Here is a 143,475-nt window from a genome sequence, read left to right as displayed (position 1 = left end):
AGTCATTAGCAGCTTTCAGCTGAGACGGGGCATAGACTGCCTGGGGAAGGAGTGAACACCTGGCTGATTACCCCTTCTCTACTGGGAGAAGCTCCAATACTTTGTCCACCTGATGCGAAGAGCCGACTCATTGGAAAAGACCCTGATTCTGGGAAAGATTGAAAGCAGGAGGAGAAGGGGACAACAGAGGATGAGAAGGTTGGGTGGCATCACTGACTCAGTGGATATGAGTTTGAGCAAGCTCCGGGAGATGGTGAAGGACAGGGAAGCCTGGTGTGTTGCAGTCCATGGGGTCGCAAAGAGTTGGACCTGACTGAACAACTGAACAATAGCAACTGTTGGGAGAATTTTAGTCCATGTCATTCTGGCTAGCAGAATCCTTTTAGCTCTCTTAGGTGTTGAGCATTGGAGGATGAGTCTACAAAGCATTATAAATTAAAAGAAATAAAACAGTAAGCCTCAGAAAAGTCATTAGAAGAGATTATAACCAAAATTTTGAAGATCCAAACCATTTCCTTTCCCCAGTTTCCAAGTGTGGAAGAGGATCACTTAAAGCTTCAATCTGTTTGTGTTTAGTTAGGCCCAGAAACTCAGTGTTTTATATTTTAGGGTCCATTGAGTCCTTCATCTCAGTTATAGATTTAATCTGTTCCTTCATTCTTCTGTTAATATCATTTGGTGATGAGGGTGGTTTCCTTGTCCCTTGAAACACAGAGTGGCCCCTAATTTAGTTAATAAGTCCCTTTCATTGAGGAACTAGGACAATCAGTCACAAAGAGAGAGCAATGTAGAAACAACTAGCTGTGATGTTGCGGAAAAGGGGTCTCAGGAAAGTGTGCCCTATCTCTTTCTTGACACTCCCATTACTTGCAATTGTTAAAGTTTTCTTAACAACTTTATTAAGTATAAATATTCTTTAAATATTTCTTACAGTTGTTAACCAATCCTCTGGGTTAAAACCAATAAGTTTGCACCAGTGTATATGAGAAATTCTATCAATTTGCTCGCCATTTCAATGACGACCCGAGGCTTGGCCTTCCTTATATAGAGGCCATTTCTACACAAGGCCACTTCTGGCCTTGGGCCCTGTCAGTCTCCTGATTGTGAAACCGTCAATGGCTAAGGGGTCCCCACCGCTCACTGGCATCTGGGGCATTCCCTCTGCCAATGGCTTGGCTGTTTGCAAAGGACACATCAGTCAGTCTTTCCTCCAGTGTCCCTTCTGTCCACACAGGGCACACTGATTCTGTCTGGGTACCCATGAGCCTTGTGGTCCCCCATGGCCAGATTAGCCCAGAAAGCCTGGGTTCGCCTTTGGTGGTCTCTGAGTGGACGGAGTCATTGCGGTCATTTGAGCCTTTTGTTTGCCTCTCTGAGTGCATTCAGCCTTTTTGGCCATGCCCTTATTATTGAAAATCAAATAAGCAAATTGGAACAAATCGCTCACTGGGGTCTGAGGACCAGCAGTTGTTTTTTGAATTTTGTGCCTGATGTCTGGGGCAGACTGGGCTCTGAAATGTATAACCAAAAGGGCTTGTCCCACGGGGGAGAAGGGATCCACATTCGTTTACTTTTTAAAAACTTCTGTTAATCTCCTTTGGAAAACTACAGGATTTTCATCTTGCCCCTCTTGGACTTCTTTTATTTTTTCCATAATTAACAGGCTCTATTGTGAGCTTTTCTACACCCTCTATTCATCAATCATATGGTCCCATCTACCTCTATCAATAACATTTATCTGGAGATTCCACTGTGGATGTGTGTCAGGAACAGTGTCACTCCCCACCTGGTGCCCCGTATGGTCTTCTTGGGCTGGGCTGCCATTTGGTCTGCACGGGCTCTGGCTGTAACAGCCTCGACTGCAGACTTGGCTTCTGCCTGTGAGACAGCTTTGTTGGGGCAGCCATTTCCAAGGATATAGTAGCTTTCACTGGGGTAAGAGTGATCCAAGAGTTTTCTTCCCGTGTCAAAACCTTCCATGTAATTAAGATTTGTACTTACAACTTTAGATGTTATCCCTTCTAAAGCAGTCTCCCAACCAGGTGTTAAAGTCCAAGAAACTGCCACAAAGGAGTCCCCAGCACTGTTGACAGTGAGCAAGGGCTGGTCTGGCTGCAAGTTGGAAGTGATCAGCATTTTTAAGGGTTGGAGTAAGGGAAAGACTGACATCAAGGCTCAGGACATCCTTTGTTGGGCACTTTTAGCAATTAGTGGAAAAGTACCTTAAGTCTTGGAAGTCCATTCCCTTCAGTTTTTTGGGGCATAGTGTACTTAAGAATACCGATAATAGGTCATTTATCTAGGTGGGACACAGTCCTTCAAATGATTTTTTAAACATATATCCCCTCATTGTAGATTATAAGCATTTGGTCTTTATCCAAAGAGAGATTACAGTGATCAGCTTCAGAAACAAGCTTATAATATCTTCTTAATAACTCAATTAAGTTTTACTATAATATAACAAAAAATAGCCATTTTGAAAAGTGTTTTAAACAGTAAATATGGACCTCAAGTAACAAAATGAAAATTTCATATTTATTAAAATAATTTTCTCACTGAATTACCCTCACTTTTCCAAAATATAGCCAAATTAAGTTTGATTTGTTTGCCAAATAAGTCTGGTTAATTGATCACATAGGCTTGTATATTTTGTCCAATAAAGAAGATGCCTTGGTCACTAGAAACTGTAAAAGTCTACTCCAAATGAAAAACACATTTTTAACCATTCTTTTTTGTCTGAGAGCATTAGTTTTATAGTCAAGAAAGCTTTAATGCAGTAAATAAAAAAAATGGGATTTATCGGGGAGCCAGAAAGAGCCAAGCGGCTGTCTTGGACTTCCCTGACTGTTTAATTTACAGATTAATTTTTTTAATTTAGGACTGAAACCATAAAACCCAGATTAGGACTTGAACCCAGGGTCTTTTAATTGAGACTGCACACCTGGGTTCAGGACTTGATGAAGTTCAGGTTTTTGATGTCTCATCACAGAAAAAAATCAGCAAGAAACCAAGTGAGGGGTATTTGTTTAGAGAGAAACACATTTCATAGTCAGAGCTGTGGGCCATCTCGAAAGGCAAGAGGCCTTGTGAGAAACACATAGTCTTTTGAGTTTTAATCAGGGATAGAAGAAAAGTCTCAGAATTAAGCTGTTTTCTTGTCAAATAAACTGAGAAGAGAGAATGAATTGTTCTAGTGAATGCAGTAAAAATCTTCTGGAGTTAAAAAGGAAAGAAACAGAACAGAAGCAGATGTAGAGCATAGAAGGAAAACCTCAGAGTGAAAGAGTGTGGATTATGAAATCCTGTAACATTCTACAGCAGCTTGTTTTATCCCTGGCTTGCTGTTGGATGCACACAGCAAAGCCTTTCTATAACCTTTTTACGTTTCTCTGCAGCCAGGACTTGAACCTGGCCAAAGTCACCAGACAGTGAAATTCTTCCTTTTCCTATACCATTTCGCTTGTCTGCTGCACCAGCAATAAGATCCCTTCCCCATCTCCATGCATGTGCATGCTCACTTGCTTCCATCCTGTCCAACTCTTTCTGACCCCATGGACTATAGCCTGCCAGGCTCCTCTGTCCATGGGATTCTCCAGGTAAGAATACTGGAGTGGGTTGCCATACCCTCCTCCAGGAGATCTTCCTGACCCAGGGATGGAACCTGTGTCTCCTGCATCTCCTACATTGCAGGCGAATTCTTTACTGCTGAGCCACCAGGGAAATCCCCCTCATCTCCATACCAGCTTTCTATAGCAACCCATGCCAATTGTCAACGTTCTTCCAATTCCCTGTCTTTAAGCACTCATATCTTTGTTCCCTTGGCCTGTCCTAGGCACCCCATCAGAGCTCCAAGGCATTCAGTGTTGATCAGCTTGACTGAAACGGGCTGTCATTGGTGGAGCCTCCTCCCTGAACTCCTGGCCCACGGCATCCCACAGCCCTGCTAGGACCCGTCCCCAGACATTCTTATCTTACCACTGTCTTGCCGCAGTCGCCAGCTAAAACCGATTGGTGTCATTTCAGGGGGGCTCCAAAGAGCTCTGGTATCAGTCTTTTATGTCTCAGCATGGAGAAGAATTCAGCAAAAGCAACGTGGTAGATAAGAAGTGATTTATTAGAATAGGACACTTGTGAGGTTTACAAGTGGGTGAGTGAGAAATGCTACGCCCCAAGAACTTACTGGGCTACAGTTTTATAATCAAAGGAGAAGTGGGGAGGGAGAGAAGACCTTCTTTGCCTTTCTTGAGTAGACGTCATGTTTCCATCTTCAGCTCCTCCTCCAGGATAAGCAGGGGAGTTATCTTGTTCCTGCATGGTCAAGCTGGGTTCACAATTTACTGTTTTTCATGTGTTCAGAGAGCATGTCCTAGGAATCACTAATTTACTGAGCCCACTGGACAGGATGTGGGTCTCATGCCACGTTGTTTTATTGTTTGGGGGCATGTCTCGTGCTTCCGTGGCATGGTTTTGTTGTTAAGCAGGCCTGCTTAATTTTGTGGTTAAACAAATCTGCTTTCTCGAGTAATCATTAACTTCACAGGGTCTCCCATATTTTTCTACTTACAGTCCCCTAGTGCAATTAACTATTAATCACCAACTCTGTCTCTTCATTCTGTCCCTGTCACAATCAGTTGAAGGGCTGAGCAGAACAAAAGGGATGATCCTCCCGTAAGTTTGAGGCATCTCCCCCTGCCTGACAGCCTTGAGCTGGGACAGTGGTCTTTTCCTCTCTTTGGACTCAAACTAAAACATCAGTTCTTCCTGGGCCTTGAACCTGCTGGCCTTCAGATTGGACCTCACACCCATCAGCTCTCCTGGGTCCAACTGGCTGACTGCAGATCTTGGGACTTGTCAACCTCCATAATTGCATGAGCCAGTTCCATATGATTAATATTCTCCTATACACACATCCTCAGAGAAGGCAATGGCACCCCACTCCAGTACTCTTGCCTGGAAAATCCCATGGACGGAAGAGCCTGGAAGGCTGCAGTCCATGGGGTCGCTGAGGGTCGAACACGACTGAGCGACTTCACTTTCACTTTTCGCTTGCATGCATTGGAGAAGGAAATGGCAACCCACTCCAGTGTTCTTGCCTGGAGAATCCCAGGGATTCGGGAGCCTGGTGGGCTTCCATCTATGGGGTCGCACAGAGTCGGACACGACTGAAGCGACTTAGCAGCAGCAGCAGCATACACACATCCTGCTGGTGCTGTTTCTCTGAGAACCCTGACGAACACACTTATATTACCTGATAGGCAGCGTGTGGCAATGGAAATGCCCTGGGGCATTTTCGGTTGTCAGAATGACCTGGGAGATGAGTCACTACTAACAGAGGGCCGATGCTCAATGCCATCTAACAACGTGCTCACTTCACCCCAAATGCCAACAGTACTGCTTTAAGAAGGAGCCATGGTGGATCCATGCCCGCCAACCTCTCCAAGCTCGTCAGCTCCGCCAAAGCCACACTGGCCTCTTTTCTGCTTCTCAAACTGGGCCAGCTTGCTGCTGTCCAGGAATTTTGCCCTGGCTACCTCCTGTGCCTGGAGCCACCTCCCCCACCCCACCCAACTCCACCCCACCCCCAGATGGTTGCCTGGCTCTTCTTTCTTGTCCTTCATGTATCACCACCAGATCCCACGTGGTCCTTCTGTCACCAAAAAAAGTATGGTATGGCTGCTCACTGATCAAAACCCAATAAACAGGCCAGGTTGGTGGAGAGGAAAGTTTGCTTTATTTCAGATGCCAGCAACTGGGAGAGGAGGGTCAGACATCTGTCCAAAGGCTGACTGCCCCCACTCCCCGCCCACTGGCAACCAGTAGGGCAAGAGCTTTTATAGACAGAAGTGAGGGGGCTACATGCAGAAAAACAGCACAGTCAGCTGACAGTCATCTGGTCAGACTGGTGGTATGACCAGAGTCATCTTGGTCGTTTTAGGTACAGTTAAGCTTCAGTTCCAGGGTCAGTTTGTTTCCATTTCTTTGAGAACAATTTTCAGAATTGTGGCAGCTTATGTCATGGATAGAGTCTGGTCATCATGTAGTTAAATTCTTCCACCTAGTGTTTCAGTATCTATAAGACAGCTCACAGGACATGGCTCAGAATATGATCTATAGTCCTTGAGAATGAGCAGTAGGTCCTTGACTATGTTTAATGGCCACATTATTATTATTTGGTCTCTTCTGACTACTTTCCTTTGTTTTTATATGTTCTCATTTCCCTTATTAAACTTATTCTTTGACTAAAGGCGAAGGGCAGGTAGAGGACATGGGGAAAGGGCCATAGGGTCTTACTCTATTTCTCCTCCACCTGGATGTGCTCCAGTTCTCTGTTCTACTCACCAGAGCCCTTGGAAATCATCGTGTCCATCACATCATGCTTCACCGCTGTCCACCCACTTGTGTGGGGGCAGGATTGTCATGTCAGTCTCCCCCATATTCCCAGAACACAGTGGGAGCTCAGTAAGTACTGATTAGACCTAGACTAGGAATTTATAATGAGCCAGACTCTGTGCTTGGCATGTACAATTCAAAGTAGAATAAGGCCTCCCACCCATGGGGGAAGGGAGGGACAGGCTCTGGCTCTCGTTCAGCAAAAGAAATCATGCCCTGGGGGTTCTGGGTGAAGGCCCAGCACCCACATGTTCACTAGGTGTTCACATAGCCAGGTTTTGGCCTCAGCCCACAGGAGTGCTGGCACCCCTTCACCTCCAAGCTGCTTGACTGCAGACCCCCCTCGATCTCCTTCTGCCCCCAGAGCCCTCCAGACCCAAGCTGCCTCCAGATGTCAGACCTCACCTGCCCCAGGCCCCCCTCACCTCCCCAGTCTAATGCTGCCCTCTAGGGCCAGTTGTGGGCACAGTGTGGGCTGCACTTTACCCAGCCCTGTACTGTCTAGACCTGGTTTCCCTTAGTCCTCCTCCAGTTCAGGTTTCCAGGACCCCAGCCTACCTTCTGCACAAACCCACTCAGGTCAGACCAGCAGACTACCCACCCAGGACCGGGTGCCAACTGGCCTTTGACCTGGTCCTCACTGGACCCCTGCACATCAGGATGGCTGAGTCCCAGGGGCACATTGGCAAACCTCTAACCTGACAGATGGCACGTCTAGAAGCCTAGTTCTAGGCTGCGTGTGGACAGATAGATGGCAAAGCAGGACAGATGTAACAATCTTCTGTGCAGACTGCGGCCGACTCCACAGCCAGACACCCACAGATGGGGCTCCAGGTATTGGTTACCTGACTGTAGTCCAACGCAGTCTCCAGAAGTTTTTTGTTAAAAATGTACAGGTTATTGTTGTTCAGTCGCTCAGTCGTGTCTGACTCTGGAAACCATGGACTGCAGCACCCCAGGCTTCCCTGTCCTTCACCGTCTCCCAGAGTTTGCTCAAACTCATGTCGATTGATGATGATGCCATCCAGCCATCTCATCCTCTGTCGTCCCCTTCTCCTCCCGCCGTCAATCTTTCCCAGCATTAGGGTCTTTTCCAATGAGTCGGCTCTTCGCAACAGGTGGCCAAAGTACTGGAGCTTCAGTTTCAGCATCAGTCTTTCCAATGAATATTCAGGGTTGATATCCTTTAGGATTGACTGGTTTGATCTCCTTGCAGTCCAAGGGATTCTAGCACCACAGTTCTTCTCCTTTATGGTCCAACTCTCACATCCTTAACAAGACTACTGGAAAAACCATAGCTTTGATTATACAGATGTTATTATTAATATGAAAACCTAAAGGCATGGAACAGCAGTATTACCCAGCTCTCATTGTATCATAAGAACAGATCAAACACTAGCCGGGAGCAAGAATAGGGTGCCAGAAAAGAAGGAGGTGCTAAAAAAAAAAAAAAAAGAAGGAGGTGCTGAGACAAAGGCTTTTGTTTCCAAATTTCGCCTCGGGTCACCCCTTGGAGAGGTTCTCCTGAGAAGGGAGCACTCCAGGCAGGAGGGGGTCGCCAGGTGTCACTGCCTGTCACAGTCTGCTCTCCAGTAGCAGCAGCAGTGGGAACAATTACCTGTTTCCTTTCGATTGGTTGATTCATGGTTGAAATTATTCAAAGGGAACTCTGGAAATGTTAAGTGGAGAAAAGCAAGAGCGAAATCAGAAAACCAGCCACTGCTCCCTCCCAGGGCATCTTTTGCTACAGCTGGCTATGGCCTTGCTTAGGGAGAGAACTGCCAAGTATCCTCAGGATTTGAGATTTCTGTTCATTAAAAATAATAGCAGAGGACTTCCTTGGGGGTCCAGTGGTTAAGACTTTGCCTTCCAATGCAGAATCGCAAGCTAAGGTTTCACATGCCTCACAGCCAAAAAAAACCAAAATATGAAACAGAAGCAATATTGTAACAAATTCAATAAAGACTTTAAAAATGGTCCACATCAAAAAAAAAAATCTTAAAAAAATAATATCACATCTATAAATGCCCCATTTTCCTTCAACTGAGTTTTATTATCTTCTGATAAAGCTCACACAACAGCAATGCACTCTAATAAATAATATAATTTGCAATATAGACTGTAGTCTAACTTTCAAATATTGCATGTTTTCATTTGATTTATAAATTTTTATCGGGGATATTTGACATATTTTTTGATACCACCTGGCAGTGGGGAATACGGTCCTCACCTGGGCCTCCGATCTTTACTTTTGCCGAGTCCTGCTGAGTGGCCCCCGGGCACCTGGTCAGGCAAGGCTGCTCTCTGCCGCCCAGCTGCCACCCCCAGGCCTGCTCTTCACCCCCAAGCTGAGAGACAGGTGGGCAGGGCTGTGTCTGTCTGTGTCTTGGGCTCAAGGAAGGAACTTTCAGGGCAGAACTAGTCTGTCTAGAAACTGAACTGGGGTAAGGAATTCAGAGGTGGGTAAGAAACCAGAGGCCTGAGCCATTTTATTAATGAAAAATCACCCACTTGTTTACAGAGCTGGGCCCAGCCCCTTAAAGTCTCCCCCTGGGAACTGCAGGTACCTACTTCCTGGCTGTACCTGAGAAGGTGGTGGCATTCTGCTGACAGATCTGGCAGAAACAGGTTGCATTTAGACGCAGCAGCAAGGCAGTCGCCTCCTCTCTGGGTATGTGTCCAGGGGTTCCCTTCTGCCCCCTCCCCAAGGGAGCTGAGCACCAGGACGAGGGCTCAACGGCTTCGGTCAGAACCTTGGGTCTAAGGATCTAAGATGTTTTCTACTTTTACAGCCCATTTATGTCTTTCTAACTGCTGTAGTCCTTACCCTCATTTCATTTTTTTTTTTCAGAAGGGATTTATTTATTTTTCCAGCTTTACTGAGATGTGACTGACTTTAAAGGTTGTGTAAGTCAACTCATCATGTAGTACACTTTGACAACATTACCCCTTGACCCCACTCAGCCACCTGAGCTCCGGGTCCCTCCTGAGCTGCACCAGGTCCAGCCTGTCTGTCTGTTCCTCCTATCATTGAACAAGGCCGGCCAGGCTCCAGAGTGGCCCAGGCAGGCAAGGAGAAAGTGACAGCCACGTCCTGATGGGCAAAGCCACAGGCACCAGTGACCTGAGATGCGGCCCAGATGTCCCCGTCCCCAGGGGCTCCACTTTATCCCTCCCAGCCAAGCCTGAAACCAGAGGAAATACCTTTCAGGACAGACTGTACCTGCAGAGCTGTCAGCAAGAACGCTGCAGGTCTCCAAATGCCCTGTTCGTACACACAGATACTAAAATATAACAGAGGTGTCAGCTTGTTTAAAGCTTCATCTTCTGTAGTTTTCTCAAGTTAAAGGAGCTTTCAGCCACGTCACATCCTCTGGTGATTGCCTGCAAAGGAGGGGTGTAAAACACACACGCACACACAGACATACACACCAGCGTTGAGGATGGTGGGGTCCGGTGCTTCCCACAGTTCTGCTAAGTCTCCAGCTCTGATGGAGGGACAGATGTTGGAGGGGCTAATGCACTGACCCAGGCTTGCCCCCACCCCCAGTCAATTCCCATGTCCTTCTTTGAATCAGAATAGTTCTTATTCCAAACAGGAAATACAAGTCTTTAGGGCAAATGGGAAGTCAGATCAGCAGAACTCAAGCCACACCCCCAGCATTGTCTTCAGAGCCAGGCCATCAGATTCACGTTCCCCCTCTGACCTGCTGGGTGGCCTGGGCACTCAGCTACTCTGTGCCTCAGGTGTCCTCACTGTGAGATGGGAGTCCTCCACATGTCCACAAGAGGAGCGGGACGATGCAGCCTCACAGAAGGGCACCAGAAGCAGCCCTGAATCTTGGCCCTTATGACCACTCTGGGCACAGCCCACCAACGAGGCACTCATGGGAACTTGACTGTGTCCCTTTGTTAAATGCTTTTTAAAAAGCCTTGGAACACACGGTTTCAAGCCCTATTATCCAAATGAGGGAATAGCAACTTCCAGAGGTTGTGGGGAGACTAGGGTTGCATACACTGTGAGACAGCCAAAGATGGAGTTTGCTTTCAAAAATACAAACCCTGCTTGAAGCTTCTATGGATTCTCTCACCCTGAGATTGAGTCCTGAAGCCATGTGAAGCTGACGAGGCCCCGCTCCAAGCTCGTTCACACCTATCCATGCCACCCTCCTGTCACTCTGCCACACACCTACTGGCACCTCCTCAGGGCCACCTCCCACACCAATGGGCAACTGTGAGAATGAGGAAGAGGTGTCCGCCCTGGGTGGTGCTCGCCATGCGGGCCCTCAGCCTGGAGAACAGCCTGGATTTGGCTGCCTTGCACCACCTCACTAACCTCCACAACCACAGAAAGTGGCCCCCAAGCTCAAGGATTCCTCACAGATGTTCCTGACCCCTAGGGCTTATAAGTCATGATTTATGTTTTTACATGTTTATATGTTGCTATTTGTCATCGGCCTCTAGATTCAATGAGAACGGGAACTGTACTTGACTTATGCCCCTGGCACATACTAGATACTAAATACATATGAATTACATGAACAACTGAATGAGTGAATGCTTAGATGAACTAGGCCACCTATTAGATTCTGAGATTATCTACCATCAGGATATAAGACTCTGATGAGAGACAGAACAGAGGTCCAGCCCATCTGGACCTTCTCATGGTACTCCCTAATATAAGCTGAATTTCTAGAACAGCTCTACTTCCGCAGGATCATTTCCCCAGTGACGACCACAGTCACTGCCACAGTAGGTGCTGAATACATTTTCATTAAATAAACAAATGTTTCTAGTAAGTGTGGTTTCGAAGCAGTCACATTTCTGTGTTTAAGCCAGAGTCCTATTTCCTTGATCAAATGTTGAGGGGAAAAACATATATTCTGGAAATTATCAGGAAGATCTCTAGAAAATTCACGGTCTGAGCATCAAACATCAGGATATTATACAGGCAAATGTTGCTGTCATGGTCTTTTTACAAATAACAGTAATACAATGAGCACAGTAAGTACAATCTCCAACCCAGTCATCTCCACCATTTCCCGTTATATGTCCTTGGAAAAGTATCTTCACTGAGCCTCAACTTTCTCACCTGTAGATTGGAAACAAGGATTTCCTGGGCTTTCCAGGTGACTCGGTGGTAAAGAATCCACCTGCCAACGCTAGAGATGTAGGTTCAGTCCCTGGGTCGGAAAGATTTCCTGGAGAAGGAAATGGCTATCCACTCCAGTATTCTTACCTGGGAAATCCATGGACAAAGGAGCCTGGCTACAGTCCATAGGGTCACAAAGAGTCAGATGTGACTTAACAACTAAACAACAACAAAAAGGATGGCTACCACCTAGAGGCACTGTGAGCATGATACCAGGTTTCACTTGGCACATGTAAGAAATTATTATTTTAATTACTTAAACAGAGGCATCGTTTCAAAAGGAAGCTGTTTAAAGCTCTGAGAAAGTACTGTACAAAAGTTTTCCCGACATCATTCTATATGTCGACTAAAAATACCGTCACACCCAGAAAGCAGAGTTATTTTATTTGGTGGGAATGTTTAGGATGCTGAGCCTGAGAGATGGCATCTCAATAGCTCTGAGAAAACTGCTCCTAAGAGTCAGGAGAGGGAGTCAGGCTGTCAGTCGCTCATATCTGACTCTTTGTGACCCCATGGACTGCAGCACCCCAGGCTTCCCTGTCCACCACCAACTCCTGGAGCTTGCTCAAACTCAAGTCTGTCAAGTTGGTGATGCCATCTAACCATCTCATCCTCTGTCGTCCCCTTCCTCTCCTGTCTTCAACCTTTCCCAGCATCAAGGTCTTTCCAATGAGTCAGCTCTTTGCATGAGGTGGCCAAAGTATTGGAGTTTCAGCTTCAACATCAGTCCTTCCAATGAACACCCAGGACTGATCTCCTTTAAGATGGACTGGTTTGATCTCCTTGCAGTCCAAGGGACTCTCAAGAGTCTTCTCCAACACCACTGTTCAAAAGCATCAATTCTTCCACACTCAGCTTTCTTTATAGTACAACTCTTACATCCATACATGACTACTGGAAAAACCATAGCTTTGACTAGACGGACCTTTGTTGGCAAAGTAATGTCTCTGCTTTCTAGTATGCTGTCTAGGTTTGTCATAGCTTTTCTTTCAAGGAGCAAGAATCTTTTAATTTCATGACTGCAGTCACCATCTGCAGTGATTTTGGAGTCCTCAAAAATAAAGTCTCTCACTGCTTCCATTGTTTCCCCGTCTATTTGCCATGAAGTGATGGGACCAGATGCCATGATCTTAGTTTTTTGAATGTTGAGTTGTAAGGCAACTTCTTCACTCTCCTCTTTCACTTTCAAGAGGCTCTTTAGTTTTTCTTCGCTTTCTGCCGTAAGGGTGGTGTCATTGGCATATCTGAGGTTATTGATATTTCTCCTGGTAATCTTGCTTTCAGCTTGTGCTTCTTCCAGCCCAGCATTTCACATGATGTACTCTGCATAGAAGCTAAATAAGCAGGATGACAATATACATCATTGAAGTACTCCTTTGCCAATTTGGAACCAGTTTGTTCTTTCTTGTCCGGTTCTAATTGCTGCTTCTTGATCTGCATACAGATGTCTCAGGAGACAGGAAAGATGGTCTGGTATTCCTATCTCTTGAAAAGTTTTCTACAGTTTATCGTGATCCACACAGTCAAAAGCTTTGGCGTAGTCAATGAAGCAGAGTAGATGTTTTTCTGGTATTGTCTTGCTTTTTCGATGATCCAACGAATGTTGGCAATTTGATCTCTGGTTCCTTTGCCTTTTCTAAATCCAGTTTGAACATTTGCAAGTTCTCATTTTATGTACTGTTGAAGCCTGACTTGGAGAATTTTGACCATTACTTTGCTAGCATGTGAGATGAGTGCAATTGTGTGGTAGTTCGAGCATTCTTTGGCATTCCCTTTCTTTGGGATTGGAATGAAAACTGACCTTCTCCAGTCCTGTGGCCACTGCTAACTTTTCCAAATTTGCTGGCATATTGAGTGCAGCACTTTAGCAGCAGCATCTTTTAGGATTTGAGATAGCTCAACTGGAATTCCATCACCTCCACTAGCTTTGTTCTTAGCGATGTTTCCTAAGGCCTACTTGACTGTGCATTCCAGGATGTCTGGCTTTAGGTAAGTGATCACACTATCATGATTATCTGGGTAATGAACATCTTTTTTTTATAGTTCTTCTGTGTGTTCTTGCCACCTCTTCTTAATATCTTCTGCTTCTGTTAGGTCCATACCATTTTTGTCCTTTATTGTGCCCATCTTTGCACGAAATGTTCCCTTGGTATCTCTAATTTTCTTGAAGAGATCTTTAGTCTTTCCCATTCCTCTACTTCTTTGCATTGATCATTGAGGAAGGCTTTCTTATCGCTCCTTGCTATTCTTTGGAACTCTGCATTCAAATGGGTATATCTTTTCTTTTCTCCTTTGCCTTTAGCTTCTCTTCTTTTCACAGCTATTTGTAAGGCCTCCTCAGAAAACCATTTGGCCTTTTTGCATCTCTTTTTCTTGGGGATGGTCTTGATCACTGCCTCTTGTACAATGTCATGAACCTCCACGAATAGTTCTTCAGGTGGTCTATCAGATCTAATCCCTTGAATCTATTTGTCACTTCCACTGTATAGTCATAAGGGATTTGATTTAGGTCATATCTGAATGGCCTAGTGGTTTTCCATACTTTCTTCAATTTAAGTCTGAATTTTGAAATAAGGAGTTCATGATTTTGCAATAGAAGCCACAGTCAGCTCTTGGTCTTGTTTTTGCTGACTTTATAGAGCTTCTCCCTCTTTGGCCGCAAAGAATATAATCAATCTGATTTTGGTATTGATCATCTGGTGATGTCCATGTTTAGAGTCTTCTCTTGTGTTGTTGGAAGAGGGTGTTTGCTATGACCCTTGGAAAAACTCTGTTATTCTTTGCCCTGCTTCATTTTGTACTCCAAGGCCAAACTTGCCTGTTACTCCAGGTACCTCTTGACTCCCTACTTTTGCATTCTAGTCCCCTATGATGGTGTTAGTGTTTTTTTGTGTGTGTTAGTTCTAGAAGGTCTTGTAGGTCTTCATAGAACCATTCAACTTCAGCTTCTTCAGCATTAGTGGTTGGGGCATAGACTTCGATTACCATGATATTGAATGGTTGCATATAACCAGGCTATATACAAGTTTGCAACAAAGGGGGCAGGAAGTTTGAACATCAGATATTATTGTTAAGTAATAAAGAAAGCCAGATATCAAGCTAAGGAATTCAGCATTCTTCTATATATGGGAAGATGCAACCCTCTGTGCTCACTGAATTCATTCTTTTCATGTGTACCTCAGCTGTGCTGTGCTTAGTCACTCAGTCGTGTCCGACTCTTTGCAACCCCATGGACAGTAGCTCTGTCTCCTCTCCCCACCAGTCTCCTCTGTCCTTGGGATTCTCCAGCAAGAATACTGGAATGGGTTGCCATGCCCTCCTGCAAGGGACCTTCCCAACCTAGGGATTGAACCCAGGTCTCCTGGATTGCAGGTGGATTCTTTACCATTTGAGTCACCAGGGAACCCCAAGAATACTATCTGGGGCCAAATCCTGTTTCTTAATTGTTTACATCTTTAATTCCTTGTTCACCACAAGGAGTAGAAGGTGTGGCAGATGGCTGCTTCTTGCATTACCCCCTAACCACAGCTCCTTAACAATCACTGTGTGTAGGGGAGGGGTAGCGGGAGGGAGGGCAGGTGGCATCTGCTGGATCACAGGCTTTGGGTTACCTTTTGGGAATCCTCATTCACATTTGGAGGCCTAAATCACTGATAGCTGTGATATTTCTTGCCCAAGGATATGGCAGGAAATATTGCATGTGTATACAGAAAAAAGTCAGGAAACTCCTTGAAAGGTGCTGTCCTATTGAGAGTATTCCCTCCTAATGCCACTTCTCCAGCATCACCAATCCAGTTTGAGATGGACTCTGATTGAAATTCCCCCCCAAAAATCTTGGCAACAAGAATGTATATTGCAAAACAAAATGTGTTGCTCTTAAAGTGATTTTGGAGCTTCCATAATTAGTCTAGCAAGTTCCAAAGATACATTCTGTAGCCGTCATTCAGTATTTGTTTCCTCTGGTAATCTGCCTTTCTTTTAAAATGAATAAATAAATAAAAATAAGCTGGGGAAACCTCTGTTCTGAAGCTGCCTGGACTAGCAGGGCCCCAGTCCCGATGGGCTCCATTTCAGAGGGACCCCCTTCCCACTTGGATCCCACCCTCCATCTTCCTGGCAGGCTGCTCTTGGGTCATTTCTCAGTTCTGGTGGCTGCTGAAACAAGACAGATGCTGCTGTACAAAATAACTCAAGAACATACCAGGGCCTGTTGCTTCCAGCACTTGGAGAATTTGACATTCAAATATGCAAATATTTTATGCCACAGAGAGAAAAAAAGGAGAGAGAAGGAGCTGGAAAGTCACATTTGAAATGAAACACACATTTGAAATATAAGCAAACTGGAATTTACACTCTGGACTGTAATTAAACTGGTGTTATTATCAGAGAAGACCTCAGAATTGGCTGTGATCCTCCTGAGCATCTCCTAGGCCTGCAAAGCTACCTGGCTGATCCTCAGCCCCTCCAGGAACAGCGGGGTGGCCCTCATGGAGCCAGGTGCACCTTCTTCTCACCAGTACGCAGGGCAGCTGGGAAATGAAAATGCTGTCTTCCTCCATTATCAATAGTCTGATATTTTGGCTTATTTTTAAAAGTAGGAGGTCTTCAGGATGTGGATTAAAACTCTGTCACTCTTCCGAGTCCTCATGAACCCTGAGTAGTCATCCAGGAGCTGTGGGGGACAAACACAGCAGATCTTATCCTCCAATGGTGATGTGAAAAGAAAAACACACCGGAAGTCCAAAACCAATCTGGTCACACTGTCAAAGGCTGAGCTATTCTATCAGTCTCAAGACCTCTTAGTGTCCACTTCTTCAAGTGTGTTGCTGCTGCTGCTGCTGCTAAGTCGATTCAGTCGTGTCCGACTCTGTGCAACCCCATAGACGGCAGCCCACCAGGCTCCCCGGTCCCTGGGATTCTCCAGGCAAGAACACTGGAGTGGGTTGCCATTTCCTTCTCCAATGCAGGAAAGTGAAAAGTGAAAGTGAAGTCGCTCAGTCGTGTCCGACTCTTTGCGACTCCATGGACTGTAGCCGGCCAGGCTCCTCCATCCATGGGATTTTCCAGGCAAGAGTACTGGAGTGGCGTGCCATTGTGTTAGAGGAGCTCTTCTAGAAATTCTGAAGTCACTTCCCAATCTTGGATTCTGTGAATGATAGTAGTGGGAATGTAACCAAGCAGGACCCCATGGGGCTTCCTGGGACAGACCCCTCCCCCCTCATTTCCTCTCTGACATACTCAGATAACAGTGTCTGCTGCACTTTTCCTGAGCTGTTTTTCAGATGCTAAAACCACCACCAAATGGAAGAAATGAACTTCTTAACAACCAAGAGTTCATAGTCCCCAGGCCTCCCAGAGCTTGAGGATTGATAATGTTAACACCTGTGACTCTGCCCTATAACCTCAAAAACCTCATCATAGTGAAGTGAAAATCACTCAATCATATCCAACTCTGGAATTCTCCAGCCCAGAATACTGGAGTGGATCACCTTTTCCCTTCTCCAAGGGATCTTCCCAACCTGGCATCAAACCCAGGTCTCCCGCAGTGCAGGCGGATTCTTTACCAGCTGAGCCACCAAGGAAGCCCAAGAATACTGGAGTAGGTAGGTAGCCTATCACTTCTCCAGCAGATCTTCCCGACCCAGGAATCGAACTGGCTCTCTTGCATTGCTGCTGCTGCTAAGTCACTTCAGTCATGTACGACTCTGTGCGACCCCATGGACGGCAGCCCACCAGGCTCCCCCGTCCCTGGGATTCTCCAGGCAAGAACACTGAAATGGATTGCCATTTCCTTCTCTAATGCATGAAAGTGAAAAGTGAAAGTGAAGTCGTTCAGTCCTGTCCGACTCTTAGCGACCCCATGGACTGCAGCATACCAGGCTCCTCCATCCATGGGATTTTCCAGGCACAAGTACTGGAGTGGGGTGCCATTGCTTTCTCCGCTCTTGCATTGCAGGTGGATTCTTTACCAACTGAGCTATGAGGGAAGCCCTAACCTCGCCATAAGCCAGTTAGAACTGTGCATAGCTGATACAACCCTGTACCACCCCTCCCTCTCCTGGCTTTAAAAAAACCACTTTGCTGTCCACCTTCCAGGAGTTCGAGGGTCGTGGGTCCTTTAACAGCCTTTCTGGTCTCTGCTGCTGACGGTGCACATCCCTGGGACCTGTTGGACACAGGATTTGTGTTTGTTAACAGGAGGCCTGGAAGCAGGCAACACTGCTCTCAGTGATGGTCTTGCGTGTCTTTGTTTTGTGAGCCTGGCACACTGCTTAAGAGAATGGACCCCGTTCTCATCTCCCTCAGCCGTACCCGACTCTTCACAACACCATGGACGGTAACCAGCCAGGGTCCTCTGTTCACAGGATTCTCCAGGCAAGAATACTAGGGTGGGTTGCCATTCCCTTCTCCAGGGGATCTTCCCAACCTAGGGACTCAACCCCAGTCTCTAGCATTGCAGGAAGATTCTTTACCATCTGAGCCACCAAGGAAGCCTGTAAACGGGGATGATAACAGCTTGCCTCTCACAAGGTCGCCATCAAGTTTAAATGCAGCTATATAAGCAGCACACTTGCCATGGAGTAAATTCTGGTTTTAAGACAAGCTGGGACCTGGGCCGTTTGTGAAGTGTTTGCACCTGGACAAACTTCTTCCCAAGCAACAGATACAAAAAAACTATAAGGGACTAAAAATAACTGCATACACAGTCGGGGCAAATTCTCAACAAGATACAGAGAGCCAAAACCCAGCTGCCTCTTCTGAGGTGCCAGGGGCGAAACCAGGGTTCTGTGCCTGATCCCTGCACACGGTACTAACAAGGGGGCAGGCAGACCACCTAATCCTCATGCCAGCATAACCCCTGGAACAATCCTGAACTCCACCCTAATTAAGGGAGCAGCTCACCACCTCAAGGAACAGCAAGGACACCTGTTACTTGTTTTCTCTCTGCTGCAGCAGAGGCCCCTGCTTTATTAAACCTTCCCTGAATTCAGTCCTCTGCCTTCTGATCAATTCCTATTGATTAAAGAGTCCAAGGACCCTGCTTGGTAGCAGTCTTATTTCTTCTTTCTAAGATGGTCTTGTCCTTTCTCATGGGAGGCGAGGAAATCAACTACTGAGAGGAGTGAGAGTTTGCAGCTGGGGACCTGCAACATAGGTCCTGGGGTTTCAAGAAAAGGCCTTGAGAAGGTCCGTCCTGGAGTGTCTGGATTACTCCTTGATAAGGTCAGTCCAGGGGAGCTTGGAAAAAGGTTCGGTGAGGTCATTCACAAGTTTTCTGGGAAAAGACTTTATGAGATCAGTCCTCAGGTGTCTGTAATAAGGCTTGATGAGGTCATTCCTGGGTGTCTGGAAAAAGGCTTGATGAGGTCACTACTGGGGTGTTAGGAAATGGCTTGATGAGGTCAGTCCTTGTGTCTGAAACACAGATTGTTGAGGTCATTCCTGTAGCATCTGGAGACTTGATGAAGTCAGTCCTGAGGTGTCTGGAGAAGGCTTGATGAGGTCAATCCTGGGGTGTCTTTTCACACTTAAGGAGGAAAGTCTTGGGTTGTATGGAACACCCATTGAGGAGGTTAGTCCTGGGGTGTCTAGAGAAAGGTTTGATGAGGTCTATCATGGGGTGTCTGGAAAAAGGCATGATGAGGTCAATACTGGGGTGTCTGAAACACCTCTTGAAGAGGCTGTTTCCTGGTGTATCTGGAAAAAGGTATGAGGTAATTACTGGATGTCAGGAAATGGTTTGATGAGGTCAGTCCTTGTGTCTGAAACACAAATTGATGAGGTCAGTCCTGGGGTGTCTGGAGGAAGGGTTGATGGGATCAGTCCTGGAGTGTTTGGAACATGTTCCAGAGACTGAAACAATAAGCATATATAGTTCCACACAGTTTGTGGAACCCAGGAGGAAGCAGACAGTGGCTCTGCTGGAAGGCCCCTGCTCAGGGTATCTCATGAGGCTGCAGGCAGGTGTCAGCCCGGGCGGTGTCACGGCAGGCTTGACTGGGGCTAGAGGACCCACCTCCAAGTGGCTCAGTCACCCTGGCAAAGTTCCCCAGGTTTCTGGATGGAGCTTGTCCCGGGGAGACCTCCGCCTGGGGTTGCTCCACATCCTCCTGGTGTGGCAGCTGGCTCCAAGCACAAGCCTCGGTTCCTCTGCAGTTTCCAAGTGGGCACCCAGGGGTTGGCAGGAACGACAGTGACAAAGCTCGCCTCCCAAGGTGAGGATAAGCTGCCCAGCAGTGCATCACTCTCTGTCCAGCCACCACAGAGATCAGCCGTGAGCCTGGGCCCCCAGCTCTGCAGGGCAGTGAATCTCAGCCCAGAGATCTCGGTTCTGACTGACCCCCTTTACCCTGAAACTGTAAATGTTAGTCATTCAGTCGTGTCCAACTCTTCACCGCCCCATTCCTGGACTGTAGCACACCAGGGCCCTCTGTCCATGGAATTCTCCAGGCAGCAATACTGGACCGTGTTGCCATGCCCTCCTCCAGGGGCTCTTCCCAACCCGGGGATCGACCTGGGGTCTCCTGCATTGCAGGCAGATTCTTTACTGTCTGAGTCACCAGCGCTTTACCCTGGTGAGTAATGAAGTCAGGGCCCATGTGCTCAGATGCTTTGTCCCTCGAGGGAGAACCAGGGGCACGGAAGGCTAACTGTGAGGAGGAAGGGCAGCTGGGACCATGGGGTGATGCCATTTGACAGGACAAGGCTGCAGAGACCTCTGACTTTGCACCCCCTTGCGTGAGCATCTTCCCTGGCTCCGATGTCCTTGAGGGCCCAAGGAAGACAAGGTAGGTGTCGGGATCCCCGCCAGGATACGGCAAATCTGGCCAGGATCACATTATGCAAACAGGGGACCTGCCAGAGGAAGAGTGGAGATGAAGATAAAACAGTTTCCCTGAGCCCTTGGCTCAGCACAAGGACAGCTCACAGACCTGTGTTAGTTGCCCGGAGAAGCCCCCCAGCCTCCCCCCACCGTCACTGTAGACTCCTTGGGAGGGGCTTAGCCACTGAGTCCTCCCCTCTCTAGTAACACCCTGCAGCAGAGCCCCAAGCGCACACCTGTTTTCTCGCCGAGGCTGCCATGGCTGGGCTCGTGTGCGGGGACTTTACAGGGCTCTGTTATCAATCCGACTACTGTTCAAGGTGCTCTGGTACTAATAGAAATTTCCCAAAGAGCAACACTTCAGGGAGGATGCTTGGTGGGAGCTGACCACAACCTTCCTCACCTGCTCACTGCCTCCCTCTGTGCCGAGGAGCCCACAGGAGATCTTGGGGATCTTGGCTCCAGGAAAAGCAGAGCTGCTTCAGTGCCCGGGATTCCAGCCCCTAAGGAACTTACTATTTCTCCATCCACAAAACTTGAAGCCCTTCAGAGTTTCTAGGCAAAGCAAAATCTACCTATCTCCAAGGTAAACTCAAGTATCCACTTGTAAGGCCATGCGTCCAGTGTGGCTGGGGTATTTCCACACAGCACTCACAAGGAAAGTTAAACAAATGGGTCAAGGCTGGACAAGTGAAAACAAGTATTTTACATTTTTGAAAACCTATTGAAAGTTCATCAATAGCACTCACGCTCTCTTGAGTCACCTCATGACCTCTTGCTCCATCCATCTCACAAATGACAGACAAGTCAGCGGCAAGATGCTAGAGCCAGAAGGGGTGCATGGCTCTGCACCTCTGTCCTCTAAAAGGAATAGTCTTCAAACATAATTTAGGATATGAGGGAGAAAGCATTTCCCTCTGGAACAGCCAGGGACAGAGTAACCAAATTATATCAGAGTGCAAACATGCTTACCTTGATCTGTGCAAGATATAAATGCTAATGCCTCCTGTTACTTTTTTAAAGTTTGTTCTTTGAGTCCTGTGGATGGTTGCCCATAGCAGGACATCTATCTTTAGACTACTGATTCCTCAAAGACAAGGCTTTGTCTCTAATAACAATTGTCATTTTAAAATATGGGGAGCAAGACTGCCCCTTACTCATCTGTCCTCCCCCTCCACCCCTCACTCCTCAAGTTAAGAGCACCTTGAGCGGGGGCCTATGACATTTGGCCATAGCTCCAGCAAAAAGGTTGAGGGAAGTGGGTCCTGCTGCCCAGAGACCATGAAACTGCTGATGGAGCCCCTAGCGGTGGTGGGGGGAGGGGAGGCCGCTGCGCGGATGGTAAAATGTTCCAAATAATCAGGAACAGACTGTTCGTAGAAGCAGACTAGAGAAAATATTCATCAGGGACACATGATTAAGTGTTAGAAGAAGTAGATCCTGAAACTGGGATGCAGAGAGCCAGAAGCCACAAAAGCCAAGTTACACTTGTCACCAAGGGCGACAACAGGTTTCAGAGTTCATGTCCTCAAGGAGTGGCGTTTTCTCCACTTTCAGTTCTAGGCACATGGTGGGTGCTCGTGAGACATGTGCATGACAACTACCTGATTCCACAATAAAAGGGTCTAAAGCCAGAAGCATTTGTCCCTTCACTCTCCATCAGGCTGAGTCCCAGGGCGGTCCCCTCAACGAGAGCCTGAGGTGTGCATGGCAGGCTGGCCCCTACTTGAGTCTCACACCTTCCAGGGGAGTCATGCCCAGCTCTGTGTTTCTCCTTGATTGCGCTGCTCTGTGGTATTTTTAGCTTGGCATCTTAGCAGTTTCTCAGATGCTGTTCAAGATGCTCATGGCTACATCTTGAGAACTACATGGTACAAAACTGGGGAGAGCTCTCCCGAGACCCACCCACAGCATCTTTATTCCATAGCTCCACCTATGAGGGTCTCTGTGGGCTTTTTTGTTTTTTGTTTTGCTGCAGAGGGTTGTGGCACACAGGATTTTTAGTTGCAGCATGTGGGCTCTTAGTTGTAACATGTGGGATCTAGTTCCCTGACCAGGGATTGAGCCTGGGTCCCCTGCACTGGGAGCAAGGAGTGTTAACAACTGGACCATCAGGAAGTCCCAGTGGTCTTATGCTAGTTTTCCTCTTTGACAAGCTTGGGTGCCAGAAGCCCAGGCTGGATCTAGCCTATAAATCAACCTGAACTTTGGCAGGAAATAAAAGAGAAAGCTTTTAAAGATATTACCTTTCTGTCATTAGGCAGAGTCAGTTCTCCAAGGGACTAACGAACGACCTTCATTTGACTTTAGGTGGTTAAGCAGCTAGATGGCTTATGAGCAAGGAAGCTCTCTTGTGTTAACCTCAACAAGAGGCCGCAGCAAGGCCCCTGGGAGGGCAGATCTGTCTATTTGACACCCATGGAAAAATACATAACGGGCTTCCCTGGTGGTCCAGTGGTTAAGAATCTGCCTGCCAATGCAGGGGGCACGTGTTCAATCCCTAGTCTGGGAAGATTCTACATGCCGGGGCTACTAAGCCCATGTGCCACAACTACTGAAGCCTGCATACCCTAGAGAAAGTGCCCCGCGACAAGATAAGCCTTCACGATGAGAAGTCCGTGTGCCGCAAGAGAGTAGACCCCGCTCACCATAACTAGAGAAAGCCTGCGAGCAGCAATGAAGACCCAGTGCAGCCAAAAAGAATTTTTTAGTATCCTTCACTTTTTTTTTTGATATATAAGGGAGGGATCCCTTTTCTATTTACTGAAAAGTTTAGGAAATATAGCAGCAAACAAATGAAAGTGAGATGGAAAGTCTTTACTGATATTAGGATGGCATGTCCTGCCTTAGAGATTTAGAGGTGTCTGGATCATCTTCTGTACGAGCTTAAAAACACTTTCTCGTATAAGAAGTTTAGGAAGAGGAGAGGTGGCTTTAAAGCCATTACACCTAAAGGTAAGGGCAGGTGAACTACAGGTGAATTGGGGTAGGGGGAAGAAATTGAGGAAGCCCTATGTCACCTCTGGATTTCAGATTCTTCTCCTTTCAGACTCCTCCTAAAGAAGGAGTCAAGGTAAAAATCATTTAGACCTCTTCTGCCTCTATTAGGATGTCTAAAGGTCTGTAAAAATCAAAGCTATGGATTTTCTAGTAGTCATGTACAGATAGATGTGAGAGTTGGACCATAAAGAAGGCTGAGCGCCGAAGACTTGAAGCTTTCAAACTATGGTGCTGGAAAAGACTCCTGAGAGTCCCTTGGACTGCAAGGAGATCCAGTCAGTCAACCCTCAAGAAAATCAATCCTGAATATTCATTGGAAGGACTGATTCTGAAGTGGAAGCTCCGATACTTTGGTCACCTGATGCGAAGAGCCGACTCATTGGAAAAGACCCTGATGCTGGGAAGGAACGAAGGCGAGAGGAGAAGGGGACGACAGAGGATGAGATGGTTGGATGGCATCATCCACTCAATGGACATGAGTTTGAGCAAACTCCTAGAGATGGTAAAGGACAGGAAAGCCCGGCATGCTGCAGTCCACGGGGCATGGTCATGACCACGTTCCTCTCCTGGTGGAAGGAGACATGGCATCATGTGGGGTGCGGGGGACTTGGTGTGACCCTCCCCCTCCAGAATCTGGATGACCTGCTGCTCTTGTTGTTAGAAAGTCTACACATTCTTCTTTGCTCATTTGAACTTGGCAAGGCCGTCTTGTCCCCCGTTGCCTCAGCCTCCTGATGCATAGCTGAGTTCACAGAACCATCCAGAAGCCACTGCCTCGGCCCACACACCAAGAAGAGTCACGACATGGTAGAAAGAAAATGAGCCTGGGGTCAATGTTCCAACTCAATTGTGTCACTGCCGACTGGCCCTGGGCAAGGAACAAAAAGAGCCAAGTGATAACAGATGTCAGCCTTCCAGCCATACACACCTTTTGGAGGATTTTTTTTTTTTTCCAATGAGTTGGTTTAATTTCAGGTGGTACAGAAATCAGAATAGAACATAGACTTAAGAATACACTTTGGCAGGATTCTGGACTGGGTTTATATGGATCTCATAGCTAAGGTAGAAACGGCTGAGAAGAAATGAAGACAAATGAGCCAGTGTATGATTTTTGTTTTGTTTTTTTACAAAAGTTTATTCTTAAATGTACAATAAGTTCCAAGACAAGACTTCATCTTAGCTAGAGGATGCAAAGGCTGTTATGGCAGGGAATGCCGGTGTTTGCAGAGGAATGGAACTAAGGATCATCACTGTCTTAGGTCCACGGAACAGCTTATTTTTTTGCCAGATTTCTTAATTCCACCTGTGGCCAGGGGGCCTTTCCCCTGGCCTTCACTTTTAGCTCCTCAAGTTTCTTCAGCTCCTCCTTCTGTTTCTGCTTGAATGCCTTATCTCCCTCATCCATCTCCTTGTCTTGCTTCTTGGGCTGCTTCAGGGGCTTCTTCTTGCCACCTTCACAGCCTGGCACCTGCTTCCTCTTCCCCCGGTGATATTTTTATATACAATTTATATTATTTATTTATTTTTGGCTGGACTGGATCTTCGTTGCTGCATGGGCTCTTCTCTAGTGCAGCCTTCTCTCTAGTTATGTTTTGGTGGCTTCTCTTGTCGTGGAGCACAGGCTGTAGGCACACAGTCTTCAGTAGCCACTGCATGTGGGCTTCGGTATTCACAGCACACGATCTTAGCCGCCCAGGGCATGTGGGATATTCCCAGAACCAGGGACCGAAATTGTGTCCCCTGCATTGCAACATGGATTCTTAACCACTGGACCACCAAGGAAGCCCTCCTGGAAGATTTTATTGAGAGATACTATAACTTATGCTGTGTATGTAGGTCTATGAGGAAATTGGCCTAGGATGCTAAGACTCCTATGTTCTGACAGTTCAAAATTCCAATTCTTTAATAAACTCATGAACTCTGAAACTGGGGTTATAATCGTCTGCAATAAGAAAATCAGTTAATTACTGAAAACTTACTATGTATCACTTTGCTCTTTCCCTTGAAAGACTTGAAATACAGACGGGCTGTGTTTCATAAAATCACTAAAATATACATCCACATATGCCAAGTGACAAATGACGGCACCGTGCAGGCAGAACATCTCCTGGGTCCTGAGGAGGGAGCGATTACCCAGCATGCCTCGGTGACACGTCTGCCCAGCCCAGCCCCCACACGACCTTCACCAGTTTCCATCTCAGCCAGGAGAAGCCAAGCACAATGGATTATTGGGAGGGTGTTTTAAACTCCAGGGTTTTTGTCTCAAGGACACAGCAGGTGGTCCCAGATCCTGCCTTCTGTGACAGCATCTCTCCTGCCAGCCCCACAGTACTGGAGCGGTGCTAATGGGGATGCCCACAATGGCCCCTGGAGAAGGAGCACAACCCAGAGCTGTGTCCATCCTCCTGGGATGGGGAGCACCAGCCACCAGGGGAGAGAGCACCCGGCTGGAACTCAAGTCTTTGCTTGTCCCCAGGTTCCTAAAAGGGAAACTGTCTTCTCAGAATTTTCCTCCATGTTTCAGAGGTGAGGAACCCACAGCTCCAAGAATGACATTCACCCAGGTTTCAAATGCATTAGAGCAGCACCGGGCAGGCAGCACCGCTGGTCGGAGCCATTAACGTCTAGTGTCCGGGAGGACATAGCAGGGACATAGCCCCCCTGCCCAGCCCTGCCATCACCCCCACCCACCCCAAGAATGAGCTTGAATCAAGCACAGCAGACACAGTAGGCTGGGGAGGCGGCTCACAGGGCGGGGGGGAACCTCTCCCTAGGGAGCCAGTTGCTCAGTTTATGTTTTTGGAATAAATCACTGGTGTAATAATAGAAGTGAAGGCACTGGAGTGGAACATCGTGACAGAAAAGCTCCCACTAGCATGTCCATCAGATGTAAGTTTCTTGCCCCAACATCCTCCTGCCCACAGGAGGAGGGGGCCTGCCTGACCAAAAAGGTGAGCCCCCTACTTCCCCTGCAGCCCTATTGCTCCATCCTCACCTGCCTTCCTGGGAGGAGGTCTTAGTGTCGGTGAACCTTATTTGCTCTGTCTGGGGTTTCTAGAGTGGTCTAGGGGGAGAAGGCAGCTCTGGGGCTGGAAAGGACTTGAGAGACCATCTTATCCAGTCCTCTCGTGTTCCATGAGGTGTAGGTCAGTGACTTGCCCTGGCCCACACCTGTGTCTGACTTTCTTGCCAGGGGAGCCCTTCCCACCATGATAGCCTGCTCCGGGTGAGGAGTGGAGAGATTTCCAGTGGATCCAGCAGCTGGACACCTGCCTGGTATATGTCCCGTTTGCGTTTTCCCTTCCTGAACGCCCTTCCCCTGGTTGACCCCCCAGGCATCCTCCAGGGATCCAGCCAAGCCCCACCCTCTCTGGGCACCTCCTGCTTCCCAGGTTGATGTAACCATCCATCTGTTTTGTTTTGAAACTCCTTTGGCCTGGGCCTGTCATGGCCAAACATGGGTCACATCGTGCTGCCGCGAAGCCACCGATTGACTAGGCAGCTTCCTCACTCACCTGACCACTGCTTGGGGCAGAGATCCCGTCACATGTGATGTGCACTCCGCCATCCAGCACGTGGCAAGTGTGCAAGAGATGATGTCGAGTGTGTGTGGCCGTGTGTGCAGTGGCACTCACATCACCAGCAGGAGCCTGGTCTGCAGATCTGGGTGCTCCTCCCCAGGCAGGAACAGCTGTTCACAGAGCAGCACATGGAGAGAAGTAGGAGGAGGGAGTACACAGGGTCAGCTGCAGGAGTGGTGACAACCACGAATCCCAGTGTCACTAGGAAAGCCATGAGCCCCCTGGAAGCAGGAGACATTCAGGAGACAGGGGAGGCGTGGAGGCCACAGCAGACACTGCAGGACTCCACTCAGAGCTTTGATTCCCACAGGGTCTGGAGGTTTATCCAGGCATAACACCTCTAAAAGGTCATTCCTCCCAAGTGTGCCCCCAGGATGCATGTAACCCCTGGTGCAAGGCAGGGACATCTGGAAGGGGTCGAGGTTACACAGGGGTGCCCCTCTGCTCCCAGAGCTGTGCCACCCGTCATCACCTGAGCCACTGCTGGATGGGATAGGCTCCACAGCTGCAGGAAGGCTCGGGTGTCCAATGACCTGAGCGTAGTCTTGCTCTCCCATCAATGAGCACAAGCTCTCGGTAAACAAACCGTTTCATCTCACGAGGCATCAGCTCCCTCGTCTGGACTCCCAAGTGTGTAATCTGAGTCTACCTGCCCCTCCAGCTTCCCACCAAGCATCATCCTGGGCTCCAATCCAGCCCTGCCACCTGCCTCCCGCCCTTCCCCCGGGGTGGGGGAAACTAACATTGCATCTTAAATGCCTTGTGGTCACAGACTCAGCAAAGGTCTGCTTGTGGCCAAGATTCAAAGGAGAATCAAGACCCACTATGGAAAGTAGAGACTGGACAGGGAGATCCTTCAGCAAGCAGGACGTGTCGGGGTGATGGCCTGGGACTGGCAGTGGGGGTGCAGAGACACGCCAGCCCTGCTTCCTGCCCCTTCCTCTGCCCCTATGGGGGAGGGGCCAGGCATAGTGATGACCCCCTTATTCGGACTCTCCCCTTCTCCTTGGTGAGGTGGCAGAAGCAGCTGGTTGACCCCTCATCTCAGAAACCACCTTCCCCCAGAAAAGCCCACCTCAGGTCTGTAAGCCCCCTCCCTTTTCACTCTGTTCTTCCTGTGTTAACAGCTCAATCTATATGCTGATGGCTGTGGTCTGTGCTTTCAATGGCAAGAGGCTGCAGCCCATGCATGGCAAGTGAGGAGGGAAGTTCCTAGGAGAGTTGTCTGTGTGGCTGGTGGAGGCCAGGCATGTATAAGAAGCGGGCTTTGGGAGCAGAAAAGGACGCTTCATGGGTTGTCAGGCCCCTCCCACCAGTGGGTGCAGGAACCAACCAAGATCTTGGTTACCTGGCTCCCAATTTGATGGTTAAGTGACCCTGACTGTGGAGCTCTTGTGGCTGTGGGAACATTCTGGATGCATCTGTGGCTAGAATTCAGACAAGCCCAAAGCCCATTCCTGCCAAGGAGAAAATGGCTTTGACTCTTCCCAAGGTCATAATAAACCCCAGGAAACAGCAGGAAAGCTATGTGTGAGCAGCTCACACCGGCTGAACAGGCGGCTCTTGGCAGAGCCCAGAACGGTCAGGTGGTGGGAGTGGTACCAGGCAGGAGGGAGCCCGTGGACAGCAGGATGGAGGGTGTGTCTCCAGGTGAGCCCCAGCCGAGACCTGGCCCCTTGGGTGCATGTTGTCAGCTGCCAGGCTCACAGGGGCTCTGGGCACGGGTGCCCTGCACAGCTGGAATCACCCTGCGGGCTCTGGGCAATGCATCCTGGAGGTCAAACAAGTGACCTCCCTGACTTGCTTGTTTGCACCTCATGTCAGCCATCCTGTCTTTGCAAGCTGGCTGCTCTTGCTGGTCAAAGATTCTTCCTTCTCCTTTGGGATAAAGAAAAATTGAAAGAGAATTAGACTCACTCTCAAGGCACATGTTTGGTGTTACCCAGCCCGACATGGGGCATTTGACGAACCCTCCAAGGTTTAGGGTCTTGATTATTCTATATTCAGCCCTTCCAAAAGCTTAGTTTTCTGACTTTTTGTCTTTGAGACTCTGAACCCAAAACACAAGGAGCACCATCTCAGTCTCCTTGGACACCCACCAACCAGATCCGCGCACCTTTAGCACCTTCCCAGAGGGGGTCGCCAACAATAAAGCAGCGTCTTTCAATAAATGTTTATTGTATTTGAGGGTAATTTGCATCACTGAATTACCCATCTTACTGTTCTGTTGTGACCACAGCGTGTGATATAAATCAGGATGTCTTACTTCTCTTCGGAATAGGAGAGAGAAACTGAAGAGAAGTTACTTCTTCTTCATTTAGGGCTGCACCGGTGCTGCCCTGCCCTCTCCCCTCCCAGTCTGGTACCCAGGAATTCTAGTCTCTTCCTATGGATGAGAAAATAGACCTGGGGTTGCCGTGGAGTTGGAGGGAGTGGTCACTGCCCAGAGCTAGTGAGTCCAGACTGGGCTCACATCCCAGGCCCTTAACTAGCCAGCCGGCAGCCTCTCTCAAACACACCCCACTCAGAGCTAGGGGGCACATGGCTGCTTCGCCTGTCCAGGCCCCCAGCTGTGTCCACCCTGGGCTCTGTCCCTAGTTCTCAGAAAAGACTCCAACCTCCTCACATTGGAAAATTAAAGGAAAAAAAAAGTCTGATTCAGTCTCAGAAGCTCGTCAGCTTAAGAAGCGCTGCTTTTTAAAGTGCCTCTGAATCACTCACCTTTTCAACCAGCCTCCCCGCTCCAGCCTGCGAGTGAGCGGGCAGGTGAGGCGAGAACAGAGCAGCAGCCTCATCCCTGAGTCAGCGATGACTCCCCGGCTTTCTCCTCCACAGCTTAATCACCTCCTGACTGGGTGTGAGGCACTCCCAGCATCACCTCCTTTGTCTGACCCTCGCCTCCCTGCCATCCGGCCACCAATTTGTCCGCGATGATGGAGCGTGCTGTACTTGCCAGCACCCCCAAAAGGAAGCCCGGCAGACAAGTGACTCAGGAATCGGGACCCACCCTCCTCCCCCTCACCATCTGCTCTCGGCGCTGCGCCTCTGGGGCAAGATGAGGGGCCGAGAGATTGCTCCCACAGAAGCCTGCAGATGACGGAGCCCCCCACTCCCACTTGCGGATCGGATGGTACCTTGTGTTTCTGCACAGCAGTGACGAACACAGCGTCCCTGTCATCCTCTGCTAGGATGCCAACAGCCCACGTGGCCTGGGGGTGTTCCAAGCCTCTCACCTCCCTCTCAGGCCCCTCATGAACACCTGCCCGCCCCCCACATGCCAGTGAAGTGTGGGGCATCTGGTCTTTTCTGCTCCCTCTGTGGAACCTTCAAAATCCCTCACCTAGACTGTTGAACCAGGCACCTGGTAGCCAGAGACACTGTGCCATCTGCCCGCCCAAGGGTACCAACCAGGATACCCAGGGGTACCTGACCTGCGGGCATGGGCAATTCTCTGTAGCAGAGGTCAGTCTACAGGGATGTCCCGAGGTCACTTCCTTTGATCTGCATGTAGCCAACAGTGGCGATTGCACAGTGTCCCCCGAGAAAATATGGTGCCCTGTGACTCCTGCTCCTCGGGGACAGGGAAACCCACTGCATCGACTTGGCAGATGGCTCACTTTATCTGTTGTTTCAAAGTTCTCATCTCTAAATGGCAGTGGTGAGTGAACATCCCCGCTGGTCAGTGTGCAGGTTGCTGGGACACTGTAGAGGGTGTGTAGGACACGGGACTCAGGGGCTGGGCACAGGAAACACAGATGGTTTGCACGGCTGACTTCGGGGCAGAGCTGCAAGCCGGGGCAGATGAGAAGGATGGACCATCTAAGGTGGTCAGGAGGGAGACGCCAGCCCCGGTTCCCAAAGGACCCCAGGGGGCACCCCTGAGGGGTCCCTGAGTAGTACGCCTCCTGCCTCCACCTTTCCCCTGTGCTTATCTCTGAAGCCTGGGGATCAACCAGTCCCTGAGATGATTCTGACTCTGAAAGCAGAAGTGTCCATGACTGTGGCTCTTACTCACTGGGGATCTTGGTCTTCTTTGAGAGTTGGATAAAAACTCTAAACTCTTTCTCCAGAAAAACCCACATACACCAAGATACACAAACACATCCTTAGGAGTCTATAGTCAGGAAGGAGCCACTGAGGCAAAGTGGCCCAGGTTTTCCCTTCCTACCTCATAAGTACCTCAACTCTGCCAGGCACATACTCCCCGCCTCCTCCTAGAACATCCCTGGACACTGCCCCCTCCCCCACTCCAGCTGCCAGTGCAGAAGCTGCAGCCGTGGTTGCGATGGCAATGGTGACAGCAGTTGCTAAGGAGCCAGGAGGCCGGGTGGGGGTAGGCGAGTGGGCAGCAGCCCAGCAGGGCAGCCCCCCGTGCAGGTCTTAGCGCCTCGGGCCCTGGAAATGGTGTTCCCAGCTGGCTGCCATGGCAACAGCAGGCTTGGGAAACTATTCATCAGGGTCTGGACAGATTTCTCCAGCTCCCCTTGCTCTTTCTCCTCCCTAAGTGGCTAAATGAGGTGTGGACGGATCCGCCGGGAGTGGACCAGGGCACTGAGGGTCTAGGGCTAGTCACACGTCCCTCACGGCAGGCTCCTCAGGAGGCTGAGTGGCCAGAGATGGGCCTGAGCCAGCTCCCAAGTGGAGGCCCAAACCCAGAACCATTCCTCTTCCTGGGGCCCTGGCCCCTCCTGCTGGGGAACGTTGGCTCCTGGCTCAAGGAGTTGTCCTGGGAGGGAGACCTACCTGCTGATCCCAGGTGAGCCAGGGTCAGATGGGATGGGTCACTTCCAGCAGGGCTATTCTGAAGATGTGGGGACCATGGAGGGTCAGGCTGATGGGAGGGGTCAAAGATCAGGACTTGATGGCACTGGATCGGATTCAAGTGAAGCAAAGAAGCAGAAGAGGTTCAGGACAGAACAGAAAGGAGCAGAACAGTGCAGTGTCAGGACCACCGGTCACTGGTCTGAAGCACCGTCAAGTCACCTCCACTGGGTGGTGGTTAAATGGTGTGCCTCTCTCAAGCTGTTCTTCCGGGCAGCCTTCCGAATGAACTGGCATCCTCCTTTTCACACAAGGGAGCAGACCTTAGAGAGGTCAAACCCGTTGTCATGCAGCTGGAAAGGAATACAGCTGAGATTTGAACTGGCGTCTGTCTGCCTGCAAGTGCATCTCTTACTGATGTGCCTGCAGAGTGGCAGAGGATCCGAGGGCTCTCCAGACAAGGACAAGCCCCTCCTAGCCGGCTCTGGGGTTCAGAGCCCACGTGGCCAAAGTCCCCCCTCACTGTGCATTGATGATGTATGGCTTTAGACCAGCAGTTCCATCTCTCTTGAATTCTGGGATCTACTACGCTGATCGCTTTGTATCTATGTCTAAAGACAGGCATCCGAGAACCTTTGTCCAGGGCTCTGGAGCCTGGTGGTGCCTGGCAGTAACTCTGGGAAGCTCCATAGGAAGAAGACCCTGGTCTGGGATCAGTGGACCCTCCGCTGCCAGGACAGCCTGAGCGTCTAGAGTTGCCTTCTCTGCTTTCAGAACCTTGGAGCACCAAGCGAAGTGGTGGGGCCGGCTGGGTTTGTGGGAGGAAGGGAGTGAGCCATGAGAAGCGCCTGCTACATTCAGATTCTAGCACACGTACTAGAGTCTTGTAGTTGTTGGTGGTATGATTAAGTCTTTACTGGGGACCAGATAGGGCAGGCAGGAACCACACAGGGAAGCATGGCCCCCACACTAGCCAAGTCAGGTCTTCAGGGCAGAGCTCTCTGGGACGGGGGTCTGGTGGACTCCTCAGGGCAGAAGCAACCACGGAAAGGAAGGACGGTCTGGTTGAGCTTTAGTGCAGGAGGAAGAACATGGGGGTGGGGGAGGAAATTTGTTGAAGAAAAACGGGAGCTGAAGCTTTAAAGGAAGGATGGGAAGGGAGTTGGGAGGGAGACAAGGGGGCTGTGAAGGCATCTAGAGTGGCCAGAAGGAGAAAGGAAAGGACAGGTGGTTCTGGGGGCAGGGAGGTCCGGCTGCTCTTGAGGGCACCGGCTCCTCACTCCATCTGGTTAGAAGGTCCCACCTATTGCCCCACAGGGCAGTCTCCAGAAACAGAGGCCCTGGGCAGAAGCGACTGGGCTTCAGGGGCAGAGATCCTCAGGCCCTCAACATGGGAAAGGCAGTCTTCCAGGTTTGGGATTCATCCAGGCACTTGGGCTCAAACATGGCGGTGCCCATCAAGGATGTCATAATCCAGGGAGTCCAGCTAGGTGAGCTTGGCCCCTGCAAGCCAAGGCCTCTTCCCCAGAAAGTCTGAGAAGAACCTCACCTTCTCAGGGATCTCCTTCGAGTAACCGGGCTCCAGTTGCTCAAAGTCGGATCTGTAGCAGATCCTGACGGCGGCGTACATACAGACGTCCATAACCTGGTTCTCCAACACATGCCCAGTACCTTCTCCCCCTCTGTCTCCCCTCATGTCCCTGCGAAGGATGGCATTGCTCTGGCCAAGCTTGTGAACCCATCGATTAAGTACAGTGGATTGGGGAAGTCGAGACCCAGCGTGGACTTTGGGCTCAGCCGCTGGCTTCTGTCACTGTGGGAGAACCTGCATCCTTTCCTCGTTTTCCTCTTGGTCTGAGTGTGTGAACTCCAGGAGCAGGTGGATGGCGGGAGCCAGCCCGCAGGCACCCCAGGAACCCAGGACCACGGCCATCGTGCTGGCTTCTGTGCTAGGAGCTGGGCTGGAGCTTCATTGTTGAATCTTCACTCTAAGTCTTTAAGGTCAGCAGGGTCGCCTATACCGTGGAGTGACGCTCAGAGCTCATGCTGCTGCTGCTGCTAAGTCGCTTCAGTCGTGTCCAACTCTGTGCGACCTCATAGACGGCAGCCAACCGGCTCCGCCATCCCTGGGATTCTCAAGGCAAGAACACTGGAGTAGGTTTCCATTTCCTTCTCCAATGCGTGAAAGTGAAGTCACTCAGTCATGTCTGACTCTTCGCAACCCCATGGACTGCAGCCTACCAGGCTCCTCCGTCCATGGGATTTTCCAGGCAAGAGTACTGGAGTGGGGTGCCATTGCCTTCTCTGCTCAGAACTCAAGGAGGTTGGCAATTTGACGCAGAGCAGCAGGTCTTCAGCCCAGATTCACTGGCTCCAAGTCTGTCGGTTTCTGACCTCCCACAGGCACTGGCTGTTCCTCCGGCCTGTGGATGCCAGGGAACCCTAATTGAGCCTCTTGGCTGGGGGCCCGCATGCCTCCTTCCTCCTCAGGCCCCTCCACCACACAGCAGACGGGCATCCTGCATCCTCCAGCTGCTTTCCTTTCTCTTCCTGTTCTTCTTATCCTCCGGCTCCATCCAGGCAGACCAGGAGTCACAGCCAACCAGCAGAAGCCAGAGCGAGGCTCGTTGGCTCTGTCCCCTCCTCTGACCCCATCAGGCGGGCAGCCTGGGGTCCTTACCAGGCCTGAGCACAAAGGAGAGTCATCAGGGAAGCCTGGGGACAGGGTGACCCAAAGCTGCAGCCCGTGCCTCCCCAAATTTCCCCCATTTTTCTGCCTCCTGGGGAAGCCGTCATGTCTGCAGGCCGTGCCAGGCTCATGGGGTGCCCTCAGTTTTCCCTCTCTCTGTGATAGACACCCTCCAAATGACAGAAGCAGACCAAGCTCAGCCGTCTCTGGCGCCATGACTCCTTTTGGAATCATTTCTTAGGGGGCAGTTTGCAGTCCTGGGAAGCTCAAGATTGGGGGTCAGAAGACCTCTGTGCTCTGCCCACTTCTGCCACCAACAGGCTGGGTGATCTTGAGCGTCTGGGCCTCGGCTTCCCCTCCTGTAGCCACTGGACCATCTGGCCCTTCCTAACCTTCTGCACTGTCCTGTGAGCTCTGCAGCTTCTCCACACGTCCCAACCTGGCAATACCTCCACCTCCAGCAGCCAGGGGCCTCTGTCCTACCCAGACCTGCCAACATACAGAACATGCGAGACAGTCATTTTGTTGGTGCTGTGGTTTCTTTCGAGGGGAAGTCGAATTTAAACCATGCCTCAATCAGCACAAAAGCGGGGAGCTGGGCCCTTCCACACAATGGGTTATAAAAACAGCTTGACTCTCCCGCCTTTATTTCCCTCTCATTGTTCCTGCTCTTTCCCAATCACCCCATCAAGTGTGTGTATGAGTGCTCAGTCACTTCAATCATGTCTGACTCTTTGTGACCCTATGAACTGTAGCCCACTGGGCTCCTCTGTCCATGGGATTCTCCAGGCAAGAGTACTGGAGTGGGTTGCCGTGCCCTCCTCCTAGGGGATCTTCCCAACCCAGGGATCAAACCCATATCTCCTGCGTTGCAGGCAGATTCTTTACCGCTGAACTACCAGGGAAGACCACCCAGTCAAGTAACCCCTGCTAAGTGGATGTGTCTGCAAGGCTCGGTGAAGCCATAGAACCCAAGACAACGTGCTGTCCTGAGGACTTGTGGTTCCACATGAACATGGCACAGAACTCGGAAGGACCAAGGGTTTCTCGGTGCCTCTGCTGCGTCCCTTACCCACGTTAATTTTATAGCCAGATCATGTTTTCCATACCTGCCTGCTGTCTCATCAAGGCAGGAAATCAGGCTGCTCTCCTGCCGGGGCCTCACCTCCGAACTTGAGTGGGTTGACCTAGTTCCCACATCTCTGGCACCAAGGGCAAAGGGTTTGAAGACTGTGACATGCTGGTCATGCCTGTCCAGGCAGACAACAGGATGCAGATGGAGGTGGTGGAGGCAGTGAGGTTGCCAGCCTCTCCCAAGGCCCCGGGGCATCTGTGGGGCTTCTCTGAGACCTCTCTGAGGCCGGGGGCTGCCTGCTGCCGGTCTCCCCGGCAAACCTGATGCCTCGATGCTCCATTCCCGCTTCTCTAGAAACTCCGTACACGTACCTAGCGCTTGCACTCCTGCTTCTGCATTTAATCTTCTCAACAAAGCCATAGGGCAGGATTTTACTGCTCCTTCCTCACAGACAAGGACCTGAGCTCAGAGGGGCGTATGAGTGCCCCAGACCACTCAACTGGACTCAGCTCTCACAGCACCAGCTGCTGCCTCAGAAACCGCCCTGGGGAGTTGGAGGGGCCCCAGCTCATGGTTCTCCTAAAACTGACATCACCTTTAGCCCCAGGACAGGCGGCCTGGAGCTCACGAGCCTCAGCTCTGACTCTACCTCCCAAAGCAGCTGGGGGGTCAGCATGGAAGGGGTGCTGATGAAGGGAGCCAGGGGCACGGGTGACCCCCCCTACCTGATGGAATCTCTTTGGTGGCATACAGTGTGGGTTTTGAAGGGTTTGTTAGATTTGTTCTTCTTTTCAGGACAGAAGTGAAAGAAACTATAAGGGAAGTTAGGACACTAGCCTAGCAGTCACTCTGAAAACTGAAGAATCACATGCTTGTGGAGGAAAAGTTAGAGGTAGGCTTCTGGGGTGTAACCACCATCTTTGGCTAATTGAGACTGGGGGAGGATCTGGAGGGGGCAGGTTTCGGGAGTCGTCCCCAGAGAAGAGCAGTTATGTCTGCCCAAGGCCCCACCACGGGCCTCGAGGTGAGTCCGCGTGACTGGGTGCATGTCATGTGGGGGTTGAGTGGACAGCCCCCAGGGGTTCAAAAACGAAGGGTACACGGGGTTCAGCCTGGGAGTTCCGACCGGAGTCAGGAACTCTAGGGAAGGGATGTGATATACCAGCCCCTGGGCTGTCCAGCCACTTTGAGGCTACACTGATGACACTGTTGCTGAGAGACAGATGCTGGGGAGCTGATGTGGAGGCAGTCAGGGGGCAAAGAGAGGTGAGGAATAGGGAAGATGGAAGAGAAAGGGAGCAGAGGATAGTGGCAGACCCCAAGGATGCAGGGAAAGATGGGCAGGGGCAGAAGAATCAAGCAGAAAAGGAGTCACAAGGCCAGATGATAAAAAAAAAAAGGCAGAGAAAGGAGCCGGGAACAACGGGGCTGGGGAACCACGAACCCGTTCCCACCTCCTGTGCAGTGGCCTGGCTGGGTCTGCCTCCCCCTCCTCCTCCTGCTCAGCCTCCCACCCTCCCCAGGAGGGTGGGGCGTGGCTCAGTGTCACACCCCCTCCTCCCTTAACCACCACTCCCCCACGTCTGTCTGGATCTTTCTGTTCACCTGCCACGGTCAAGGGCTGGAACCTGAGCCCATCTGATGCCAGCTGTTTGTCCAGCACTGCTGGTGCCAGAAACTTCCTTCGTTTCTGAACCTCCTACAGGAGTTGGAAGGGGATAACAGGGCAAGTGTGAACGGGCTGTAAATCACAAAGGTTCAGACGCTCGGAGTATACATTTCCAGGACTAAAATCTTCAAATCCCTCCAGGGCAGGGGGGCTGCCCCCGAGGCACAGGACTGTGTGTCTCTGGACGTCATTGTCCTTCTGGTCCCAGGTCGGAAGAGGAGGCACTGAGGGAGTAAGTGCGTCTGTGTGGAAAAGCATACGGCTTCACCAACACTGGCCAGGTGGCTGATCCCGGCCCATGTCCAGAGATAGGGACGCAGATTCACAGGGTGAGAAGCTTTATTCTTTATTCCTGAAGTGGATCTAAGCTTCTAGCACTGAGAATGATCCAGGTGGATTTTCAAGGAGCTGCTGAATATGTATGAGAGAGAGAATCTGAACACGAGAAACAGCAGAGGCGCAAGAGGAAGCTGGATGGATGAAGGCCGAGGGGAGGAAGGCCTGGGACCGCGGCACGGACGGACCTGGCCGGACAGAGATGGGAAGCGAGGCAGGAGAAAGGAGGCTCAGGAGGAAGGAAGAAGATTAGAGGCCAAGGGAGCGGGCCAGGAGCCGGCGGAGCGGGCAGATGGAGCGGCACGCGGCGAGGCCTGGCCGCCAAGCCCTGCGGCTTCCGAGGGAAGCAGTCGCTTCCAGGGAGCATGTGGAAGATCCTTGTTGACTCGGGCCCAGCGCGGCCTCCACCAGCAGGAGCAGCCCCAGTCCCCGCCCTGATCTTCCTTTCCGTCCTCCTCCAGGCTCCACCAGCCCCTCATGTGTGAGTCCCGGGGAAGCGGGAAGCCACTGCATCTTACCCGGGAGATGCTGTGTGTGCTGGGGTGTGGAAGCAGGTGGGAGGTTGGGGGAGGGAGCAGTGATTGGGCCATTGGCTAGAGTGGGACGGATCTGGTGGTTGAGGGGAGGCCAGAGTGGGACGGATCTAGTGGTTGAGGGGAGGCCAACCCTAACCCACCCGCCTCGTGCCCACTGGAAGCATCCTGCAGCTTCTCCCTGGCCTCTTGCCCAGACCACCAGATTGCCACAGTCCCCCTCCGCAGGGAGAAGCAGGGTGCACTCCAGGTTCTTGGTCAGAAGAATCCTGGGGCCTCCCTGACCTCATTCTCTCTACTGCTACTCACAGGTCACTCTCATACAGCTGCTGCAGGCAGAGGGCAGTGTCTCCATGGCCCTACCCCAACAAAGCCCCCTGATGGGAAGGAAGCTCAGAAGGACCCAGTGAAGCAGGACTCCCCCCAGCCCCAGACCCTGCCCCACCAAGTCCCAGGCCCCTCACATGCTACCCTCTATCACCTATTTCAACCTCCCTCCCCAAGGGCGGCCAGAACACTGCAGGGACTCCGACGCAGCTCACTGCCCCTAGATCCAAGGTCAAGGGCTCCGGTGGTGGCCCAGACTGGATGAGAGCCAGGCCCCAGGAGGGAAGTGGTGGAGGAGGACTGCGGGGCAGGAATGCAGTGTCGCATGGAGGCGCCCGCGAGAAAGACAGGTACCAGGGAGCCAGATGGGCCAGGCGGGAACAGAAGTTAAGTGGGAAGAGACGGATAAACAGCAGACACGCAGCAGCCAGCCAAGCATATGCTCCACAAACAGGCACCACCAGCACCCAGTTGGTGGGGGGGGAGGGGGCGGAGAGAGTGGCATGGACCTGCGGCAAGGGGATGGTAGGTTTGCTGCGGCTGACTGCTGCCCGGCTCGAACCAGGGGTTGACTCCCCCTCAGAACTATGGAGCAGCCCGTGCGGGCCAGGTCAGGGAGGAGCGCCTGACCACCTGCCCCAGGCATGGTCTCTGGTGGAAGACCCGAGCCCCAGACTTGGACATCTGAAAAATAAGTTGCCAGCTCTAGGACCCCCAAAGCAGAAATCCCAGGGCCGAAGGGGGATTCAGATGAGTAGCGGAGAAGCAGGCCCGGCCACCCCAGGAAGTCCTGGAGCCCTGTGGAGCCAGCTTCCACAAGCCCAGCCCATCCAGGTCAGAGCCCTCAGTCTGGTGATGTCATCCCTTTGAGCCCTGGGAAGGGAGGGGCGGAGCCAGGCTGGAGCTCCGCAACTTGACAGGCTCCACCCCCAGACCAGCTCAGCTTTGGGCCCTGTCTGCCCAGCTCCAGCCAGGCCTCCAGGCCAGCCTCCCTGCAGAAAAAGGCAGGCAGGAGGGTCCCACTCACCCACCCCAGCAGAAGGCTTACCTGCGGCCCTTGTCCATTACATCTGCATCCACCTAGGAGAGCCTGTTTCCTGGCACCACAGCTTCAGCCTGCCTCTCCCCACAGCAAGTCCAGAAATGTTCGTCTGCTCTGCAAAGTACCAGGTGTCCCAGTGGAATTTCTTCTCTAAATAGTGCTGCGGGAGGCCAACAGCAAGCCAGGCACTACCCTGGGATTGCAGTGCCGAGCTAAAGGAATAAAGACTCTGAGCTGAATCTGGGACTGTTCTGAGCCCTAGGGCCAGACAGCACCCCCACAGGGTGGCCCCGTCGCTGCTCACGTGCTCCTGGGGACAAAAACCTGCTCAAGGCCAGTTGCTGGCCTTCTGTCAAAGCTGACATCAGCCCCAGCACCCTGCCCACCTCTTCTCACTACCCCTGGCTGTACCAGCCACCATGGCTCAGGGCCCCGAGGCAGGCTGGGCAGAATCTGGCCTTCCCACACCAGGCTCAGAGGTCGAGGTGCTGTTGGGGGCTGCCTCGGGGCCACGGAGCTGGAGTGGCACAGAGGCAATAGCAGCCCAGCCCAGTGGGCAGGACTCCTCACGCCACAGCGCCTCTTGTTCTGGACTCAGCTGCTTGGCATGGCCCCAGGACCCAGGGGCTGAAAGGAGCTCTCCCAGGCACAAGCCCTCAGTAGCCTCGGAGCCAGGACCACAGCAACCCACGTGCCAGGACAGATGCTGGGCTCCATGCCAGGCCCTCCTGGCCCTTCTAAGCCCTTGGCTCCATAGCCAGGACCTGTCTGTGGCAGACAAGAGTGAAGACGAGAGTGAAATCAGCAGGAAGGAAGGATGACTAGAAATGAAATTTCTGCTTTGTTCACTGAGCGCTGGACCAGGGGCCCTGGACCAGGGGCCCTGGGCAAGACCGGCTCTGGGACCCACTCACGTTGGGAAAATGCTTGGCCGGATCTCGGAATGGACTTCATTTGTGGGACCACCCATGGGTCACGCGTGTCACACTTGCCAGGCTGCTTCCTCGCATATCAGGTTTGGTTCCCGTAACATTGCCATGCAACATTTATCTCATTGCCATGAGATAAAGCAATGTTTTAATCCACTTTATGGATGAGGAAAGTGAGACTGGATTTAAGAGTCTGTTTATTGATGGCCTCACAAGGCACATGAGGTTGCCCAGAGATAAATGAGGAATGGAACTTATTATGAGTGGGCTGAGCAGAGAGCCCAGGCTCCCAGCCTCCTTCCCCGTATTCACTGCTTCCCGTCCTCAGCTCCACAGGAAGATGCTAGGGAAGACCTGTGACCCAGGGATGCTGCTTGAGGAAAGAGGGGGCAGTATTGGGTGGATTGTTACCCTACCCGGGGCCTGGGATAGAGGGCACTGGGGGCAGGGATGGTGTGAGCACACATGTCATGGCATGTTTTCAAGGTGAGCTGGGAAGGGTGAGCATGAGAGCTGGAGGTCACTGTGCAGCGTGCACCTCATCCTCTACCTGCGGCAAACTCGAGTCTGGAAGATGCATGTCACAAGGAGGGAGGGACTTCTCCCTGCGTGATGTGAACAGGGCCAGTATTTGGTGAGAAGGAAGTTGTGCAGATGGTTCACGTAAGTGTCCTCTATTAACGCCTATGCATTGGTGTGCACACATGTACCTGTGTGTGAGTGCCGGGGAGCAAGTGTGTAAAGGAATGTAGCTCACCTGAGCCAAGGCACTTCCTGGCGCTGCCACTAAGATGCTGAGTCAGGCACCTCTGTTCTCGGATCCCAGGGACCTCAGGGGGTCTTCCTCCCAGCATGAAAAGATGAAAAGGTGAGTGAATCTGAGCTCTGAGCAGCACCCCCACTCATCCCCCACCTCTGCAGAAGACCTGAGCAGAGGACCTCAGGTTGGTCAGAGCTGATGACATTTAAATTCCAGCCAGGAGTGCTGAGGAGGCCAGGGAAGAGGAAGGAAAAGGTGGCGTGGATTCGGAAGGAGGGACTGGAGTTTGCAGATCTTGTCACTCAGCACCTGGATCCCCTGAGCTCCACTGGGCCAGGAATTCAAAGGTCAGGGTGGTGCCAGGACCTGCCCGTGCCTGGGGCAGCCCAGAGCTGCACCCCCTCAGGGCCTTGGAGCACTTGGACTGCCCTGCCCTCCTGACTTCCCCAGCAGGTGCCCCAGGCTGAAGGCTAGAACCTCCTCCCCGCAGGGCGCTGGCTGCCCAGGAGGCTGCCCCATTACCACGGAGAAGACCACTCCCCCTCCATCAGTTGGGGATGCATGGATCAGCCCCAGGGAACTGTCAGAACAGGTGGCCTCAGCCTCAGGCCCAGAGCAGAGGGGACTGGTGATAAATCCTAATACCAGCAGCAGGGCAGGGGCAGAAGAGTGACTCATGCAGGAGGAGGGGGGGCCTGTGGGGCCTGAGGGGGTCGGGGTGGCTGAGAGCACAGTTCCCACCAGCCGCCCAAGTCTCCTCCCCAGGGCTTAGGTTCTGGCCCAGGTCCCAGCCCCCGACCTGAGGGCCCTTGCTCCCCATTCCCTCTGTGAAGGATGGACCTGTAGGGGTCACAACAGATATTCTAGACATATCCAAGCTGGAAGGACCCTCAGCTCCATTTCAGAGCCCAGCCCCCTCATTCCACAAATGAGAAACCTGAAACCCCAAAGAAAGTGGGGCTTGGCCAAGGTCACAGAATTCATTAGGCCACCGCCAAGATCTATAAGGTGTTAGAAGTTTTTACAAATGGGTTTTCTTTGTTATGAATGTATTTGTTTTTGGCTGTGCTGGGTCTCTGATGCTGCACGTGGGCTTTCTCTAGTTGTGACAAGCAGGAGCTACTCTCTAGTTGAAGTGCACGGGCTTCTCACTGCGGTGGCTTCTCTTGCTGCGGACAGGTTCTAGGGCGTGCGGGCTTCAGTAGCTGTGGCACACAGGCTTTGTTGCCCCTCAGCATGTGGGAGCTTCCCAGACCAGGAATTGAACCTGTGCCCCCTGCATTGGCAAGCAGATTCTTAACTACTAACTATAGAACTTAGAAACTGGTAGAACTTAGAATTGTTTCTGAAGGCTAGACAGTCTGGGCCCTAATCTGCACTGTGATTAAAATTCAACCGCATGCCTCTCGCTGGGAAACGCTGCGGTGGAGCCATCAGCGCCCGCCACGCAGCTGCCTCCCGCTCTTCAAACGGGGCCCTGTGAGCACAAGGTCCTTGCGTCAGCTTCCTGGGCTTTGTGAGCCCTTCACATCGTAGGCAGACATCTGAGTGTCTGTGCTCTGGACATTTTTCTGGAGAGAAGCTCACAGCTTTAATCGATTTACAAAGAGCTACAGGACGTGAAAGGTTGAGAGTCGTTGGCTAAAAGCATCAGGAATCCGGACTCCAGAGAAATCAGATCTTCGCAACCAGTTGCTAAGCGTCTTTGCAGCATTTACAGACAGAGAGGGGTTGGGCTCCTGTTCCCTGGGTTTGTGCGCGTATTTTTTTTTTTTCAATGTGAAAGAACTTCAAAGCTGCAGGATCTAAGTTCCTCCAGGGTAAGTTTCTGGCCCTCTTGTTCACTCTGGAAGGGATGCTCAGAGCCTGGGTGGGTGCCTGAGTAGATGAAATGTGATTAATGTCTTGATCTGCCCACCACTACCTGAACTGCAACCATGATAAGAATCACAGTCATACGGAGGCTGTGACTCAGGAATTGCAAGAATTATTTTATGATTCAGTGCTGATTTTTCAGGACCCTTTTTGTCTCCTGTGAAGTACCAATCACCTTGGGGAGATCAAGGCAAATGCAGACCTCCTGACACATTTTGTGAAGCATACCTCTACTGCCCAAGATCTTTGGCAGGGCTGGGGGTGAGGGTGGGGGGCTTGCTCCTGCAGACAGGAGGGGAGAGCTTCCTGCAGCAGGGCAGCTATGCCCAGAGTATCTCGGAGCCCAGACCTCAGGCATCTTAGTGCTAAGCTGTAGAGAGAAGACTTCCGAGTGCGGCGAGGACCAGCATGCCCTGCCCAGCCTCAGAACACTGGCTGCAGCCCCCAGCCTCTCTACCTTCCCTGTCCCACTTTGCAGCCTCTGCAGCTCAGCCGCTAAGCCCCCTGGGGATTAAGACACTGGGGGAGGGGGCCAGAGAGCAGTTCATGGTAGGGGGTGAGGCATGAGCTGCGTTCCAAGGAGGGAGGACAGAGCTGGGGTCCCAGACCCCCTGTAACCACCTTCCTCAGGCTTGCCTGGGGTCTGGACCCTCCATTGGAGAGCCAAGCTCTGCGCCCTGGCTGCACAGCTGCTGTTTCTGTCTGGGGCTAAAAATAGCTTCCTGTCTGGCCGTGTCCAGCTCAGGCTGGGCCAGAGCTGTGAAGGGGACGTACAGGCAGGAGGGGACAGAAGTGGGCAAGAATCATCCTGCCCAAAGCGGTACAACCCAGGAAAAATGGGAGACACCCCAGGGGAGACCCCCGAGGCGAGACAGGAGACCTCCCCAAAGGGGGATGGTAAACTCCCTCAAGGGGAGACAGGAGACCCCCAGAGGAGATGGGAGACCCCCCAGGGGAGACTCAAGGGGAGACAGGAGACCCCCCAAAGGGGGATGGGAGACCCCCATAAGGGGAGATGGGAGAACCCCCAAAAAGAGATGGGAGACCCTCCCAAGGGGAGGCTCCCCAAGGACAGATAGGAGACCCCCAAGGGAGATGGGAGACCCCCCCAAGAAGAGATGGGAGACCGCCCCAGGGGGAGATGGGAGACCCCCCAAGGGGAGACAGGAGATCTCCCCAAGAGGGGATGATAGACCCCTCAGGGGGAGACAGGAGACCCCCAGAGCAGATGGGAGACCCCCCTCAAGGGGAGACGGCTCAAGGGGAGAGGAGACCCCCCAAAGATGAATGGGAGCCCCCCATAAGGGGAGATGGGAGACACCCCCCAGGGAGAGATGGGAGACCCCCCCAAGGGAGACAGGAAACTCAGGTCCTGCATCTTGACTCTGATGCCCCAGAAACTCCTGAAGGGAAGGGTTGGGTTCCTTGGGGCATGCTTCTTGAGGTGAAGGAGGCGTGGAAAGGCCCAACCAGCTGACCTGGCACTTACGTGCTTGCCAGGTGCCTGCTTCACTATTTGAGGCACCAGAGGCATAAAAGGGCCTGATGATGCAGGTGATGGTGGTGGTATTTTCTTTGACAGTCGAAGAAACAAAAGCCCAGAGACAAAATTCACCAAACCCACAGAGCCAGCAGCCCAAGTGCAGATCCCACCCAAGCACAGCGAAGTCCGAGCTAGGTAGGGCACCAAGGTCTGGGGAGGAGGACACAGGATCCCAGAGCTGCCCCCAGGAGACCAGCGTTGGGGACCCAGCCCTGACCTCTACGGGCTCATCCTTGACACAGTGCACGTCACGAGGCTCAGAGCTGTTTCCTCAGATTTGCTCTGAATTTTCGGGTAAATCCTCTCTGGCCGCCACCTGAAAAGGCCTGGGGACATGATGCCCAGCCAAGTCCTGGGGTGCTGGGACCCCAGAAGCTCAGAGGGAGAGGGGGTCATGCCCCTGGGGAGAGGCGGGAGGGGCCACTCAGGACTGGATTCCTTTCAGTGCCTGGAATGAAGCTGCTTTGGGCTTCACACACGGGGGTGGAGGTGGAGAGAGGATGGAGGGAAGGACTTCAGGGAAGAGAGAGAGAGGAAGGGAAGGCAGGTGGGGGTGGGCAGGGGGAGAGAAACAATGGCAGAGGCAGTGAGTTCTGGAAGGTGGGCTGCTGTCCATCCAGGCCGCCGTCTGCACCTGAGGAGCCTGGAGGAACCAGGAAGGAAGGCCATCCTGCCCAGCTGACAACAGCTGAGCGGGGGAGACCTCTCTCGTCAGCAGGAGGCCGCACACGCCCAGCCCCGTGTCCACTAGGTCTGCTCGCCTCGCCTTGTGGAGGCCATGCCACGGTCCCCCAGCAGAGCCACTAATGCAGTTACCAGAGCCGCTCGCAAACGCTGCCCGGTCCCAGCCGGCTCCTCCGCCCGGTGGGCCAGTTCCAGGGACCTGGGTGGGGGGCTGTCTGCCCGCTCCAGCTTCGGAGGCTCCTGCCTGACCACCCGTTCAGGGCGCCCCATTGCAGGGAGGACCAGGAAATGCAGGGGAGTCAGAAGAAGCTGAGCACAGGATGAGGGCAGGGGTCAGGGTGGGGCTTTGCCCGCCAAGCTCCCCAAAGCCCACAGGAAACCCCCTTGGGGGTGATTTTACCTCTGAGGACAGAGCATGAGACCGAGGGTCTGTGCGAGGATTCCTGCACAACTTAAAGGCGGGATTGCGTGCTTGTGTTTTGTGCGGAATGTGTGTATGTGTGCGTGTGTGTGTGTGTGTGCTCAGTCTGGAAAACTGGTGACTCACTGAAAAAGGGAGCTTTCTGATCCAAAGAGCTTATTTTCAGCTATTTTTATCTCTTCTTGTATCCTGGCCCTTTTCTCCCCTTGTCTTTTTCAGAAGTGGAGGAATTTGGGGGCAGTGAAAGCTGTGTGTGCCCATGTGAGAAGACTGGGCCAAGAGGGCACCCCTGGGGGTACAGAGACAGTGCCCATGGGAGTCCGTGGTGCACAGCAGCCACCCAGCTCTGGTGCGTGCATAGGAACAAGTGTGCGCAGGCCAGAGAGGTCCCTGACCTTCCACTCCCGTGCACCACCACCCCCTCCCACTCCACCGCAGGAAGTCTGATGGGGCTGGGGTGTAACTCTGTGTTTTCACCTTGACCTCTGCCCCCTCTCAGGCCACAGCCCCTCACACCCACCAGTGGGCACATTCACATGAACATGTGGCCACGGGCACAGTCCTGGGCCCCTGTCTTGGGTGTGGCCCTGGTCCCCGCATCTTCTCTCTTCTCTGCCCAGACAGCCTCACCCCAAACACTGATGTCTTCTCAGGAAGGCCTTCCTCTGCCCTTCCTCTGTCCTGTCAATAGGGAGAAAAAGCTGGGCTTCTCCAGAGACTCACTCAGCCCAGCCCACCCACCACCATAGAGCCCCCTCCCCAACCCAACAGTGGTCCAGATGTCCTGGGTCAGCTTGTGCCCAGTCTTGTGGGCCTGGCCGAGCAGGCCAAGAAAGAGAGGGAGAGGAGGGGTAGGGGGCTCCTGATTGCTCTGCCTTGGGAAACCCCTCTCCCCGCCCTGCACAGAGGCTAGAGTCGCTTCTGGTGAAGGCCTTCCAGCAGGCGCCCTGGGTTCAAATCCTGCCTTAATTCTGGCTCAGCAGCCTGGCCTCCAGTAGGAGACGTTTTGGATTATCTTCCTCTCTTCTCACCCCACACAGAAGGGAAAATCTTCGGCTTTCTTGAAAGATTTGAATCCCTTCCAAGCGGGCGCCTTCTATGCACCTATAAAATGGGGATGTTAATAGGGCCGCCCCACAGGGAGGTTCTGAAGATTAATTCTGGGGAAGGGTGAAACACACACTAACTTATTAGTCATTATTACCAGCCTGATCTGTTGGCGAAGACGGTTCTCAATCGATTGTGCACCAGGGGATGTCTTGCAGTGTCCAGACACATTTTGGTTGGTGAAACCTGCAGGGGAGGAGGAGACTGGCCTCTAGCTGATTGAGACAGGAATGTTGCTAACACTGTACAGAGCACAGGATGCCCCTGTGCAGCGAGCATGCAATTTGAGAGGCAAATTCTACAGAGGCTGGGAACCCCAGGCCAGGAGCTCACCTTCCTCTTGAAGAAAATGAGGTGATGATGAGCTGAAGCAGAGGATGACATAAGGAAATCTAAGTTCAAGAGAGAAAATTCCAGCAAAGTTGCACCATGATCACAGAGCTCAGTTAGGGGCCTGTGGACCTGCAGATCAGAAAGGTGCTGCAAGGGTAGCCTGGGGTGGTGGGGAGGCCAGGGAGGGACCTAGAGAACTGGCCGGGGCTGGGAGGGAGGGCCTGGTCGGGTCAGGGGCTGCTGAAGCTTCTAGTTTGTAGGATTGGGCGGGGAAAGACTATTTAGCCTCCAGGAGTCCTAGTTGGGGCGAAAGTCCCTCTAGCAACCTGGACGTCAGCTGTGTCCCTTCCACACCAGTGTCCTGACTCCTCCCCCAGGACAGAGAGCCCTTCCCCTCCACACCCTGGGGCCCGAGAAGTGGGCATCTGATTTCTTCCCCTTCTCCCTACAGCCTCTTGAATGGATGGAGACAGAGTCCCTCCGCAGACATAAGAGGACGAGAGCTCTGGCCCAGAGGCCAGTGCCCTCTGCAGTTTCCCAGGGACAGGAGCCCATGCCTGCTAGAGACAGAGGGCGGACACGGAGCCTGGGTGGGCTTGATCAGCATGCAGACTGAGCCTCCTTTAGCCCGTTTCCCTGCCCCTTTGCACAGGCTCTGAAGACAAGTTACAGGACATGAGAAGAAACCCCAGGTGGCCTCCCCATCAGCAGGTGAGCGGGTAGAGTCCTGACCAGATGCCAGAGCAGTTTAAGATGTCACTTCATCCAGAGGGCAGAGGACAAGCAGGAGACCAACAGAGGCCCAGGTGGTCCAAGGAGCACTGGGTAAGGACCAGACCAGAGCTCCAGCCCATGCGCCTGGGGCCTGAAGCAGTTTCCTCACCCGCGCTGCATGTGAAATGACCCCTGACTGTCCAGGTTAAGGATGGCGGTAGCACTTCTGCCTGGAACGCTGTATTGAGAACGATTTTCTGAGGCTGTGGTTAATTCGTGATGCCCGTGGGGAGAGCCAGAGGTTGCTTGTCAATGTCTTGTTACTTCTCTACCATCCTGATGAAGAGCATTTGTCAGGGTTCTTCCAGCTCACAAATCCTACCAGCCTATGATTTCGAAGTTAAAATCTCCAGGCACTGGCTGGAAGCACCGGAAGTCAGAGGAGGAAGAGATGTGAGTGGGTTAGAACCTCAGGGAAGGCTCTGGGGAGGAGGCGGCTCTCCACGAGGCCGTGCGGGTGCCGCGTGCTTGTTGTGCAGGAGGTGGGAGGACATTTATGGGCAAGAAAATGGGGCTGAGCAGAGGCTGTTCACGGTACAGGGAGGAGGAGGCCAGCATCGCTGGAACGCGCTGTCTCTGTCTCGGACAAACGGGATCAGACGTGTGAGGTCGTGGTGGTGCCTGAAAACCAGAACTGACTCCGTGGGAAGACTCAGAACCAGATGCTCCAGCACCGTTATCCCAGGGGCCTCGCCCACACCCCCAGGTGAGCCCCGCCTCTGAAGAAGGGAACACACATCAGGGCCGGGGTGACAGGGAGAGCCAGGGGTTCAGCCAGGCTCAGCTTCTAACGTGCAGACGGGACCTCTGCTCTGTGCACCCTGCCCCGCTCACCTCCCCCCACAACCCCCGCCCTTTGCAGGGCGGTGGAGATTCTCTGAGGTCCGGAAGGAGGGCAGGGACAGCTGCATCCCAGGAAGGAAGACTTGCTGGAGGAGACGGACCGCACAACGGCTTCCAGCCAGGGATGCCCGCATGAGCACTGAGGGCCAGGGTCCCGGTTCCTTCCTGCTTCCCCCAAACCCTATCTAGCCTGTTGGATTATGTCCCTGAGCTGCAGAGAAGGCAGGAGGGCCTGGGGACTCTGTGTGACGGTGGAACAGATCCTGGCCTTGCTGTTTGGTGGACACTTCTGTCCTTCTTCCTCCTTCTCCACCTCTCCTATCCCTGCCTCCCCTCCCGGATCTCCCCAGCTTTTGCTCAACAGGACCCAGAAAGTTCTGTTGTGTGTCTCTCACCACTAGGCACCCAGGCAGAAGAGAGGATGGTGTCTTCTCCTCTGGGGCGTGTCCCTCCTCTCCACCTGGGTCTGCCGGCCTGGCTCAGAGCAGCGTGGGAACCCCTGTCCTTCTCACGGCCTCCTTCTCTGATCCCTACCTGGCTCTTTCTCAGCGGGTCCCGCTCATCTCAGGGCCCCTCGAGGTCTTTCCTCTGGCTCTGCCGCCTGGGCTCAAAGCAGGCTCTGGCCCCCATGAAATTTCCTCGCATGGAGGAAGGGGCCGGAGGTAGCAAGGAGGCTCCTGCAAACCCCCAATCAGCTCTCCCCGCCATGCTCCCTGCCACCCCCAGCTTTCCTCCCCAGCTCTCCCCACCCCCAAGTCTCTTGTCCACAGCATATCTGGCCCCTGCATAGGCCACAGGGCGAGAGTGGCCAATCTCACAGTTAGAACAGTCATCCTCAGCTCCCCATCCCTGTCCCCTGTCCCTTCCTCTCCTGGGGAGTCGCCTCCAAAAAACACCCCTCCTCACTTGCCCACCTTTTCCAGAGCATCCAACCCCCGCACCTGAGGCACAAGAAAGACCACTTTCCTCCAGTAAGGAGTAATGGTCAGCAACCCTGGGCCCTCCCGGGGCCCCCAGCTGCCCCCACAGAAGCCAGTGCAAGGCCCTTGACTCCCCCAGCACCCCCAGGGTCCCCGAGCACTGCTTTCTCCCAGGGTCCAGGGCCCGCATCCCTCCCCAGGCCAAGCCACCAGCACCCAACCCTCCCCACTCTGTTTACACAATCGCTTCAGGCCTTATCTGGGCCCCTGACAGGACTGTGTTGTGATAAGCAAATGGGCTCTGGTGTCAGAGACAGGAAACTCAAATCTGTATCCCTCAGCCTGGAGACTGAGGCGATAAGACAGCAGCCTGGGAGCTGGCCGTGACCTCACCTGGGGCCTGGGCAGACACAGAGTCAGAGGGCACGGTGCGGGGCGGGGCAGGAGTGGGGGGGCTTTCTTCCCCAAGCCCTGCCTGGTGCTGGACTAACAGGAAGGAAAGGAAGGCCTCCCCATGGGGCCTGTGAAGAGACCTAGAACCCTTTCCAGTGGGAACAGATGTCCCAGTGCTATTTCCTCAGTGCGCCACTGCCTGGCCGGCAAGTAGGAAGGACTGGAGCCAATGGGGGGAAGGTGGGCACCATCCATTCCGGCCCATCGGACCCTGTTGTCTGTAGAACAGAGGCCCCGTTACATAAGCGCCAGCTGACTTGGTAGAAGCTATGACTAAGAAAACTTTCCAAAGACAGTTGGTGGCCCTCCACCCCCTCCAAGGGGTGAGAACTCCCCCCCACAGAGAGGGGGCAGAGATTAGGGCTCCTCACTAGCTCCCTGGCCCTGACTCATCACACACACAAACACTCCCCAACACTCTTTCCCAAAACGGTTCCCACCCACCCGTCCACCCTCCCACCGGGGCTGGTGACAAAATGAACGCCCCAGAGATCTTGCCAAGTTCTGGGCCAGGCTGAGCCCAGGGAACACGAAATTCCCCATGGAGTAGGAGGCCAGATGCCCACGGAAGCCAATAACGTCCATTCAAGGGACGGCCATCTCCGAACCCCACCAAGTTGGCTGTGTGGTTTCTCAAGTAGCCGGGATAACTCTCCTTCCAAGAAGTTCATATCAGCTTGTAAAGGGGTCTTCAAGACCACCCTTCCCCTTCCCTGCCCTCCTCGTTTACAGAGAGTTACCCATCCATGTTGCAGCCCATGGGGCCACAGAAGAGCAAGCAACAACCACCACCCATCCCCAGCTGGATCCATCTTTTCCATCACCAGTCGTTACCAGGCTCCTGCCATGTGCCATGAACAGTCCGGGCAATGGAGACCTGAAGACCAGTCTTTGCTCAAGGAACTCATCACCACATCGGTGAGACAGGCCAGGAGGCAGCTGCAGCCAAACACTAAGTAGGGAGGTGGGGGGAGAAGGCAGGTTCCAGAAACAGCAGATGCAGGGTGGGACGGGGGGTGGGTTCACGGAAACTTACTGGGAGAAATGACATCTAAGCTGACATAGGCAAAAGAGGGACATCCCGTTTCATTCACTAAGGGTCTGCTCGGCACATAGTGTGGCCAGAGCAGGGCCAGGTGGGCTTCGTGAAGACGAGTCAGGATCATGTCCACCACTGGAGCTGGTCACCTGGCAGGGGACATAAGATGAAAGGAGTCATGTGTGAGGCATCACCCAAGGGAAAGGTCAGTGAGGCCCAGGGCGGGTCCAGGAGAGGACGAAAGGAGGGATGTGCAGGTGGGAAGACCAGGAAAAGCTCCAGGGAAGGAATGGAATTTGGGTTCACGGTGGGGGTGGATGGAATTTAGAGGTACAGACGAGGGGGGGCACATTGCAAGCCAACCTAATGATACCAGCAAAGTTTAAGAGCCAGTGATGTCTGGGGGACAAGAATAGCAGTGACTGGCAGTACGAAAGATGACCTGATGGTGGTGGGTGTGGCTTGAACACAAATCTAGGGGAGCCTTGTAACAGGTGGTTCAGAATTTAAGGCGAGGCCCAGAAGGGCTAAGGAATTCTCTCGGTGTCACTGAATTAGTAGAAAAGCAATCTGAGTTCAACTTCAGCACTCCTTCCACAGGCCCTAGGCTGAGAGGTGCCCCCTCCCAGGCTTTGGGCCCCTCCCCATGGCCCACTCCCCGCTCCCCTGCCAGAGGGGGGCTCCCCACTCCTGGCTGGTAGACCCCAGGCTGTCAATGCAGGCTGCCCTGTTCTTAGTCCTGCATTTTTAGATGGGTATGGAAATGCTCTTAAAGAGGGGACAAAAGTCATCTCGAGGCCTGGGTGAAGGACCAGCCCAGCGCAGTCCGGCCTGAAATACCTGGAATTCTCGCAGCTGGCCCGGAGCCTCTTCCTCACCCCATCCAGATTGCGGACCCGTGGGTTTCAGGGTTAACCCTGTTTGGTTCTGTGCCGCGTGCACGTGGGTCCCCAGAACTCCCTGTGAACAGTGGGCCTGGGTTGGAAGCCCCCACTGTGGCGTTAGGGCTGTGATGGTGAGAGCGGCCACGAGGTGGCGCCATGAGCCTGGCGCCCGGCTGGTCCGCTAGCGGCTGACACCTGCTGTCCCGGCGGCGGCGGGGCGGCTGTCCCGAGGCCGCCACGGCGGGTTGGCCGGGGAGAACCAGATCTGGGCTGCTCTCAGCCCCCTCCTCTCCTTTGTCAGCCATCTAGGACCACGCGACTGGTTCTTGCTCAGTGGGAGAACAGCGTGCGGGGCGGGGGGTGCGGTGTGCTGGAGAAGGGAGGTGTGTGTGTCCTTGGAGTTTGAGAGTGGGGGTGGGGCAAGGTCAAAGATGCCTTTTTTCTTAGCCTGATAAGCTTCTTGGAAACAAACGCCAAACCCTGGATATCTGCTGCTGCCGCAGATCGGACATTTGAAGGCGCTATCCTGTGAGGGTTTGGATGCGTCTAATAAGCTTCCTCTCTTGATTTTCATCCAGAACCCAGCCTTCCCAAAGTCCACGCTTCGCCCACCTCAGTTTGTTTCTGTGGTTAAATATGCATTTCTACAAATGTCATTTTCCAGACCCCCTCTCAACAGCTTTCTGCAAAACACAGCTCAGACACATCTGTGCACACAGGTCCGTCCTCCTGCCAGCCCCGAGTCTCCCCCCACACACATACACATCACCCCCTCACGCTTCTCACACGGGGCTCCTCACGGAGTTCGTGCACATTATCTCACAGGCATTGCTCTTCGTGGGAAGGTAGATGCGTGCCAGTGTGTGTGCACGTGAATACACACGTGGACACGCACACTCACACACGCACACACCCTGAGACAGCAGACACAGGGTGATGCTGACCCCCACCCAAGGTGAGCTGCACACCCTTTGACCTTGGGTGGGAGATTTGTTTCCATCTCACACAGGCTGGCTCGGAGCTCAGCACAGGGAGCTGGACCTGGACGTGGAGCAGAAACAGGACGATCTGTCCTCAGCTCTGAGGACAGGGAGTCAGAGTTTGGAATCTTCTGTGAGGTCAGGGTTGAGGGAGACGCGCCTGTGCCCACAGGAGCCAGGAACGGTTGCCTTTGAACTTTGCCTTCGCAGGTCAGCCAACGGTCAGGGAGTTTGTTGATACAAGAACAAAAGTTACACTAGCGTGGAGCTGAAGCTGTGGGTGTTCAAAAAAGGGAAAGACCCGCGAGAGGAGGCAAGGACCCGCGAGAGGAGGCAAGGACCAAACCACAGAGGTGGGAGCAGCGGCTGGGGACAGGAAGCCGTCGTCGGAGAACTTGGGAACAAAGACCGTGTTGAAATCTCAGATGAGGAGGGAGGGGATGGAAGCTGAGAGGGGCCGGAGGAGGACCAACCCAGGGCGGGGCAGGGGGGGGGTAGGGTTTTGAGAATGTGGGGGCGGGGAGCCTGAGCACCGCTATGGCAGCTCAGCTGTTACTTACAAGCACAAGCTCTTCTCAATCCTGATTAACAGGAATTAAGTGGCATATGGCTAATCCTCCCGCTTGCTATTAGTGCTCCCAGCCCTGCAGAGGGACCGGCGGCCCTCCTCAGCCAGGCCCCGGCATTCACACACCAGGGCTTCCAGCCAAGGGGAGGAGGAGGAGGAGGCTGGAAAACTTTCTACCTCCCTGCACAGAATACCCATCCTCTGTACATGTGCCCTTTGCCTTTCCTTCTTCCAAAATTCACTCCTGCCTGTTGTTTTATATAGATCATCACAGAACCGAAGACCGAAGACCCAGTTAGTCTCATGAAAGAACTAGGAAAACAAACCCAGGGAACTGAGAGGATTTAACCCAGGACTGACGACTCGGTGGATGACTCTGGGGTCCTTGCGCCCAGCCCAGACCAGCCCTGGAAGATGGTGGCTCATCTGCTCCTAGAGGAAGGGAACGAGGAGGGGGATGGGAAGAGGAGGGTGGGGAGAGGACAAAAGAAAAGAGCTGGAAAGATTTGAACTTCTGACCTTGGCTGGGGCAGAGCCAACGTTTTTGCTCCTCTTTGCTTCTTTCACCCCATGGCTTCTGCCCCTTGGCTGGGGCAGAGCCAGGATAACGGAGGACCCCAGCCTCCTCCCAGGTGAGTAGGAATCAGACCCTGGGGTGATGAGGATTGGTGTGGAGGAGTGTGCTCCCCGGGACAGTCAGAGGATGGTGAGCAGTCAGGGAAGGGAGGGAAAGTGTGCCTTTCAGGTAAACCCCACCCCCAGCCTTAGTGGATCCTGGAGCGAAAGCCAGGAAGCCAGAAGGGGCAGGCTTCATTCTCCTGCGACAGAAGCCCCTCCCCACCGGGACGGGCTGACTCCCAGGCACTGGGTTCCCTGAGCAGGTGGAGAGTGGCCTGGAGGCTCCAGGCAGCCACCACCGGAGGGAGAAACCGAAGCGGGGGAGGACAGAGCCGGCACCCCCTACTACTCACAGAAAGCACCTTGGCGTCAGACTGAAATGTTTCTTCCCTTTCGGAGTTCACAGTCCAGAAGAAAGACAATTGCATACCATTCACACCTATGTAAATAATGATGAGCTATGGCTCAGTGGGTAAAGAATCTGCCTGCAATGCAAGAGACACAGAAGACTCAGTTTCGATCCCTGGGTCAGAGAGATTCCCTAGAGGAGGAAATGGCAACTCACTCCAGTGTGCTTGCCTAGAGAATCCCCTGCCCAGAGATACCGCCAAGATGCTTTGGAACACGGGAGTAAGTGGTTAATTCTGCCCAGGGTGGTGGGGAGGGTAAAGGTAGGACTCACTCCCTTGTTAGAAGGCCTTCCTAACCTCATCTCCTTCCGGATGCATTAGGAAGCTCTCTGCCTGGCACCCGAGGTTCTTTGCAGGGACTCCTTCACCTGCTCAACTGATCTGGAAGCCATGCACTTCTTTTCTTTTAAGGAGCACCCTAAATATTCCAACTCCACGCTCTTAATTCCAAAAGTCTAAATTGAATTTAAACATTTGCTGTTCTCCCTATGCTCTAAGTTTCTTCTAACCATAGGTTTTAATGTTACTAGTGCCTAGTATTTTAGGTTTATTTTTAAAAACTCACGCGCTAGGTTATCATTATCATCATCTGTTTTTAGAGCCAGTGCTTACCTGCAGATCGCCTACCTGCTCACCAACGTTTTTGCTCCTCTTTGCTTCTTTCACCCCATGGCTTCCTTCTGGATCGTTCTCTCCTTTTCTTTTAGATCCTCGAGTATTTCTTTCAACACATAAACAGCTGATCAGCTGTCACCTGTTTTTACCCTTACTCCTGAGCCCTCGTTTAGCGGGAGATGGAGTCCTGGACTGTTCTGTCATTTCCTCAGCTCTTTGGAGCAGTTATTTTCTTTTGTTCCAGCCTCTCTTACTGCTGTTGTTCCCTTGTAGATGTCCTGTCTTTTCAGTGTAACTAACCGTGGGATGTTTCTTCTAGTTTTGGGTTCTGATACTTCACCATGTTATGTCTAGAGATGGCCTGTCAGGCTGGGCGACTAAATGAAAGGAGACATTTCTCTCTCCTGGGCACTCACACAGGATACCTCCTCAAACTAAAGATCTGTGTCTTTCATCCATTCTGGGCCTTTCTGAGTCATTGTCTCCTCACTTACTGCTTTTTTCCTTGTTCTTATTTTATTACTCTACAGTTCTTATCCTCTGTTACAAGTCTTAACATCTTTTTCGAATTTTCATGTCTTTACCTCTCTGTGTCTGATCCTGCATAATCTCCTAAGATCTCTCACTTCGTTAATTTTCTTTCAGTCAATTTTTTAAAATTATATTTTATTTATTTGGCTGCCCTGGGTCTTCGGTTGGGCGTGTGGGATATTTGGCTATGGCGTGTGAACTCTCAGCTGTGACAAGTGGAACCTAGTTCCCAGATCAAGGGTGGAACCCAGGCCTCTTGCATTGGGAGTGCAGGGTCTTAGCCACCGGACCACTAGGGAAGTCCTCAGTCAATTCCACGGAGTTTTTTTTTTCCCCCTCCTAAAGGTTTCGTTCCTACTAACTATGCAAGTGCATGCGTGCTAAGTCGCTTCAGTTGTGTCTGACTCTTTGCAACCCCATGGACAGTAGCCCCAGGCTCCTCTGTCTAGGCAAGACTACTGGAGTGGGTAGCCATTCCCTCCTCCAGGGGATCTTCCCAACCCAGGGATCAAACCCAGGTTTCTTAGGTCTCCTGCGTTGCAGATGGAGTCGTTACCACTGAGGCACCTCGGAAGCCCCTACTAACTCCTTCTGTAGCTCTTTCTTGTCTGCCTCATCTTTCCAGTGCCCTTGGTGTTTCTCTGTGTTTTCTAGCCCTCTTACCTCTGTGCATTTTGTAAGGCAACTTATTTTATTGTCCCTTTTGGATTATTTCATTATCTCAGGGTTCAAGGCTGATTCCCCTGCTGGTCACATGCTGCTTCTGTGTGAGGCGGGCCGTCTCCTCCCAGGACTTGTAAATTATGGTTTGCATCTTTGTGGGGTTGTTCCCTTCGTGGGGGCCTTTGTTCTCTCAGGACACACCAGGAACAGTTGTGGGTTTGCTTCAACTGATTGCCCACGGGTTTCCCCAGTGTGAGAACAATTTTTACATTAATTTGGGGGCTTGGGGATTCCCACAGCCCTGAGAGATAGTGAAAGTTCACACTCCATACCTGGAAATTTGAGTTTTTCACAGGAAACATTTTTTTTTTTCCCCTTTCCCAGAGCCTACGGCAGAAAGTGATGGATGGAGATTTTTCCTAGCCTGTCCTCCCCCTGTTAGAGCCAGAATTTCAGGTCCAGAGTACTGCTTCAGACGGGTCCTAGGCCTGTCCCTATCCTCGTGGGTCATGAGCTACTGCCCTGGCTTTGCATACCCTCCTGCCATTCGCTGTGCATTGGCTCCAGTTTGCAGACTTACTATTTTGGCTTTAAATTCCTTCCTTTTTCTGTCGCTTGAGGATTTCTTCATTTCAAGCTCAATGTACATGTTAATTTTCATGTTATATTTTATTCAGAATCTCCCTGTGTGATGCAGCGGAGCAGTGGAGATCCACACTGGCTCATTCTGTGAGTTACTAGACGCCTAAGGCACAATTATTTTTCCTTCTGTTTCTCCTATGGGACTACAGACTCCTGGAAGAAGGAAACTGTGCCCAAATTATCTCCGGTTCTTCGCTCAGTTCCGGGGACAAACACAGTATGAGAGTGACGTTTGCTGGACTGGATGGATAGTTAAATGATGGAAGGTGATCGTCAAAGGTTATGCAGGACTTTTCACATCTCCAGGAAGAGTTCCTCAATCATTCCAAACACACAGGTATTATTTTATTCTGAAAAATCTTTACAGGTGATTCTGTAGCATATGTTATGATTGTGACATCGATGTACCTCAACACTCTTAACGTGGCCATCAAGCAAGCAGCATGCCGCAGGCCCTCAGAAGACGCGACACAAGGCCAGCACTGACCCGTGGCCTTCCAGCTGGAGGCCGTGGCGTGGAGGTGGTTTGCCGTGATTTCACTCACAGAGAGCACTGTGTGTGTTTGGTGGAGAGCGTTCACCAGGCCTACCTGGGAGAGCAGCTCGGGCTACAGGGACTTGAGAGGAAGAGGCTGCCAAGGCAGCCGAGGCAGGAGACAGATGGACCCCTGGAATTTGTAACCTGTGGACAGCTGCTGCTGCTGCTAAGTCGCTTCAGTCATGTCCAACTCTGTGCAACCCTATGGACAGCAGCCCACCAGGGTCTTCTGTCCATAGGATTCTCTAGGCAAGAATACTGGAGTGGGTTGCCATTTCCTTCTCCCACCTGTGGACAAAGACTCCAGAGAATGACAGGGCAGGGGGAGCTGAGTCCCCTTTCCCAAACCCCTGAGTAGGTAGGGGTGTGCCTGGGAGGGAGTTCGAGGCACACAGGTGCCCGGCAGCAATGGCGAGGCCCTGGTCTCTCTCCAGTGCCTCCAGGAAGTGAACACTGGCAATACAACTCGAGTGAAGAGAAAACTAGCTCTCATTCAGAAGGCTGAGATAAAAATACCTCCAGTCTGTAAACATAGCAGCAGGACAGGTCTCTGGGAGGGAGCGTCCAGGCAACAGGTCCCATCTGCCCTGGTCTTCTCACCCTGGTGTGGCCCTAACTCAGATCACACATGTCTCCAGTCTCGAAACATAGATTAGGAAAAGTTTCTTGCTTTCCCCAGGAGAGTGGAAATATTCTTGAGGCCAAGGGAAGAGAAAGAAAGAGCTAATCTGTTTTATTTCTCGGCAGGTGTCCTTCTGGGAGGCGATGGGGAGTGTTGCTTATCAGCCCCCCGTGCCCTATCCCTCTTCTCGCCCAAGCCCTGCTCCTCCACTTACTCAGAGAAGGCGCTGTGGCTGACACCCTGAGCCCTGACCAGGAGCTGGCATCCATCATCCTTAAGGCCCTCATCCTGGGAGAAGCTGATCCCATGTCAGGCTTTCATGTGGGCATGTCACAATTTGGCCTTGGTGGTGGTGGTGGTGTCATGGCTCCCTGTGCGCCAGTGAACAAAGAGGCCCTGGGTGATGCTGACCGCAGGCAGAGGGGAGAGGCTTCCTCTCTCACCCACGGCACATGTGATTCCTTTGCTTAAACACACACCCCACGCTGACACACTCTGGCTTCTGACACTCAGCCTCCTTTGGGTGAAACATGAAAGGCCTGCTAAATAGCTTCTTACAAAGTTTCTCTCTAGGAAGCTACTTTAAGCCCAAACTTGGACATTCATATGACCTTTTTCAAGTGAACCAGTACGATGGAGCTGCTGCTGCTAAGGCACTTCAGTCATGTCCGACTCTGTGCGACCCCATAGACGGCAGCCCCCCAGGCTCCCCCGTCCCTGGGATTCTCCAGGCAAGAACACTGGAGTGGGTTGCCATTTCCTTCTCCACTGCATGAAAGTGAAAAGTGAAAGTGAAGTCGCTCAGTCACGTCCAACCCTCAGCGACCCCATGGACTGCAGCCCACCAGGCACCTCCATCCATGGGATTTTCCAGGCAAGAGTACTGGAGTGGGGTGCCATCGCGAATGTGCAAATAAACCAAGGAGTACAACTTTGCTTCTTAATCCAACACAAGCAGCATGTCTGATTGTTAGCCCCCAAAACTGTGTTTGCCTCTAGGTGGGTGTGGAACCAAAAGATACAACCAAGCCAGAGAGTGGGAGGAGGAAGGATGTATTACTTTCAGGAAGTAAGGAGAACATGGGGCATCTTTCCCTAAGCAGCTCCTCCCCGAAGAGCAAAATTGGGGAAGTTTTGCACTGAAGGTTACATGCATCTTCATGAAAGGGCTTGAGCAGAGGTGAACTCAGCATAGAATTGGGGCAAAAGTCAGCAGAGTCCAAGCTTGAGTTGATGGCAGCCACGAGAGTCCGCGTCATAACTCTGTCGCTCTCCCTGGTGGGTGCCTGAGTTCCTGCAGAACTCAGAGGCTGTGTGAGATGGTTACGTATTTCCCTTGAAGAGGGACTGGGACTCCTTTTTGTCGCTAAACTGTTGAGTTTTTGTTTGTTTTGCTTTTTGTAGAATTTTTTTTTAAGATTTTTTTTTTTTTTTGAGTGGACCATTTTTAAAGTTTTTCTTGAATTTGTTACAATATTGTTTGTATTTTATGTTTTGGTGTTTGGTTGCGAGGCGTGTGGGACCTAGTTCTCTGACCAGGGACCCATCCCACTCCTCGTGTATTGGAGAGTGAAGTTTTAGCCCCTGGGCCGCTTGGGAAGTCCTCTGTGCTGTTATTTCCTGGCTCCTTCTCCTTTGTTTCTGCATTCTGTCTCTTCCCTTAAGAGCATTGATTACTGAGACCTGTTCAAGGGCAGGCGCTGTGGCCAAGATTAGATCACAGAAAGGCTCAAGCCAAACACGGCTTCTTTTATGTCTAGAGGAGAAGGGGGTGACAGAGGACGAGATGGACGGATGGCATCACCGTCTCAATGAACATGAGTTTGAGCAAACTCTGGAAGATAGTGAAGGGCGGGGGAGCCAGGCATGCTGCCCTTCATGGACTTGCAGGGTTGGACACGACAGTGACTGAACAACAGCAATGCCTGGATTTCTTTCTCCAGGGACCACCTACCCTGTTTACATTGTTAGAGGAAATGTCTGCTACTTGCTGACAAAAAAAATGTTGCCTGTCATTTCAGTAAACAGAGAACGTTGCCCACCAGCAAGCCATCAGCCAGTGCAGCCCACCGGCAGTGAGCCCTGAGAGGAGAGAGGAAAACGGTTCTCAGATCCTAGATATTTAAGGTGCATATCAAAGGCATGATTTCAATGAGCCCAGACTCTTGCATCGTCCCACAAATAGAAAAGCACCACAGTCATTAATTTCAGATGTCCAGTTTGTGTGTGTGTATGTGTATGTGTGAGATTAGCACTCATCTCTTGACATTTGATTACATGTGATTTTTTTCAGTAAAAACTTTTATACATCCTGATTCCCCTTAGCTTTCTGAAGCAGTCCCTCAGATTATGAGAGGCTGTTTCCCTGGTTGTATCCTCAGTAAATCCCACCCTCCTGAAAAAAAAAAAAAAAAAAAACCACCACCACAATTTGCAACTTTTAGGTTGTACGCTTTTCTTTGTTTTTTCAGTCTACATACTGTTTCCTGAGATTATGGGGAGGTGTCCTCCTACTCAAATAAAACTAATGAAAGACATTGAAGAGAAAGAGAAGATGATAGTTAAGATAAAATGTGAGAAAACAGAGTTGGAAATATTGCAAGAGGGTAGGGCTTGAAGAGAGGGGATCTGGAGCCAGTTACTGTTACTTTTTCAGAATTCAGTCACACTGAAACCGAGCTGGACACTGTGGGGCTCTGGGGCACAAAAGCCTTTCTGTGTCCTCCACTCTCTTGTTTGCAGAAAATAGCTTCAATCAGCTTCCAGGAACCTTCCCTCATTTCTAATGGGCAGGTTCAAACAGTTGGTAATAGAGAAGGGAGGAGATGCAGAGAGGAGGGAGGAGAAGTCAAGGAACAATGGTGCAGCCTTAGGTCAGGTCCTATTTCCTTCTCAAGAGGAAGGTGTTTCACAGCTACTGGAACCCCAGCCAGGTGGGAGAAGTTAACTGTGTGCTGCCCACACGCACTCAGATCCCTGACGGGTTGGATCAAGGTAGATGATGTTGACATCTGATTCAGTTCAGTTCAGTCGCTTAGTTGTGTCCGACTCTTTGCGACCCCATGGACTGTAGCATGTCAGGCTTCCCTGTCCATCACCAACTCCTGGAGTTTGCTCAAATTCATGTCCATCAAGTTGGTGATACCATCCAACCATCTCATCCTCTGTCATCCCCTTCTCCTCCTGCCTTCAATCTTTCCAGGCTTCACAGTCTTTTCTAATGAGTCATTTCTTCACATCAGGTGGCCAAAGAATTGGATCTTCAGCTTCAGCATCAGTCCTTCCAATGAATATTCAGGGTTGATTTTCTTTAGGATTGACTGGTTCGATTTCCCTGCAGTCCAAGGGATTCTCAAGAGTCTTCTCCAGCACCACAATTCGAAAGCATCAATTCTTTGGTGCTCAGCCTTCTTTATGATCCAACTCTCTTATCTGTCCATACATGAGCACCTAGTATGCTCAAAATCTTTTCTCACATGATCTTCAAAGTAACCATTTGAGGTGGATATTGTTATCCCTATTTTATAGACAAGGAATCCATGACTTAGGGAAGCAACTTTCCCAAGTTTACAAAATCCAAGGTTTTGAATCATTGTCCATCAGATGCCAGAGCCCATGTTCCTCCCTTGGACATGCTGCTTCCAGCATCTCCAGTCTGTTTGAAGGTGAATCTGTTTTTTAACGTAAGTTCACATGCTTAACTCACAGTGAGACCAATCCAACTAGAACATTGAAGTTTGGAACAGAGAAAGGTTTATTGCAGGGACACACAAGGAGACAAGGGGTTTATGCTCTGAAAAACCCTATGTTTCCCAATCATTTTGCAGGAAGAGTTTTTAAAGGCAAAGTTCAGAGTGAGCCCTGCAGTGTGTATGACTTCCTTCTATTTGGTTGGTGGGGAGATAACAGGGTGATGCCCAGGAACCTTGTGCTCAGCCTGAAATTACCATCCTCTACCTGGGCAAGGGCCCTGGTTCTTGCTGAAGGACTCAAAGGTATGTTGTGCACTACCCCCGCCCCCCCCCCCCCCCCCCCCCCCCCCCCCCCCCCCCCCGTAAGGAGGAACCAGGGCCCTGCTTTATCGAGGTACTATTGTTTCTTAACTCCTCCTCCTTTGTTTCTGCATCCTCTCTCTTTCCTAGTTAGGAACTGTTTGAACAAGCCCTTTGGAATTCAGGGAAGGTCTAGAAGGCTGAAGCCTTTTTCCTGCTCTGGATGAAGAATTTCCCTGCCATATCAGTAAACAAAGGATGTTTCGGCCATCAAGCCTTTAGCCGATGCAGCCTCCCCCTTTCTAAGGGGATTCAGGAGGGAGAAAAACAGGATACTGGCCCTAGATAGTTAAGAGACATATCAAAGGAATGATTTCAATAAGTTGGGACTCTTCCCATATGTAGAAAAGCCCAAAATTCATTAACTTGAGGTATCTGGCTTTTCTTTAATTAACAGTAATCTCCTGATGTTCTGACTATCTGGTCTTTGTTGCAGAAATGGCCTGCCAGAAATATCTGCCCTGGCTCCTCCCTGCCCTCTTTGGAAAGGTCCCTCAGAGCCATCAGAGGCTGCCTCCCAGGCTTAAGTCCTGAGCAAGTCCACCAAATGAAACCTAACTCTGAACTTTAAAGTTGTGCTTCCCCCCGCCTCCCAGTCAACACAACTGACAAGAAACGGGGGACATGGAAAGGCTTTTGTACCTGAGGAAACCCCATTGCATCCTGCTTGGTTTCAAGTCTTGAAGGAAAATTCCACTCCCCATTTACTATTTGATTTGCACTTTGTGTTGGTTTGAAAAGTATTGCAAAGGCTGTTGTTCAAATTTAGCACAAATATATTTCATTCCCTGAGCTCTTTTTTTTAAAAGTTATTTATTTGTTTTTATTTTGGGCTGCGTTAGGCCTTTGCTGCTATGTGAAGGCTTTCTCTAGTTGCATTGCACAGGCTTCTCATTGCAGTGACTTCTCCTGTTGCGGAGCACAGGCTCTAGGGTGCACAGATTCAGTAGTTGTGGTACATGGGTCTAGTTGCCTCATGGCATGTGGGGTCTTCCTGGACCAGTGATCAAACCTGTGTCCAGGTATATTGTCAGGTAGATTCTTAACCACTGGACCACCAGAGAAGCCTCTCCCTAGGTCTTTTAAGACTTGTGTCTCTCCTTAGTAAGCCACCATTAGAAACAAGCATAGTCAGTTGGATAATGTGGTGATAGAAGCATAGACTCCACAGCCCTATTCAGTGAATGCTTTCAGAGCTCTGACACCCTTCTGCACAGGGTCAGAACTCTCCCAAGAACAGTGAAATCATCGGAGGAGATCATCTGACAGCCAAGTGCATCCTACCATGTCACTACTTAGTCTCCATTTCAGGATTCTATCTCAGCCACTGGTCCCGACATGCAGACTCCATCTGTAGAGGAAAATCAATGTTTTACAATGAGGAACCTGCATTCACTCTCCTAGGAATCTCTGCTCCATGTAGAATATTCATTGAGCCTTTCTCTGATCGTGTTGTGAGTTTCCAAAGATTCCCTAAGACTGTTTAACAGACAGAACAATTTCACAGTGAAAACAAAGGAAATTCAGCAGTAGAGAAGAAGCACTGATTCTGAAAACTGCTGTTTTCACAATCAGATACTTTGTCATATTTCCTAGGTCACCAAAATGGCAAATATGCCTGAGTGTATAATTAGGACTAAAGGGAATGGCAGAACAGAGAGAGAGCAGAAGGAAAAAAGTCAGCGGGCCTAAGTAGAATTTTACTTTTAAATTTCTCTGTTGAGTTTGTTTATGGGACAGAGGCTGCCACTATAAAATAATTTTTATATATTTTTACTTGTGATTTTAGAACATGGTGATCTGGAGCAGAAAGAAGATTTAGGAAAGGAAAGACAATAGAATCATAACAGGTGATTGAGTTGGGTGATTGAGTTATTTTTAAATTTTTATTCTGTCTTTATGGGATTTGAAGGAATATAATTAATTCACACTTAACAAAAGTGTGCACAAAGACTTACAAAGAAAATCACATAGTGATGGCAGCTGAGGCATATCCTTGACAACTTCAATCTAGTTCATGTTTCTTGACATCCATAATTTAGTACATATGTAAATTATATATGTATATGCACACTTATAGACACATTGTTCTACTTTGTAAAAACTAAAATATTAAAATATTAATACTGTAAAAACTAGGATGACTGTGTGAAAAGTGACGTTCCTAAGTTAAACATTTAAAAACATATTAGTTGTTGGAAACTCTGCATTATTTTACTAATAACCATACTAAGAATTTTGTTTTGAGTTTGTTGTTTCCTGGAGCATTAGAGATGTACTATGTTGAATGTAAAATAAGTCATTTCAATCATTTCCCACAGTATTAAATGACACTCAACATCTCCTGCATCCTTGGGTCAATTTCCAGTACATGTAATCCTTCTCTTCATCTTGTGTGCTTGTCCTTCTAAAATTCTTCTCTGTTTTTTCTCCCTAACCTTACCATTTCTCAATATTCAGAAATAAGAGCAAAGAATTATCTTGCTTTTCTGCGCAATAAACTGTCATGCTTATTGAACTAATGGATCAATAAATATACAGCCATGCTTTTGATCTAACAAACTTTTACTTTAGAAATATATCACTTTTATGTACTATATAATGCATGTCTTCCTTGTGTTTTATATAGATTTCAGCACTTTCCCCTCTCATCACATTTAGAATCAGGCCCCAAGGGGCTCATATGGCAAAGAATCTGCTTGCATGAAGGAGACCCGGGTTCGATCCCTGTGTCAGGAAGATCCCCTGGAGAGGGGAATGCCTGGAGAAGTCCGTGGACAGAGGAGGAAAGGTCACAAAGAGTGGACACGACTGAGCGACTAACACTTTAACTTTTCTTTCCAAAAAAGGCACAGGCAAAAATGCTTCTAGGACAACTGGGCTCCAATCTTATTTGTGAAATAAGAACTTCATTTCTCAAATTTTAATGGAGCCTTCCTTTCCAGATCTGTAGTGACGGATTCGTTTTATAAATGTGGGAATTAACCCGCCCACTCTTGAACGCGCTCCTTCACCTCCTCGAACCAAATTCTTTGAAAGAGACCCCAGGGGCCCAGTCCAGAGCATCCCTGCCTCCATAGCAACCAGACTCGGGCGTCCCATGCACCATGGCGACGGCTCGCCGCCGTGGTCGCTATGGTGACCGGGGCGGGCGCAGGACCGCGGGCAGGGCGCGTGCGCGGGGAGCGGGCCCGCGGCCCCTCAGCTGCGCTCGACATGGCGCTGAGGCGAAGGCCCTCCCTGGTCCTGCTGCTGTTGCTCGTGCGGGGTGAGTCCGCAGGCCTCCGCCAGACGCGGCCCGAGGGAACCAGGCGCGGGGAGCGGGTCTGGTGGCGCGGGGGCCCGGGGATCAGGGCTGCCGGGAGCGTCAGGGAAGGGTCTCGGGGGTGAGGGGGTCCGGCTCAGGTCCGGGGTCAGGGATGCGGGGATCCCGGCGTTCGGGCTGAGCGGGGAGCGGTCCTGGAGATTCCGGGTCCCAGGGATGCGGGTCCCGGGCTGGGGGTGCGGGTCTGGGGTTGGGATAGACGCGACAGGTCGGGGAAGCGGTCGGGAGGTGTGGAGGTCGGGAGTGTAGGGGAGTCCCGGGGGCCGAGGGCCCCGGAGTCGGGAGTCCAGATCTGATCCGGAGGTTTGGGTGTAGGGCGTCCCGGGGTGCGGGGTCCGGGCCGGGTCCCGTGGCCCCGAGCTCGGTCCCTCTGCGAACAAAGCCGACTGGTCCCCGGCCCCCTTTGTCCCGCCGGCCCCGAGCCCTGCAGCCCGCCCAGGAGTGGCGCGGGGGCCGCCCGAGCCGGGCGTTGGTCTGTCCCCCGACCCCCGCCCCGGCTGGAGGCCCTGGGCAGCGGAACGGCGGGACCACACGCTGGGGGCCGTGGGCGTGCGCTGGGCGCTCGAGACCGCGGTCCCACGTAGTCCTCAACGCAGTGTCCGGAAAGCATACTGAGGAGCAGGGGACACTCAGACCCGGTCCCGGGCGCCGCGCCGGCTTGCCTGGGACATCCGCAGGACTTCCCAGTTCTCCGGGTCACTTTCTTGTCTGCTTACTTGCCATCGTCATCCCATGGTGTTTTCAGAGTGTACACATCAAGGCCCCAAGTGACTGCTGGGGGTGAGGTGGGCGCACTAGGAAAACAAAGGCTCCTGTGTTGAAGGCTCAGTGAGGGGAGTGGTCCTCAGGGGTGGCGAGAACAGTGAGGGTCCCGGCAGAAGCCGGGGAGCAGGACTCTGTGGTGAGGGCTGAGTTCAGGGAATACGTGTCCCATACTGCGCCTGAAAGCGGGTTCCATAAACGTGTGTTTGGGAGAGATGAATGATCAAAGGCTAGCCAGGGGACAAGGGTGTCAGGAATGTCCCCTCCCCGCTTTGTTGGTCACACGGACACTGTCCTATTCACAGACTGGAACAACTCGCCATTGTTGAAAAGATCTGTTCACATCAAAGTTTGCAGTTTTTACTGCAGGAACATTTGGCAGTTTAGTTCAGGAATGAGTTTCAAGTTGGTTTGTTAGTAAAACTAGTGGATGCTAAGGCCTTCACATCAGCTTCATTTTTTTTTTAATTTTAATTAAACAAAAAAATTTTTTTCTGGCCTAGCCATGCCTCATGGGGGAATCTTAGTCCCTAGACCAGGGATGGAACCTGTACCCTCTGCATTGGGAGTAAGGACCCTTAACCATTGGACCACGAGGGAAATCCCAGTAAACTTATTTTTACTAACTTCTTATTTTGGTTTCCTGGAAATGCACGTTTGTGATTTCCTTGATGTTAAAGATTGGAATTGACCTGTGAAGCATAAGAGGACTAATCAGATTTTGCATAGTAGGATGAATGACAAAGAGTAGAAGTGGTAGGATGTATTAATATGCTCTCAAGGGATGTGGCTGTCATTTTAATAGGGAGCTCTTTTCTATTATTTTGTTTATGCTGTAACTATACGGTAATACCTTGAAAATTATTCGTTCACAGGGCATCACAGCTGCATCTCTTTTATTTTTATGATTACTCTTCTTAATTGCTGTTATTTTTGAGTGATCTCATTAAAAAAATCTGGTTCCTGATATAATACATTCTTTGTTAGTTACCCTTTGCCAACCTCTGTTGTAAAAATTTAATATGTATTCATTTAACGTTGATAACAACTCTTAAGAGGTTGTTCGTATCATTTTGAGTACAGAGAGATTTAGTAACCTGCTCAGGGTGACATCCCTCGCGTGTCAGTTTGGAAAACGTCAACCATTTGTGTTAATCCTTTGTTGTTGTTGTTGTTGTTACTTAAATTGTTCCATTTGACAGTGGAGTTCTTGTTATGGATCATTTTAACCAAATTTTTAAATGTTCAATGCTGTGTGGTTTGCAGATAAAGTATTCTTTTGTTGAGTTGGTGACAGGTGCAATTCCTCTTTGCAAATGTTATGCCACACGTCTTTTTTGAATGATTATGTGGTAATTGCCATTGGGTTTCCAAATCTTCTAATGTCTTAGAGAGATGCTTCATTAGAGGTAAGAGAGTTACAGTTTGTATTCCTGGGCTAAGACAATTTGTTAAAGTTTAGCAAAATCTGAAAATCATGATTTCAGGAAATTTTTGAAATAAGTTCTAAATTTTCCATTTGCATTTGTTTGGACTTCTGAAACATTTTAAAATGACCTCTTTCATGTTGTGTTCAGTCTCTTGAATTAATTATATCTGGTATAATTGTTATCAGACATGTGTGTGCATGTGTGTGTTCAGAAAAACAAGGACCACCTGCCCTGAAGCATGCACTGCTTCAGACCAGCTGTTCATTCCCAGAGGGCCTGTTGAAGGCATTTGTTCTGAGCGCTTCAGTCTGGGGAAACTGAGTGGGAAGCTATTAGAGGTACTTAATCATAAGTAATTGCAGCGTTACATCTAGACAGACAGATCACACATGCCACCCCAAGCTCTGGGAAACTTTCTCTTAAGCAGCCTCACAGGGTAGGCTTAAATCATTTCTTTTGAAAGAAACCTGGTGTGTCTTAACACCCACTTTTTGAGATGGCCATATAATGTGACTGTAGAGGCTGTGGATTTAGTACAATCGAGCCAGCAGCTGTTAGAGATGTAATATTAGCAAATTCCTTCCCCACAAATTCTTTGCATTTTTTCACAAGCACAAGTGTGGTAAAACAAAGAGAAGTTTGTGTGTGGATGAAGTCAGGAGGTATGGAGTCTGCTGAATGATACCCTCGTCGTGAAGTTGGACCCTTCTCAAGACGTGTTTGTGATCAGGTGGTGAATGTGATGCTGTTAGGGCCGAGCGCAGATTTCACATCTCTCGTGTCTACCTTCTGGATCCTCATAATATATACAGATAACTTCAGTGGATTCTAAAGCATTCCTGAAAGAAAGTTTTGGTAAGCACATTCTTTTACACCCAGTTTAGCAAGGACAGTATCCACTGTGGTTCTCTATATGGAGTTCTAAAGCCTTAATTTACTGCATCTTTCTAACACGTCCTGACACACAGAAAGCCTTCTGAGAATTGACCTTTGTTTCTGATGTCTAGGAATGCTGTTGTACTTTGTGTTGGTGTTTGTCTTTAAGGAGTATTTTCTATGTGTTGCAGGGTTTCCGTGGTGGCTCGGGGTGAAGAATCCCTGGGTCTGGAAGATCCCCTGGAGAAGGAAATGACAACCCACTCCAGTATTCTTGCCTGGGAAATCCCATGGACAGAGGACTCCAGCAGGCTACAATCCATGGGGTCGCAAAAGGGTTGGACACAATTTAGGGACAAAACAACAACCGTGTGTTATGTATTATGTTCCTATGAGTAGTTAATATGAACAGCCGAGGTTTCAAAGCTAGTTATGTAGAAGCATAAAACTTGTTAATAGATTGGTAGCAGTTTTAGTCGCTAAGTCATGTCCAACTCTTGCGACCCCATGGACTGTAGCCTGCCAGGCTTCCCTGTCCATGGGATTCTCCAGGCAAGAATACTGGAGTGGATTGCCATTTCCTTCTTTAGGGGATCTTCCCAACCCCCGAATTGAAGCCGGGTCTCCTGCATTGCAGGCAGATTCTTTACAGACTGAACTAGGAGGAAGTCCATTCTCATACCATCTTTCATTTTCAGAGTATCCCAAGGCTTCTGTGATTCAGCTTTCTTTCTGCAGAATATTGCCCACATCAAGCCCTGCCATGTGTGTGTTGTCTGCTTTGCCCAGCTTCACTCAGCTCTCAGTGATCCTTCCTGTTTCTAAACAGCAGAGCCTGTAGTCTGTGCAACAGACATTGAGTGTGTGTCTGTAATATGTCCGTGGTGCTAGGGGTGCAGACATGAATAAGGCTCCTCAAGCCAGGATGACTGCCCACCGAATTATGTTGCGCTTTTGTTGTTGGGTATAAATGCATTTTATCTTCTCAATGTTATTAAAAATTCATTGGGAACAGAGGCTGAATTGAATTTCTTTTGTATCTTTCCAGGGATGGCTATAGTAAGTATTGTCTTTGTCACTTAAAAGTCAGTTAACATTTTTTAAACACTTCCAATGCATCCAAGCATTTTTTATGTATCTATCTCGTGACCCCAGAAACTTTTGGAGATTCTTGGTTTTTACCTCAGTAGTTTTTGTGGAAGAATGAGGATGGTATTTCTCGACTTGGTTTACTTTAAATATCTTCTCTCACCCACTCTATGCAGTTATATGATGTTAAGAAGGAAAACATGGGGAAATGCTTGTGAAGTCATTTAAGTGACACAGTCATATACCTTATGATTCCAACAACACAAAACATCTTGGAGGGGATGTTTGGAGGACCTGAAAAGATAATCAAAACTGAAAGATAATCAAAATGTTGATGGGGGTTCTGTTTTTCTTTGGCAGGTCTTATGGCTGATTGTTTTCTACTTTTCCCTTATTTACCTGGCTGATTATTTTATAAGGAATTTTTTATATATAATGGAAAAAATTTCATTTGGGGGGTCCTCCAATAACATAGTGGACTTTTAAGTTTGACAGTTGGTAAGGATTTTCTTTTAAAATGGGAAAACAGTTTAATGCATTAGCCTGTGACTGTGGCTCCTTCTGGCTCCGAAGTTCATGCCAGCTGCAGAGCGAGGAGGAGGGGCAGCCCTGGGGCTCGGTTTGATCAGGCATCCTTTGTGACTCATCTGAGAGACTTGCTGTCACCGCTTCTGGGTCGGGGCGCCAGCTGTGGTGTCCTCAGCAAGTGCTTGGTGGGAAGACTGAGAGTGCACTGATGAGAATACCTGCGTCTCCGTTTTTGAACAAACAAGTGAAATCATCCAAGTAGCCGCTTTGGTCTGCCTGTTCTGCACAAGCCCGTGTTTAGAGGATCCCTTCCTCTGTGCCAGTCGGGCAGCTCCTGGGGGGCCAGTTTTCTTTGTCTTGGGTGATAGGAATACCAGGTCAAGTTGACTTCCTTGGGAAACTGACTCTGAAAGATGTTTCCTGAAGTCAGCCGAGAGCTGAAGCTCCCTTATCACGTCTTCCTGCCTGCCACGACTTCCTCCTTGGATGTCTTTCTCTAAGGGAAACTTTTGACGTCTTTTAGAATGAAGTGCAGCTGTCTGGAGGATTACAAATAATGCCACACAACCTAAGACAACTGCCTTTTCTTTCTTTCTTTCTTTTTTAAAATTTGGTCCCTTGATTCTCGTCTAGAGCATCTCTACAAGGGTGCTGGAGCTTAATCAGCCAAGCCATAATTATTTCACAATCTTGCATTTTCACATCAGCAAAACAGGGACATCTAACATAAGCGCTTGCCCAGACCAGAAGCAGTACATGGCTTAGGTGGTTAACAAACAGAGCAGCCCTTCGAGTAAGTGTTTTACATGTACAGAAGTGAGAGCTCTTAACTCTGGGCTGACCTGGGAGAGGGAGATTTCAAGAAGCAGCACCTTTTGGGGTAATTTGCTTGACTTAGTGCAGATTTGGGGGAGTGGAGGTGTTAGGGGCCAGGAAAGTGGAGGAAATGCCACAAGCAGAGGTGCTGGGAATGCATGTGTTGTATTCTGGGACCAGTGAGTTATCATGATGATAACTAAGGACAGCTGCCAGTTATTAGCAGGCTGCGCCAGGCACCGCTGACTGCGCCACTTCACGGGAGTCTTAGTCCATCTCAGCAGTCAGTCCCTATAAGCCTCACTTTGCAGGTGCTGAACCTGACACTTGCGCAGGTTGGTCACCTGGCCCCGGTCACAGCTGGTAAGTCAAGGAGCCAGATCGCCAATGGAAGGGAATGTCGCAGAGTAACTAGACTGTGAGACTGAAAAATGCTTTCAATGCCAGGCTGAAAAATGTGGACCTTGTCATGTAGGTTCTAGAAATTCCTATGGCAGTTTGGAGCAGAAAGTGATCTGATCGAATATTTTTAGGTGTGTTGGCCTGATACTGCATTCAAGAAGGCTGGAGAGGGAGAGTCAGTTAGGAAGCTTCCAGAGTGGTTCATGCCCATTCCCCTTAGCGGAAGTCTCTTGAATTCAGTTTTGTTCATATCTGAAAATGTATTTTTACCTTTGTTCTTGAGATACAGATTTATTGGGTGACAGCTGCTTTGACCCAGAGCCTGGTCTCCGTGATACTGATGCTGTCTGGCTTCCTTTGCTCCTGTTGTGAAACTGCTCTCAGGTCATCAGCCTGTCTTCCTCCACCTGCTTTAGGGATCTCGTCTTTTCTTTGGCATGCTGCAATGTTACTACCTGTATTCTCCTTGTTAATTTGTTATAAGTTGTGTATCTGTGAGTTTATATCTTTCTGGAGAATTCTCAGAGAGGGTCAATTCAAACACTGCCTAGCTTCTATTTTCTTAATTCTTTCCTTTTAGAACTCCGATTAGATATATTCAGTCTTTCATCTTCCCAGACTGTTAACCTTTCTGTCATAATTTCATGTTCTTCTTTCTTGTTGCTGCTCTGGGTTATTTATTAAATTTTGTTTTACAACTGTTTCTCTTGCCAACCATGTCTATAATCTGTTTAACCAGTGTATGAAGTGGTTTTTTTTAACCCATTATATTCATTTCAAAAAATTTACCTGGTTCTTTTTATAATCTAGTTTATTTTACTTGCTCATTTTTCATTTCTTTTTTGTTTTTAAACATTTCGCACAAAACTGTTTTATATTCTACACGTGAGACTTCAAATATCTGAAGTTCTCTGGAGTCTAAACCTGATGCTTGTTGTTTCTCGTGACCGTTACTCGTCGTGGCTTGTTTCTCTTTCCTTGTAAACTGATGTCTGGTTGATCGCAATCTATGTAGCTCTGGGATGTGTTTTGTGAGAGAATGTGCTTGTGCTGGGCGGCAGTCGTCTGGGATGGCTTTCAGGGTCCCTGGCATTGTCTGGAAACTTCAGGTTCAGCTCTGCCTTCCTGTTGGCCCAGCTGCACAGTCTCCATGATGACCCTCAGGGTCACGGCCCACCCATCCTATTACTTCTTGGGTTCAGCCTACAGCTGAACTTGTTTACTTGTTTCCCATGAGCCCAGAGGTACAGTAAAAACTACAGTTTGTCTGCATAAGGTCTCACTGGAGTGTAGTTAAACCACTGCTGTAAACAGGAACCCTGGCCTCCTCCTGAAAAACTTAAGTCACACACCATCCTAAACTTTTATATTATGAAGGTAATGCTTCTGTTTTCATTTTTCAAGTGTAAGATGAAGTTAAAATACTGGCTTTTTTGTGGGGGAGGGAGCACATATGCCCCCACGGAGGTTCTGATAGGTTTAGGGGAAGGGGTTGAAGGAGCCTTGCTGAGTGCTGCCAGGATGGGGCTGTAATGTCCTTTAGACACACACACACTCTGCTGCACAGCTGTCATCCCCGTCTGTGGGTGGGTTTATCTGAAGAGCAGTGAGCATCAACGATTCGAGACCCAGCAACTTGAAATTTAGAGAATTACTGCTGTTCCACACTAGACAAGTGTTTGGTGGAGGAGCTCTCCCCTCTCCACAGGGAAGGAGCTTCCCAGATTTTCAGATTCTTGCTGGATGAGGCGAGAGGGATAGCCCACCCCAGGCTATGCTGTGCACTGCCTCCCAGATCCTTTTCTGGGTGGAGGAGGGAGCCCGTGTGGGTGTCAGGCATTCTGGACCCGCTTCCCAGCTTTGCATGTGATTCATTTGGGGACCTTGGGGAAATATTAATTATATTGGTTTTAATCCAAGTCACTTGAAAGTAATTTAAGCAGCATTCCTCTTCCCCTCCCACCAACACATTCACATTTCTGTTGACGGATTCGTTGAATTAGTTTGTTAATTACAAGTGTAAGTGAAAGTTTTGAAAGCCTAATTCATAGAAATGTCTTCATCTTCTGAAAGTTTAGAAGCTTTTAGAGCCAGGAAACCAGTGCAGGATTCAAAAGACACCAGTTCGATCCCTGGGTCAGGAAGGTTCCCTGGAGGAAGGTACGGCAACCCACTTTGGTATTCTTACCTGGAGAATCCCATGGACAGAGGAGTGTGGTGGGCTACAGTCATGGGGTCACAAACAGTTGACATGACTGAAGTGACTTGGTACACACACACACAACCTTGGTTTCAAGCCCTGTTCTACTCTAAGCGGTTAGGACGATTCATCTTTCAGAACCTCAGGTTTTTTTGTGGTTTTTTTGTTTTTTAATCTGCTGTGACCTTACTTACTAGATCTAGTATTTTGAGAGTTCCTATGTTTGTTTACCAGGAAGAAAACAGTGGACCACTGTTTGGTTGGGCTCGTGATTACTGTTTGATATCTCGTATCAGATTGTGGAGTTTTCGCTCTGACCACATTTGGTCTCGCTTTCAAGTCCACTGCTGGTGGAACCCCTTCGCCATGAATCTCTGAAGCAGCAGTTCAGTAAGAACAAGTGTTCATGTCTTTAATTCACCGGGTGCTGTTTTAGAGTCGTTTATGTTGCAGAGTCGTGAACACTGTAGGAGGTGGTGAAATTCAGGGCCCTTCCCTCCACATGGTACTTTCATGTATATATATGGACATTTTATATGCTGTCTTGGGGGGTGGGTTACAAACCCCAGAAGGTCCCCTCAGGGGGAGCGGCCTGCTCAAGGGCACAGGGCCTGTGTTCTGAGTCGATGCCGACTATATGCGGGGTTTGGGACCAGCATACATCCAGGAGGGTTATTTTATTGTTTCTTCTTCCCCTTAACTCTATTCCAGCCCAAATTTTCTGTTAGGCTGTGTTACAGATGGTGACTGTTGTTGTGAAACATGTGGTCATAATCTCCGTACGTTGCCAGTTTGCCTCACTCTGTGGTTAGGTCAGAGGGAAGACTTGATTTAGATGGCTGTAGGGACACTTCAGTCTGTGGTTTCTGCAGTGCTTCATCATGTAGCAGAGCTCCGGGAGGTGTGCAGAATGAGGCCATAGGAAAAACAGTGAAACCCTCGCTGGGCCCGCCCTTCCATTTCCCTCAGTGTCCTTGTCCGTCTGTCTCTACCATAGGCAGTGGGGACGAGGCAAGAGGCCTAAAGGACACCTCATGACATCGGCTGAGGGATCCGGCCTTCACAGAAGCCAGGACACGCACCTTCCTGGTGGTGTGTGGCTAACCCCTACCCCCACCCCCTGCAGCACCCTGAGGCTGGCAGCTTTCCCCAGGAGGACTGTGTTTGTATGTGTGTTGTTTTCCCTTCGGCTCACAGATTTTGCTTTCTGTGCTGTTCTCATCAGGTACACTTTCTACGTGCAGAGTAACGCGGGGTAAATAAAACCTGTTAGGATTTGGTGCTTCTGTCCTCATGAGTGGCTCAGTTTTGACTCTGCCTCTCATGAACCCTTGAGGAAGATGCTTTAACCGGCACTTGGAGGCTTCGACTTGGGATGCCCTGTCCTGGTCCTCCTGCCTGCCCCACCTCTGTGGGGGCTGGGCTCCAGTGGGGAACACCGCCTTTGTGGGGCTCACGGGGTTTGGGTTTGGGGTGACGAAGTCGAGGCACTTGGGTGTCCACACCCGCCCTCTCCATAGAGGAGTTGGGAGTCTTGAGAAATGTAGCGTTTTCCTTTTCTTTTATAAGATTATGGTTATGTCATAAAGAGAAGAATTGATCCTTACAGTGTATTTACTCAATTCAGTTTTATCGGGGAATCATACAATCTGGAACATGGTCTTGGGCTCTGTAAGGCATTTCATCACCGGCTTCTGAGTCACCTTATGTGCTGTGTTTCCGCTTTATCATCATGGCCCATCCACCCCAATGCATGTCACCCTCTTCCTGTTCAGTCCTGTTCATTCCCTAGTATCCAGCTCAGCGTACTTCTCCATAAAGCCTTTCTTAGCTCTCTAGCCTAGAGTAATCTCTTGCTTTCTGAATTCACGTTCAGCAGGAAGAACATAAGCTAGAATGAAGCTTGAATCTTAGCTCTACTCTACGACCTGTCCAAGTCAACATCCTTAGCCATAAAAGAGTAGAAAAACATATAACTTTGTGGGATTGTTTTGCAGCCCATTGACTATGTATCATGCTCCTATCAAAGTGTCTGCATGAGTGGTAACAAAAATTATACCAATTAATATAGTAAAATTACAATTAACTAGTGTAATTGCATAAGCGCTTAGCAGAGGTTGGGCATAATGATAAGTTCTCAGCATTTGGTTGTAGAGATTTACTGTCAGTGCTAACTGTTGCTGCTGCTGCTGATACTATTACCATGTTGTTGTTTAGTTGCTAAGACCTGTCCTATTCTTTGTGACTCCTTGGACTGTAGCCTGCCAAGTTCCTCTGTCCATGGAATTTCCCAGGCAAGAATACTGGAGGGAGTAGCCATGCCTTTCTCCAGGGGATCTTCCTGACCAAGGGATGAACCCCCATCTTCTGCACTGGCAGACAGGTTCTTTAACACTGAGCCACCAGGGAAGCCCATAACTATGTTACTGCACTGTGTTTGATCCTCAATTATTCAGAGGCAAATCGAAAGTGAACCTCATCAGGCTTAGGCTTTTGGACTCCACTATTACAAAGAGGCCCCTTTCAAACCCCGAGTTTCATCCTAGCAGTATCCTCAGATTTGCAGAGCTTAGCCGCCTTAGCAGCAATCAGGTAAGAGTGTCTTCTTCTTCCCCTCTGCTGTTCTCCTTACGTCAGGTGGCCTTGCACTAGCGCAGCACGGAGATGAGTGTCTGTCCTTAGTTTTTGTTTGGGAAAGAGGCAGGGGCTTCACTGGCCATTTTAGATAGGGGTTGACAGAGATTTCTGTTCAAACATATAACAGCCCGGACAGATGAGAAACCATGGCCTCCTTTTCTCCCTTTTTAATATTATGTATTTATATGGCTGTGCTGGGTCTTCGTTCTGGCTTGGAGGATCTTATGACATCTTTTAGCTGTGGCCTGCGAGCTCTCAGTTGTAGCATGTGGGATCTAGTTCCCTGATCAGGGATGGAACCTGGGACCCCTGCATTGGGAGTGCGGAGTCCTAGCCACTGGACCATCAGGGAAATCCTTGTGTTTCTTAACTTATTTTAAAATAATTGCGAGTCAGAAGACCTGGTTTCCACTTTGATCTCTGATATATTCAGTTTTGAAGCTATACCTGTCTGCTGGTATATCTTAGTGACTGAACAACAGCAGTGTATCTGAGCCCTCTATCTGTGGAGAGGAGATAATATCCACTTTTCAGGGATTTTCCAGAGTTCAGCCGAGACTGTGTGTGCAAGTGGTCTGTACATTATAAAATGCTGTGCAGATGTAAACGGTACCGTTCTCGGCTTTGTTCCCTGTGAGTCCTAGAGTTTCATTAATCTTCTGGTTCTTTAGCCTACAATCCTGATTTAGAGGAACTTTCTCATATTGAAGCTTCCTTGATGGCTTGTTTTGATGAGACAGCAAGTTTTTACACTTATTTTCTCTATATAGGAAAGACATTTCATCTGAAGTACAGATTGGTGTCCTGATTTTTTCTTAAAAAAAAAAACCCAGAAGTCTAGTTTTAAGTTTCAAGATTAAAGAAGAAATTACCTGATTTTCTTGTATTTAAAAAGTGGTTCCACGATGTTTATAGAGAAGATTAGACCTCTTTTGCCTGGGGACATTCATATGCCTGCCCTAGCAAACTTTGAATAATAAAACGTTTCAGTGGAAATTCCAGCATATCTTTAAGTGAAGAAGCTGCCAATATAAATCTGTGTGTTTACATTAAAAATAAGCATCTTTTTAGATGAATAAGTATGAAGAATGGATGAGTTCAGGAGAATGTCATGTGAGTATACAGGCCTTTGTGTCCAGAGGAATCCCACGTCCTGAGATGGGGAGCTGGGGTGACCGTGGGAGCGCTAGCTAGGGGCTGGTCCCGGGAAAGTAGGGAGAAAATGAAGAATAGCCCTTGGGGACTCAGCAAGTCACAAGCCTGGGCGAGAGCACATGTCTGGGGCCACAGCTGACCCTCATCCCCAGTGGCCTCTCTGTCGGGGGAGGGAGAGTCAGCACTGCCCTGCTTCCTGGGGCGCCCAGCACCCGGCATGCAGGAGTGCTCCTGGGGACGTCAGTCGTGCATGTGTGTGAGATGGTGCACAGCCTGTGTATCTGTGTATTTGTATACATACCACGTTCTTGTTTAGATTGTGGTTGTAGTTTGACTTGGAACCTGCACATCATTTCTAATCCAGAGTGTACAACTCATTTTAAATTGCTCTCCCCTGTTAAATTTTGCCACATGAGATGGGCCCTGTCACGTACAAGCTATGTTTCTGTTTCTAGAGACCTGTTGTCCTCTTGGGTTCTGAAATCACAGCCGTGTGATAAGGAGGTTTAGAGGAGGAGAGGCTGGGTCCCCGTCACCCTGTGGCTTGGCTCAGGGACCACACTGGACCTGCGTTACAACAGAGGGAAATCGGGTGTGTGGGTGTCCTGGTAATTTGTGGGTCTGCTGCTGCTGCTAAGCCCGACTCTGTGCGACCCCATAGACAGCAGCTCACCAGGCCCCTCCATCCACGGGATTCTCCAGGCAAGAATACTGGAATAGGTTGCCATTTCCTTCTCTGAATTTGTGGGTCTACAGAAGCGAAAAATGACAACCTTCTCCATTGAGATGAATTATTTCAAAAGAACACAGAGATTCCTGCTTTATTGTTTATCTGGAATGAGAACAACGCTTTTTTCCCAAGCTCCAGTTTGCTTTATTTTTTCATTTTACAAATTATTTTTGAAAAAAATCAAATGTATTTAAAGAGTGTGTATATATGCCATGTAATTTATTTTTAAAAAGTTAATATAGTTGGTTTATAATGTTAGTTTCACGTGTACAGCACAGTGATTCAGTTATACATATATATATATCTATTCTTTTTCAGATGCTTTTCCCTTGTAGCTTATTATAAAATATTGAATATAATTCCATGTGCTATACAGTAGGACATCGTTGTTTATTTTGTATACAGTTTGCTTTTAATTTGTGATTTAAAAAAATATGTATATTTTATTGAAGTATAATTGACTTACAATGTTTCAGGTGCAGAGCAGGGTGATTCAGTTATACAAATACACATATATAAAAAAATACACATATATTATTTTTGAAATTATTTTCCATCACAGGTTATTACAAGATATTGACTATAGTTCCCTATGCCATACAGTAAACCTTTGTTGCTTATTGAATATATATTTTTAAATTAGAAATCTAGCATTCTATTCATACTAAGTTAAACAAGCAGAATCAAAATATAATTTTTTTAGTTATGCAAAAATTCATACATTTTCTAAAATATGTATATGTATTTATATATATATATACACACAAAAGCTTTTATACTACACTTGATAAAAATTGAGAAAGAATACCAAAAAAAAATGAAGAGATGGAGAAATTGGAGAACATAAACTAAATGAAATAGGAGCACTGAATATGAAATAGAAAAAGTGAAACAAACTAGATAAAAGTAAAAGATCGTCATATAGTCTAGTTGTTTTTAAACATGACTGCTCATTAGGAATCTGGAGCTCCAGAGAAAAAAAGCAATACCTGAGCATTTTTATTCTTCAAAAAATTTTAAGGTAATTCTGATATGCATCTGGATTTTAAAAAGTGATCCCAGACCCCAGACCTGTGTCGCCTCAGACCAAACAACTGCAAGGGATGGAGTGCAAACCCACACATCAGCAGATAATTGGATTAAAGCTTTATTGAGCAAGGCCCTGCCCACCAGAGCAAGACCCAGTTTTTCCCATGCCAGTCCCTCCCATCAAGAAGCTTACACAAGCCTCTTAGCCTCATCCATCAGAGGGCAGACAGAAGAAGCACCATCTCACAGCAGCTAAAACAACAACCATATTACAGAAAGTTAATCACAGTGAAAAAGCAGAAAGGTATGTCCCAGATGAAGGAACAAGATACAGCCCCAGAAAAACAACTAAATGAAGTGGAGATAGGCAACCTTCCAGAAAAAGAATTCAGAATAATGACAGTGAAGATGATTCAGGATCTCAGGAAAAGAATGGAGGCAAAGATTGAGAAGATGCAAGAAATGTTTACCAAAGACCTAGAAGAACTAAAGAACAAACTGAGATGAATAATACACTAGAAGGAATCAATAGCGGAATACCTGAGGCAGAAGAACAGATAAATGACCTGGAGGACAGAATGATGTAAGTCGCTGTCACAGAACAGAATGTAGAAAAAAGAATGAAAAGAAATAAAAACAGCCTAAGAGACCTCTGGCACAACATTAAATGTACCAACATTCACATTATAAGGGTCCCAGAAGGAGAAGAGAGAATGGACCTGAGAAAATATTTGGAGAGAGAGTCGCTGAAAATTTTTCAAACATGGGAAAGGAAATAGTCAACTAAGTCTAGGAAGCACCAAGAGTCCCAAGAAGGATAAACCCAAGGAGGAACGCACTGAGACACATGGTAGTCAAACTGACAAAAATTTAAAAAGATAAAATATTTAAAAAGCAACAAGGAAAAAATGACAAATAACATACAAGGGAACTCCTATCAGGCTATTAGCTGATTTCTCAACAGAAACTCTACAAGCCAGAAGGGAAGGCGAGATTTAAAGTGATGAAAGGGGAGAACCTTCAACCAAGAATACTCTACCCAGCAAGACTCTCCTTCAGATTTGATGGAGCAATTAAAAGCTTTCCAGACAAGCAAAAGTTAAGAGAATCCACCACCAAACCAACTTTACAACAAATGCTAAAGTAACTTCTCTAAGCAGGAAACACAAGAGAAGGAAAAGACCTACAGAAAATAAACCCCAAACAAATAAGAAAACGGTAATGGGATCATACATATCGATTATTACCTTAAATGTAAATAGATTAAATGCACCAACCAAAAGACATAGACTGGCTGGGTAGATGAAAACATGTGCATTTATACACTTCCACTTACCACATCACTCTGCTTGAGCCCCCTCCCTCAATTGTATGTAATTATTTTGTATTGTTAAGTTAGTCATATTCCCATTACGGCTTGCAATTGTAATTATCTTTTATTTTTTGTCTGGCTATTGATTGTGAAAACTGATAAACATCTTTTACTTATTGTGATTATATAACTATTACTCACTTAATACCATTGTATCATGATTGGTCAACAGAAAAATAATAGAACTCTGTATCAACAAAAGTGAAAGTCATTCAGTTGTGTCCAACTCTTTGCACCCCATGGATTATACAGTCCATGGAATTCTCCAGGCCAGAATACTGAAGTGGGTAGCCTTTCCCTTCTCCAGGGGATCTTCCCAACCCAGGACTCGAACCCATGTCTCCCGCGTTGCAGGCAGATCTTTACCAGCTGAGCCACAAGGGGAGCCCAAGAATACTGGAGTGGGTAGCCTATCCCTTCTCCAGCGGATCTTCCTGACCCAGGAATCAAACCGGAGTCTCCTGCACTGCTGGCAGGTTCTTTACCAGCTGAGCTATCAGGGAAGCCCTAAACTAGGATGTAATAGAAAAACCTGTAATCACTTTTTAAAATTAAAAAAAAAAAGAGTAGCAGTTGGATATTTTGTAGAATGTTCCTCAGAGTTTTTCTGATGTCTCCTAATGATTAGACTTGTGTCATAGATTTTAAGGGGGTGGCTGAGTGACTACCACAGAGGTACAGCACCCTTCTTATAATATCACCATGATGTGTCATTGATAATGCTGCCTGGATCTCTGGGTTTAGGTGGTGGCTTCTGGTTTCTACCCTGTGAAGTTACTATTTCTCCTTAACACTGTTTGAGGTTCAGCCAGCCTACCTCAAGGAGAGGGGTGTTAAACTTCACCTCCTACAGGGCAGAATATCAAATAATCTGTGTTCATATGTAAAACCACCACAATAGCTATTAAATATTTGGGGGATCAGATATTCTGAAACTGTCCAAATGTTCTGTTTCTCCTTAAAGTTTTCCCACTAATTTTGGCAACCATCAATGGATCTTGCCGGAAGCAGCTATTACTATGTTATTCTAAAGATGGTTTTCTGTTTCCCTCATTCATTCTACATTATTAATTGGGATTCTTCCATAAAGAAAGTTCTTTCTGTCCCATCCATTTGCGTATTCATTAGCATATGCATATCATATGGACTCATGGATATTTATTTTATTCTTTGTGTTGTAACACAGTCTGTCATTTATTTTTTGTGCTCAGATCTTCCAGCTTTAGTCTTTGGAAGCTCTTTCAATTTGGCTTCTGGTCCTTTGATGTTTTTGTTTGTTTGTTTTAACACTTCCTCACTTTCTGGCACTACAAGATGTTCCAGGCTTATCTTGTAATATTTTCCCCACCCCAGCCTCAGAATTAGCTATTTCTCCAAGGAATTCTAGTTCCCTTCACCGGGGAATGGTATTTAGAAATCAGGATCTGAGTACTGAGTGTGTTCTTTGTTATGGAGGTGTCAGGACTTCTAGGCTCTTGGAGGACGGGGCTAGGAAGTGTGTGTGTTTTTAGTGACCCGTGTATGCACACACGTTTGTATTTATTTCTGTACTTGTGTACATGAAATAAACATTAGTTTGTATTAGTGCCTCTGACTGATCTAGCGCTACAGAGCTATTTCTGGCTTCCCCCTTGCATATTCATAACTTCTTTTTTTTTCTGACAGTGAAGAATTTGTCTCTCATTATTGATGGTGGCCCTTATAGTTTTTATTTGTTTAACCCAGTTATATGTGTAAAGTATTTTCAGAGTTGCCCACCTGTACTGCTGTAAGATGTAACTTTATCAACTAGAGTGCAGTGTTTGTGCAACGTTCTTGTCTTAGTAGCCTTGTTATATCCATTCAGAACATATTTTCCAAAGTTATTTCTGTCAATTCCTTTCTTCCCCTCCCCCTTAAGTGAGGTTATTTCACTCGTAATACAGTTAGTTTCATTTGTCAGTCTGCATCCCATCCTGGTTCCCAGGACATCTTGTATGATATGTATATGTATGTGTGTGTGTATATGTTTGCCTGCATCGGGTCTGAGTTGCGGCACACCAGGTCTTCACTGTGTCACGCAGCTCTTTGATTGCAGCGCGTGGACTCTCCATTTGCAATGCATGGGCCTAGTTCTGTGGCATATGGGATCTCATGGTCAAACCCGTGCCCCAGGCATCGCAAGGTGGATTCTTAACCACTGGAGCAACCAGGGAAGTCCCTGTACTTTTCAGTGTTCATGAAATACAAAGTTCATTCTTTGTGGTATACGGTTCTGAAGGGTTTGGTGAACGCTTGGCCACAGATGCGCCATCACAGCACCACACCCTGTTATGTCTATCAGGCAGCCCCTCACCTCTTTTTTAAAATTGAAGTTATTTATTAGAATAAATGATTTCATGGGTCCTTATAGTGTATTCTTTTTTTTTTTTTACTAAAATAAAACACGTAATGCTAAAGTCGTTCCTTCAGAGCAGCTTTTGACATGAAATACTCTGCAGGTCAGCCAGGGCTGGAGTCCTTGTTTTGTTAGACTGAAATTGTTAGCAAAACAAGTGAAGAGGACCATGGCTTTACTTGATTTTTGTCCCAGAATGATAGTGTCTTTGATGTGGCTTCCCAGGGAAGAATTTCCTCTCTAGACAGGCATGTCTGATTTTCCTGTTCCTAGTGGAGCAGGTGAAGACCAGTTAAAAAAATCAGACCGAGGCCACCCCTGCAGATGTTTCAGCAGTCTCTCGTGCCGACCATTGATCTGTATTCCATTTCCTCTTCTATCTACTTTTTTTTTTTTTACAGTTTTGCACTTTCTCCCTTTTTCTATGTCTATTTTTATGTGCATTTATATAGTAAACTTTATGTATTTTGTCCTGACTGTGCCTCTGTCTCTAAACTCTAGATTTTTCTCTCATACTGCCCTGTTTCTGTCTCCTTACAACTAGCTTTAATGTAAAATTAAAAATATATGTATTTTTTTGCATTGGCTGTATTTATTGAATGTATAATCTGGTCTGAACTTAAAATATAAGTAGATTGAAAGTGTCACTCTTTGTTAAGATAAGAAAAAGCAAATTAAATTGCTTCATAATAATGTTTATTCTGTGTATGACTCAGATGCCATCAGTAGGAAATGGTTTTCATACACTGGTGTTAGAGAAGAAATAGAATGTATTCTTCCACCTCAAGTCCAGTGGCATTAAAACCAGTGTGCACAGACCCCTCCTCCCCACCCCAGCACCTCCACCCCCACCCTGGCTGTGCCCTCCTTCCTCTGCCCGTCTAGGCTGACCCCCCAGGCTCTGGTTTACCGGGTGGTTTGATGCTGAGGGACATATAGGACCCAGCCATTCCTCCTCCCCCTCGCCAGGTTGCCCCCCTCAGCTTCCTTTAGTGATGGGACTCCTCCCACTGTGACCCTGGAAGGGTTCCCTGGACTGTGTGAACCCCTCTGCCTGAGGAGGGAGGGTGAGAGGAGGGCTCCCTCCAGGGCATTAGCTCTTCAGACACTGTCCAGGTACCACTTGATAGACTTTTCATCTGCTGTGCCCTGGCCTGGTTAGTGGGAGCTGTGGTCAGGAATCTTCTATGGCTTTGGCCTGGAGATGAGTTAAAGGAAATAGCAATCTGAATTGGCGTCAGCAGGGCCTCGCTGACGTCTTGCTGCTTAGCGGAGCCCTGGAGCAGGATGTGATAGTGCTGAGGCTCTGTCTAGAGTCACGGGGGTACACGTGCTGTGCCCAATAAATCTGGGATTCAAGACAAGATGCTCTGTGTCCAGGGTGTAAGTCAGGGTCCCCCAGAGAAATGCAGCAAACAGAGTGTGTGTGTGTGTGTGTGTGTGTGTGTGTGTGTGTGTGTGTGGCTAGAACAGAATGCATTTCCTTTCCGTATGTATGTTCTATACACACACAGAGATTTACTGTTAAGAACTGGCTTGTGTGATTATGGAGGCTGGTGACTTGAAATTCTGCAGGGAAGGCCTGCAGGCTGGAGACCAGGAGGGCTGAGAGTGCCCTCCTGCCTGGGAGACTGGCATTTTTGATTTGTTGGTGCCTCCTGACTGATTGGATGAGCGCTGCCCACACCCCATCCCACACACACACATTAAAGAGGACAGTGCAGTTAAAGTCCACAATTTAATACTAATCACAGGTGGCACTATTGGTAAAGAACCCGCCTCCCAGTGCAGGAGACTTAAGGAATACAGGTTCTATCCCTGGGTCGGGAAGATCCCCTGGAGAAGGGAATGGCAACCCACCTCAGTATTCTTGCCTGGAGCATCCCATGGACAGAGGAACCTCGGGGGCTGTAGTTCATAGGGTCGCAAAGAGTCAGACACAACTGAAGCAACTTAGCACACACACACAACACAAACACTCTCAAGTTAACACTTGGACCATCGCAGTCAGATTTACCTGGAACTCCATGATGCTTGCTTGGTTCTCTTCATACTTGATTTGTAAGGGTCTCTTTGAATAACCATTTAGTTGAGCCAGAGTAACAACAGGCCAGCTTTAACCAGAGCTTCAGCTGCCTGTGTTCTCATCAGAACCCTCTACAATGTGTCTGGAAAATATCACTGACATGGACCTTCTCCCCCTGCTCTTAAATTCCGTAAAACTTGCTTAAGGAACCGAAGCAATGTTGAAAACGTACTGTGATGGGAGGCCTTCTTCCAGGGACAGGCCCTGCTCACCAGGCACGCAGGCGTGGTCTCGAAGGGCGGATGTGCAGCCTTCTCACTGGAAGGCCTGCACTGCTGTTTATATTTAGCCCGGAGTCCTGGGACCTGCGAGGCGGCTCGCGGTGGAGCCTCTGTGCGCCCGCGCGGCCCCAGGCCCGCTCGCTGGACTGGACGGAATGTCAGCAGCTAAATATAACTCTTTACAGACACACGCAGGCAGGCGAGCCCCGAGTGAGCCAAGCATCCGGCTTTAGTGGAAACATTTTCTAACAGAGTCGCTTTCCCCTCTCAGTTTACAGTAATGAATGTAAACCCAGATCAGTGTGATTTTTCATTGAGAGCTGTCTCTGCAGTTAAGATGGTTGCAGGCACTCAGAAGGCAAAAGGAAGGCCCCCGCCTGGCCTGGCCCAGGAGCCAGCAGGCCTGTCTTGCTATTCAGATTGGTTTTGTTTCCACGGGAGGAGAAGATGGGCAGTTTGCACTTCGCCATCTGATGTGTATGGATGTGGGTTGGGTGGTGCCTTTGGGGTTTCATTTTCCCTCTGTTTCAGACTGCCTCAGGATATAGGCACCAGTGTGGGCTCCGGGGCAAGTGACCAGAGCAGGGCACCGTCTGTGGAGTTGGCTGCCTGCGGCCGAGATGGCCTTACCTCAGCAGCTGTTCCAGCTCACAGTCTACTTTTCTATGACCATTTTTTATTGTTATCAGTTCCTTCGGCCTGCGGATCCAGAAGCACTTGGTAGCCAGTGATTCTTGAGAAAGCAAAGGGGGGACAAGCCGAGTCCTCATACCCAGCAACAGGCCTGTGCTTCTGGGGACCGGGCTCTGCACTTGGGGTGGCCCTGGTTTGACATGAGGGGCTTGGAGAGACACAGACCCGGGCCCTTCCCAGCCTGCTGAGTTAGAATTTGGGGTATGTCCTCATACCCCAAAGAAGGTGGAGTAGGACGTGGGCTTTTAAATGGGGCCCCGAAGTAATCCCCCCACAGCCTGCCTGGCGTCAGACCCCCAGGCCTGGGGGTCTTGCAAAACAAAGTAGAAATATGTACTTGCTACTCAGAGTTGTGGCATTGTTCCAGACCAGGAGAGCGACGCAGGCGTCTGGGTGGTGGGGGACGGGGACAGGAGGCTGCAGGACCCAGCGAGGCCTCCTCCCTGCCTGCCCGCTCCTCTGCTCCCCAGATTCAGTGTCCTGGCTTCCTGGAAGAAGGAGGGAGCTGCTGGAGACAAGACACCATTGCCATGCCTTCCAGAGGCTTCCTCAAGGCTGTTTCCCTGGCCTCTCGGCTAAGGAAGGTCCTGCAGAACAGAGTAATGTGAGCGGGACTTCAGGGTCTGAATCAGGCTTCCTTCAGCCCCAGATCCTCTTCTCACCTGCTGTTGCTGCTCTCTCTATAAATAAGGGACTATTTGAGCAGTGAAGTAGGGACTGTGCATTGAAACTCCTTGCTTCTGGTTTTGGTTCTGTGCTCATAGATGTGAACCAGCTGGGCGCATGGTCACCCCGCCCCTGACAGAACCTGGGAGGGGGCAGTGCTTTCAGGAGATGCTGGAGCCAACCCACAGGGTGAAACCCCGGCAGCACTCTGGCCTTCCCACCCCTCCTGCTTGGCTCTTTCCTCAGCAGGCTGGGCGTCAGTCCTGTTCTGAGAAAAATCCCAGCGCTTCAGTTCTCCTTCTCAGCAGGAGAATGGTCGAGCCACAAGCAGCCCCGACCCCATGCTGGCTGCTGGTGTGTGTCCAGGCCTCACTCCTCCCCCTGCTGACCCTGACATGCGTTCTCCATCTGGCAGCCTCGCCGCCACCCACCACAGTCTCTTAGGAAGAGCACCCGTTTTCCCTTGCAGACCACTGTCTAGAGGGGTGGGGTCCTTATCCTTCCAGAGCTCAGTCTCCTAACCAGATGACACGGGGACTAGACACTGACCTGGCCCTCTGGCTCCTACTCTGCATCTGCTGAGCTGGCGCCCCAGCCAAGGGGCAAAGGAGGGTGTCCAAGCGGTGACTCGTGCAGTGAAACGCCTCCATGCCCGCCCCACCATCTCTCTGGCTTATTGAATGGATGGTTGTGACCTGGAGCTCAGAGCACAGGTCTTCACATATTCTTACCTGTGTTGTCAGCTGAGGCCCAGGAAGGCCGTCTCTAGGGATGGCAGATTTTCCTAGAGGCCAAGCAGCCGAAGGACTCTTCATAGGTGGTCAGTGTACCTACTTAATCTTTTCACCCAAGAAAATCGGCTAAAACATTTTGAGACCATGATAACCAATTACAACATTGTTTAAACTCATGGAGAGTCAGGAGCTAGTTTTGAAAGGGATCACCATGCAAATAGCATATTTTGATTTCATCCATTAGCTTCACTCAACTAAACTTCATGAAAATCACCATGTTGTTATTTTTCTTATTTTACTCAAGACTGGAGAAAGCCTTTAATGTTGGGAACCACAGGTTAGATAAACAGCAAATCCAGCGAAGTGAACCCTTGCGTGGCTGGTAACTGTACCCAGAATGTCCATGCCATCCTACTGGGAAGTGCCAGGCCAGAGGGAGGAATGGCAGGAAGGCCTATGTGGATCTGGGAGATGATAGAAAGATTAACAGTGACTCCAAGCAAGATAAAATTAAAAAAAAAATTTTTTTTATTGTGATAACATTGATTTATAACATTATATAAACTTCATGTGTACAACATTATACTTCTGTTTCCACTACAGCTGCTCACCACCAAAAGTTTAGTTTCCATCTGTCACTGTACTGCTCACACCTACACCCGTCCCCACCCGCTCTGTAACCGTTACTCTCTCTTCTTGACCTATCATCCTTTGGTTTGTTCATTTATTTTCTCATTTCCTTTGCTTGCTTTCCTATTTCACCGGTGACTGAAATCACACGGTACTTGTCTTTCTCCATCTGACGTTTCACTTGGAATAACAACTCAAGTTTCATCCATGTTGTTGCAAATGGCAAGATTTCATCCTTTGTATAGCGGTGTAATATTCCATCCCACTCGGATTTATACATTCACATTGCCCCCCACCCCCACCCCGCCACACACACCTTTTATGTTTTTCCACTGATGGCCACCTAGTTTGTTTCCGTATCTTCGCTACTGTAAATAATGCTGCAGTGAACATTGGTGTGCATATATCTTTTATAGTTAATGTTTTGTTTTCTTCTGATAAATATCCAGGAGTGGAGGAATTGCTCAGTCATATCTAACGTTGAGTAGAACCATTTTTGCATTCCTGGATAAATCCCACTTGTTCGTGGCGTATGATCTCTTCAATGTATTGTTATATTCCGTTTGCTCATACTTTGCTGAGGTTTTTTGCATCTATGTTCCTCAGAGATACCGGCCTGTAATATTCTTTTTGTGTGTCACCTTTGTCTGGTTTTGGTATCGGGGTGATATTGGCCTTGACAAATCAGTTAGGAAGCCTTCCCTCCTCTTCCATTTTGGCGTAGTTTGAGAAAGACAGGTATCAAATCACTGAATGTTTGTTAGGATTTACCAAGGAAGCTGTCTGGTCCCGGACTTTTGTGTTAGGGGAGGTTTTGGTTACAGTTTCAATCTCCTTACTAGTGATGGGTCTATTTGGATTTTCTTTCTTCATGATTCAGTCTTAGAAAGTTGTATAAATTTAAGAATTTGTCCGTTTCCTCTGGGTCGTCCAGTTTGTCAATGTGTAGCTCTTCTCTTACTGTCCCTCACAAATACATACTTAGAGGGAAGGTCCTGAGAGCTCTAGCGTCTTTATTCTGGGGCGAAGAAAGAGAGCGCACTCTGGAAACTCTCCTTTCTCCGGGTTCCTTCTGGCAAAGGTCAGACTGAGAGAAAGCCGTCACCCTGCCATATCTTAAAAGACTTGGTTGTGGAATAGGATGTCTTCTATCCTCTGTGGCTAGTGACTGCAGCCTCCATGAAGGAAAATCTGGCCTCAGATGCAGGCTCTCTGCCGTTTCAGAGCCACATCGTCTCTGACTTGGCTTTTCTTTCTCCTCTCAGGCTGCTTGATCGGGGCTGTGAATCTCAAATCCAGCAACCGAACCCCAGTGGTTCAGGAATTTGAAAGTAAGTACAAGGGAGGCTTGAGGCAAAGGGGCATTACTCGGTGGCCTGGCGGCCGACACAGGACAGGCGCACGGACGTGCATGCCCAAGAGGCCCGTCGGCACCCCCGGTGTGCACGCGTGTCAGCGCAGCACGGCTTCGGCGGCTCTCGGCAACTCAGCAAGCTCCCTGCTGGCCACCACCTGGTCCCTGGCGCGTCTGCATTTACATGGCCAAGAGCATTCTGACGTAGAAGCACAGGATGAGGGGGACGTGCACTCTCTTTGCTAATCATCTTCATTGTTTTTCTGGCTAAAATTAAATTTTCTCAGAGTCTGGCGCTAGCTGGATTTTTAATCTACACGACAGACCTAAATAGACATAGCTCGTAGGGTCTGGGTATACAGGTGAACCTGAAATTGTTCCACAATCACAGAGTTCTCTCTCCCTTTTTTCTAACCCCTTTCTCATTAGGTGTGGAACTATCTTGTATCATTACGGATTCACAGACAAATGACCCCAGGATTGAATGGAAGAAGATCCAAGATGAACAAACCACCTATGTGTTTTTTCGACAACAAGATTCAGGGTATGATCCTGTGGTCCTCTTTGTACAGAAGGCCCTGGCGTGCACTTGTGGCCAAGACTTGGCTCTGCGTGGACCTACATCTGGAGCCGGAATTGGTTTTCTGTCTGTTTTCCTATGGCGAATTCGAGCCTGCAGAAGTGGTGAGGATAGGGGTGGAGCCTCCCTGTAGCTGCCTCTCTGCTTCAGTAAATATCACCTCCTCAGGAGGACTTTAGTTTCCGTGCAGCCATCTCTTTGAGGTATCTAGTGAACGTTCTCTGAGGCCACCTCCCTCTCGTGAGCCATGACTTACAAGTTCAGTGACTTCAGCAGCAGCGGGACAGCAGTGACCACTGCATATACCTGGATGCCGATAACACCTCGCAGGAGAGCAAGGCGGGGGTACAGAGTTGTGTCTGACTCTTTGCAGGGGGTGCTGGGCCAGGAGCATGTGGGGCACAAAGACATGGAAGCATAGGGAGCTTCATGACGTATTCTGCATATAAGTTAAATAAGCAGGGTGACGATGTACAGCCTTGACGTACTCCTTTCCCAATTTGGAACAATATAACTGTGTGTTAGGGGTTGTGCAGGGCTTGTGCTTTTGGCGTCATATCTGAGAGATCACTGTCTAGTCCAAGGTCATGTGGTTCACATCTCTTTCTTCCTAAGGGTTTGAGTGTAGCTCGTGCAGTAAGGTGTGTTGTGTATGGTGTGGGCTGCGAGGTCGGGGTCCAGGTCGCTCTTGCACGGGGGTACCCTGTGGTCGCAGCACTGTCTGTGGAATGCTCCTTGTCTTTTGGTGCCGGGTGACTAGTTTTCTCCTTTAACGGGGAAGCCTTAGGGGGAGCCAGGCATCTGCAGGGAGTCCCTCAGTGCCTCTCCTCTCACAGGAGACCTGACCGACCGTGCAGAGCTGCTGGGGAAGACGTCTCTGAAGATCTGGAACGTGACGAGGAAAGACTCGGCCCTTTACCGCTGCGAGGTGGTTGCTCGGAATGACCGCAAGGAGATCGACGAGATCGTCATCGAGTTGACCGTGCAAGGTGGGGGTGCACGCAGGGCAGAGGCCCCTTGCCCTCGGCTCGGCGTCTGCTGGTGGAAAAGACCAGCTTCCTTTTCTTCCAGAGTCACGTCCCTGTGGGTGTGGCAGGACCCACAGGGGCTAGGCAGGGAGGGCTTTTGAGAGCTACAGGTCGGGGACGCGGAGGGAAGTGGAGCTTCTGCCTCGCCCCTCACAAGCCGGAGGCACTGGAAAGGCTGGGGGTCTTCACGGGGGCTGGGATTCCCGCTGTGGAGCAGCTTTCTGAGTGGGCTCGGGTAAAAGCAGGCCTTGCTGCTGGTTCTCACCCCCGTCCACTCTCCTCCCACAGTGAAGCCGGTGGCCCCGGTGTGCAGGGTGCCAAGGGCCGTGCCTGTGGGCAAGGCGGCCACCCTGTCCTGCCAGGAGGGCGAGGGCTTCCCGCGGCCGCACTACAGCTGGTACCGCAATGACGTGCCACTGCCCACAGACTCCAGGGCCAACCCCCGCTTTCGAAACTCCTCTTTCGTCTTAAACCCTGAGACGGGCACTCTGGTAAGAGCTCCAGGAAGAGGTGCGGTATGGGCGTCTGTGCTGTGGGCAGAGCACCTGTGAGCAGACAGGAGACCAGAGCTACAGACCGTAATATCAGGAACCACCACTTCCCCCCAACCCCGCCCTTTATAGACAGGAAAGCCTGTAAGTGGGTGCAGGAGGGCAGGCAGAGCTGAGGGGACAGTGGCCAAGGGGAGTGCAGGGCAGCCTGCCCAGCGCCATCTGGAGCAGAGTCGGGAGGCAGTGGGCCTTTCTCACTGGCCACACAATGACATTGCAACATTGTTGGTGTGTTCGGGCTGCTCATGGTGTCGTGGGCAAGACTGAGCCACATTGTCGTGTTTGGGGACAGCCCCTGGTGGGGAGGTGGGACAGCACTGGGTCTCCCTTCACTCCCGACGCCTGGCAGGTGTTCAGCGCCGTCCACAAGGAGGACTCAGGCCAGTACTACTGCATCGCATCCAACGACGCGGGCTCGGCGCGCTGCGAGGAGCAGGACATGGAAGTGTGTGAGTGTCTGCTGAGCCTCGACCCGGGGGCTGGCGGGCCGGTCACGCTCGCTGGTGCCCTCAGCTCAGTGCCAGCTGCTCTCTGCAGTGCGCACGGGCTCCCTGGAGTCTGCCGGGTCTGGTGGGAGGACCCTCTGAAGGACTGACCCACGGGTTCTCTGCTCAACCCACAGCTTTCACTGAAGTATCCTGAACTCCATTTCTTTGGTAACTGATAGAATCATGGAAACGTAAGGTTGTGTAAGGTCTCTAGGAATTTACCCAGTCTAACTTTTTTGCAGTAAGCAGAAACAAGGGCTCACCCCAGTAATTTATGCTGTTGGGGTGATTCTTCCTCTGGGCTGTCGGGGCTCAGTGGAGGTGGGCAGGGTCCAGGGCCCACCCCAGGTCCCCACAGGGACCCCGTGGAACCGGTCCCCAGGGGACTCCCCAGCTGCTGCCAGATTTGGGGAGCTGCTCTTGGGCAGGAAGAAGATTCCTGGGCTGTGCCCCAGAGTTCCTGACCCGAGAGACGGAGCTTGGAAACTGACGTTATGAAATCAGAATTCAAATGCATCTTTAACCATGTGCTCACATTCAAGAACCCTCTACCAGACAAGGGAGAACTGCAGCAGCTCCCAGCCTGGACAGCGTTGGTCGATACACCCCTGTGTGGTTTCCACTGTGCTTTTATCTGCACAAAGGGTGCAGCCTCAGGCCCCACACTGAAGCTCGAGAGTGCAGCTGAGGGTCTCCTTGAGGGATGGCTGGTGGCTGCAAGGCCATGTTCTTAGCTCCTATTTGCCCTTTTAATGACCACTTGAAGCTAAATAATCAGCAAAGAAAAGCCCTCGGAATTTAGGGGTTTTTCTTCCTTAGGACTCTGGCTCCTAGTTCTGATCTGTAGGGGAACCGTTTCTCAGTAAGAAAGCCCTAGGATGTGCCCCAGAGGCTTGTTACTCCCCAGGGCGCAGGCCATGCTCCGTGGCTGTGGCGGCTGTGGTGCAGCAGGTGGTGTCACAGCCTGTGGGCAGAGCTGCTCCAGGCTGGGGGTGGTATTGGTGGGGGGACAGCATCTTCTCACCCCTCGCTTTCTCCAGATGACCTCAACATCGGCGGCATCATTGGGGGGGTCCTAGTCGTGCTGACCGTCCTGGCCCTCATCACAGGGGGCATCTGCTGTGCCTATAGACGTGGCTACTTCATCAGCCACGACCGGAGCGGGGAAAGGTGAGCCTGTCCTGCGTGAACAGCGTGCCCTGAGCATTGCTATGGCCTGTCAGGCGTCACCCAGCTCCTCTGCTCTGTTTCAGCTACAAGAACCCAGGGAAGCCAGATGGAGTTAACTACATCAGGACAGATGAGGAGGTAAGGGAGCCTGGAGACGGTGTCTCCACAGGGAAGATGGCATCCCCCCGAAAACCAGGCGGGTCCCCAGGAGAGAGATTTGAGTTATGTCCAGCACACGAGCCCCTCAGCATGCCCCCGGCGGTGTGCTTGTGGGGCATTCGGTCCGCAGGCCTTGTGGCCATTCCCATCTAAAAGCACATCGAGGGAAGTGGTGTCAGGCTCCTTTCCTACCTGCTGGCCACCCTCTAACCTGCTATGTTGGCCTTTCAGGGTGACTTCAGACACAAGTCCTCGTTCGTGATCTAGATGGTGGCGCGGCAGTGTGCACACACAGACACCTCCACGGGGGACCCTGCCAGGAGCAGCCCCGCAAGGGGCGCCAGATGGGGCTAGACACATGCACAAAAGCTTTTGTTTTGGCCAAAGTTGACCGCTACTCCTTTCTTACTTTTTAACAAGCTACACGAATAAAAGAGTTTTCCTGGAGATGGGCAAGTCACCTCAAGGCGAGGAAGTGGCCGGGTTCGTGGAGCCAACCCCATGGGGTCTGCCAGCCTTGAGGTGGGCAGCCTGGGCTCAGGAGGCATGGTGACCTGTCCCGTGGTGGGGCCACGCCAGCATGAGCATCCAGGGCTGGCAGCCAGGGTCATGACCCGAGCCTTGGCTGCAGTGACAGGGCTTCACAGTGGCCCCGGGGCCACTTCATCCCCAGGCTTTGCCAAGATAGTCCTGGTGTCCATCTGAGGGATTCTTTTTGGGTCAGCATTTGATAACAGCAGCCCAAATCAGGACAGTAAACAGCTTGTTAGAAGGAGGGATCTTCTTAGCTGTGGGAACCCTGCTCATCCACAGAGGGTCCCAGCATTGGAGAGCCTTCATCTTGTGCTGAATCTGAAATGGTACTGACATGATGTTCTGCTTTTCTATGGGTGTTTATTTTATAAAATTTTACAGTCTAAATTTTTGCTAAAGATGTATTTTGATTATTGAAAATTTCTATTTAAATTGTAAATAAGTTGTCGTACGCCGTTAAATACTGTATCTTTTTTTTTTTTTTAAGTTCAACTTAAACTAGGAGCTTAAACTGCTCCTGTTCAATTGGAAACACCACTGGTGGCTTAGGAAACCTTTGAGAAAACTCCAGCTGAGTAACCTCATGGTCTATTTGTGTCCGTGCACAAGAGACACAGGGCTCCTGGGTGACCTTCCCTGGGCCTACCCCCACCCCTACCCCAGGCCCTGAGACACAGGTGCGCCAGCCGCACGCCTGTTCGGAGCGGAGTTGGCTCCTGAGCCTCCAGGCCAGCCCTCATGCCCTCATCCACCTGATGCCGCGACACGGGCCCTGGGCAGAACAGCTCTGACAGTGCCCTTCACCTGCCATGTAGGTCCACCCAGGATAGTGCCAAGGGGGCTGGAAGGGTGGGGTCCAAGGGTGGGTCCTCGGTGTGGTCCCCCAGCCTGGCTTCCCGGAGCCCAAGCTCCGTGGCTGTGCGTGGCTCAGTAAACACAGCAGCTCTGCTGTCAGGCCTTTAAATTCCTTCTACTTACTCATGCGGGCCTCTCTTGTGCCTCAGCTGGTGAAGAATCTGCCTGCATTGTGGGAGACCTGGGTTCAATCCCTGGGTTGGGAAGATCCCCTGGAGAAGGAAAAGGCTACCCACTCCAGTATTCTGGCCTGAAAATCCCATGGACTGTATAGTCCATGGGGTCACAAAAAGTTGGACATGACTGAGTGACTTTCACACACACACACACACACACACACACACACACACACACTACTTATGCAGTTCATGGGATGGTCCAGGGCCAAAGGCAGTTTTGAAATCAAACCTGTCAACCACATTTACATTTGTTTCAAGACAGCAACCTCCGCTGTCCCTCTGCCATGAAGACAGTGCGGGTTCCGTCTCATCTCCCAGGAGGCTGTTGTTCGGGGTCATGAGGCCAGCCTCTAAAGATGGCAGGAAGGGTAGCCAGGCGACGGCCCGACTGACGGTGGGCAAAGCATGAGCCTGGGTCCAAGACAGTTTCCTGACGGTGATGAAGTCTTTGTCCACCCGACCCGCTGCCTGTTTCGAGGGACGTCAGGAACACCATCCAGAGGCCTTTGTTCCTTGCGAGCAGGCATTCCCAGCCTCAGACACGCCGCTGCATTCACTCCTGACATGAAGCCTTTTGGAGCAGGAGCTTCGCAGAAGGTTGCTCCCGCTCATCTGTCACCGGATGGTTTTCACGTAGAAGAACATAGTCATCATGGGGCTAAACGTTCAGGGTCATGATTTTTTATACTTTGGGTTTTTTAATTGAACACTCAAGACTGTGTTGACCTTTCTTTTCTAAGTGGTGTGGACACTGCCATGAGAACTGGTAGCAGCGGAAGACAGCTCTTCATCCTCCTGGGGTAGCATCTTCTCTGAGTTTGTGACTTGAAAGCGCTAGACCTGAGAGGATCCTTCCTTCTCAACTCCTCTCGGCGGAGAGGGAGGCACCCTCTGTCCCGAGGGCAGCTCTGGTGACGGGGTGGCCTTCTTGGACCCTAAAACCTCCACCCCGCTGCCCCGTGCCCTGGCTCTGACAGAGGAGAGAGGAGTGAGTGTGGGTCTGGAAGGTCGCTGCCCGTCACTGTCGACATGCAGACAGAAAAGGAGTCTCGGGAGATTTTAAGGTGTAAATGAGGCAGGAGCCTGGAGGCCGCCCCTGCCGCCGTGGCCTTGGTGTGGCTGCGCCTGCGCCCGGTGCCACGGACTTGTGCTACTAACACACCTGCACGTTGGTGTTTGTTAAACCTCATTTATAAAAGCTTCTCAAAAAAAAAGGCAGCAGCTCAGCCTCTTCATTTCCCTCCTTCCTTCTTCGGGTCAGGCACACCCTGGGTTCGAAAGGCTGGACGGAGGTGAGGGCGTTCCCCCAGGGGCCACCCTCTGACCCCGCTGTGCGTACATGCGGAGTATGCCGTGCAGACATGTGCACACATGCCCACTCACACATGGGAAGCTGGGGGTCAGGACAGCATCTACTGTCTCATCCTCCCACCACTCCACACGTGGCGCACACAAACAGAAACCCTGTGCTTTTGTTCCTGCAGAACTGGGATGAAACCTGAGCCAGCCCAGTTTCTTTCTGCTCATTCTTGGACAGGGCACACACCTGCCAGTGTTTTAAGGAGACTGGTGGTACAGAGGAACCTAAGGCCCCCTCCACCGCAGGGATAGCCCTAAGTGGATTAGACGTAAAGCAGTGCTCCCGTTGCTCTGGTAAAAAACACAGGTTTTCTCTAAGCAGGGACTGCAGTCTATGCTAAGACATCTGCTGTGGGGGAGATAGAAGACTTGAAACAAAGCTTGGGTCCCTTTTCCCTAAGGGAAAAGATTTGGTTGTATTCTTTTCAGACATTCTGTCTGTTTAATGACTACTGATAAAAGCCCTGTGCTAAAAGTACTCAGAGACGGTACTCATGCTTAACCTTTATGCATTTGAAGAATCTTTAAAAAGTTTGACATTTACAAATAACAAAATATAGTCAGGATTTTGACATCAGACATAGGAAGCTATGTACTGACTATAAGGAACTGCTCACAGTGGCAGCTTCCGGGGAGAAGCAGTCAGTTGGGCTTCTAGCAGGCCTGGCGGCACGACTTCTGAACTGGGTTGGAAGGGACTGGCCTGTGAGGGGAAGCATTGGCCCAGGTGAGACCATGTAGCTGATTTCTGAGCTGAATGTGATGGTCCCTGGTGAGGGGAATGGTTGGCAGAAGGTTGGCAGAGGCCTTCAGGGAGAGAAGCTGGGAGTACAGGGAGTACAGCCTCCGAGTACTTTTAGCATAGGGCTTTATCAGTAGTCATTTAACAGACAGAATGTCTGAGAAGAATACAACCAAATCTTTTCCCTTAGGGAAAAGGGACCCAAGCTTTGTTTCAGGTCTTCTATCTCCCCCACAGCAGATGTCTTAGAGAAGCTGGGGCAGGTGGAGCATAAGCGGTGTGTGTCCAGCTGCGGATCCCACAGCAGTGCCGGAGCCTGACCTCCCTGCTCCGGCTCCCGTGACCACTTTCTGAGCACCAGCGATCACAGCCTCAGCAACTTTTCACATAGCACTGACACTATATTAGGCATTATAAGTAACCTAGAGATGATTTAAAGTACTTGAGAGGTGGTGTGGGTTATATGCAAACACTAGGCCACTTTATATGAAGGATTTAAGCACCCATGGATTTTGCTCCTGAGGGGTGTCCTGGAACCAATGCCCTGGTTCACCAAGACATTGGTTCATCACCAAGGGATGATTGTACATGTGCAGTGGAATATCCTTCAGCCTTAAAAGTGGAATGATGCTTGTTACATGGATGTACCTTGGAAACCGCACCCGCCCCCCCCTGCAAGAAATAATTCAGACATAGAAGAACAAATACTGTAGGGTCCCGCTTAGTGAGGTCCCTCGAGTAGGCAAATCCAGAGACAGTGGCCTGGAGGTTGCCTGGGGCTGGGTTCTGGAGAAGTAGGAGCTGCTGTTTGCTGGGGACAAAGTGTCTGGGACAGTGAACAAGTTGTGGACATGGATGGTGGTGTTGATTGCACATGTGAATGTATTGCCACTGGGGTTATACATGTAAGGGTGGTTAAAATGGTAAATTTTATGTTGTATATGTTGTACTGGGATTAGCAATATTTTTAAATAGTGATGATGGTGAGGATGTGGGAAAAATGAAAAACAGTGGGATGAAAATGAAAAACAAAGACAGGGCCCTCGTGTCATATTCAGTTGTAGGAATCTCCCGAGATAAAAAATGCTACATTTGGTAAAGGGGAAATCTTGACGTCACCCTGACTGACTCTGTCTTCACTAACCTTCAGTCGGGTAGCAGAGCAGACTCCCTGATGCTCATGGTTCGAGAGTCTGAAAGCCAGACCTCAGACAGGACTGCTGAGTGACATGCACTGCAGATTATCCGTGACCACACAAGCATCCCCTTCACACCCTGTGGTCACGAATGCAGTTACACCAGCTGATGTTTTACCTGACATGTTCACTGAAAGAATTCAGGAGGCCTTAAGTAAAAATCATTAAGTATGTATAGTTATTAGGTATATGATTTCTGGTGTATGGGCTTCCCTGGTGGCTCAAACAGTAAAGAATCTGTCTGCTATGCTGGTGTAAATATCAACACTTTTAAAACTTACATCACTTTCTGGCATACCCAGTAGATTCCAAATGCCATACTGATTTGAGGATCATCATTTTAGAAATAGAGTCGTGTTCTCCAATTTATTGTTGGAATAATGATAGATTCACAGGAAGTTTCACAGGTAATACAGAGTGGTCCACAGTACCCCCACTAAGTCTAAAAACAAAACTTTAGAAAGAAAACTTTCCTATAAGGAATTTCTGGTCCAGCCCAACTCTGGAAAACAGCTAGTTTCTCCCCATGCGACAACACACAACAAGATTTTGTGCTCTTGGCCACTTGTCCCAGAGCAAAGGAAACTGATGTTCATACAAAAGTCTGCACACAAATGGATACAGCAGTTTTATTCATCATAGCCCCTTGCCATGGGTGAGCATTTAAAGTGTGGGCTGGTGGCCACATGCCCTCTGAGAACTTAACAGACTCAGTTTGGTTTTCTTTTCCAGCTCTGGGGGCTGAACATCCCAGGGGCCCTGTGGCACTTGCCTCTTGTGGGAGATGTTGCATTCACTTGCAGGGAAGTACCTGTGTGGGTTGGAAAGCCTTTGAGGGCCTGGAAATAGGAGGAATGGGACCTCGGGCGGGACCCCCCAGGAGGGAACAGCTCTAGGAACCACCAGGGACTACTTTGTTCCCCGGGTCTGGGGCTTTCGATGCCATCCAGCTTCCCTGGGGCGTGTGTCCTGGTCTGGAGGGACTGGCTTCTGACTTCCTGTCCTCTCCGGATGTATTACTGCTGGTCCCTGGGTCAGAAGAATGGTTTGCAGGTTAGCAAAGGCCTTCAAGTAGAGAAGCTGAGCAACGGTGGGTGCATGTCCAGCTGCGTGTCCACCAGGGCAGTGCCAGAGCCTGGCCTCCCTCCTTGAGCTCCCCTGTAGGACCCGACGGCTGCCCTCACCGCCTTCCAAGCACCAGCGCTCACAGCCTCGGCTCCTCCCCAGCAACCTGTTGTGCCTGAGCCCCACCCCCGCACCCCCCACAGCTCAGAGCCCCCGAATCCCACCCTCTCTCTGCCATCCCTCCCCTGTCCCCTGAAGATGCTGCCCTGCCCGCTGCCCGCTTCGTTCACTGCCACTCACCCTCCCACCGTGGTCCAACTTGGGCTTTTCATCCCAGCAGCTGTGTAAGCTACTCTGAGAACCTTTGTCTCTGGGAGGGAGACAGGCACCTCCCTCAGGGGAGTTTCAGGGTTTAAATGAGATCATCTGGGATAAGTCCTCACTTGGTGCTCGGTCAGCACAAGGTGAGTGCTGAGGACACAGAGCCACCACTGCCATGTGCTGGTGGGGCTCCCTCATCACCAAAGGCATCTGTGTCCAAATCCACTTGTGCTCAGAGGGCTCGCCCCTCCACCTGGCTCCACGTGAGAGCGGATGCCAGTGCCCCAGGATGCCCCCACCCCGTCCCCACTACCTCTGTCACCATGCCCACCGGACGGCCAGGCTCCATGCGCCCCCTGCACTGTGACTGAAGGGGTCTAGGGAGAAAACAAAGCATCGTCTGCTTAGAAACCAACACAACAGTAACAGCACTGAGCTCGCCAGTGAAGGGTGAGCCGTTAGCATTTATTTAGCAGTTAGTGTAACAGCAGGACCCTACAGGGCCTTCCCAGAACGCACCCCTGCCCCACACCCTCCACCTGCCTTTCGTCCGTAGAAAACTTTAGTCAAAGAATAAATGCAATGAGGTAAGAAAATGCAGAAAGTCAACCAAAACAAAATCACAGTTTAGCCATTAAACAAAGTCAAGGACTTTAGCTCCTCCTCAGGTGCTACAGATAATATTCTGAGCCATGCCCTTTGAGCTGTTTTGCAGAGACTGAAACCCCACCAAGTGGAAGAAGTTAACTGTGTACTGCTCACAAGCACCTGGATGGGTTGGAACCAGGTTGAGGATATTGGTTCCTGATTACTTCACCAGTCAGAAGAATGTCTGCAACCTGGTTCCACACACCTCTTGACCCCCTTCCATCACCTGGTCTTTAAAATAGCCCCTGAAAGCCTTTGGGGAATATTTGGTGGAAAGCAGTGAAAAAGTTGGCTTATAACTCAACATTCAGAAAACTAAGATCATGGCATCCGGTCCCATCACTTCATGGCAAATAGATGGGGAAACAATGGAAACAGTGACAGACTATTTCCAGTTCAGTTCTGTTCAGTCTCTCAGTCATGTCCGACTCTGCGACCCCGTGAATTGCAGCACGCCAGGCCTCCCTGTCCATCACCAACTCCCAGAGTATACCCATACTCATGTCTATCGAGTCGATGATGCCATCCATCCATCTCATCCTCTGTTGTCCCCTTTTCCTCCTGCCCCCAATCCTTCCCAGCATTAGGGTCTTTTCCAATGAGTCAACTCTTTGCATGAGGTGGCCAAAGTATTGGAGTTTCAGCTTTAGCATCAGTCCTTCCAATGAACACCCAGGACTGATCTCCTTTAGGATGGACTGGTTGGATCTCCTTGCAGTCTAAGGGACTCTCAAGAGTCTTCTCCAACACCACAGTTCAAAAGCATCAATTCTTTGGCGCTCAGCCTTCTTCACAATCCAACTCTCACATTCATACATGACCACTGGAAAAACCATAGCCTTGACTAGACTGACCTTTGTTGGCAAAGTAATGTCTCTGCTTTTGAATATGCTATCTAGGTTGGTCATAACTTTCCTTGCAAGGAGTAAGCATCTTTTAATTTCATGGCTGCAGTCACCATCTGCTGTGATTTTGGAGCTCAAAAAAATAAAGTCTGACACTATTTCCACTATTTCCCCATCTATTTGCCATGAAGTGATGGGACCAGATGCCATGATCTTCATTTTCTGAATGTTGAGCTTTAAGCCAACTTTTTCACTCTTCTCTTTCACTTTCATCAAGAGTGATGAAAGTTCCTCTTCACTTTCTGCCCTAAGGGTGGTGTCATCTGCATATCTGAGGTTATTGATATTTTTCCCGGCAATCTTGATTCCAGCTTGTGCTTCCTCCAGCCCAGCATTTCTCATGATGTACTCTACATATAACTTTATTTTGGGGGGCTCCAAAATCACTGCAGATGGTGACTGTAGCCATGAAAGTAAAACACACTTGTTCCCTGGAAGAAAAGTTATGACCAACCTAGACAGCATATTAAAAAGCAGAGACATTACTTTGCCAACACAGGGCCATCTAGTCAAAGCTATGGCTTTTCCAGTAGTCATGTATGGATGTGAGAGTTGGACTATAAAGAAAGCTGAGCACCGAAGAATTGATGCTTTTGAACTGTGGTGTTGGAGAAGACTTGAGAGTCCCTTGGACTGCAAGGAGATCCAACCAGTCCATCCTAAAGGAGATCAGTCCGGAATATCATTGGAAGGACTGATGCTAAAGCTGAAACTCCAATACTTTGGCCAACTGATGTGAAGAACTGACTCATTTAAAAAGACCCTGATGCTGGGAAAGCCTGAGGGCAGGAGGAAAAGGGATGACAGAGGATGAGAAGGTTGGATGGCATCACCAACTCCATGGACATGAGTTTGAGTAAGCTCCGGGAGTTGGCGATGGACAGGGAAGCCTGGCAGGCTGCAGTCCATGGGGTCACAAAGAGCCAGAAATGACTGAACGACTGAACTAAAAGACTTTGGGGAACATTTGGCAGAAAACAACTAAATTCTGTAAAGCAATTATCCTTCAATTAAAAAAAATCAGAAAAAAAAAAAAGCCTTTGGGGCCTCTGAGTCCTTTAAGCACAAGCTGCCTGAACTTCTGGCCAGGTCCTACAATAAATGCTGAACTTTTCTTTCCAGCACCCTGGCATCAATAGGTTGGCTTTTTTTTTTAATTGGAGAATAATTGCTTTACAGTGTTGTATTGGTTTCTGCAATACAGCAACATGAATCAACCACAAGTATACCTATGTCCCATCCCTCTTGAACCCCTATCTCACCCCTCTAGGTTGTCACAGAGTACTGAGTTGAGCTCCCAATGTGGCTTTATTGATTCCCCCACTCCCCACCCCTACCCCAGCAGACCCTAGTTTGGTTTGGTAACAGCTGGTGCAGGTACTAAATTAATCTTCACAAATACCAGGGAAGGAGAGTTTAGAACCCCCATTTGACCTAAGTAACCGAGGCTTTACAAGGTTAACCAACTGGCCCACGATACTTAGATGCTCAGTGGTGGGCTGAGACACTGGTCCCATGTGTGACTGCAGAGCTCAGCTTTTGGAAAAGACCACCTCAAGGACAGGTAAGCTCTTCGGAAGCCGAGGGGAACCACTGAAGGTTCAAAGACCTGGTAGGTTGCCGGCTTAGTCAAAGTGGTCCTGGAAGGGGCGTGTGGCCGGAAAGACCGGCACCAGAAGGCGCCCCCAGTGCCGAGGCCCGCCCCAGAGAGGACATGGGTAGTAACACGGCTGTGGGAGAGCGGTCACCAGCAGCTGCAGGGGCTGGGGGCACCCACTGCCCTTCATTGACAATGGGCACCCAGGGACAGGGGGGATTATAAAAAATGTAGGTCCCCATGTCTTTCTCTAGAGCAGTTCCATGTCAGATTGTGCTGGGGGTGAGTCCCATGTGCCTCCAGATGCTGGAGCAGGAGACTCCAGCCTTGGGAGGAAGCAGAGGAGGCCAAGGGTTGCTGGAGACCTCCACCTCCAACACCTGCCCTGAGGCCATGCGTCCATGGTGGGGGGAGCAGGTGGAGGTGGGGAGTTGAGGGCCTGAGCTTAGTGGGGGCTGCATAGATGAGGGAGGGAGGCCAGGGAACAGAGAGTGTGGCAGAGGACAGAGCCGCAAGTCTCCAGGAAGGCCTACCATCCAGCTTAGTGAGAGGCTGCACTGACTTATATCAAGGGGCCTGTAGGGTGCCAGGGAGGCCTCACTGCAGGGCTGGCCAGCAGTCAGGTGAGGCTCATCACCCTTCAGGGCTGTGTCTCTGCCTCTTTCTCATGCGTCCCAGGCCCCTAGGCTCAGGCGGACACCGTCCTGGTTCAGACTAGGGCCTCTCCTTCTTCGGTTGCTTTACTTCTGAGGCCGGCTCTTCCTCAAGGCCCCTCTGCCTGCAGCCCTGGATTGCCACCTCTGGTTGAGCACTCTGCATGTGTTCTAGTTTTCTGTTGATTTGCTGTCTCCCCCGGGGGTCGGCAGGGGGCTCTGCATCCCCTGAGACTCCATCTCTTTGTCCTAGATCTCTGAGTCCCGAACTGTGCTAAATCCACTTAAACATCCTGTGAGGCCTTTCTAAGTCAGCAAAACTGCCTTTAAGGTTTTGTTTTGGATTCCAGGTACAGCTGTTTCCTTCTACTGATGAGATTAACCTCAGAATGCTCTGAGTCCTGTGTGGGGTAGTGATGCTGGTTCAAGTGTGGGCATTGGGATTTGCCCTGTGGGGCAGCCTGGCAGGGACTTGGGCCTGCGTGGCCCCAACTCCCCTTGCCCACTGGCCCCCATGTGGGTGGCACCCTCTCCTGGAACCAGGAAGCCTGTCAAGTCCAGGGGCCATACCTCTTGGACATAAACACAGAAGTAGATGTGAACCATCGGGGTGCATGGTCACCCCGCCCCTGATGGGATCTGGGACGGAGCAGTGCGTTCGGAAAGTGCTGAGCCAACCCCCAGGGTAAAACCCCGACAGCACCCAGGCCTTGCCACCCCTCCTGCTTGGCTCTTTCCTCATCAGGCTAGGTGTCAGTCCTGTTCTGAGAAAAACCCCAGCGCTTCAGTTCTCCTTCTCAGCAGGAGAATGGTCGAGCCACAAGCAGCCCCGACCTCACTCTTGCTGCTGGTGCGTGTCCAGGCCTTGCTCCTCCCCTTGCTGACCCTGACATGCGTTCTCCATCTGGCAGCCTCGCCGCTGCCCACCACAGTCTCTTAGGAAGAGCACCCGTTTCCCTTGCAGACCACTGTCTGCAGGGGTGGGGTCCTTATCCTTCCAGAGCTCAGTCTCCTAACCAGATGACACTGGGACTAGACACTGACCTGGCCCTCTGGCTCCTACTCTGCATCTGCTGAACTGGCGCCCCAGCCAAGGGGGCAAAGAAGGGTGTCCAAGCGGTGACTTCGTGCAGTGAAACGCCTCCGTGCCCGCCCCACCACCATCTCTCTGTCGGCTTCCGGCTAAGGCCGGGCTCTCGGGCCCCGCAGATCCCTGTGTGTAGGATTCTGTTGTCTGTGTCTGAGTGCAGACCTCCTGGCTGGGGGCCTGTCTGAATTCTCCAGGTGGGATCCCAAGTTGGCCCCCTCCCTCACAGTAGCACCTTAACTCCCTGACTCAGCACCCAGATTCAGCAAGGGCACTACGGCGTGGTCTGAGACATGCGGTGGACATGGCTCAGTGACCAGTTAGGACCGCAGTCAGCCTTGGTCAGTTCTGCCTACGGGAAGACCTGTGCCAGACACCACTGCTCATGGCCGGGCGTGTCCATGTGTCACCTGAGTCTTGGCTTTGTCTCTTCCTCCCCAAGTCCTGCTGCTTATACCTTGTCAGCCTTACAGAGAAGGGGTGGGTGCCCATGGTGCTCTAGTAACGTGCTGTGGTCGGCACCATGGGGCCTGGCCCTGACACATCATGGAATAGCCTTGCCTTTAGGGGACCATTTTAGTGTCCTTTAGCATCAGGGCAATAAGTGGTTAGATTGTAGAGGAAGAATTCTGAGACTTTTCCATCATCTGCCACATTTCCTGTCACATGTGCACCACATATAAAACCAGCCACGTTTTAAAAATTCTTTGATGGAGTCGTGGGGACAAGAAGAAACCGTAGAAATACAGTGAGGTGGAAAGAGTGTTGGACTCGGAGTCTCAGGACAAGCTTCACCCTCTGCGAAGGCCAGTCCCTTTCTGCTGCTCCATAGCCTGGAGACGCCACTCACCGTCACCGTCTTGAAGGGTGAACTGAGGAAGGGGTCAGAGTCATCCTCACCTCTGTCCCCAGCCCTGGCCTGTGCCACCTCTGATGGACTTGGTTTCAAGAATAAGAAAGAATGCCATTGTAATAAGCCATCAAAGCATGATGCCTCTGGAGATATGAATTAAATATTTTTCGAGCAATTAGGCCCCGTGGAGAATGGAATGACCACTGCTGCTCCTAGAACAATATGAAGAGGGTCACAGAGGACAAGAACAGGAAGACAGGCCCGTGATGCTGGCCTGTGCCCTCAGCTTCTAAGCTGGCCCTCCCGCCTTGCTGTGTGGGCGGCGTGGCTGGCAGGTTAGTACGAGCTACCTCCAGGCAGAAAGCACATATTGACTCTCACAGTGGCCAAGCGGTGGTGTTTTTTGCTTGTAAAAATAAAATCAGAGCCTTTTGGGTGTTATTTACAGGAAAAGAAAGAAGAAAGGGGGAAAAACAGATTTCCCTCCTGGGTTTTAGCCTTGGCTCAGCACCAAGCTGATATATTTTTGTAATTATTATCAGCTGGAGAACAGACCACTTTGAGGTCAGGTTTTCTCCTTAACGTAGTTGGAAATGCCATTCTGTAGGGTTTCATAAATCCTTTGTCACCTCTGCTCACTTTCAGAGACGGGCCACCCAGGAGTAGACTCCGTGTGCGCATCTTCAGAACTGATCTGACCTCCAGCTGTGTTTAAACACCAGTGAGCCAGAAGACCAACAGCCTTTGCCAGCTGAGTGTGAGCATATGTTGATGCTCAAAAGTTTAGAATTTCTGCATTTGGTGTAAAGTCAGGAATCATCACTTTGATGTTTTCTTTTTTTTTTGCTGCCTCTCAGGCCTCTCCTTTTCAGTTCCTCTTGCTCCCTTTCTTTCCTTCCCTTTTCTTTTTTAGCCTGCCTCACATCCTCCTTTCTCAGACATTGAATTTTCTTGGGATTCTCACTCATACTATTCTATTCATGGTATTCAGGGTTAATATAATTTCTGATCTCAGGGTTAGAGCCATTAAATTGGAAACTTAATGTTCTTGGGCCACTAGAAGGATGTTGGTCCCTATAAAGAAAATATAATGATAACAATGATAATAAATGACTGCTCTTCTAAGTGTTTATCATCAATTATTGGTGAAATGGGCTTTCCAGGTGGCTCAGAAGTAAAAATCTGCCTGCCAGCAGGAGAGTCAGATTCAATCCCTGGGTCAAGAAGATCCCTTGGAGAAGGAAATGGCACCCCACTCCAGTATTCTTGTCCGGGAAATCCCATGGACAGAGGAGCCTGGTGGGCACAGTCCTTGGGGTTGCAAAAGAGTCAGACATGATTTAGTGACTAAACAGTAGTAACAATTGGTGAAATATTCTGATAATATTTTACAGTTGGAAAAAGTGAGGGCTACAAAATCACACTGAGACTCAGTAGGAATATTAAAAATAGTGCCCAGATTTCTTGTTAGCTCATAGCTTTAGCATATGGAATAGATTTGAAAATGAAACTTTTAAGCCCAAGACTCATCAGTCCTCTGTCCTGGACAGATCACCTAGTTCTTCTGGGTTGAAAACACATTGTCAGTCCCACTTAAAGCAATGAATCCTGGGAAATCATGGAACCCAAACCTGCCAGTTTCCCAATGTACATTTCCCAGAAATGATACCAAAAGAGCAAAGACAGTGAGTGGGACAGTTCTCAGCTTGGATCCTGGCACTCTAGCCAGCTTTGTCATGCTCTGCAGGCTTCTTTCATGATATTTATCACACTGTGTTGAAATCATGTCTCTTCTTCACTGGCAGTCAATAACATTTCAAAAAGCCTTGCATCTCACGTATGATGGTAGGGAATTGGAGGTGCAAAGATACATAAGAATGGATGAAATAATAAAAAAAAAGAGCAGCAGTGCTTATTTGGAATGACATCAGGAAGAGGTAGAATAGGAAACTCCAGGCCCTTGTTCCCCAACAGAAACATTGGAGAAGCAAACAGGAGCTGAACCGGCTTTGTAGTCCTGGAAATAGTTGAAAATTCATAGTAACCAAGTAAATGCCCGATCAAAAAAAAAGATATTCAAAATGGTAGGAAAGCTTCCTAACACATGTACTCAACCCTTGACGCTCCACCCGCTTCTCCTCCTCTCACCAAAGTGGAGGGAGCAGAGCAAATCCTGTTTGTAGATGATCATGTCCATTGTTCTTAGCTGCTTGGGGATAGTGAAGGATGGGCATCAGGGGCGTGTCTTAGTCTCCGTGACTTGGGATGTGGGTGGGAAAGGCAGCAGGCACTGCTTGTGAGTGCTGCAGGGGGATGCTGCTGCTGCTGCTGCTAAGTCGCTTCAGTCGTATCCAACTCTGTGCGACCCCATAGACGGCAGCCCACCAGGCTCCCCCGTCCCTGGGATTCTCCAGGCAAGAACACTGGAATGGGTTGCCATTTCCTTCTCCAATGCAGGAAAGTGAAAAGTGAAAGGGAAATCGCTCAGTCGTGTCCAACTCTTAGCGACCCCACAGACTGCAGCCTAGCAGGCTCCTCCGTCCATGGGAGTTTCCAGGCAAGAGTACTGGAGTGGGTTACCAGTGCCTTCTCCGACAGGGGGATGACAAAGCCTCAATTGCCTGAAAAAGATACTGGTGGAGGTCTATCTACAACAGAGCACTTGAGGCTGAGGAGAGGAGCTGTGGTGAGACAGGGATACTAGGGTGAAAGCAACCATGCTGGATCTCACGTTAATGCCTGCACTCAGAGCAAGCCTAGCTGAAGGGGGAAGGAGGAGAAACGTCCTTCTTTGCAGAGCCAGTTTGCAAAGACTTGGGAGAGGGAGCTCCTCCCTCTCTTCCTCTCCCCTCGTTTTTATTTCAGCTCTTGGCAGTCAAGGGGATCTTAATTTGAAGATGACGTAAAGAAACCTCAGTGATCATCCTCAAAAGGAAATAATGTTTGAGAAAAATGTTTGGAACTCAAGACAAACGGACTCCTCCAGCCCACAACAATAATTTTGAGTACACACAGCAAACCCAGGGTAGGGAGAATTTGATTTCCATAGGAACTGTTTCATAATAGATGTTTAGTTTTCAACAAAAAAGTCACAGCATACAAAAGAAACAGGAGAATGTGGCTCATTCAATGGAGCAAAATGAGTGAATAGAAACTATCCCAGAGAAGGCCCAGATATTGGACTTACTAGACAAAGACTATTATCATTTGTCTTACATATGCTCAGAGCTAAGGGAAGACATGGAAAGGAAATCAGGAGAATTTTTATGAGCAACAAAGTATAAACAAAGAGAAATTATAAAAAGAAATCAAAAAGAAATTCTGGACCTGAAAAGTAAGTAACTGAAATGAAAAATTCACTGGAGTGGATAAACAGCATGTTTGAGCAGGCAAGAGAGTCAGTGAGCTGGATGACGGGAAACTTGACATTATCAAGTCTGGGAGCAGAAAGGAAAAACAATGGGAAAGTGTAAACAGAACCTGTGTCCGTTTGCTAGGATGCCATAACAGCATCAGGCTAAGTGGCTTAAACAACAGAGATGTTTTTCTCACAGTTGTGGAGGGTAGCTATTCAAGACCAAGATGCTGGCAGAGTTGCTTTCTTCTGAGGCTTCTCCTTGGCTTGTATGTGAGCACCTTCTTACTGTGTTTTTGCATGATATTTCCTCTGCACACACATCATCCCTTGTGTTCTAACCTCCTGTTTTCTTAAGAACACTAGTCAGATTGGCCTCACTTTAACTTACCTCTTTACAGACCCTATCTCCACGTATTGTCACATTTTGAAGTGCTGAGGGTGAGGGCTTCAAGATAAGAATTTGGGTTGCAGCGAGACATAGTTCAGCCCATAACAGATCCTAAAGGAATCACGTTGCACCCAAAAGCTTTATTTTAAGCTTTATTTTTAGGATGTGGCTTGTCTACCAAAAGCGTAGGAGCATTCCCTTTTCTCCAGGCACTGTTACCCTGGTATGACATCTCAAACCTCAGAGATTCTCACCTGTTGATATGACTATGTTTCATTTAATCTCAGTTTGAATAGAGAAGCAAAAAATCAGCGGGCCTATTTTTTCAGGTTTCTTCAGGGAGAAAAATGAAACTGTTAGAAGATGAAGTATACACAGCTTATGGACTCTTTGAATCACTAATTGTTTCCAGGAATTTTCTTTTTTTTTTTAAGTGTGACTTTTCATTGATAAGAAATAATATAAATAGAAGAAACTTAATTTGAAATGATGGCTTGCTTCTACCTAGAAAATCTGAATACCAAGGAACCAAGGGGAACCACAAAGATCAGGGTGGCAAGCTTTTAAGAACATTTTAGGTTTGCAAATGATAGCTAGTATACTTGTAATTTCAACAATATATTTTTATTCTGATAAAGAATATCCTTTTCCAGAAGGCTTCCAGTGTGGTTGCCTCCTGCTGGAAGCCTGGAATGCTGGAATCAGGCCACGTCCTGGCTTTACAGGACACCAGGCTGCACTGTAAGAAGTTCCTGGCTCTCCCCTGGATCCTGGCCATCACATGGTCAGAGAAGACATTTTTCTTTTGCCTGTTGCAATGGCACGGATTCTTTCAGTTCCCTGGTGTAGGTGCAGTGTGGAGCCCAGCAACGATTTCTTCTTCAAGAAATATACATCCTATTTCCCACATGAGGGTGAACCCCCTCCAACAATGAGTGATTCTGCCAGTGTGTGACCTGTGCCTCCTGGGAGAGCAGCTTTAAACTAGTTAAAACCTGACCAAGTTCAGTCTACATGGTGGATTTACACCCCTAAGTCCTGTATACACTGATGATGTGTAGATGAGACCATGGGCTTTCTACAATGAGAACATTTACACCTGACCCTGTTCTGTGCGCTAGGACTGGAGTCCTGGGTGGGACCTGGCCTGCCTCTGTCCTGGAAAACTCCGCGCCTGCGTCTGAATGTCAGTGCTCAGATGTCTGGGGTCTGGACCTGAGGTGGCTTCTCTGGGCAACGTGCTCTTCTCTGAGGGGGTTCCGTGGCCCTCCCAGGGTCGGGGCTGCAGTGGGCTCTGAGTCTCTCCCCCTGCTAGGTTCACCCTCCCTGGGGCTCATGGAGACTCCTCAGGTGGGCTACCTGGTAATTATTCCAATTTTCTAGCGCCTTCACATTGAGTAGGGAGGCAGGTTCCCCTGATGAACTGATTGCAGGGCACACGGATCGGGGAAGAAGTCAACGGGCAGCAGGTGAGGCTGCTGCTGTGATCTTCATCAGATTGACTGTTTCTACTCAACAGAAACCAGACCTGCCCCTAGTCTTCCTGCCTTGCACGTGTTGTATTTTCTCAGCATTTCAGTGGGACAAGAAAGGACCACGCTTGCCAGACTAAATAGTGTGTTCAACATTATCATGACAGCTGTAAAAGCAGTTAATATCACACAGAACCAAAGGGAAAAGAGGACTTCTCCGGAAAAGTGTGGGGAGAAGGGACCAACCCTGCACTTCTTTCTACCGTCCCAGGAGGTTACCGCAACCCACTCATTTCTACCTTAAGGACCCAACCAGCGGAAACTGGTGTCCTGTCCAAGGGTCATGCCACCCCAGGTGCGGGGCCTGGGGAGGAGGTGTCACCTTGAGACTGTGGACTTGTGTCCCCAGGTGCCAGGGCTGGGGATTGTGTGGGTCTCATCCCAGCTGCACGGGTCAGGATCCTGCACCTGGAGACCCCAAGCCTGCTCTCTACCTGCAGTGTGTCTTGTCCCCTCTGAGATTCCCAGCGTCTGAATTGAGGATGTTGCCCTGATTAACCCGTGGTCCTTTTTCTTCTCATCATCTTGTCCCATTCATTTGAGGTCAGGCACTTTTGAGTGAGTTGCTGCTCTGTGTTCTGCTGAGTGAAAACCTTTGGTGATGCGACAGTCATATCATAGCATATCACATACCTAATTCATAGGGTCGCCACGGTCTGGTTTCCTCTAGACTGAGTTCATGTAATTTAATTTATAATTTATTGGTATTTTATATTGGAATAGAGTTGATTTCCAATTCCAATGTTCTGTTTGTTTTAGGTGTATGTGAACTTGGTTCAGGTATACATAGAAGTATATCTATTTTTCTGTTTTTTTCCTTATATAGGATGCTACAGTTTTTTTTTTACCATGGAGCTCCCTGTTCTATTCAGTAGGTCCTTTTTCATTATCAATTTGGTATATATTAGTGTGCATTTTTCATCCTGAACTCTTAATTTATTCCTCCCTTCTAACTTTCTTTGGATTATCATAATTTGGTTTTCTCAGGCTGTGAGTCTGTTTTGTAAATTAGTTCATTGGTATGGCTTTATAGATTCCACCAGCATGTGATATCTTGGGATATTTGTCTCTTTCTCTCTGACTTACTTCACTTAGCATGAAAATGTCTCAATCCATCAATGGTGCCGCCAGTATCATTATTTCGTTTTGTTTTATGGCTGAGTAGTATTCCAGCGTGGGGCTTCCCTTGTGGCTTATCAGTAAGAATCCACCTACAATGAAGGAGACGTGGGTTCTATCCCTGGGTCAGGAAGATCCTGGAGGAGGGCATGGCAACCCACTTCAGTATTCTTGCCTGGAGAATCCCCTGGACCGAGGAGCCTGGTGGGCAGCAATCCATAGGGCTGCAAAGAGTCGGACACGACTGAAGTCACTGAGCACACACGCACAGTATTCCAGTGTACAGATGTACCACTTAGTCTTCATTTTTCTGTCAATGGACATTTTGGTGGGTTCTGTGTCTTGTCTATTGTAAATAGTGCTGCCCTAAAAATTGAGGTGTACATGTCATTCTGAATGGTGATTTTCTCTGTATCTAAGCCCAGGAACAGGATTGTAGGATCATATGCTATCTCTGTGTTTAGTGTTTCAAGGAACCTCCATGCTCTTTCCCATAGTGGCTTCACCTTTTGCATTCCCACCAAGATTGTAGGGGGATTCCCTTTTCTGTATACCCTCTGCGGTATTTATTCTTTGTAGATCTTTTTGATGATGGTCATTGTGACCAGTGTCAGGTGATAACTTATTGTAGTTTTGATTGATGTTGACTTAATAATTATTGATGTGGAGTATCTTTCCATGTTTCCATGTGCTTTTATTCTTTTTCACCTTGTGAGTGCAATTTACCTCTTGAAACTTGGCCCTGTTGGAATTCTTTTGTGAGATTTACTCAGGGACATTTCTTGAGGGCAGTGTCATTTAAAGCCCTGTTGGACTAGTGACTATTAGGAGCCCTTCAGCATCTGTTTTGTGGCTTCCCTGCTGGCTCAGTGGTAAAGAAACTGCCTGCATTGCAAGAGACTTGCAGGAGATGCGGGTTTGATCCTTGGGTTGGGAAGATCACCCGGAGACGGAAATGGCAACTCACTCCAGTATTCTTGCCTGGGAAATTCCATGGACAGAGGAGCCTAGTGGGGCTACAGGGCATGGGAGGCCAAGAGTCAGACCCGACTGAGTGACTAACAGCAGCAGCACCTGTTTTAAGGTGTATATGTTAATGGGAACCAGCTAATTACTCTCTGCCCGCTACTGTATTTCTTTTTGGGTAACCATAAGTTTCTTTCCTAAGTCTGTGAATCTGTTTCTCTTTATAATGAAGTTCATTCGTATCCATTTTTAGATTCCACCAGACGTGGTATCATATGACACCTGTCATTCCCCGTCTCACTTCACTTGGTATGATCACCTCTAGTTTCTTCCCTGTAACTAGAAATGGCATTATTTCATCCTTCTTAATGTCTGAGTAATATTGACTGTGTGTGTATACCCCATCTTATGTATCCATTCACCCATCCATGAATACTTAAGTTGCTCCCACGTCTTGGCTATTGTACCCCGTGGTGCCGTGATCTTTGGGTGCAGGTGTTGTTTATAAATTTCGGTTTTCTCTGGATCTACCCCAGGTATGAAATTGCTGCGTCAGGTGGTACTTCTATTTTTTTTTTTTAACTTCCATAATGTTCTCCCCAGTAGGTGTACCGGTTTACATTCCCACCAACAGTGTAGGAGGGTTCACTTCTCTCCACACCCTCTTTAGAATTTATACTTGTAGATTTTCTGAGATGGTCATTCTGATCAGTGTGAGGTGATACCTCACTGGATATCTGATTTGCCTTTCTCTAAGAAGTAGTGATGCTGAGCATCTTTTCATGTGTTTTATGGCCATTTCTATGACTTCTTTGGGAAAATGTGCATTGAGATATTTGGACAATTTTTTATTAGGTTTTTGTTTTGTTTTGTTTTGCTGTGGAGTTGTAGGAGTGTTTTGTATGTGTTAGAGAAAAATTCCCTATGAGTGTCTTTGGTTGCAAAAATACTTTCCATTCTGAGGGTTGTCTTTTTCTTTCAGTGATGGTTTCCTTTGCTGTGCAAATGCTTTTATTGTTTATTAGATCCTATTTGTTTACATTTGTTTTACTTTTCATGAATCTAAGAGGTGGATCACAAATGCTGGATTTTATGTCAAAGCCTGTTCTGCTTTTTCCCACAAGAGTTTCATAGTAGCTGTCCTTTCATTTAGATCTTTAATCTATTTGGAGTTTCTTTTTGAGTATGGTGTTAGGAAGTATTCTAACTCCACTCATTTTCATTGCTAAGAAAGCTGCCCGATGTCCTCCACAGTGGCTGTTCTCAGTTCCCATTTACAGCATCGGTGCAGGAAGGTTCCTTTGCTCTACACCCTCTCCAGCACTGGTTGTTTGTAGAGTTTCTGCCTATGGCCATTTTGACGGTGTGAGGTGATACCTCGCTCAAGTTTTGATTTATGTTTCTCTCACATTCTCTCACAGTTAGTGATGTTGATATCTTTACATGGTGATGTTTTTATAAACAATGTGAATTAACATACTTATTCAAATTGGCTTTTTGAACACCTGCCCTGTTTTGAATATTTTTCTGAAGACCTCCCCTAGGACAGTTCTTGAGGGCAGGTGTGTTTTACTTCCAGCCCCGCAGGCCTTGTGAATATTAAGTGCCCATCAGCATTGGTTTCAAATTTGCTGTGGAAATGGGCACAGGGCAGCATGTCTTTATGCCCAACTTTGATTACTGGGGGAACCGTAGCCTTAGGGAAAGTCCAGTTCCTAGATTGTCAGAGTGGAAAGTGCCAGGAGAAACACCCAAGGCCTGTGTCCCATTCATTCTTCCTTCCCCCATCCCCTGGACAAACCCCAATTCCTTTAACACCCACTCTGTGGAGGGTGGTTTCATCCATAGGTGGGAGAACCCCAAGGAAGGAGGCTGGAGGTGGGAACCCCAACACCATGAGACATGGAGCCCTTGGGGCTTTTCAAATCTCTTCCAGCCCAGAGGCTCCACATCCTTTGGGTGCAGTAGGCATAGTTTCACTGCAGGAGGACCCCCTGGATCTGGATGTTGTGGGCCCCTGCAGAGGGGAGCAGGCATGCCAGGTCCATGGGGCAGGGCTCATTGGCTGGTACATCCTCCCCAGCTCTGTCAGCCCCATGACAGTCCATCCTTGGGAACCAAGCCTGCCCAGGCTTCAGGGATGTGCCAGCAGCCCAGGGCACCAAGGCCTGAGGGGAACAGAGTCAACATTCTCTTTTCATAATTTGTATTTGTGAATTAGGTGACTTATAATGTCGTAGGGTGTTTTTTTGTACAGCAACATGATTCCCTTTGCCATAGATGTGGACATGTCCTTTTTTGGGTTCCCTTCCCATATAGTTTATTACACAGTGTTGATTAGGGGTCCTTGTTGATTATTTTTGTATATTCATCTCCACCTGCTCATTTCTCACTGCCCCTCACATCACCTTTCCCCTTCAGTAACCATGAGGTTGCTTTGCTATGTTGTGAGGCCGTTTCTGTTTGGAAAGAAGTTCCTATATATCCATATGATATCATATCATATGATACTTGTCTTTCTTTGTCTCACTTCACTTATTATGATCCTCTCTACTTTCTTCCTTGTTGCTGGACATGGCATGATGTCACCCTTTTAGTGGCTCAATGATACTGCTCTGTGTGTGAGTACCCAGTCTTGTTTGCTGATTCACGTGTCCTTATCCACTTAGGTTGCTTCCATGACTTGGCTATTGTTCACAGCGCTGCCATGAACATTGGGATGCACCTGTCTTTTCAAATTATGGTTTTCTCTGGATCTATGCCCAAAAATGGGATTGCTTCATCCTTTGGTACTTCTCAGATCAGTCCTGGGATTTCTTTGGAAGGAATGATGCTAAAGCTGAAACTCCAGTACTTTGGCCACCTCATGCGAAGAGTTGACTCATTGGAAAAGACTCTGATGCTGGGAGGGATTGGGGGCAGGAGGAGAAGGGGACGACAGAGGATGAGATGGCTGGATGGCATCACCAACTCGATGGACGTGAGTCTGATTGAACTCCGGGAGTTGGTGATGGACAGGGAGGCCTGGCATGCTACGATTCATGGGATCGCAAAGAGTTGGACACGACTGAGCGACTGAACTGAACTAAACTGAACTGAATCTCGTGCTGATGTCATCCCAGGATGTATGTTACAGGAAAGGGTGTGGGAAAAATTTTCACAGCCATGAGTTTTTTTGTTTTTTGTTTTTTCTTTTTTCTATTCTCAACAGCTAACAGAAAAGTATATAATGCCCTGCTTCAAACTAACAAGGCGGTAATCTACCCCCTTCTGATGTCTATGTCAGAAGATTTTTTCTGCCATTATCACTTTAATAAAAATTCTACTACACAAAGCTCTGAGTGACTGAGACTATCTTTGGTCCCTGAGTTAAACCTTATCCTTCAGAGACCAGAAATCTGGCGGAACACTCTAAGCTTTCATCCATCAAGGAGAATCCACAAAGAACTTGCTGCATTTATGTCAAATTGGGTCCTGTTTATATTTTTCTCAAGCAATTCACAGTAGCCATCCTTAAATTTAGATATTTAATCAATTTGGACTTTATTTTTGTGTATGGTGTTAAGGAGTCTTCTAATTTCATTCTCATGGTCAAAGGAACCTTCACAATATCCTCCACAGTGAATGCTACCAATTTACAACCCAAGCACCAATAGCAGGGTTCCCTTGCCTTCAGCACTTATTGTTTGAGTGTTTGACAATGGCCATCCTGACCGATGTGAAGTGATACTTCACTGTAGTTTAGCTTTGCCTTTTGCTATTAGTTAGCGATGTTGACATCTTTTCTTGTGATTTTTTTTAAAAGGTGTGAGTTAAACTTATATCTTGAAATTGGCTTCATTAACACATGCCTTGTTCTGAATTCTTTTTCAATGACAACCCCTAAGACATTCCTTGAGGGCATTTGTTTTTTCTTACAGATCTGGAATCCTTGTGAATATTAAATGCCCTGCAACACAGAGCTTGTGCGGTAGTTTGAGCATTCTTTGGCATTGCCTTTCTTTGGGATTGCAATGAAAACTGACCTTTTCCAGTCCTGTGGCCACTGCTGAGTTTTCCAAATTTGCTGGCATATTGAGTGCAGCACTTTCACAGCATCACCTTTCAGGATTTGAAAGAACTCAACTGGAATTCCATCACCTCCACTAGCTTTGTTCGTAGTGATGCTTTCTAAGGCCCACTTGACTTCACATTCCAGGATGTCTGGCTCTAGATCAGTGATCACACCATCGTGATTATCTTGGTCATGAAGCTCTTTTTTGTACAGTTCTTCTGTGTATTCCTGCTGCCTCTTCTTCTTATCTTCTGCTTCTGTTAGGCCCATACCATTTCTGTCCTTTATCGAGCCCATCTTTGCATGAAATGTCCCCTTGGTATCTCTCATTTTCTTGAAGAGATCTCTAGTTTTTCCTATTCTGTTGTTTTCCTCTATTTCTTTGCAATGGTCGCTGAGGAAGGCTTTCTTATCTCTTCTTGCTATTCTTGGGACCTCTGCATTTAGATGCTTATAGCTTTCCTTTTCTCCTTTGCTTTTCGCTTCTCTTCTTTTCACAGCTATTTGTATGGCCTCGTCAGACAGCCATTTTGCTTTTTGCATTTCTTTTCCATGGGGATGGTCTTGATCCCTGTCTCCTGCACAATGTCACAAACCTCCGTCCATAGTTCATCAGGCACTCAATCTATCAGATCTAGGCCTTTAAATCTATTTCTCACTTCCACTGCATAATCATAAGGGATTTGATTTAGGTCATACCTGAATGGTCTAGTGGTTTTCCCTACTTTCTTCAATTTCAGTCTGAATTTGGCAATAAGGAGTTCATGATCTGAGCCACAGTCAACTCCTAGTCTTGTTTTTGCTGACTGTATAGAGCTTCTCCATCTTTGGCTGCAAAGAATATAATCAATCTGATTTCGGTGTTGACCATCTGGTGATGTCCATGTGATGTCCAATCCCAAAGAAAGGCAATGCCAAAGAATGATCAAACTACCGCACAATTGCACTCATCTCACATGCTAGTAAAGTAATGCTCAAAATTTTCCAAGCCAGGCTTCAGCAATACATGAACCGTGAACTTCCAGATGTTCAAGCTGGTTTTAGAAAAGGCAGAGGAACCAGAGATCAAATTGCCAACATCCGTTGGATCATCAAAAAAGCAAGAGAGTTTCAGAAAACCATCTATTTCTGCTTTATTGACTATGCCAAAGCCTTTGACTGTGTGGATCACAATAAACTGTGGAAAATTCTGAAAGAGATGGGAATACCAGACCACCTGACTTGCCTCTTGAGAAATCTGTATGCAGGTCACGAAACAACAGTTAGAACTGGACATGGAACAACAGACTGGTTCCAAATAGGAAAAGGAGTACGTCAAGGCTGTATATTGTCACCCTGTTTATTTAACTTATATGCAGAGTACATCATGAGAAACGCTGGGCTGGAAGAAGCACAAGCTGGAATCAAGATTGCTGGGAGAAATATCAACAACCTCAGATATGCAGATGACACCACCCTTATGGCAGAAAGTGAAGAGGAACTAAAAAGCCTCTTGATGAGAGTGAAAGAGGAGAGTGAAAAAGTTGGCGTAAAGCTCGACATTCAGAAAACAAACATCATGGCATCTGGTCCCATCACTTCATGGGAAATAGATGGGGAAACAGCATCAGACTTTATTTTGGGGGGCATCAAAATCACTGCAGATGGTAATTGCAGCCATGAAATTAAAAGACGCTTACTCCTTGGAAGGAAAGTTATGACCAACCTAGATAGCATATTCAAAAGCAGAGACATTACTTTGCCAACAAAGGTCCGTCTAGTCAAGGCTATGGTTTTTCCTGTGGTCATGTATGGATGTGAGAGTTGGACTGTGAAGAAGGCTGAGCGCCAAAGAATTGGTGCTTTTGAACTGTGGTGTTGGAGAAGACTCTTGAGAGTCCCTTGGACTGCAAGGAGATCCAACCAGGCCATTCTGAAGGAGTTCAGCCCTGGGATTTCTTTGGAAGGAATGATGCTAAAGCTGAAACTCCAGTACTTTGGCCACCTCATGCGAAGAGTTGACTCATTGGAAAAGACTCTGATGCTGGGAGGGATTGAGGGCAGGAGGAGAAGGGGACGACAGAAGATGAGATGGCTGGATGGCATCACCAACTCGATGGACGTGAGTCTGAGTGAACTCCGGGAATTGGTGATGCACAGGGAGGCCTGGCGTTCTGCGATTCATGGGGTCACAAAGAGTCAGACACGACTGAGCCGCTGAACTGAACTGAACACAGAGCTAAATGTTGTTATTACAGAAAATGGCCACATGGTGGCAGCACGTCTTCATTGCCACACTTCGTTTTTTGTTTTTCTGTAAATTCCTCGTTATTTTGCATTGGAATAGAGTCAGTTTCTGATGTTTGTTTCAGTGTACAGGAACTTGAGTCAGCTGTACATAGGCCTTAATCTATTCTCTTTCTGGTTGTTTTTCATATATAGGAGATTACAGTGTGTTTGTTTGATAAACCTCCCTCTGCTTTTCAGTAGTTTTGGATCATCTATTTGATATATATTAATGTGAAAGTGAAAGTCGCTCAGTCGTGTCCGACTCTTTGCGACCCCATGGACTATACAGTCCATGGAATTCTCCAGGCCAGGATACTGGAGTGGGTAGCCTTTCCCTTCTCCAGGGGATATTTCCAACCCAGGGATCAGAACCCAGGTCTCCCACATTGCGGGCAGATTCTTTACCAGCTGAGCCACAAGGGAAGCCCAAGAATACTGGAGTGGGCAGCCTATCCCTTCTCCAGCGGATCTTCCCGACCCAGGAATCATGTGTATATGTTAATTCCAAGCTCTTAATTTCTCCCACCTCTATCTCTAGGCTGGGGGCTCTGCAGGGGGCAACAGGCACTTAAGGTTCTTTACACTACCAGCCCCGTGCTCCCAGCTCCCTCAGCCCCGGGACACTCCAGACTTGGGACTCAAGCCAATCTGGCTTCAGGGACATGACGCCAGCCCTGGTCACTGTGGCCTGAGGGGAAGAGAGTCAGCCTGTTTTGTTTTTTTTTTCCCCTTTTTTTTATCCTATCATAGAACTGGAGTATATAGGTGAATTACCCATCTTGTTGGCGTCTTTTGTTTTCCTTTTCAGTCTAGTGCAGCTGGTTCATTTCCACATAGATGTACACATGTTTTTGTTTTTGTTTTTGGAGGGGGGTCTTATTCTGTATAGGTTATTAGCCTGTATTGTGTAAGTTTCTTTGTGTTACACAGTGGGTCCTGGTGACTTATTTCATAAATTATAGCGTGCATATGTTAGTCTGAAATACCTCACTTCTCTCTGCCCACATCTTACTTTCTTGGTGACTGGAAGTTCTTTTCTAAGTCTGTGAGACTGTGTCTCTCTGGGAGAGAAGTTCACTTCTATCCATCTTTAGACTACACCTAGGAGAAGGCAATGGCACCCTACTCCAGTACTCTTGCCTGGAAAATCCCATGGATGGAGGAGCCTGGGAGGCTGCAGTCCATGGGGTTGCTAAGAGTCGGACATGACTGAGCAACTTCACTGTCACTTTTCACTTTCATGCACTGGAGAAGGAAATGGCAACCCATTCCAGTGTTCTTGCCTGGAGAATCCCAGGGACGGGGGAGCCTGGTGGGCTGCCATCTATGGGGTCGCACAGAGTTGGACATGACTGAAGCGACTTAGCAGCAGCAGCAGCAGAAGTGATATCATATGATACTTGTCTCTCTCTGTCTCCCTTACATCACTGGAAATGATCATGTCTACTTTCTGTGGCTGGACTTGGCATTATTTCCTACTCCTTTATGGTTGAGAAATACTCATTGTGTATAGGTACCCCACCTTATATATCCATTCATTTGTCCTGATACGTTTAGCTTGCTTCCTTGTCTTGGCTTTTGTATCTCATGGAGCTGAGATAGCAGAGGTAGGAATGTATTTTCAGTTTTTTCTTTTCTCTGATTTATTCCCAGGCATGGGATTGCTCAGTCCTAAGACTGAAGCGACTTAGCAGCAGCAGCAGCAGCAAATTACTTCTAAGTTATTTTTTAATGAACCTACATGCTGTTCTCCCTACTAGATATACCTATGCACGTTACAAAGAACAGTGCAGGAGAGTTCCCTTCTCTCCATAGCCTCTCTAGTATGTATCCTTAAGATGTTTTCAGATGGCCATTCCAACACATAAGAGTGCTTACATCACTGAACATTTAATTTGCCTTTTTCTAATAATTTGTGATGCTGAGCATCTTTTCATGTGCCAACTGCAATCTGTAGGTCTTCTTTGGAAAAATATCCATTATGATCTTTGGCCCATTATTTTCTTGGGTTGTATGTATTTTTGATATCGAGTTGCATGAGCTCTTTATTTACGTTTTGGAGATAAGTTCCTTGTGGGTGTTTCCGATTGGAAACATTTTTTCCTACCCTGAATGATATCCTTGTCTTTTCTGTGGAGTTTTCCTTGCTATGCAAATGCTTTTAAGGTTAGTTCAGTCCAGTTTCTGATTTATGGTTTATTTTTAATTATTCTAAATGATGGCTCCACAAAGAACTTGCTGCTGCTGCTGCTAAGTCACTTCAGTCGTGTCCGACTCTGTGCGACCCCATAGACAGAAGCCCACCAGGCTCCCCCGTCCCTGGGATTCTCCAGGCAAGAACACTGGAGTGGGTTGCCATTTCCTTCTCCAATGCAGGAAAGTGAAGAGTGAAAGGGAAGTCGCTCAGTCATATCCGACTCTCAGCGACCCCATGGACTGCAGCCTACCAGGCTCCTCCGTCCATGGGATTTTCCAGGCAAGAGTACTGGAGTGGGGTGCCATTGCCTTCTCCGAGAACTTGCTGCAGGTTATGTCAAATCATGTCCATTTATATTTTTTCAAAATTTTTCAAAACATAAAATTTCAAAACAAAATTTTCAAAACATAAAAATATGTTTATATTTTTTCAAAATTTTCATAGTACTCGTTCTTACATCTAGATATTTATACCGTTTGGAGTTTACCCGTCCTTACGTTTGGATATTTATACCATTAGGAGTTTATCTTTGTGTATGGTGTTCGGGAGTATTCTCACCTCATTCTCATGGTTGAAGGAACCCTCACGGTATCCTCATAGTGACTGCTGCCAATTTACATCATGAGCACCAGCAGAGGAGGGTTCCCTTTGTCTCCACACCCTTTCCAGCGCTGTTTGTTTGCAGAGTGCTTGACGATGACCATGCAGACCAGTGTGATGCGATACCTCATTGTAGTTTAAAATTTGCATTTTTCTACTATTTAGTGATGTTGCCATCTTTCATGTGACTTTTTTTTTTTTAAAGGGTGTGAATTAAACTTACCTCTTGAAGTTGGCTTGTTGAATGGCTGCCTTGTTTCTAATTGTTTTTTGATGACAACTCCTAGGACGTTTCTGGGGCAGGTGTTTTTCACTTTAGGACCCTGGATCCTGTGAATAGTAATGCCCAGCAGCACCGCGCTCCACGGGCTTGTCACAGAAGGTGGCCACAAGGTGGCGCCACCTCTCCATGCCACACTTTTCTGTTTTTTAAATTCTGTAATTTCCTTGTAATTTTATATTGGAATATAGTTGATTTCTGATATTGTTTGTTTCAGGTGTACAGGAACTTGATCCAGTTATACATACAGAGATGTTTATTCATTTGGGTCCTTTTTCATATAAGGTGATTACAGAATGTTCAATAAATTTCCCTCTGCTTTTCAAGTTACTTTGGATCTTGATACATATAAATGGCATATGTTAATTCCAAACTCTTAATTTCCCCACCTGTATTTCTAGGCTGGGGGCTCTGCAGAGGGGAAGAGACATTCCCAGTCCATTTTGGAGGCACACTGCGTGCCCCATGCTCCGAGCTCCCTCAGTCCCAGGACACTCCAGCCTTGGGACACAAGCCAATCTGGCTCCAGGGATGTGACACTAGCCCAGGTCACTATGGCCTGAGAGTCAGAATTATTTTTTCTTTTTTTCTGCTTTTATCCTATCATTTGAACTGGAATTATTTTTTTGAGAGTCAGAATTATTTTTTCTTTTTTTTTTTCTGCTTTTATCCTATCATTTGAACTGGAATATACAGGTGAATTACAATCTTGTTGGTATTTTTGTTTTCTTCCTTTCCAAGCTATCGCAACTAGTTCACTTCCACATAGATGTACACATGTTTTTTGGAGGGGTTCTTTTTCCTATAGATTATTACAGAATGTTGTGTATGTTTCCCTGTGTTACATACTGGGTCTGGTGACTTTTTAAATAGTAATGTGCATATGTTAGTGTGAAGCAGCTCACTTCTCCCTGCCCCACGTTTGACTTTTCGGGTGACAGGAAGTTCCTTTTCTATTATTAGTCTGTGAGGCTGTGTCTCTTTGGAAAAGAAGTTCATTTGTATCCGTTTTTACCTAGAAGTGATATCATATGATACTTGTATCTCCGTCTCCCTTACTGCACTTGGAAAGCTCATGTCTACTTTGGTCTCTGTGGCTGGACTTGGCTTTTATTTCCTGCTTCTTTGTGGTTGAGAGTATTCGCATCGTGTATGGCATCATCTGTACCCGTCATCTGTCACGCCACAGTCAGCTTGCTTCCTTGTATTGGCTGTGGTACCTCATGGGCCCGAGATAACAGGGATACCCACATCTTTTCACCTTTTCATTCTGCCTGAATTTATGGCCTGGCGTGGAATTGCTGGCTCCTGACAAGCTTCTATTTTATTTTTTAATGAACCTACGTACTATTCTCCCTTCTGGATGTACCTGTGCACATTGCAAACAGCAGTGCAAGGAGGGTCCCCTGTCTCCACACCCTCTCCAGCATGTGTTGTTTAAGATGTTTTGAGAGGCCATTCTGATCTGTATAAGTACTCACCTCACTGGACTTCTGATTTGCCTTTTTCTAATAATTTGTGATGCTGAGCATCTTTTCATGTGCCAGTTGCACTCTGGAGGCCTTCCTCAGAGAAATATCCATTTCAATCTCTGGCCCATTATTTCTTGGGTTGTATGTGTTTTTGATACTGAGTTGCAAGAGCTGTTTATATGTCTTGGAGCTGTATTCCTTGTGGGTATGTGTAATGGGTTATGTTTCCTATCCTGATCATTTTCCTTGTCTTTTGTTTATGGATTTCATTGCTATGCAAATGCTTTGAAGGTTACTTCATTCCGGTTTCTGACTTGTGGTTTATTTTTCATTATTTTAAAAAGTGGATCCACAAAAAATTCCTGCAATTTATGTTAAATCATGCCCTGGTTATATTTTTCTCAAGAATTTCATAGTACCTGTCCTTACATTTAGATATTTATACAATCTGGAGTTTATTTTTGTGCATAGTGTTAGGGAGGAGAAGGAAATGACAACCCACTCCAGTGTTCTTGCCTGGGGAATCCCGTGGACAGGGGAGCCTGGTGGGCTGCTGTCCATGGGGTCGCACAGAGTCGGACATGACTGAAGCAATTTAGCATGCAATCATGCATTGGAGAAGGAAATGGCAACCCACTCCAGTGTTCTTGCCTGGAGAATCCCAGGGACGGGGGAGCCTGGTGGGCTGCAGTCCATGGGGTCGCACAGAGTTGGACACGACTGAAGCAGCTTAGCAGCACAGTGTTGGGGAGTAATCTAATCTCATTGTCATTTTTATGGCTGAAGGAAGCTTCACAGTGTATTCCATAGTGGCTTTTACCAATTTATATTCCAAGCATCAGTCAAGGAGGGTTCCCTTTGTCTCCACATCCTTCCTCTCCAGCACTTATTGTGTATAGAGCATTTGACAATGGCCATTCTGACTGGTGTGATGTGATACCTCGCTGTAGTTTAGAATTTGCATTTCTCTAGAATTTAGTAGGAGAAGGCAATGGCACCCCACTCCAGTACTCTTGCCTGGAGAATCCCATGGACGGAGGAGCCTGGTAGGCTGCAGTCCATGGGGTCGTTAAGAGTCGGACATGACTAAGCGACTTCACTTTTACTTTTCACTTTCCTGCATTGGAAAAGGAAATGGCAACCCACTCCAGTGTTCTTGCCTGGAGAATCCCAGGGATGGAGGAGCCTGGTGGGCTGCCGTCTATGGGGTCACACAGAGTCGGACACGACTGAAGTGACTTAGCAGCAGCAGCAGCATTTAGTAACGTTGACATCTTTCATGTGATTTTTTTTTAAAGGGTGTTTGTTAAACTTACCACTTGAAATTGGCTTCTTGAACTAATGTCTTGTTCTGAATTCCTTTTCAATTACTACCTTTAGGAAATTTCTCTAGGGCAAGTGTTTTTCACTTTCAACCCCTGGATTCTTATGAATATTACAAGCTCAGCAGCATAGCTCTTCTTGGTGTTGTTACAGAAAATGGCCACAAGGGGGCAGCGCGTCTCCTTGGCACAATCTCTACCCCCTCTCCCCGCCCCTATAATTTCCTTGTAATTTTATATTGTAATATAGTTGATTTCGGATGTTGCGTTTGTTTCAGGCGTATGGGGACTCGATTCAGTTATACATAGGTGTTTATTCTCTTTTGGGTCCTTTTCACATATAGATAATTATATAGTATGTTCATATAGTATGTTCATAAACATCCCTGTGCTATTAAGTATGTACTTTGATTCTAAATTTCATATATATATAAGTGGTATATGTTAATTCAAAACTCTTAATTTATCCCTCCTGTATCTCTAGGTTGGGGGCTCTGCAGTGAGCAAGAGGCACTCCATGTTCTTTGTGGAGAAACACTACCTGCCCCATGCTCCCAGCTCCCTCAGCCCCAGGACACTCCAGCCTTGAGATGAAGCCAGTCTGGCTCCAGGTATGTGACACCAGCTCAGGTCACTATGACCTGAGGGCAATAGAGTCAGCATTTTTTTTTTCATTTTTTCTGTGTTTATCCTTCCATTTGAGCTGGAGTATATAGGTGAATTCCAATCTTATTTCCCCCCGCCCTTTTCAAATACTGCAACTGGTTCATTTCCACATACATGTACACATGTTTTGGGGGGTTCTTTTCCATATAGGTGATGACAGAGTGTTCGGTATGTTTCCTTGTGTTACACAGTGGGTCCTGGTGACTTATTTTATAAACAATAGTGTGCATATGGGCTGAAGCAGCTCATTTCTCCCTGCCCCACATCTTACTTTCTTGGCAACCGAAAGTCCCTTTTCTAAATCTGTGAGGCTGTGTCTCTTTTTGAAAGAAGCTCATTTGTATCCATCTTTAGCTGACACCTCGATGTGATATTATATGATACATGTCTCTCTCTGTGTCCCTTCCCTCACCTGAAATGATCATGTTTACTTCTGTGGATGGATTTGGCATTATAGCCTACTTCTTTATGACTGAGAACTATTTCACTGCGTATAGTACCCCACCTTCTGAATCCATTCACATGTCCTGGTCCATCTAGCTTGCTTCCTTCTCTTGGCTATTGCACCTAGTGGAGCCGAGATTGCAGGGGTGTGCTAGTCTTTTCAATTTTTTATTTTCTCTGGATTTATGCCCAGCCTTGGGATTGCCAAGTCCTAAAGTAAATAACATAAATAACTTCTATGTTCTTTTTTAATGAACTTCCATGCTGTTCTGCCTATGGATGTACCTATGTACATCGCAAACAGCAGTGCAGGAGGCTTCCCTTCTCTCCACGCCCTCTCTAGCATTTATTCTTTAAGATGTTTTAAGATGGCCATTCTGGAAAATGTGAGGGCTTACCTCATTGGACTTTTGATTTGCCTTTTTCTAATAATTCATGATTTTGGGGGGTGGTTGAAAAATCACTGCATAGTGAGTATAGCCATGAAATTCAAAGTCACTTGCTCCTTGGAAGGAAAGCTATGACAAACCTAGACAGCATATTAAAAAGCAGAGACATCATTTTTGCTGATAAAGGTCTGTACTCCAAGCTATGATTTGGACCAATCCATTCAGCTGTCATGAATGGATGTGAAAGTAAATCATAAAGAAGTCTGAGCACCAAAGAATTGATGCTTTCCAATTCGGGTGTTGGAGAAGACTCTAGAAAGTCCCTTGGACAGCAAGGAGATCAAATCAGTCAATCCTAAAGGAAATCAATCCTGGATATTCATTGGAAGGACTGATGCTGAAGCTCACTTTGGCCACCTGATGCAAAGAGCTGACTCAGTGGAAAAATGCTGATGTTGGGAAAGGTTGAAAGCAAAAGGAGAAGTGGGCAGCAGAGGATAAGATGGTTATGTAGCATAACTGACTCAATGGGCATGAATATGAGTAAATTCCAGGAGATAGTAGAGGAAAGAGGAGCCTGGAATGTTGCAGTACCTGGGGTAACAAAGAGTCAAACATGACTTAGCAACTGATCAACAACAGTAATTCATGATTCTGAGCATCTTTTCATGGGCCAACTGTAATCCACAGGCCATCCTCGGAGAAATATCCATTTTGATCTTTGGCCCATTTTTTTCGTGGGTTGTATGTACTTTTGATATTGAGTTGCAAGGGCTGTTTATATGTTCTGGAGATGTATTCCTTGTGGGTATGTCCAGTTGGAATTTTTTTTTTTTTGGATTCTGAGGGTTGTCCTTATCTTTCGTGTAGGGTTTCCTTTGGTATGCAAATACTTTTTTTTTTGGTATGCAAATACTTTGAAGGTTAATTTGGTCAGGTTTCTGAATAGTGGTTTATTATTCACTATTCTAAAGGGGCTTCACAGGTGTTATGAGTGGGAAAGAATCCACCTGCCTTTGCAGGAGACTCAAGAGATGTGGTTCAATCCCAGGGTCTGGAGGATCCTTTGAGAAGGGCATGGATACCCACTCCAGTATTCTTGCCTGGAAAATTGTATGGACAGAAGAGCCTGGCTGGCTACAGTCCATGGGGCTGCAAAGTGTTGGACACAACTGAGCGACTGAGCACACACTTCATTCTAAAATGTGGATCCACAAAGAACGTGGTGCATATTTTTTCAAATTGTATCCTCTTCATATTTTCTCAAGAACTTCATTGTACCCATCCTTACATTTCTTTATTTATACTATTTGGAATCTATTTCTATGTGAGGTTAGGGAGGACTCTAACATCATTGTTGTTTTCATGGTTGAAATAATCTTCACAGTGTCCCGCATAGTGGCTGTTACCAATTTACACCCCAGGTATTGGTGGAGGAGTGTTCTCTGTCTCCCGCCCCTCTCCAGTACTGTTTCTAGAGTGTTTGGTAATGGCCATTCTGACTGATGTGATGTGATACCTCGTTGTAGTCTGGATTTGCAGTTCTCTAACATTTAGTAATGTTGACATCTTTCACGTATTTTTTAAAAGTTTTTTTAGACTCTTTATTGAGTATTGCAGTATAGCCTACTAATGTGATAGTTTCAGGTGAACAGTGAAGGGACTCAGCCATACATACATGTGTCTAGTCGCTCAGTCGTGTCTGCCTCTTGCCACCCCATAGACTGTAACCTGCCAGGCTTCTGTGTCCATGGGATTCTCCAGGCAAGAATACTGGAGTGGGTTGCCATTTCCTTCTCCCATGTGATGTTTTAAAAGTGTGTGAGTTAAAGCTACCTCTTAAAATTGGCTTATTTAAACACCTGCCTCATTTTAAATTCTTTTTCGATGTCCACCCTTTTAGGACATTTCTGGAGGGCAGTTTTTACTTACTGCCCTGGATCCTTGTGAATAATTAAAATGCTCAGCAGCACAGCTTTTCTTGGTGTTGTTACAGGAAATGGCCACAAGGTGGCAGCACTTCTCCATGCCACAATCTTTTTTTTTTTTTTCCTCCTCTGTAATTTCCATGGGCTTTCCTGGTGGCTCCAAGAGTAAAGAATCCGTAATTTCCTTGTTATTTCATATTGGATGTAGTGGATCTCTGATGTTTGTTTCAGGTGTACAGAAACTCAATTAATTTATATAGAGATGTTTATCTAAACTCTTTCCAGTCCTTTTTCGCTTTAGATGACTACAGTGTTCAATGAACTTCCCTGTGCTATTCAGTATGTACTTTTGATCACCTATGTATGTTCCATTCCCGGTGGCTCAGAGGGTAAAGCATCTGCCCGCAATGCGGGAGCCCGGGTTCGATCCCTGAGTCGGGAAGTTCCCCTGGAGAAGGAAATGGCAACCCACTCCAGCACTCTTGCCTGGAAAATCCCATGGACAGAGGAGCCTGGTAGGCTACAGTCCATAGGGTCGCAAAGAGTCGTACACGACTGCGCGACTTCACTTCACATGATACATGTACAGATGTGAGAGCTGGACCATAAAGAGGGCTGAGTGCTGAAGAATTGATGCTTGTGAACTGTGGTACTGGAGAAGACTCTTGAAAGTCCCTTGGACAGCAACGAGATCAAACGAGTCAATCTTAAAAGAAATCAACTCTGAATATTCACTGGAAGGGCTGATGCTCAAGCTGAAGCTCCAATACTTGGGCCACTTGATGCGAAGAGCTGACTCATTGGAAGAAAACTCTGATGCTGGAAAAATTGAAGGCAGGAGAAGGGGACAACAAAGGATGAGAAGGTCGGATGGCATCACCAATTCCATGGGCATGAGTTTGAACAAACTGTGGGACACAGTGAAGTACAGGGAAGCCTGATGTGCTGCAGTTCATGGGGGTCACAAAGAATTGGACATATCTGAGCGATTGAATGAACCAATGAAGGAACGAATGTGTATATGTTAATTCCAGACTCTTAATTTATCCCGCCTGTGTCAGAGGTTCAGGGCTCTGCAGAGGGTAACAGGCACTCCAGGTCCATTGTGGAGACACGCTTGCTGCATGCTCCAGGCTCACTCAGCCCCAGGACACTCCAACCATGGGACCCAAGCCAATCAGGCTCCAGGGATGTGATGCCCGCCCGGCTCACTATGGCCTGAGGGGAACAGAGTCAGCATTTTCTTCTTCTTTTTTTCTGTTTTTAATCTATTATTTGAACTAATATATATAGGTGAATTGCAATCTTTTTTTTTTTTTCCTTTTTAATTTACTGTAACTGGTTCACTTCCACATAGATGTATACATGTGTGTGTTTTTTTTTTCAGGTTCTTTTTCCATACAAGAGATTACAGAGTGTTATGTAAGATTCCTTGTGTTATGCAATGGGTCCTGGTGTCTTACTTTATAAATAGTTATGTGCATATGTTAGTCTGAAGCAGGCCATTTCTCCTTGCCCCGCATCTTACACTCTTGGTGACCGAAAGTTTCTTTTTTAAGTCTTTGAGTCTGTGTCTCCTTTTGAAAGAAGTTCATTTGTATCCATTTTTAGATTACACCTAGGAAGGGGTATCATGTGCTACTTTATCTCCCTGTCTCCCTAACTTCACTTAGAATGATTATGTCTACTTTGTCTGTGATTGGACTTTGCATTATATCCTACTTTTTATGGTTGAGGTATGTTGCATTGTGTAAATATACCCCACCTTCTGTATCCATCCATCTGTGCTTTTATAATTAGCTTGCTTGCCTTTCTTTCTTCTTGGTACCTTGTGGGGCCGAAATCACATGGGTATACTTCTCTATTAAAATTTTGGTTGTCTTGACCCAGCGGCCTGAACTCTACCCAGTCCAGACTAGAGACCCAAGCTGCTCAGGCTCCAGGATGGGATAGAAGTCAAAAGTCAGGGAGGTTGGAGTGAATAAACTAGGCATTGCTTTTTTATTCCTTTTCTTTAACCTCATGCCCATGCTATGTTGGAGTATAGTCGATTTCCAGTTTTGGGCTGGTGGTCAAGGTACAGCTACTTTGATTCAGTTATGACGTATACATGCAGCATATCTGTTCTTTTTTGGATTCTCTTGCTAAAGACGTTATTGCAGAAGGCTGAACAAAGTACCCTGTGCTGAACATCAGGTCCTTGTGGAGTATCTATTAGAGATACAGATTTTTTGTATATGTGGAAGGAAGAAAAGGAAGGAGATAAGTTTTGTGAATTATATATTAATATTACAGATATAGATTTCTACATGTATATTGTTGTTGCTCAGTCACTAAGCTGTGTCCGACTCTGTTATCACATGGACCACAGCATATCAGGCTTCCCTATCTTTTACTATCTCCTGGAGTTTGCTCAAATTCATGTCCATTGGGTCAGTGATGCTATCTAACCATCTCTTCCTCTGCCTCCCACTTTTCCTCTTGCCCTCAATTTTCCCACCATCAGGGTATTTCTTAGTGTCAGCTCTTCACATCAGGTGGCCAAAATATTGGAGCTGCAGCATCAGACCTTCAAAGGAATGTTCAGGGTTGACTTCCTTTAGGATTGACTGGTTTGATCTCCTTTCAGTCCAAGGGACTTGCAAGAGTCTTCAGCACCACAACTTGAAAGCATCAGTTCTTTGACGCTCAGCCTTCTTTATGCTCCAACTCTTGGATCTGTACATAAACACTAGAAATACCATAGCTTTGACAATATAGACCTTTGTTGGGAAAGTGATATCTCTGCTTTCTAAATGCTGTCTAGGGTGGTCATAACTTTCCTTACAAGGATCAAGTGTAGTCTACCAGGCTTCTCTGTCCATGGAATTCTCCAGGCATGAATACTGGAATGGGTAGCCATTCCCTTCTCCAAGGAATCTTCCTGACCAAGAGATCAAAACCAAGTCTATATTTCACATATGAACTTATAGGTGCATATTTCATGTATTTCATACTTTCAGTAGAATTTTTAATATTTCATGTATGAAAACATAGGTACCTATTTCTTATATGAAAATAGAATTTTCTGTACTTCACTTATGAATATATAAGTGCATATGTCACTAATAAAAATAGAAGTTTCCATATTTCACATATGAAAATATCATTGCATATTTCATATATTAAAATAGAATTTTCTATACTTTATGTATGAAAATATAGGTATATACATTTGTAGCTCCAAAATCACTGCAGATGGTGATTGCAGCCATGAAATTAAAAGATGCTTACTCCTTGGAAGGAAAGTTATGACCAACCTAGACAGCATATTAAAAAGCAGAGACATTACTTTGTCAACAAAGGTCCATCTAGTCAAGGCTATGGTTTTTCCAGTGGTCACATATGGATGTGAGAGTTGGGCTATAAAGAAAGCTGAGCGCCAAAGAATTGATGCTTTTGAACTGTGGTGTTGGAGAAGACTCTTGAGAGTCCCTTGGACTGCAAGGAGATCCAACCAGTCCATCCTAAAGGAGATCAGTCCTGGGTGTTCATTGGAAGGACTGATGTTGAAGCTGAAACTCCAATACTTTGGTCACCTGATTCGAAGAACTGACTCATTTGAAAAGACACTGATGCTAGGAAAGATTGAGGGCAGGAGAAGGGGACAACAGAGGATGAGCTGGTTGGATGGCATCACTGACTCGATGGACATGGGTTTGGGTGGACTCTGGGAGTTGGTGATGGACAGGGAGGCCTGGCACGCTGCAGTTCATGGGGTCACAAAGAGTCAGACACGACTGAGAGACTGAACTGACTGAACTGAACATTTGTAGAGTGAACTCGTTTGCTATCGTTCTTTAACCAAAAGAATAAAAACTTTACTGTAACTTAAAATGATACTAAGTCTTACAGCTTGAGCTAGGTAAAATGTGAGTTTTACCTGGACTTCTGGGGCAATAGCTCTCAAATATCAGTGTGCTTCAGTGCTTCAGATTCACCTGGAGGGCTTGTTAACTGCAATTGTCAGATGTAGTTCCAGAGCTTGTGATCTGATAGATTACCAAATATTAGTCTGCTGCTAAGCTAAGTCGCTTCAGTCGTGTCTGACTCTGTGCGACCCCACAGACTGCAGCCCACCAGGCTCCGCCATCCCTGGGATTCTCCAGGCAAGAACACTGGAATGGGTTCCCATTTCCTTCTCCAATGCATGAAAGTGAAAAGTGAAAGTGAAGTCGCTCAGTCGTGTCCGACTCTTAGCAACCCCATGGACTGCAGCCTAACAGGCTCTTCTGTCCATGGGATTTTCCAGGCAAGAGTACTGGAGTGGGGTGCCATTGCCTTCTCCGAATATTAGTCTGGAGACCATAATAAAAATAATTGTGCGTTTTGAGTAATGCTTTTAAAGACTTAAAATAACTCTTCTAACTCAAGTATACTGTCTCACATCTTAATGCATACAAAAGTCTTAATTTGAAACTCGAAGATTGTTAAGTGATTTCTATTTTAAAGCTCTGTGACCTGAAATCACTATATAGGCATCAAAAATGATGTTATATAAGGTGTTTTGTCAGAGAATGCAGACAGAAGCAACTTTCAAAAAACCATGTTCTTTCTGTAGTTAATTGGCTTGACCTGACTAGTTCTTTGTGAAGAAAAAATTAAGAGTAAAACTGCTATATGTGATTTTTTAAAATCTCATCAAAATTAGTTTCTTAATGGAATCCTTATTATCTTCTAATTACAAAATTTTCCCATTTTTATTTTTTAGCTCTTTTTGATTATTTTTCATGTTTGCAGCTAGCCATCAACTATTTTTTAAATTGAAGTACAGCTGACTTACATTACTGTATTTGTTTTGGGTGCACAAGATTGTGATTCAATATTTTTATGGAAAATTATATTTTTATCTTATTTTAATTTTTTTCTCAGCAGTACTTTATCTAAAAATATAAATTTATTTATTTTAATTAGAGGTTAATTATTTTACAATATTTTATTGGTTTTGCCATACATCAACATGAATCCACCATGGCTATACGCATGTTCCCCATCCTGAACCCCCCACCCACCTCCCTCCCCATACCATCCCTCTGGGTCATCCCAGTGCACCAGCCCCAAGCATCCTGTATCCTGCATCGAACCTGGACTGGGGATTCATTTGTCATATGATATTATACATGTTTCAATGCCATTCTCCCAAATCATGCCACCCTCACCCTCTCCCACAGAGTCCAAAAAGACTGTTCTATACATCTGTGTCTCTTTTGCTGTCTCGCATACAGGGTTGTTACCATCTTTCTAAATTCCATATATATGTGTTAGTATACTATATTAGTGTTTTTCTTTCTGGCTTACTTCACTCTGTGTAATAGGCTCCAGTTTCATCCACTTCATTAGAACTGATTCAAATGCATTCTTTTTAATGGCTGAGTAATACTCCATTGTGTATATGTACCACAGCTTTCTTATCCATTCATCTGCTGATGGACATTTAGGTTGCTTCCATGTCTGGGCTATTATAAACAGTGCTGTGATGAACACTGGGGTACACGTGTCTCTTTCAATTCTGGTTTCCTCGGTGTGTATGCCCAGCAGTGGGATTGCTGGGACATAAGGCAGTTCTATTCCCAGGTTTTTAAGGAATCTCCACACTGCTCTCCATAGTGGCTGTACTAGTTTGCATTCCCACCAACAGTGTAAGAGGGTCCCTTTTCTTCACACCCTCTCCAGCAAGGTACTATAAAATCAAGGTTATATTTTCCTGTGTGTATACTGTATTCTTGTAGCTTATTCACTTTACACATGGTGGTTTGTATCTCTCAACCCTTACTTCCGTCTTGTCCCTCCAGCCTCCCTCTCCCCACTGGTAACCATTGGTTCTCTATATCAGTGAGTCTGTTTCTGTTGCATAGGTAAGTTCTCTTGTGTCATATTTTAGATTCAACATATAAGTGATATCACATGGTATTTATCTTTGTGACTTCACTCAGTATGATAATCTCTAGGTTTATGTTGCTGAAAATGGCATTTTAATCTTTTCTATATTTCATGTAAGAAAATTTTGGTGCATATTTCATATATGAAAATGGAAACTTCTAGAAATCACATTTGAAAATCAGGCATATTTCATATATAAAAATAGGACTCTCTTCACAGTAAAATATCAGTGCATATTTCACATATGAACATAGAATTTTCCATACTTTGCTTATGAATATGTAAGTGCATATTTCATTAATGGAAATAGAAGTTTCTATATTTCACATATTAAAATATTGGTGCATATTTCATACATGAAAATAGACACTTCTATATTTCATATGTGAAAATAGACATTTCATATATGAAAAGGTATATACATTTGTAGAGTGAACTCCTTTGCTATTGTTCTTTATACAAAATAATCAAAATTTTACCGTAACTTATAACAATAAGTTTTTACTACGTGGGCTTGGTAAAATGTGTTTCACCGGGACTTCTGAGGCCATAGTTCTCAAACTGCAGTGTGCTTTGGTACTTCAGAAGCATCTGGAGGACTATTAACTCAAATTGTCAGATTGCAGTTCCAGAGCGTCTCGTTTAGTAGATTTGCAAATACCAGTCTATGGACCATAATGAGAATCATTGTGCCTTTTGAGTAACGCTTTTAAAGACTTAAAATAACTCTTCTAACTCAAGTATACTGTCTTACATCTTAATTCATACAAAAGTCTTAATTTGAAACTAGAAGATTGCTAAGTGACTTCCATTTTAGGGCATTGTGAACTGAAATCAATATGTAGCCATCAAAAATAATGTTAAATTGTTTTGTCAGAGAACATTGACAAAAGCAACTTCACTTTCAAAAATATTTATTCTGTAGTTAACTGGCTTGACTTGACTATTTCTTTGTGAAACAAATTTATTTAAGAGTAAAACTACTTTGATTATTTTAAATCTCATTGAAAGTAATTTCTTGATGGAATCTTCTATTTTTGAAGTTTTCTGTTTTATTTTACTTTTTTATTGATTATTTTTTGTGTCTGTAGCTAACCATCAGGGCTTCCCTTATGGCTCAACTGGTAAAGAATCTGCCTGCAATGTAGGAGACCTGGGTTTGATCCCTGGGTTGAGAAGATCTCTTGGACATCAACTATATTTTTAAATTGAAGTCAGTCCATGGGGTCGCGAAGAGTAGGACACGACTGAGCAACTTCACTTTCACTTTTCACTTTCATGCATTGGAGAAGGAAATGGCAACCCACTCCAGTGTTCTTGCCTGGAGAATCCCAGGGACAGGGGAGCCTGATGGGCTGCCGTCTATGGGGTCACACAGAGTCGGTCACGACTGAAGCAACTTAGCAGCAGCAGCAGCACAGTTGATTTACATTCCTATATTTGTTTTGGGAGTACAACATAGTGATTCAATATTTTTATGAAATAAACTCTATTTAAAGGTATCACAAAATAATGGCTATATTTCTCTCTGTCATACACTATATCCTTGCAGCTTATTTATTTTACAGATAGTGGTATGTATCTCTTCTTTTCCTACCCCTGTCTTGCTCCTCCCACCTCCCTCTCCACACTGGCAACCATTGGTTCTCTATACCAGTGAGTCCGTTTCTGTTTCATAGATAAATTCATTTGCATCATATATTAGATTCCACATACATATCAAATCATATAATATTTGTCATTGTCTTTCTGACTTACTTCACTTAGTGGGATCGTCTCTAAGTTCATGTTGCTGAAAATGGCGTTATATTAATACTTTCTATATGTGCATATTTCATCTCTGAAAAGGGAATTTTCTATATTTCATATATGAAAATTGAGGTCCATATTTTATATATGAAAGTGGTAGATTTTCTGTATTTCATACATGAAAACTGAGGTCCTTATTTCATATATCAGTTCAGTGCAGTCGCTCAGTCACGTCTGACTCTTTGTGACTCCATGGACTGCAGTACACCCGGCTTCCCTGTCCATCACCAACTCCGGGAGCTCATTCAAACTTATGTCCATCGAGTAGGTGACATCCAACCATCTCATCCTCTGTGGCCCCCTTCTCCTCTGCCTTCAATCTTTCCCAGCATCAGGATCTTTTCAAATGAGTCAGTTCTTCGCATCAGGTGACCAAAGTTTTGGAGTTTCAGTTTCAGCATCGGTCCTTCCAACGAATATTCAGGACTGATTTCCTTTAGGATGGACTGGTTGGATCTCCTTGCAGTCCAAGGGACACTCAAGAGTCTTCTCCAACACCACAGTTCAAAAGCATCAATTCTTTGGCACTCAGCTTTCTTTTTAATCCAACTCTCACATCCACACATGACTACTGGAAAACCATAGCTTTGACTAGATGGACCTTTGTTGGCAAAGTAATGTCTCTGCTTTTTAATATGCCATCTAGGTTGGTCATAGCTATCTACCAAGGAGCAAGCATCTTTTAATTTCATGGCTACAGTCACCATCTGCAGTGATTTTGGAGCCCCCCAAAATAAAGTCTCTCACTGTTTCCATTGTTTCCCCATCTATTTACCATGAAGTGATGGGACCAGATGCCATGATCTTAGTTTTCTGAATGTTGAGTTTTAAACCAACTTTTTCACCCTCCTCTTTCACTTTCATCAAGAGGCTCTTCAGTTCCCCTTCACTTTCTGCCATACGGGTGGTGTCATCAGCATATCTGAGGTTATTGATATTTCTCCCGGCAATCTTGATTTCAGCTTGTGCTTCATCCAGCCCAGCATTTCGCATGATGTACTCTGCATATAAGTTAAATAAGCAGGGTGACAATATACAGCCTTGACGACTTCTTGCTCGACTTGGAACTGGTCTGTTGTTCCATGTCCAGTTCTAACTGTTGCTTCCCGACCTGCATACAGATTTCTCAGGAGGCAGGTAAAGTGGTCTGATATTCCCATCTCTTTAAGAATTTCCCACAGTTTGTTGTGAAGTGGTAAAATTTTCTGTATTTTATATATGAAATGAGAGTAGCATATTTCATATATGAAAGTGGTTGAACCTTTTATATTTCATATACGAAAACTGAGGTCCATATTTCATATATTAAAGTGGTAGAATTTTCTATATTTCATATATGAAAGAGTAGCACATTTCATATGGAAATGGGAGAATTTTCTATATTTCATATATGAAAATAGTGGTGCATATTTCATATATGAAAATGATAGAATTTCCTTTACTTCATATATGAAAATAGAGTGATTGAACAAAAAAAGTCCTGTCTACTGCTGATTATGTTTAGATGTGACCATATGCTTTCTACAATGAGAACATTTAGACCTGACCCTGTTCTGTGCGCTAGTACTGGAGACCTGGGTAGGACCTGGCCTGCCTCTGTCCTGGAAAACTCCGCGCCTGCGTCTGAATGTCAGCGCTCAGATGTCTGGGGTCTGGAGCTGAGGTGGCTTCTCTGGGCAGCGTGCTCTTCTCTGAGGGGGCTCCATGGCCCTCCCGGGGTTGGGGCTGCGGTGGGCTTTGAGTCTCTCCCCCTGCCTGCTTCCCCCTCCCTGGGGCATGGAGGCGCCTCAGGTGGGCTACCTGATAATTATTCCAATTTTCCAGCACATTCAGGTTGAGTAGGGAGGCAGGTTCACCTGCTGAGCTGATTCCAGGGATCGGGCAAGAAGTCAATGGGCAGCAGGTGAGTTGCCGCTGTGATCTCCTTCCGGTCGACTCTCCTCAGAAGAGAACAGGGCTGCTTCCTGTCCTTCAGCCCAGCTCTCCTGTTTCCTCATCATCTCAGCAGGACAGGAAAGACAGAGCCCGCCAGAACCAAGGTAGTGTGTTCAACTCTAGCACGAGCTTTGAAACCAGCAAAAGACCACACAGAACCAAGTGAAGACAGGAGGGGCCTGACTTCTCAGGGACCACTGTGGGGAGAGGAGAGGACCCTTCACTTCTTTCTAGGGTCCCAGGAGGCCCCAGGGGCCTGGCTGGTTTACACACTGGGGGCCCGCTGACCACAGCCATGGTGTCCTGACTGAGGGGACATGTGACCCCAGGTGGGGGGTCTGGGGACTGTGTGAGTCTCACCCCCTCTGCATGGTCAGGATCGTGTGCGGGGAGACCCCACACACAAAGCTGAGAGGGAAGAACACGTGAGAGCTCCCGTTGTTTAGGAATGAATACTTCATGGTATTTACTTTATATGTGCCTGTGTGCCTCTTCACCCCTGCGAGGCTCCCCCTCCCTGGGCCTCCTGGAGACGCCTCAGGTGGGCTACCTGGTAATTACTCCATTTACCAGCATGAGCGTGGTGGGACAGGGGGCAGGTTTACTTGGTGAGTTGATTGCAGGGCACGTGGATCAGGAAAAAGCCAATGGGATCAGGTGAGGTTGCTGCCATTATCTCCTTCCGGCTGACCACCCCTGCTCAGAAGACGCCAGACCTGCCTCTCGTCTTCCTGCCCTGCATCTGGTGTGTTTTCTCAGCATTTCAGTGGCACGAGAAAGGACCGAGCCTTCCAAAACCAAGGTAGTGTGCTCAACATGATCATGACAGCTATAAAAACAGTTACTACCACACAGAACCAAAGGGAAAGGGGAGGACTTCTCTCGAAAAGTGTGGGGAGAGGAGACCGACCCTACCCTTCTTTCTACCGTCCCAGGAGGTTACAGGAACCCCCTCGTTTCTGCCTTAGGGATCCAACCAGCAGAGACCTGGTGTCCTAACCGAGGGTCGCGGGGCCCCAGGTGCAGGGACTGGGGAGGAGGTGTCGCCTTGGAGACTGAGGACGTGCATACCCGGTTCAGTCCTGGGGATTGTGTGAGTTCACCCCACCCGCATGCGTCAGGATCCTGTACCTGGAGACCCCTGTCTGCTCTTTACCTGCAGCGTGTCTCGTCCCCTCTGAGATTCCCATCCTCTGGACTGAGGGTGTTGCCGCAATTGACCTGTGGTCCCTTTCCTTCTCTTCATCTTGTCAGGTTCACATGAGGTCAGGCAGCTTCGCGTGGGTCATGTTGATATCACAGCACATCACAGATCCAGTTCACAGGGGTCACCGCTGTCTGGCTTCCCCTAGACCGAGCCCACATAATTTAATTTGTAATTAGATTGTTATTTCACATTGGAGTAAAGTTTGATTTCTGATGTTTAGTTTTAGGCGTGCATGAATTTGATTCAGTTATGCAAAGATATAGATCCAGTCTTCTGCTTTTTTTTCTGTTTGTTCGGGAGAGTTCCCTGTTCTATTCGATTCAGTTCTAGTCCCTTTTTCGTTGTCAACTTGATATGTATTAGTGTGTATATTTTCATCCCAAACTCTTATTCATCCCTCCCTTCAGACTTTCTTTTGATAATATAATCATAATCTGGTTTTCTCAGGCTGTGAGTCTCTTTCTTTCTTGTACATTAGTTTATTGGTATTAATTAATAGATTCCATCTGTATGTGATATCTTAGGGTATTTAACTTACCTCATACAGAATGGTAATTTTGGGGTTCATCCATGATGCTGCCAACATGATTATTTTCTGTTCTATGGCTGAGTAGTATTCCAGGGTACAGCTGTACCACGTCTTCGTTTTTCTGTCAGTGGATGTTTCGGTGGATTCTGTGTCTTGACTATTGTAAATAGTGATGCCCTGAAAATCAAGGTGCATGTGCCATTTTGAATGATGACTTCCTCTGCACCTAAGCAGAGGAATGGGATTGCAGGATCATGTTACCTCTGTGTTTAGTGTTTCAAGGAACCTCTGTGCTGTTTTCCACAGTGGCTTCACCATTTGCGTTCCCACCAAGATTGGAGGAGGATTCCCTCTTCTGTACCTCTGGGGTACTTAGTCTTTGTAGGTCTTTTTGATGATGGCCATTGTGACCAGTGTGAAGTGATACCTTATTGGAGTTTTGATTGGCACTGATTTGATAATTATTGATGGAGTATCCTTCCATGTGCTTTTATTATTTTATACCTTGGGAGTACAATTTACCTCTTGAAACTGGCTTCTTAAAACTTGGCCATGTTTGGAATTCTTTTGCGATGATTTCCCCTTGGACATTTCTCGAGGGCAGGTGTCATTTAAAGCCCTGTTGGACATGTGACTATTAGGAGCCCTTCAGCATCTGTTTTATGGCTTCCCTTTTCCCAGTGGTAAAAATCTGCCTGCAATGCAGGAGACTAGCAGGAGATGCAGGTTCAACTCCTGGGTCGGGAGGATCCCCTGGAGTAGGAAATGGCACCCCACTCTAATAGTCTTGCCTGGGAAATCCCATGGACAGAGGAGCCTGAGCGGCTACAGTCCATGGGGTTGCAGAGAGTCAGACAGGACTGAGTGACTAAACAACAGCAGCAGCTCCTGTTCTAAGGTGTATAAGGTGTTCATAAGGTGTATTATTGTTCTGAACCAGCTATTTACTCCCTGCACACCCTCCACATTTCTTTTTTGGTAACTGTAAGTTTCTTTTCTAAGTCTGTGAATCTGTTTCTCCTTTGTAATGAAGTTCATTTGTATCCGTTTTTCTATTACACCTAGAAGTGATATCATATGACACGTGTCTGTCCCTGTCCCCCTTACTTTCCTTGAAATGATCATCGCAAGCGTCTTTCCTGCAGCTGGACTTGGCAGTATTTCCTACTTCTTTATGGTTGAGAAATAATGCATTGTGTACATGTACCCCACTGTGTATCAACTGTGATTTCTACAGTTGGCTTGCTTCTCAGACTTGGCTTTGTACCTTGTGGGGCTGAGACCGCAGTGGTTCCTGTGTCTTTTAAATATTTGATTTTCTTCAGGTTTACGCCCAGGTGTGGGATTGCTGAGTCCTAAAGTATGTCTATGGTAATTCTAAAATGAACCTCCCATACCGTTCTTCCTGCTGGATGTTCATATGTGGATTGTGCCCAACAGTGCAGGAGGGTTCTCTTCGTCTCCACATTTATTCTTTTTAAATAATTTTATTCATTAATTTATCTTCGGTTGCACTGGGTCTTGCTTGCTGAGTGCAGGCTTTATCTGCGGCGAGCAGAGGCTGCTCTCTAGGTTCACTGTGCAGGCTTCTCATTGCAGTGGCTTCTGGTTGCAGAACGCAGGCTCTCGAGTGCCAGGCTTCAGTGGTTCTGCTGCGAGGGCTTGTAGCTCTGGTTCGAGGGCTCCACAGTTGTGGCACATGGGCTTGGTTGTCCCATGGATGTGGAATCTTCCCAGACCAGGGATCGAACCTGTGGCTCTTGCATTTGCAGGCAGATTCTTAATCACTGCACCAGGGAAGTCCTTGAATTTATTCTTCAAGATGTTTTGAGATGGCCATCTGACCAATGTGAGTGCTTAGCCTATTGGACTCATTTGATTTTGTCTTTGTCTAATTTGTCTTTCTAATAATTAGTGATGCTGACCATCTTTTCAATGTGAAGGTCAGGAAGGCCGGCGGTGAGGAGATACCCCTCGTCCAAGGTAAGGAGCATTGGCTGCGCTTTGCTGGAGCAGCCGTGAAGAGATAGCCCACGCCCAAGGTAAGAAAAACCCAAGTAAGACGGTAGGTGTTGCAAGAGGGCATCATAGGGCAGACACACTGAAACCATTCTCACAGAAAACTAGTCAATCTAATCACACTAGGACCACAGCCTTTTCTAACTCAATGAAACTAAGCCATGCCCATGGGGCAACCCAAGATGGACGGGTCATGGTGGAGAGATCTGACAGAATGTGGTCCACTGGAGAAGGGAATGGCAAACCACTTCAGTATTCTTGCCTTGAGAACCCCATGAACAGTATGAAAAGGCAAAATGATAGGATACTGAAAGAGAAACTCCCCAGGTCAGTAGGTGCCCAATATGCTACTGGAGATCAGTGGAGAAATAACTCCAGAAAGAATGAAGGGACGGAACCAAAGCAAAAACAATACCCAGTTGTGGATGTGACTGGTGATAGAAGCAAGGTCCGATGCTGTAAAGAGCAATATTGCATAGGAACCTGGAATGTCAGGTCCATGAATCAAGGCAAATTGGAAGTGGTCAAACAAGAGATGGTAAGAGTGAATGTCGACATTCTAGGAATCAGTGAACTGAAATGGACTGGAATGGGTGAATTTAACTCAGATGACCATTATATCTACTACTGCGGGCAGGAATCCCTCAGAAGAAATGGAGTAGCCATCATGGTCAACAAAAGAGTCCAAAATGCAGTACTTGGATGCAATCTCAAAAATGACAGAATGATCTCTGTTCGTTTCCAAGGCAAACCATTCAATATCACAGTAATCCAAGTCTATGCCCCAACCAGTAATGCTGAAGAAGCTGAAGTTGAACGGTTCTATGAAGACCTACAAGACCTTTTAGAACTAACACCCAAAAAAGATGTCCTTTTAATTATAGGGGACTGGAATGCAAAAGTAGGAAGTCAAGAAACACCTGGAGTAACAGGCAAATTTGGCCTTGGAATACAGAATGAAGCAGGGCAAAGACTAATAGAGTTTTGCCAAGAAAATGCACTGGTCATAACAAACACCCTCTTCCAACAACACAAGAGAAGACTCTACACATGGACATCACCAGATGGTCAACACTGAAATCAGATTGATTATATTCTTTGCAGCCAAAGATGGAGAAGCTCTATACCGTCAGCAAAAACAAGACCAGGAGCTGACTGTGGCTCAGACCATGAACTCCTTATTGCCAAATTCAGACTTAAATTTAAGAAAGTAGGGAAAACCACTAGACCATTCAGGTATGACCTAAATCAAACCCCTTATGATTATACATGGAAGTGAGAAATAGATTTAAGGGCCTAGATCTGATAGATAGAGTGCCTGATGAGCTATGGAATGAGGTTCGTGACATTGTACATGAGACAGGGATCAAGACCATCCCCATGGAAAAGAAATGCAAAAAAGCAAAATGGCTGTCTGGGGAGGCCTTACAAATAGCTGTGAAAAGAAGAGAAGCGAAAAGCAAATGAGAAAAGGAAAATATAAACATCTGAATGCAGAGTTCCAAAGAATAGCAAGAAGAGATAAGAAAGCCTTCTTCAGCGATCAATGCAAAGAAATAGAGGAAAACAACAGAATGGGAAAGACTAGGGATCTCTTCAAGAAAATCAGAGATACCAAAGGAACATTTCATGCAAAGATGAGCTCGATAAAGGAGAGAAATGGTATGGACCTAACAGAAGCAGAAGATATTAAGAACAGATGGCAAGAATACACAGAAGAACTGTACAAAAAAGATCTTCACGACCCAGATAATCACGATGGTGTGATCACTGACCTAGAGCCAGACATCCTGGAATGTGAAGTCAAGT

General features: G+C 48.2%; 1 protein-coding gene, 1 long non-coding RNA gene, 1 other non-coding gene and 1 pseudogene across 6 annotated transcripts; 2 read left to right on the top strand and 2 right to left on the bottom strand.

The window, feature by feature from the left end:
* Positions 1-24,471: 24,471 nt before the first annotated feature.
* LOC101902198 (glutathione S-transferase Mu 1-like) lies at positions 24,472-38,409 on the bottom strand (annotated as a pseudogene).
* A 1,622-nt stretch (positions 38,410-40,031) lies between these two features.
* Positions 40,032-64,729, top strand: LOC101902283 (uncharacterized). 4 transcript variants are annotated; one of them, XR_009493347.1, is made up of 7 exons: positions 40,032-48,198; positions 48,346-48,511; positions 48,668-53,277; positions 53,757-54,740; positions 57,121-57,308; positions 60,153-60,258; positions 63,973-64,729. It is a non-coding gene; the product is annotated as an uncharacterized lncRNA (long non-coding RNA). The 4 variants fall into 4 exon arrangements; XR_009493346.1 differs by having other exon boundaries at positions 60,153-62,126; XR_009493345.1 differs by having other exon boundaries at positions 60,153-62,126; positions 62,620-64,729.
* Positions 64,730-65,386: 657 nt separating this feature from the next.
* JAM3 (junctional adhesion molecule 3) lies at positions 65,387-96,053 on the top strand. The gene is given in 10 exon segments (NM_001105364.1): positions 65,387-65,451; positions 89,207-89,272; positions 89,725-89,822; positions 89,824-89,839; positions 90,712-90,864; positions 91,192-91,394; positions 91,804-91,903; positions 92,983-93,112; positions 93,196-93,250; positions 93,503-96,053. Coding segments are annotated over 10 exon segments (909 nt in total). The 5' UTR covers positions 65,387-65,399; the 3' UTR covers positions 93,539-96,053.
* TRNAG-CCC (transfer RNA glycine (anticodon CCC)) lies at positions 76,528-76,600 on the bottom strand. Its single transcript has one exon. It is a non-coding gene; the product is annotated as a tRNA-Gly (tRNA).
* Positions 96,054-143,475: the final 47,422 nt, after the last annotated feature.

Source organism: Bos taurus, chromosome 29 (assembly GCF_002263795.3).
Source record: "Bos taurus isolate L1 Dominette 01449 registration number 42190680 breed Hereford chromosome 29, ARS-UCD2.0, whole genome shotgun sequence".
NCBI lineage: Eukaryota > Metazoa > Chordata > Mammalia > Artiodactyla > Bovidae > Bos > Bos taurus.
The sequence above is the reverse complement of the archived record's forward strand: the minus strand, read 5'-3'. Positions and strand labels throughout refer to the sequence as shown.